The sequence below is a fragment of the Sycon ciliatum genome, chromosome 1 (genome assembly GCF_964019385.1).
Source record: "Sycon ciliatum chromosome 1, ocSycCili1.1, whole genome shotgun sequence".
NCBI classification, from domain to species: Eukaryota; Metazoa; Porifera; class Calcarea; order Leucosolenida; family Sycettidae; genus Sycon; species Sycon ciliatum.
In genome coordinates this window covers 30,736,986-30,879,694 of record NC_088643.1, presented here as the reverse complement: position 1 = coordinate 30,879,694, position 142,709 = coordinate 30,736,986, and the positions used below count along the sequence as shown (strand labels likewise).

Below are 142,709 nucleotides of genomic sequence, written 5' to 3'. Positions count from 1 at the left end.
TAGTGGACTTATTCCAGTTTAGAGTGCGCGGGGTAAGCGCCGCCATTGTCGAAAAGCACCATGCCGCACTGTACACAAACCAGATCTCACCACGGCACAAAATCGGTCTTGACAACAGGGATCGCGGCTCATGAATAATCTTGCGCACTGTACAAAATGTACATACCGTAGCTGTACTGTTTTTTTTTTGTTGCTGCAAACTGTTGGAGAAATTCAAGAAGACTGTTGAAGAGTAGCCGAAGTATGAGTTGTGATTTGACCATTCTCCAAGACAAGAAGAGTTCGACAAGTAGATTATGATCCTGGTGGTGGTCCGCTTTGAACTTCATCAGTTCTAACACCAATGCATTTGAAACGTTTCCGATCATGCTAGGCAGGGGCTTATCCTGCAATAGCTGCTCCTCCTTGAGTCCAAGACTCGACAAAACATCTTCACCGCCGGTCCCTTTGTTGGACGAACACTCATGATGGCGGTGTATCCAGCAATGGAGTACCTGTCGCGAAAAATACTACAAGTCTGGTGCGCGGCGTGATACGCCGGTGAAACTTGGCAGCAAACTAAATTGGACGACGGGGAACACGATGGAACTAAAATCAAACCTGTATCAGGCAGCGCAAGAGATGAAAAAGGCGACTGAACATACGCTAACTTGTCGGCGGCCATACTCCCAGCTCCGTAGGCGCAGCGCGCCCGCACAAACGCGGATACGAAAGTTCATCTTCTATTTTCGTGGCAATAGTCACGACCAAGCTTGTCACTGACGTCTTCAGGTCACATTTGAATATCCCGCGTGCCAAGTACTGCACGCTCTGGCCGCGACTGGCATTCTGCCGTACTGACCTTTTGTGCCATCATTTCAGCTGGTTGCTAGGGAATCCAGCGACAAGCGTGGAGGTCACGTGGCACGGCACTCTGACATCGCTACAAGTCTGGGTATATGGTCCTGGCCAGAAAGTCCAGCACACCAGGTAGTTTCCAGCGACGCTGTCGAAGCTTGAGTTCACCTCCACGCCAACAGCCAGACCAACGCCGTCGACATCGCAGTTTGTCACCAACGCGACACAGCAGCAACACCATGAAGCTTGACAAACACCAGCGTCTTCATCATGTCTGTCCCCGAACTGGACCATTGGTGGTCTTCAACCGAGCTGCCAGGTTCCACTCGTCAACCAGCTTATCGCATGCATCCGACCTGACAGCAGTATTCGAAGAAGTTCCGCTTGCTCAAAAGCCTGTGGTGTCATTGATTGTTGATAGCGGCCCTGACCAAAGCCCAGCACATATCTCGAACTTCCTTTCCTATGGCCGTCTGTGGAGAGATCAGGAGCTTGATTGTCTTATCGTCGCAACGCACGCACCAGGACAGTCTGCCTACAACTGCATTGAGCATGCATGGTCGCTGCTGTCTCAATCCCTGACTGGCGTCACTCTCCCCAACCGCTTGGAGAATGAGCTCCCACCAAGTGAGCAGCGGCTTGGAGAGGAAGAGCTGCATGCCAAAGAGGCGAAGATGTTTGACGAGGCCATTGGCATCCTCAATGGTTACTGGAATGGCAAGGCCTTTGACGGGCATCCAATCAAGAGTATCAGTGTGCCATGCATCAACCCGGAGCAGCAGTATACAGACCACCAGGTGTTTGAGGACTTCTCCAAGGCATCATTCCGAACCATTGCAGGGGATGTGAAGCTGCAAGAGATGCAACAGCTCCTCCAGTTTCTATGTCGCCACACTGCCAAGTCTCCGTACCTCTGCATGTTCCTGCGATGTGAGAGTGACTCCTGCCAACACTGCAGTAAGAGCAAGACTGCAGCCCCCGGAGTAGTTTCTCTTCTGCGCGAAGCTGGTGGCAGGTTATTCACTCCAACACCCAGTCCATACATGGAGGGTCACTACCTGACCTTTTTGGAGTGCTGCCTGGCTCTGAAAGTAGAAAAACCGCTGGAAAGCCTGGGCGCTGGTGTTGAGAAGGCCTTGTCTGTGTGTGAGTTCGGATGCAAGTACGTATTCCTATCAAAACGAGACGAAGACAGACATCATCACCTTGTTCACCCATCGGAGCTACGAACCAAGCAACGCCAGAAGAGGAAGACAGGCACTGGAGATGACGAGCAGCCGACTGGAGCGAAGAAGACATGCCACAAGTGCACGTTTGGTGGGTGTGGCATGTCCTTCACTTCCTACCATCAGCTCACACTGCACAAGAAGCAGGAAGGCCATGCATTGAAGCGGGGTAGACCAGCTGCAGCCAAAAAATGAGCAATCAAACTCTGATCACTGGGCTTCTTGAAAGCCTTAATAGTACGCATTGCACCGGAGCATTGCTTTTCAGAGCTTTTGTTGATATTGTACAAAATACTTATTCACCTGCATCATCAATATGGGTGCGTTAATATTCTAAATGGAACAACAGTATGTTTGCTGGGTTATAGTCATACGCTGTATGGTTTCTTATGTATTCAGCAATGCATGTGCTTGCTGGATTGATTGCCCATAAAGGGTATGATGTATTTGGAATGAGCTGAAGAGCAAGTGATTCTTGGACAACATTCCTGGCATAAGTCTGCCAAAATACATTGCTGTACTCTAGTTATGAATGACACAGTGAGCGCATGCCTGCGTGTGTATGGACTCCATGGACTCCACCTACATTTATGTAGGTACAGTACATGTGTCATCAATATTTTATTCCGTAAAAAGTAGGGGGGTGGGTGGTGGGTCCTGGTTACTTTGTAAAATTCACAGATTGAAAAAACTATCGATATTTACGGATGGCCCCTAAATCGGTGACCAACGATTTTCTTCCGGATGGCGAGGGATCCGGATAGGGGTGAAACAATTATAGCGAATACTCGCTCGGTTTTTTTCAAAAATAATCGTACTCGGAATAAATCAGAGTACTCGTTCATACATGGTACATGCATTTACCACAGAAATCTGCAGTTTCAGAGCAGCCGTCGGCAGATATTGATGTGCAGACTGTGCGGTGAACATTTGTTCATGAGTAGAGAGAGCCCAAATGACCCACCAACCAATATACCAATATACCCGAGAAAAATGACTGCTACTCGGTTCAATCAGGGTTGTATCATGTGATTTTAAGGCCCTTGGTGTGCAACTTGGTGTGCAATTTTTAGGAGATGAAGAATACTCGAATACTCGAATATTCGATCGGAGAAAATCAGAGTACTCGAACTCGGGATCTCAATGCCAACTTTCACCCCTAGATCCGGATAAAAGAGGACCGGATAAGCGAGGTCTGACTGTACTACCATTCATTACGTAAGATTCTCTTCAGGAAATCAGAATCACAGCTGTTACTGTCTGTTGGATTATTAGAAGTTCTTGTTTACCCTTTGCTGACTACAGGAAATGTTAAAAATCAACGGAATTTATATGTTTTTTTTTAACATGCATCCACACCAGTCTAGAAGAATGCAGCATAAGTTTCTGAACTCGTTCTGAAAAACATTGCAACATAATCAATTAGAGATGTGGTAAGAGCACGTGATCGTCTGACCAGCAAGTAACAATGGCCAAACCTGGCCACACAAGATCACACAACATTACTTGAACAATTATCACATTGCCCTTAGCACTGGTTGTCAGCACCAAATCTCTAAATTGCTTCTGCTTTTTTAAATCCTAAACTGTTCGTTTTGCTCAGTTCAAACTTACTAATGTTGCGATAGTCTGGCTTCTCAACCGATGGCGAAATAGATAGAGTGCGGTTAGTGGGTCCAATAGATCCAGCTGTATATCGCTTCACACCTACAAGAATTGCATGTACAACAATGAAGAAAGTGTTCTCGCATGGGAATCATATCATAGTAAGATCTTGCACTGGTGGAGCGCACCACAGTGCAGAACAGGCTGCAAGTTCACAATACATGTACCTCACACCTTTCGACCTTTGGTCGGGTGGCGTAGCAACCCCGGATACAGGTTTGTGTACGAACTGACTTTGCTTTCAACAATCCTATCGGAGTTTGGAAACGGGGCCAGCACATCGGCTATCCTCATGGTAAATAGGGAAATTAACCTCGTACTCGCAAAGCAGGAAACAAATGGCACTGCTTGCGTTCCATGGGCGCCGATGACACTCCACGGCCTCATCTTAACGCTAGTAGGCTCTGCGGAGACTTGACCTACGGAAACAGCGGACTTCACAGGGAAAGGTAGGGAGTGACGCTGCGAGTATTCATTTCCAGAAACTGTGATGCTACAGGGGAAAGTATATCATGGAACAAAACAAAACTGTAACTTTCTCTAACCATCTGCCCGTGTGGCGCGCACCGTGCACATGTGGGTGGGCTGAGATCGATGTGTTTCGCACGTACCGAGGTCCGCACTATCGTCTGCATGTTGTACAGCATCTATCAAAGTACTAGACCCATAGCAGCGAATGCAAACAGGAATGTGGCACTTTTTTCCGATTTGGGGGAGGGCTTGATCCAGATGAATACAGTAGGTTAGTATGTTGGAGAAAGACTTAACCCGGGAAAACACCATTTCCAGGATTTCTCAAGATAGCCTCTCTCACTTTCTACTACTAACCTGTTGCCAAGGACACCTCTTCACACATAGATACAGCAAGCTCAGCTGCAACCTTGTTAATACGGTACACCTACATAGAGCATAGAACACACACACGCGCGCGCGCACACACACACACACACACACACACACACACACACACACACACACACACACACACGCATGCACACAGATACAATGCTGTGCCAGATGAGACTACTGGTTGCTTACACTTGACAACTATCAGAACCCAAGAGAAATAACATGTTTGCAACTCTTTCCCTTTTAAAAGAGTGTATAATTTATTTTCTTGAACTCTGGTGCAGTGAACCAACAGGAAAACGCCATACAGGTACTAATGGTTACTCAACTAAGACTGAAATGAAGACTGAAATGCAAAGAATGAAACAGAACGCAATGCAAACAAACCACAGCTCTCAATGAGCTGTGGACAAGAAGACAACCACCATTCGGAAAACAAACTCAAACAAATCATCGCTAGCGCTGTCCTCAGCAAAACGTGCCCGTGCTCGTGCATGCATAAAGTACAATGCAACTAATTGGCGTGTCAACAATTCTACTGCCACATTCCCATGACTGACCGTATTGGTATTACCGTAAAGTACCGCCAGAGCGCCCCGTCTCGCGAGAGCGCCCCACCTTGATTTTACAGCCAGAGAAAGGAAAATCGTATGGCAGAGTGCAACGAAGTTTGTACGATGTGAGAATCTTAGTGTACTAAGGTCACGCTTGGCAGGGTTTTGTGTGGAGCTTGTGTCCGCTCGAAGGTACGGATTGACTGCAAAACGTGCAATATGTGTACAAGGTTCATGTCGTATGACCTACAGACAGCAGACCACCTCCACAATACGACCACGAAAGGATGAGATGGTGGGGCGCTCTGGCGGTACTTTACGGTATACTTGAGAGGCATGGTAGATATAGCAAGAGTACATTAACTCAGAAGGCATTTTTGCATTCGTACGTAAAAGAGGAGTCAAGAACTGGCCGCAGACACAAAATCAAATTTCAAACATCACCACCATGTTGTCTCGATCTCAGGGTAGGACACATACAAATGGCCACACACATGAACACCATACCCAGATGAAGCGCAGCACAGCAAGGAGCTACAGACAGAAACTCTGGCCATCAGACTAGTATCAGTACATCTAAACTCACCAAATGTTCACAGGCATAGTCAGCCTGTGCTATCGTTGTACCAGAGAATGTGTTCGTCTCAGTGAAATCTGCTCCAGCAAGCAAGTATTGCTGGGGAAAGAAGCAGGCACAAACAAGTACACAAGAAGAAGAAATAACATCAATCAATTTTAGAGTTACGAGACACAGTCCAGATATTCAGCAAGAACAAAGGAGAGGGCAGGAGCAGGCTCAGTGAAGACGAATACCGTAAAAGCCTGTGCATACTGCATAGGCCCCTGGCGTATAGAATAGAAGCCTCAATTTCCTCGGCGTATACAAGGGCACGGGCGTTATTTTGGAACCGGGCGTATCCCTCCACTTGCTCAATAACTGTATCTACAGTAAAACCTGTCTAAGACGACCGCTCAAGGGACCCTCAAAACCTGGTCTCTGTTACCAGGTGGTCTCCTTATCCAGGGTCATTTGACTGGAAATCGCATTCCTCGGTGCTGGTTTCAGCGGTCTTCTAGGGCAGGTGGTCGCCTTGACAGGTTTCACTGTATTTCATTTTTTAGTTGAGCATGCACACTATAAATACAGTATCCCTGCTTCAATGAACCAGAAACAGTGTTCTGGTTGGGAAAAGCGATCCTGAAACACATCCATCAACATAGCAGTAGGTATTGGGTATCGGTACCTGTACATGTACTGGTATTGCCTGACCATACATGGGCATGGGTGCTATTTTGAACAAAAGTGTTGACTTCACCTGACTGGGCTTGTACACGGAGGGTGGGCATAATTTCGAGTAGGCGCATACACGGGCTTTTACTGTACCGTAAAGTACCACGAGAGCGCCCGCCATCTCGTCCTTTCGTGGCCGCATTATGGTGGTGGTGTCCTGTCTGTAGGTCATACGACATGAACCTTGTACCGTGATTTGTACACACATTGCAAGCCGTGCAGTCAATCCGTACTCGATTTACCTTTGAACGGAGACGAGCTCCACACAAAACCTGCTAAGTGTGACCTTAGTACATCATGGTGGGCGCTCTCGCGAGACGGGGAGCTCTCGCGGTACTTTACGGTACAAGCTAAATGCCATTGACTTGCACCAACACAACAGCTGATGGCGAGATACGCATACTTATTTTAGTGACATTTAGGGCACAGTCACCCAGTTTCGGTGGAAGTGGCGAGTTTGATTGGGAATAAAGGAGGAAGGGAGCGTCTCAGCTTCTTCGGACCAAGACCATTCGACTCAGGCTATGGGAGCATTCTTGAAATGATGAGCGAATACAATATACACACTGACTAAGAACCTAAAACAAACTTGTTAGTTCAGTGAAACTCATCAATTTACATGCAAACTACTGTCCAGCGCCATGAACTCAAAGGATCACTAACCCGATGGATATCCTTGATAATCTCCGGCTGAGTTAGAACAAGAAAATCATTGTTGCCTTTCAACGACTTGGGGTGATCAGCAAACTCTTCACCTAAAATCAGAAAGAAAAAAAGATAGAATACAACAGCTAGTATGTCCACATCTTGAGGAAAGCGAGTCTAATGTGGCTTGCCATCAGTCTTGATGGTACAATGTAGTAACTATAATGAGAAGCCGCCCTCCAATAGAAACCACACTTTCGGAAACATTTTAATCACACATAAATCGCCCTTGCATAGTAGCCGCGGCTTCAAAACGTGACACTACGCTCACTCCTAGGTCCAACAGGCTACATTACAGCCACTATCTGTAGTCAAACTGCCGCATGTATAAGCTGCATGTGAACGTGAACCTGTGACGTAAGTAGCAAAGCGAATCAGGTTCAGTTGGGTGCACTGGTAAACTAGCACTATATGCACCATGGCTGCTTGTTCTTGGTCGCAATCTTTCAACATCTTTCCTTTCGTCTTTTCATTCCTAGCTGTTGAATTTGTTCGAAATGCCATCAAAGACGACTGCAAAGAGAAGGAAAAAGCAGGGGCGTAGGAGGGTTTTTGGAAGTGGTACGACCGAAGGTCGGCGCGGCCGAAGGCCGTTTTGGAGGGGGGCCCGGGGGATGTCCCCCGGGAAAATTTTGTAAAAAGACACAAAATCCTGCGTTCTGGGAACGTCTGGCACAGTTTATAAAGTCATAGAATTATTTCACGGTCTGAAGAGACGTGCATGGACATGCACAGATGCATGGCAGATCTACGAGTACGAGTCTAAAAAGGTCAAAGTCTGATGCGCATATGCATCGATGGATCCTGATTTTTTTATTACGGTTTTGCACGTTCCGGACGGATCACACTTTTCGAAAAGTGGTACGGCCATGGTCGTACCAGTCGTAGCGGGTGCTACGCCCCTGAAAAAGCACAGCCTTGCCTTCAAACTGGCCGTTGTCGATACTACGGTTCACACATAAGCCTGTCATAAGCCAAAATAAGACGCAGCTTTTATACAAGGCTTTATTTACCGTATATGTGAGCCCGCAGAAATCGGGAGTGCCTGGAACATGGACCTTGCGAGCAAGACCCACATTGTCTCACGTTCCAGTCACCCGTGCTGTCTCCCTAGATACTTTGACTCCCTGATGACCGTTTAAAATACAGTAATGCTGAGCAAGAGATACGTAATTGATTGTGTACCTCTAAAATCCTCTTCCTCCAACCGATGACGCTGGATCATAGTGCCCATGGCTCCATCAAAGATCATGATCCGCTCCTTGAGCGCAGCCTCAATTTCAGGGCCAACATCTAAACCAAAACATGCGATATTCATTATAATCTTCAGTGTCACAGGTACCCTCCAGCATTCACTAAAAAATCCATTCCTTATGCTCACCTCTACGTGCAGGCGGCATTTTAGGTCCGCTGCCCTGAGAAATCCACTTGCTCTACACTAACAGGAAAGATACTTGAGCAGAGCTTAGCTGCAAAGGAGAGCAGCTTCCTGCAGCATATGAACACTTCATGCAGAAAGCCAAGGCGATCAAAACAAGTCAAATAAACTAACAACACAGAAAAAGTAGTTTCACCACACTTTTAAATTTTTGGAAATTATGACATCAGTCGGTGCAAAATTTAATTTTGCACCGACTGCCGGCATTATCATTACGGAAGAACATGTACATGACGATTGTACATATATGTACTAAAAATTAATTAATTGAATTCCATTTTTGAATTCTATTCCCTCAATTATTTTGTTTGTGTTGGGTTTTGAAGCTTTCGTAGACGTAGATTCTTTTTCCTTTTCCACAATCGATCGGGAGGGAGGATACCACTCCTGTATATACCGGTAGCCTACCGCTGCACAGTGTCCGTCGTATCGGTGATCTACTACAGACAATAATGGTAGTCGTACACACAGTCAGCTAAGTCAAGACAAGGCTGCACTGTCCAACCGGTGAGCACTGATGCATGATGGCAGTGATGCCTTCAGCGAGTCTTGCTTTCGTGGCGTACACTACCACTGACCTTTCCATGGCATAGGTTCATCGTTCAGGCTATTGACTTACCGTAGTTCCGCGCATATAAGCCCATGGGCTAATATACGAAATAATGCATTTTCCGGGAAAAACAAATCTGTCATATTAAATGGTTCGTTTTTAGCCCTGGGCCTATATTCGAATTTTGAAGGCAGCTGGCACGTGAAAAAGTACAAGTCAGTGCGCGGTTGTCCGCCTTCCGTAGGTACCGGTGCTGGTAATGTAGTCTGCACTGACATGCTGTACTATCGGTTCCGTAACGGTGTTTGGGTCTGTTTATTAGCCCATGGGCCTATAAACGAAGGTGGGCTTATATCCAGATATAGGCCCGTGGGCTTATATGCGCGGAACTACGGTATAACTGTCCACATAATTGTATGAAGAAAACTAACTAATTTTACTAAGACTAGTAATAGTTGCAAAATAGCAATGAATAATTTTTTTTAAATTCTATTCCTTGCACAATGGGAGGTATGCATCCAAGATGGCTGTCACCTGTTTTGATAATGTCCTTTTTATGCAGAGCCAGTATCGTACGGTTGTAATGGACTTGCCCCGCAAAACCTAATGGCGGGAAAGTGATGCATGCTGTTCATAAGATACATGGTGCAAGTTGTGAATTAAAATAGTGTTTCCTCAATGATCCTCAGTGCCAAATACACGTGAAATTGTCAAGGCCAGAACGAAGCACCACAAGGTTATACGTTTGTCGTTTGCTGTCACAGCACTCGTGTAGTATTATTATTACTATAATTAATGAAAACGACTTATTAAGGTTAAAATCTACAAGGAGATGGGAAATATAATTATGGCAGATGAGCTATTCATTGCTATCAGTTTTATAATCGCTGTGCAGTGGGCATAGGTAGATATATTAGGCAATACAGTTGCTGTGTGCAGTGTATACGTTGCACTGAATGGGCGGCGCTTACTTAGTACTCGCATACTACTGCTCAAGGAACATGGAAGATGCTAGAAACGCAAAATCCAAGCTATTGAAGTGAGGGGAGGGGAAATAATCTTGCCTACGTTGCCATGCATCACATGGATAATCTGAGGCATGTGAAAACTGGCTTGAATGAGACTGGCAAGACCATCTTGAATCAGACTGGCAAGATCATCTTGAATCAGACTGGCAAGATCATCTTCTCACAGTCTTCATCAGTGCTACGGTCACGCACATCCTTCACTGCAACAACGCCTGCGCCGGCCCTTCCGGTACACAACACTGATGTGTTTTCCCATTTCTTGTTGGCAATGTTCAGGCACTCCACTGAGTTCAAATACATGTAGCCATTGTAGCCACCCACTGCGAAGAGCTTGTTTGCGAAGCTTGTCACTCCAACTGCATCGCGGCATGACATCATTGGACTGACCTTTGTCCATTGTCCCACAGCTGGGTCAAAGCACTCCACTAGGTCAAAAGGAGTAGCTGCCTCATGGCCACCTGCATGCAACAAAACAATTGGTAATTAGAGTTTATGGATAGCATAAGATTGCCCATCATTACAGCCTAACTAGCTTACAGGAGAAGATGTTTTTGTTCATGATAACTTTCATGCGCCACAAGTTGGCCTTTCATTTAGCATTGGGTGCGGGACGATCTAGCTCAGTGGCACAATGCAAGAGAGCTGGAACAGTCATTACTGCACAGCTAGGTCCTCTTGACGGTAGTCAAGTAGTGTCACTAAAGAAATGAACTAGTCTAAAAATCAACTACTTACCAACGGCAAATAGCTTTCCATTGCACACAGCTACACCAACACCACCACGTTTCTGACTCATCGCTGGACAGCCGATCCACCGATTGAGATGTGGGTCGTAGCACTCCACAGAAGCAAGACATGAGATACTATCCCGTCCACCCACTGCGTACAGCTTGCCAGCGAGCACTGCCACACCGGCTGTACTGCGTGCCGCCTGCATGGGCTGCAAGAATGACCAGCCGTTCAGATCTGGATCATATCTGCATAATACATCAGATAACCATGACATCCACACACACACACACATGTACAACACACACACACACACACACACACACACACGCATGCACATGTACACACACATGTACAACACACACACACACACACGCATGCACATGTACACGCAAACACATGCACACACGAATGCACATGTGCGCACACCCACACACACTCTCTTAGGACTTGTCTGGTTTCTCGCCTACAACCTCTTACTCTATGTTTAACCCTTTGTGACCCCACTGAAAGTACGACAATTTACTCACCTCCAAATAACATGCACTTTCGCTTGTATCTCTGCCAAACATTCACCGATTTTTACAAACTTGCCACCGCTGGAAAGGTATTTCCAAGACGAAGCGACTAATACCACACTCAAGCCCGCTACCTGCACGGCCTCTGCCCTGGTTAGCCTAGAATGCCGCTCAAAACAGCAGCCGTGCGCGAACAGCTCCAGCAAAGTTCAAACAGCCGCCCTTCCATTCTCCTTCATCACATCGACTTCAAATAAACTACAGCGGAAAGCTCGTTTCAAGCGCAAAATTTTGGTGTGCAGCATGCTTGAGTATGACGTAGAACTCCGGGGAAAACCCCTGCCAAGCGCAGTGTGAAAATTTGAATTTTTCGATCGGAGTGAATTTTTCAGTTTTTCGTCGACCTCGAGTCTCACCACGGCGGCATCGTACCTCGTAGAGACTTCGGATAACTTCGACGTGATAGCCAAGGTTCCTCTCGAGACGTAGACGCTTTGTTTATGAAAATCGGGGAATGAACACCAGAGATATAATATTTTTAGTGCCACTGTATGCCAATCGATCGATGGGGTCACAAAGGGTTAACCGAATCACGGGGTGCCACTACACATTTTCTGGCAAGTTTGACGGCACAGTGACAAGGTCAGCTAGCAAAATCAGGCGATGGTGCAGCAGTAGGAAGTGTAGGAGTGTACTACATGTACATACATGTAGAATGCACTGTCCCATCAGGGCCGTAGCCGTGACCTGGTCCGGCCATGGCTGGCCCGGCCTTATTTCGAAAAAGTGGACCCGTCCAATTAGTGCACAACGGGCTTTTTTCATTAGAAATAATGTTCATTTCCAAAGTACCCCATTTGGCCGGACCACCCGAAATCCCGGTCCTACGGCCCTGACCATAATGCTCGCTGAGTTGGTGGAATGACTTCAGCATGCATACTGAGTATGTGAAAACTTAAAAAAGCCCAACTCTGAATAAGGCCAATGGGTGGAATATCCCGAAGTCTGTGTTGGTGGTGGTGTTGTTGTGGTACGTTATTTTGTGTACGTCGTGTGTAATTGGTGTTGGTGAATGCGTGTGTTGCTGTGGTGTGAAAAGCAGTCTTCGTCTTGAGTTCGTCATGTCCAGTTGTGTTTCGTCGTCGTGTCAATAAACTCTTCTAAACGTACGAGCACTCATAGCTATCGTCGTCCATTGTATAAGTGTGGAGATGGCACGGGGCTGGGAGCAGGTGGAGAAAGTACAGATACGAGACACTCGTACAACAATGTTACCACCTGACACCATGTACTGTGACACCCCGAGGCGCAATCGGGGAGGGTCTGCATGTACACATGTATTGCCGTTAGCCTCACAAGTCAACAAAAAAACTTAGAAACGAGACGTACTGGTTTGTGATAACCGAAGGGTGCGTCATACGTGTGCGCTATAAAAGCATTAGAAAGCTGAGCTCTTCGGCTTTTTCCCAGATATTTAGATCGCGGAAATCCGTCAAGTTTCAAGTGAGTTGTGAACATTTTAGTCCATCGACGGTATACCGTCGATTTTTGACTGTACGGGCTCCAAAGGGTTAAACTACAGTTGCGGCCAAAAAAACCAATCCACGCACCGAAAGCAGCGCCAAGGCTCAGCCTCGGATCAGATTTTGGGAACATGCATGATGTAATTGAAATGAAAACGTGGCGCTAATTTGGACTCGCGGGTCGGATTTCTTTGGGCCCGACTGTAGTACAACACAGTAGTAACATAATGGCTATGTAGTTAGAATGTTAGTTAGAATGCAGCATAGTTATACTTGCTGCACGCTAACTCACCTCTCGACTGTGTTGAGGTAAGACCACCCATCATGTCCACCAACAGCATACATTGGACCCGACAACACAGCAACTCCAACACCATGCCGGTGGGTGCACATTGACGCAACAGTACTCCAGCTGTGATGCCGTGTGTCAAACTTCTCCACAGAATTGAGCGTTTTCAAGCCATCCCTGCCACCGACTGTGTAGATGAAGCGGTCAATGACTGCCACGCCACACTGCAAGCGTCTTGATCGCATTTCACCAACTGTTCTCCACTGATTGAGACGATAATTATATTCCTCAATGGTCATGGCACCCCGAGAAAGATCCATACCTCCTACCGCAAACAGCGAGCCGACTGTTGAACGTCTTGGATGAGTGCGTGGATTGTTACTTAGAATGCAGCGTTCTGGTAGTAGATGGTACTTCAAAGCCTCCAGCAAAAGTGGCTGACACTCTGGAGATGATTGGATGATCTCCTCGGTTTCAACATGATCAGCAATATACTCCGGTGGTAGGAATGGCAAGCGTACACAGCCTAGGAGCCTTGCAGTGTGTTGCCGCCGATCTGTGCCACTTTGCTGATGCTGAATCCAGCGCAAAGCCGCTTCGTACACTTGGCACTCATTCTCCACATTCACATCATCTCGAGACAGGAGCTCTACCACATCATCAGTGCTCATCTGCAGGAATTCTTCATGCTTTATCACATCCAGAAAGTACTCCTCCACGAACGTCTCAGCTGACTCATACAAAGCCTCGCACCCAAACTGCTGGCTGAATGCCCGGATACCGAGGCAGTTGGACGAATGAAGTTGCTCGCACATGTAGTTTTGGCAGGCCATCATCACGTCATGCATTTGTAGCATGGATGCTGCCTTCAGCAAGCTCTGAACATTCTGACTGTGGATATCCAATTTGCATGTGTAGGAGTAGGCCACGAGCTGTGCCATTGCTGCTCCATCCACATCGTGTATAACCACCTCCGGCATTCTGGTTTCCTTTCCAGATATAGCACCAGCAAACATAGCATAGAAATATTCACTTGTCGAACAGAGCACGATGCGATGAGCAGGTATACGGCGTCCGTCAACAACCAGGATCACATCGCACAAGCTGTTGTCAGTCCACAGCCGCTCGATCTTTGTCAACAAGTTTGTTGCATGGCGTGGTTCCATGTACGGATAGACATTGAGGGACTCAGCCTGTGACAATGGCCGCTGCAGCTTGCTTCCTCTTGGCAGTGAGTGGCGAGTCGCAGACCTAAGTGATCCCTGTGGCGATAAGACACCATGAACAGCACCAGCACCAAGGGATGATGTAGATGAAGCCATTCCACTTGCTGATCCCGCTGCAAGAGTTGCTCTACTGTGACGCCTGACAGGACTAGGACCATCACATTGCGACTTCTCCGGACCTTCGACTTCATCAGCGTCGCCAGCAACGGCAGCCTCGCCGCTGTGTGCATCATCGCTATCCTCCAGCACTATAGAGTCAGAGTCGTCAGAAAGTATATCTGGCGAAGCAGCCGTATCTTGTGCAGTGGCGGCACCGCCTGCTGCTGCTGCTGACAGTCTAGGCACAACAAACCGGACTTGACTGTCCGCTTCATCATCTGACACCACACCAGCAGCAACTAGCAACGCATTCTCAGACTTTACTCCTGGAATATTACCAGCGCTTGTACTAAGACAAAGATCATTTGCTTCAGCTGCTGCTGCCACAGTGAGATCATGGCCCATCGATGTCGGCGTGGCTTGCAAAGCGGAGGAAGCTGCCGCAGGAGCACTACTGGAAATCGCCGGGCTAGCTTTCACCCTGCTCAGTTCACACATGCGGCTAGCTGCAGTGGAATTATAACCAGTGCCACCATCACCGACAGCTAGAGTCGCCGAAAAACTGTAGTCACTGGACACTCCACATGAACCAGCACATAGAGTTCTTCCATACGGGTGCGTAGATGTTTTACTGGCTGAATTATCCGCTAACGTACGGGTGTGGGTAGGAAACCCTTGTTTGTCTGGCAACTCTTGGGGAAGGGCACGAAATGCTCCGAGTGGGGATGACAACGCACCTTTTCTGGCATCACAACGAGAAAGACTCGACGGTTGTAACGCTAAAGGCTTACGCTCAGCTCTTTTACTCTCTCCGCAGTGCAACGCTTCTTCATCCATTGTGGAGGGAAACCGTGGACAAGCAGGTCGCTTTGCTAGTAGTGGAGAAGTACCTCCCTCAGTTTCTGAGCTAGGTGAGCATGTGGGTGCAGCTACAGAGGGCCTCTCCATGTTGCCATCGCTGAGCTGCTCGCATTTAGTCGTTACAAATAATTCATTGGGCGCTGAAGAAGCCGGGGTGAAGTTTGTGAACGTACCCGCTGTTGCAACCGGCCCATCGCTGCTGAATAGCTCGATGTGGCTTTGCGCCGCTTCGCCGTTGCTTGCCGCATCATGACCGTCCATCCGCACCCTACTGGCCTACACACTGCACAGCAGGTTACACTCACACTGACCCAACACAGGCAACAGACTGCACTGCGGGATCTACTCAACTACTCCTAATTCCTAGATCTACGATCGAGTCGTGTAGGACACTCGCGCACTGTTTTATCCAGCGCTGTAGTTGAAACGAGGCCTGATATTATGAGACTTGAGTCTCCAACTCCGTCTTTACTCGGACGTTTTTCGTTTGTTGGAACTAACTATCTTACTTCGTCTCATCATGCGCATATGCATAGTAATACTGACTCGAACAAAATACTGTCTTGTCTTTGTGGATCTACAAAGACAGGTGAGTTCGATCGTAGACTCCACCATTCAATATGTCACTCAGTTCCGCATCAGCTTTGTACTGCTGAGTGCTGTATCTCACTACGGTATCTGCAAAGCGCACCCTGCATGCTGCTGCATCCGGATATCCCGGCCCGGCCCGCGCGCGCCCAAAAAATATTTTTACGGCATGGCATGCATGCGCGCGCGTACTGTCTGTACTACTACTAGCGCATATGCATGCTTATCACTCCCTTAGTAACTGGCCTTAGTATTGAGTCCTAGGGCTCAAACGGTCACGGTTTTACCCCTGACGGTTAACTGCTAAGCTACGGTTATAACCAAGAGTTCATAACTCTTGTTATAACCTATAAGCCACGGCAATCCTGCGGACTCCTTTTTTAACCGTATATTTGACTATACTCATTCAAAAAATGTACCCTATTCAGTACAACGCACACATGTACATTCTCTTGCATGCTCATTCATACATACTCTCACACCAAGAGACCAGATATTATCTAGATATGACCGAGTTGACAGCCCAGTACGCGTGCGACAGCCAGCGAAAGTGCACACTTTGCAACGACCTGATACTTGAAAAATTGACTGAAAAGTTACAGCGTAACCGTTATCTTTATCGGTTAACCGTTAATTCTTCGTAACCGGTCTGCAACCGGTTAATCGGACTAATCGTTTGAGCCCTAGTATTGACTCACATAGATTTTTGCCATACCTACAGTAAGCAGTCAAATATTCCTGCATATTTCACTCCTTAGGGCTATATTGACTGCTTATATTTGACTGCTTAGGGGTCGCGCAGTTGAACGGTGCCTAGTCACAGGCTAGTGCAGCATTGTCACTGCATGAGTAGGTGGTGGTGCAACGGTTGTGCAATCATAAAACCGGGATTCACGAGGTTATCGTTTTGGAATTTGAAATACGGACTGTTTGTCGTGATAAATCTAATATTGACTTCGTACTTGGTCAGTATAGGAAATAAAAACCTCGTAAAAGACCTCGGCTTCGCCTCGGTCTTTTACTCGGCTTTTATTTCCTATATTGACCTCGTACTCAGTCAATATTAGATACTTATCATTCACGCTACCGGTCCTGCTGAATCAAGACGCGGAGCGAGTCGGCTGCCGTCTGAGGACTCCAAGGGACTTGCAGCTGATGGCTCAGCGAGCACTGGATCGCCGTGAATGGACATATCTGTGCAACGCAGTTACAGATGCGTACAAGGCAGAGTACTGGTGAAGGAAGTTGGCACTGCAATGGTTTGAGCTACATTCTTTGTTGTTGGTACTCTGATTATCCGTATTATCCGTATTCACATGGCCTTTGCCATTCATTCAGTATATTAATGTCATCAATAATGATATTCTTGTTTATATTAGTTTATGTGACACCATTTTCTATTTTTCTTTGCCTGCCTGCCTGCTGGTGGCCTTTTTTCGCATGGTTCGGTGCAAGCGAATTTGGGCGAGCCCATTGACGCGGGAGCACAAATAATAATAATAATAATAATATCAATAAATAAGATAAATTGTGCACTCATAACAACAGCAAAAATGAAGAAAGTCAAGTTCCATAACGTTTTCTTGTGACTGTCATCAGTGGAACGCCGTCACATAAAAATGTAATAACTAAAACACACACTTATATGGTTTCAGGTAGAAATACAGCAGCTAACAAGTACAAAAAGCGAAGTTTGCACCTTTGCAATGTGTGAATATAGTGTATGTGAGAAAGGTAGTGGCAGATGAATGTGATACTGTGTGAATGAATGTAATGGTATCACAGTATCACATTCATCTGCCACTACCTTTCTCACATACACTATATTCACACATTGCAAAGGTGCAAACTTCGCTTTTTGTACTTGTTAGCTGCTGTATTTCTACCTGAAACCATATTAGCTACATGTATATACATGTACATGTAAGTGTGTGTTTTAGTTATTACATTTTTATGTGACGGCGTTCCACTGATGACAGTCACAAGAAAACGTTATGGAACTTGACTTTCTTCATTTTTGCTGTTGTTATGAGTGCACAATTTATCTTATTTATTGCCATTTTACGACTATTGTCTCCTCGTCGACTGTTTAAATAATAATATCACTCTTCTATATCGACCTCCACTAATTCTCGTGATCCTTGACTGGTCCTATATTACCAAGAGTACATAACCCCCCAGAGTGTGCAACTCCCACATACCCTGTTGTCCCGACAGAATTTCAAGTTGACGTCATTATTTATGACGCAATGCTCCTTGCAGCAGTGATTTACAACATGTGTACGGGTGTCAACGCATCACACGTTCTTCTTTGCAATAATTTGTACAGGATCGATCGGCTTCGGTCAACCACAGGTTCCGGATTCGTCTGATAATCCGTGTACAGTGCGCATTGCATCATCAAAATGACGTCAACTTGAAATTCTGTCGGGACAGCACCCATAGTGGAGTTGCACACTCTGGGGGGTTATTTAGAAAAGCGATCCTGTCAGCTTTTCTATTATTGTGTTCACATGGCAAGAAAAACGACACCGCTATGCTACGTAAGTTTCTACGTAAGGTGCTCGGTATTTCACTTAGGCTACGTAAGTCTCTACGTAAGGTGCTCGGTATTAGATCTACCAACGGGTGGTAGCCGCGTGCTGTGCACGTGCACGGCAGACATTGTGTTGCGCATGCAGTGCAGTCCGTGTTCGGATGTGCATGCGCGAGGAACTTCCTCCTTTGGAACTGCTTCTAGTATGAGCGGTTTCGGATATTTCGTCTCCTGGCCTGGCTTATTTCGTTTCTTCGCTGCTGAGACCTCCTTTCGCGGAATATTTCTCAATGACAGGTGAGTTGACCAGTTCCCTTTGATCCATTTGCTTGTGTTGACTCTTTCATTTACGAAAAGTGTGCTGATTTTGGGCGGAATGCAATAAAGAATGGAAAAGCTGACAGGATCTATTTTCTAAATTAGCTTTTCCGCTGCCGAGGCCTCCTTTTACGGAATACTCGATGACAGGTGATCTCTGAGTTGACCGGTTTCCTTCGATTCATTTGCTTATGCTCACCCTTTCATTTACGGAAACGTGTGCTGATTATATTCGGATTTAGATCCATTTTTATCTCTTTGTCCTTGTCTACAGAGTGCGAAGAACGCGAGTTCACCTTCTTGACGGTAAGGCTTATGTTAGATGTGTTGTCGAAATACTCATATTCATTGTACATTGGTATGTTACAAATAATGCACTAGTCAGTGGCATACTATCGTTGGCAGTTCCCAATCTGAAGGGAAAGGTTCAAGGACCCATTGACCGAGTTTGCAAAATATATTCGCGTATCTGGGAAAATCTCCATTGTGGAGAGGTTCGGTAAACTTGTTTGCTTCATACGAAACAAGCCAATGGGTGCAGTCTCGTCTCGTGAAGATCTCGTACTTGTATGATTGGATTTGTTTACTCGAGTCTGGGCTGTTTAATTTATTATTTGTCAGTACCGCCTAGATTGCACTGCCCCAAATACAGTTTCGTGCCGCCAAAGCAAGAATTACGATCTGCAATATGTTTGTAGTACCTGCAAGAATGTGCTGTACATGTATCGTACTTTCTCTGTTGCTGTTTCAGTTGCCGTCATGTTGCTAAGGCCCTCTTCAGACTTGGTACAAAACAGCCTATAAGTCACATTTACATACAAGTAGAAGTTTTTCGATTTTGACAGCATGTTACAAGGCGAGGACGCGTAGTGCTCCTGACTACAACCATAAACCGGTTGGCAGAGTCCCGGTCTTGCGACCATTTGAACCGTATTGGGTTTATGGTTGTAGTCAGGAGCACTACGCGTCCTCGCCTTGTAACATGCTGTCAAAATCGAAAAACATGTTAACTACCAAGCAAGGCTTCTGTATATAAGTAGAAGTTTCCAGTACAACAACAAGAATCTGGCGAGAAGCCTAAAAAGCTGCCCAATCCTTTCAGGCAGGGTGCCAACCCTTGTACAAGGCAACTTTCCTGCATTTATCGTACTTTCACCAGGCAGTTGTTCGAACTTTGTACCCGGGTACGACTGTCCGCTGCTTTCACACATCCCAGGCCCCTTGCGCAATTTCGTAGGGTCAAAGGTTGCCTGTATATTGCATGTAAAATGTGTAGTCTGAAAGCAGGCATGGAAAAATGTTGCCTTTTAGGTTTTATCTGATTTTGTACTGGATTTTCTATGTACGTAGTCTGATGAGGGCCTTAAGAAAGGTTCAGTAGAGAGGTTCTGCAAAACGAAAAGTCGAACGAAGTTTCGCGACAGTCCTTGCGAAAGTGTGTACGAATTTTGCGTTCTGCACATTTTCGTAGTTTGCGCGGGCCAAGTGCACGTACGCCATGACCCGATCTCACAAAAGTGTGTACGACTGTTCACTTCGCGTTCCCTGCAAGTTTCGCGTCCAAAGTTGCGAAAGTTCGTGCGAAGTTTCGCACTTCATGACGTAGAACGAAAGTTCGCATTTTCGTTTTGCAGAACCTCTCTAGTGACTCATTTGTTTCATAGGAGACGAGTCAATGAGTTGGTGTGGCTTAGAATCTTTCGCTGTAGAAGAAATCTATTTGTATGTTTATTGGAGAAATAATTGTATTCACTGGTTATAAATTAGGTTAAGACAAACTCACAGAAATATACCATCGGTCCCTTGGTGTTCGTCCTAAAGAGGTTCGACTGGATATCATTCCTACTCACCAAAAGATGTGTAAGATTTTATTATTATGGAGTGCCTTGTTTATCTCTCAGTACCTCCAACCATAGCCTTGCCCCTTATCCTCGGGATCAGTGTAGTTGTTGGAACGAGGTGTCGGACTGAGCAATGTATTTGTTTACATTTTAATACATGTTTATTGTTCTTTCTTTGCTGTGTTGTTTTAGAAAATCGTGGACTAACAGTTTGTAGTCATTAATCTACTTCCAAAAGTTGTATCGACATCAACAGGATTACGATTTCAGTGCAATATGATGTAGGATGACCTTATCACGATAACCCATGATTATAAACCATTATAAACACAGAATTAACAAAAACATCTGCGACACGCACCTGGTTACATTTCTCAAATAAATCTGATCGAGGGTGGGGAAATCTGAAATCAATATCTGAAAGGCAAGACAATTTTATGACAGTCATGAAATTCTGCTACAGCAACATGCACAGAATGACCTCCGTATAAAAAAAGTATCACCACGGTCCACCACTACTCACATGTTTCCCCGCAGAAGAACATGCATTATGCTAGTGCCATTTTCTGCAAGAAAAGGCTTGCACATCAATGCGTATAATACGGTATTGATATGATGTGAAGGCCATCATTTACAAATTGATAATAGGGCATTCCATTGATTGGTGGCAGAAAAAAACAAAAGAAATTATAGCAATAAAAACTGCTTTATGGCAGTTTTCTAAAAAAGGTTATTGTGTTCTAGTCCATGGACCCCGTCTAAAAAGTAAGAAATTAACGAAATGTGATAGCCGACAATTAAAATTTCACACAAAACCTCACAATAATGACACACAGAATGAAAAGCTACATGTAGAAGACCTTTTCCCCTCGTGATCCTCTTTCCTATGCATGCATGACTGCATGTCGCCAATTTTTGGTGCAGTACAAGTTTAGTGTTGAAAGCAGCATTTCAAGTGTTGTGATTATTGTGAGGTTTTGTGTGAAATTTTAATTGTCGGCTATCACATTTAGTTAATTTCTTACTTTTTAGACGGGGTCCATGGACTAGAACACAATAACCTTTTTTAGAAAACTGCCATAAAGCAGTTTTTATTGCTATAATCAAATTTTTGATAGGGCAATCCCCACAGGCCTAAGGCCTTCTTACAGGGTACCCTATATGTAAAAGGTAACCCGTTTTACCCTGCTACCGATCATACATGTACCAACATTTCCATGTAACATCGTCCCCTCCCTCCATTCCTCATTACTCTTATTTCTGTCCTTTCTACGCCTGTACCTGGTTGCCCTCTCAGACGCGTTTGTGCCGGCATGATTCTAATGATAGCAGTCGGACGAGCCCCACATCTCATCAGCACCAGTGTTCATTGGTTCCCTGCACCCCTGATCTTGAGTCCCCCCCCCCTAGCCTCCTCCCTAGCCCTCGCCGTTAACTCCGACGGGATGTTCGGGGGATGCTCATGTGCACAAAATACATAATTATTTAGAAAAGCGATCCTGTCAGCTTTTCTATTATTGTGTTCACATGGCAAGAAAAACGACACCGCTATGCTACGTAAGTTTCTACGTAAGGTGCTCGGTATTTCACTTAGGCTACGTAAGTCTCTACGTAAGGTGCTCGGTATTAGATCTACCAACGGGTGGTAGCCGCGTGCTGTGCACGTGCCCGGCAGACATTGTGTTGCAGTGCATGCAGTCCGTGTTTGGATGTGCATGCGCGAGGAACTAATATTACTTTCACCTTTGGAACTGCTTCTTGTATGAGCTGTTTCGGATATTTCGTCTCCTGGCCTGGCTTATTTCGTTTCGGCGCTGCTGAGACCTCCTTTCGCGGAATATTACTCAATGACAGGTGAGTTGACCAGTTCCCTTTGATTCATTTGCTTGTGCTGACTCTTTCATTTACGAAAAGTGTGCTGATTTTGGGCGGAATGCAATAAATAATGGAAAAGCTGACAGGATCTCTTTTCTAAATTTAGCTTTTCGGCTGCCGAGGCCTCCTTTTACGGAATACTCGATGACAGGTGATCTCTGAGTTGACCGGTTTCCTTCGATTCATTTGCTTATGCTCACCCTTTCATTTACGGAAACGTGTGCTGATTTTATTCGGATTTAGATCCATTTTTATCTCTTTGCCCTTGTCTACAGTGTGCGAAGAACGCGAGTTCACCTTCTTGACGATAAGGCTTATGTTAAATGTGTTGTCGAAATACTCATATTCATTGTACATTGGTACATTACAAGTAAGGCACTGGTCAGTGGCATACTATCGTTGGCAGTTCCCAATCTGGAGGGAAAGGTTCAAGGACCCATTGACCGAGTTTGCAAAATAAATTCGCATATCAGGGAAAATCTCCATTGTGGAGAGGTTCAGTAAACTTGTTTGCTTCATACGAAACAAGCCAATGGGTGCAGTCTCGTCTCGTGAAGATCTCGTACTTGTATGATTGGATTTGTTTCCTCGAGTCTGGGCTGTTTGATTTATTATTTGTGAGTACCACCGAGATTGCACTGCCCCAAAAAGTTTCGTGCCGCCAAAGCAAGAATTACGATCTGCAATCTGTTTGTAGTACCTGCTAGAATGTGCTGTACATGTATCGTACTTTCTCTGTTGCTGTTTCAGTTGCCGTCATGTTGCTAAAGAAACGTTCAGTAGAGAGGTTCTGCAAAACGAAAATTCTAACGAAGTTTCGCGACAGTCCTTGCGAAAGTGTGTACGAATTTTTGCACGAACTTTGCGTTCTGCACATTTTCGTAGTTTGCGCGGGCCAAGCGCACGTACACCTTGACCCTATCTCACGAAAGTGTGTACGACAGTTCATTTCGCGTTCCCTGCAAGTTTCGCGTCCAAAGTTGCGAAAGTTCGTGCGAAGTTTCGCACTTCATGACGTAGAACGAAAGTTTGTACGCATTTTCGTTTTGCAGAACCTCTCTAGTGACTCATTTGTTTCATACGAGACGAGTCAATGAGTTGGTGTGGCTTAGAATCTTTCGCTGTAGAAGAAATCTATTTGTATGTCTATTGGAGAAATAATTGTATTCACTGGTTATAAAATAGGTTAAGACAAACTCACAGAATAAATACTATCGGTCCCTTGGTGTTTGTCCTAAAGAGGTTAGACTGGATATCATTCATACTCACCAAAAGATGTGTAAGATTATTATGGAGTGCCTTGTTTATCTCTCAGTACCTCCAACCATAGCCTTGCCCCTTTTATCCTCAGGATCAGTGTAGTTGTTGGAACGAGGTGTCGGACTCAGCAATGTATTTGTTTACATTTTAATACATGTTTATTGTTCCTCCTTTGCTGTGTTGTTTTAGACAATCGTGGACTAACAGGTTGAAGTCATTGAACTACTTCAAAAAGTTGTATCGACATCAACAGGATTACGATTTCAGTGCAATATGATGCAGGATGACCTTATCACGATAACCCATGATTATAAACCATTATAAACACAGAATCAACAAAAACATCTGTGACACGCACCTGGTTACATTTCTCAAATAAATCTGATCGAGGGTGGGGAAATCTGAAATATCTGAAAGGCAAGACAATTTTATGAAATTCTGCTACAGCAACATGCACAGAATGACCTCCGTATAAAAAAAAGTATTACCACGGTCCACCACTACTCACATGTTTCCCCGCAGAAGAACATGCTACAGTAGTGCCATTTTCTGCAAGAAAGGCTTGCACATCAATGCGTATAATACGGTATTGATTTGATGTGAAGGCCATCATTTACATATTGATATAAGACATTCCATTGATTGGTGACAGAAAAAAACAAAAGAAATTATAGCAATAAAAACTGCTTTATGGCAGTTTTCTAAAAAAATGTTATTGTGTTCTAGTCCATGGTCCCCGTCTAAAAAGTAAGAAATTAACGAAATGTGATAGCCGAAAAAATTTCACACAAAACCTCACAATAATCACACACAGAATGAAAAGCTACATGTAGAAGACCTTTTCCCCTCGTGATCCTCTTTCCTATGCATGCATGACATGCATGTTGCCAATTGTTGGTGCAGTACAAGTTTAGTGTTGAAAGCAGCATTTCAAGTGTTGTGATTATTGTTAGGTTTTGTGTGAAATTTTAATTTTCGGCTATCACATTTCGTTAATTTCTTACTTTTTAGACGGGGTCCATGGACTAGAACACAATAACATTTTTTTAGAAAACTGCCATAAAGCAGTTTTTATTGCTATAATGTACTCTTGATATTACCCATATCGCCGCAATATCGACCGCATATCGACCGCTTGTATCGACCACTTAGGCATTGTAATCTTTCGACTTTGGAGGGACTTAGAATTTTTCTCTCCACTTCAAAAAGAAAAATTGAAAGAAAGAAGACAAAGGAAGAGAACAAGCAGGATTCGAACTCACAACAGTATGAACCTCAAGCAACCCCTTATACCACCCAGCCACTGTGCTGCAGATGCTGAACCCTGTTGTTCTTACAGTCTTGTACCCAAAATAGGCAACATCCAATGTACACTATAGTATAAACAGTGCTATACTAAAAAGGTTAAAATAGCTCCTAAAGGTTCAAATTCTGGGGTTATGGCGAAGGAATCGTGATAAATAGGATATTGACCTCGACTTCGGTCTATATGGGAATAGACCTCGTCTTGGTCAATATCCTATACATATATATGCGCATAATCAAAATTATACTTTATAGTCCAGCAGCCAGGCCCCATAAATATTCACGCCCGTTCCGACTTCCCACAACTGAAAAAGTGTGAAAGACAAAAACTGTGTACCGTGATGGCTGCGCTGACCCCTGACAAGTCGAGCTAGATAGTGCACGGATTGGTCCTCGGAAGAATATTTTTCATAATCCCCGCGGCGCTGCGCGCCTTGGGGATTATGAAAAATATTCTCCTCGGATCCGTGCACTATCCTATACATAGCCATTTTCCCGGGGGAAAAGTGCGACGTAGTACTCTTCCCGGGGAGTCAACCTGCTATATATACATCATGTAGTACTCTTCCACAGGGGGTCAATGTACTATAGCAGATTGCCCGGGGGGACAAATTCTGGGGGGTAACTATGTTACACCGGTGCCGCTCCGGTACGGTATGCATGTGCAATTTTTTTTCTGAATCCAGATTGACCAAAAAGAAACAAAAAAAATGATGGCACCTATGTCCCACGCCTGGTATAAAGTAAGCGTAAAAGAGAAAAAAGAAAAAGAAGAAGGAAAAGAAAAGATAAGAAAGAAAGAGAGGTATACCGGTAAGCAACTCCATGTACATCAACCGTACTTGTGTCATACACTTACAATGACCACTCAGCAGCCGCCAGAACAGCCGAGTGAACAGGAAGTGAGTGGCACTGAAGTCGTGAAGAGCGCCGGGTAGCCGCGCAGACTAGCAACCATGGCTCTCACTACAGTAAGATCGGGCGCCGAAGAACACCTCGCCGAAGAACACCCAGGCTGGAAAACCGGCAAAATTTAAGAACAGTCCAGGCTAGAATTATCAGATTTAAGAACACTTTTAAAATTTGGAACATTCTACATGTACATGATGTATGGGAGGTGAGTACATGTCATGTACACGTGTAAACAGTAACTGCTACATGTACAGTCATTCCCATTTACGACACCCACTAGTTTAGAAGTACTTACATTGCACTACAAAGTACATGTGGAGCCAGCTTCACAGTAGCCCATGCCCTGACATGCAGCACCGGAGGTTTCCCGTCACTTCGACACAATGAGGTGCGGGACATCACTGCCTCGCTATTGAAACGTGTCGCCAATGGTGTCGCTATCGAGCCACACTTACAACCGCTCTCTGGTGAGCAGCTCCGCTACAAGACTGCCTCCACAGAAGACCAGGCTCGACTTGATGTTGCGGCGAGTGGTGTTTGGGGAGGTCGGTTTGAGAGAGTCTTTCTCGATATTCGGGTTTTCAACCCCTTTGCTCCCTCAAATCGATCCTCTTCCATCACCGCTTGCTACCAGCGTCATGAACGTGAAAAACGGAGGCGATACGAACAGCGCGTCAAGGAGGTCGAGCGTGGAACCTTCATCCCTGTGGTTTTCGCTGCAACTGGTGGTACTGGTCGAGCTGCTGCCGCTCTCCTCAAGAGAATAGCTGCAATGGTCTCCGACAAATCTGGTGAGCCATACTCTGCAGTGATGGCATGGATCCGCTGCAGGTTCAGCTTCGCCCTTCTCCGTGCAGGCGTGGCTTGCCTGCGTGGTGCACGACGGCTGTATTCGCACCCGGAGGTGGCTGAGTCATCCGCTCGACTCGCTGTCTCGGAAGCTGCCATACAGCACTAGACACTTGTTTATGCCTCGTCATCACTGCTTTTTCTCGTATGGTCCATGTATGTAACTACTGGTACTTGTTTTTATTGTATCACTGTGTTACTTAATTCTGCCCGTACAAGAGGCCGGTTTACCAAAAAAAAAAAAAACTACAAAGTACATGTACATGTACATGACAAACGTCATGACGTCACTCGACTCGCCGCGCGCGTGTGAATAAGAACGGTCTGGCTAGAATCAAAAATTTTTAAAAAGAACTTTCCTAGGCTGCGCTCGAGCCCCTGCGTTCTTCGGCGCCCGATCTTACTGTAGTCTGTAGGCTGAAGGACAGTTTGGTCCGGACGAAAGCCATGGTGACGGAAAAAGGCTCGTTGCGCTTGTCGCTCAGTTTGCTGGCAATCCTGGCAAACAGCGCAGATGAGGCCTTTCCCTGTCCACCAGTGGTGGAGAAGACAATGGGCACAAAGGAGGAGTGCTCTACCTCCAGAACTCGCCGCTCATATTTCCTCCGCTTCTCCTGCTCATGCTTTCTGTAGACAGACGGGAGTGTAAGGTTTCGATTTGAGGGCAGCCTGAGGCTGCGTTTACACGACAACGCACGGCCAGTTTTCCGTTTTCAGTCCCGCATTTCTTTTTTCGTTTTCGTACGTTTACACGATCAAAGCCGATCCGAGGTGGTCTCCGTTTGTACCGTTTTCAAGCGTCTACACGAGAGCAAAGGATCCGCCAAAGTTCGTCATGTGCCAAGTGTTGCCGTGGAAGCACCAATCACACTCAAGTAATAGTTGAAAACAGGCACACGACAACACACGTCACATGACGAAAATTGCAAAAACAATTTTTTGGATTGTCGGATCCGTGTAAACGGCCGAAAACGAAACAAACGTGACGGAAAACGAGGCCAGCACACCGTTTCGACCAGGGAGTATACTACTCCCTGGTTTCGACTGTTTACACACCCAAATTTATCCGGCAGAACATTTCCGTTTTCAAATTCTTCCACCTTGGCCAGCGTTTTGGTTTTCTTCCGTTTTGGTGTACAACTTTTACGTTTTGCTCCGCGTACCGTGTAAATGAACCCCCGGCTATTTTGAAAGTAGTTTGAGGTCGGATGCAGATTTTGAAGCTCCTGTCGATGTGGAATTTTCCTGTGTAGCGGCCGTGCGCCTGTCGAACGTGCCTGATGCAGAGTAGTGGACGATGTTGCCGGTGCAACGGCAAATCCACCTGTGTCAGATGCGAATGCACCAAGGCTGGCCGCCATTGCACAAACTGCTATCCCTCGGCGAAGGATCGTTGCCAAAATCGAGCACCCGAGCCCCAAACGACAGTTGCTCCAGCCGCGCCTCCCGCGCCGCCACTGCCTGCCTTGCGCAGCCCCGTACTCGTAGGAGTTCAAACGGTACGTCACGTTCCCAAATCACCTGGGCCTGCTGGGGCACTGTCCCCGCGCCTGCCGACCAGAACAGCTGCAGGTACGAGTCGTACCGAAATTTCGAATTCCCAACAACATGCATGGGACCTGCTCGAGGATAGTTGTAATAGTAGTACTAATAGTACAACATGTAGTGTACCGACGATCGCACGGAGCCAGACAGCGAGGGCAGCCACGACGGAGGAACCTCCCCCTGCGGTGCTCGACGCTGTCCCTTCAGCACCCAGCGTTACCAGCTCGCAACAGCTAGCGTGGGATTTGCTAGAATCCGAGGCTGCCGAGCCTGGAACGGGTCGAAACCAGAGTTCCTGTACTTCCAGCACGGGTCATGAGGCTGAACACCTCACGGACGGACTACTCGCAGAGTGCCGCGCAGCAGTAGATGTAAATGCACCCGCTAGCAGCTTGCAGCTTGCATCGCTATCTGATGATGAAGCTGACCGCCAGGCAGCGCAACTCTTAGCTTCCATCGACTCCAGCCAGTCTCTTGCATCTCTACCAGGACAGCCTGACAACCAGGGTGACCATGACACTGATGTACGCACCTCCCAACATATCACCACGGATATACCTGCATACACCGAGTGGCCTCAAACTAATTTCACTCTTGGAACCACGACCGCGGAAGACTGTGCGACTGCCATTGACAACGCATACAACGAAGCGGTTCACTTTCGACCGAACGCCTTTGACGTACCCAGTGGCTCCGTCGGAAAGGAATTTGTTCAGCTACTCAGCCAATACCTCCTTGCATTTGGCAATGGCTCCTCATTCCGGTGTCAGGGATTTAAGGTAGCGATGCTCTTCCAGATGCTGCTACTCCAAAAACCTTTCCATGCCCCGCCATCAGCCTTTGCGAAGTGCCTCAAACGCCGTCTCGAACTCTGGCGAGCAGGTGCCATCTCTGATTTAATAGAAGAATGCCGTACCATACACAAACAGATCGAATCCCACCAGCGGCGACAGGACAAAGCTTGCGCTGGGCATGATGACACTGCCAGAAAGTTTGCATCCCTGATAACTGATGGCAAACTCAGGTCGGCCCTCGCACAACTGGAAGAGGACAACGGAGGCGGTGTTTTGAACCTGGACGATAGAGTCGATGGCGTAACTGTTCGGGATATTCTGGCTGCCAAGCACCCGCCGGCAGAACCCGCCCATCCGGACGCTATTGTTCAAGGGGTTTTACCTCCACGACCACATCCGGTCCGATTTGAGTCATTAACTGGAGATGTCGTCCGCCGCGTTGCCCTAAATACACATGGAGCAGCAGGCCCGTCGGGAGTGGACGCTGACACCTGGAGGCGCATGTGCACCGGATTTGGAGGTGCCTCTGGTGAGCTCTGTGAGGCAATGGCTACCTGTGCCCGCCGGCTGGCAACAACATTCGTCGATCCCGCGTCTCTGGAGGCATACCTTGCTTGCCGGCTTATACCTTTGGATAAGAATCCCGGGGTTCGGCCAATTGGCATTGGTGAAGTTCTCCGCCGTATACTTGGCAAAGCCATCCTGTCTATGATACGGGACGATATCCAAGAGGCTGCAGGCAGTCTGCAGGTCTGCGCTGGACATGAGAGTGGCATTGAGGCAGCCGTTCATGCCATGACGACTGTTTTCGACGATGACGACACAGAGGCGCTGTTGATGGCGGATGCTTCCAATGCGTTTAACCGTTTAAACCGCGAAGCATGTCTTCACAACATCCAGCACCTCTGCCCGGCTATGTCTGCTATCGTTATCAATACGTACCGGCACCCTGCCAACCTAATTGTCGGCGGAGAGGTGATACGGTCCCGTGAAGGTACAACGCAGGGAGACCCTATTGCGATGCCACTCTATGCTCTCGGTGTCCTACCCCTGCTGCGGTCTGTGGCGACTGAGGGGACGGTGCAGGCTTGGTTTGCTGATGACTCAAGTGCTGGTGGAAAGTTAGTGAAGGTACGGGCTTGGTGGGATGCGCTGACCACCAAAGGTCCCTTGTACGGATACCACCTGAACCCGAGTAAATCTGTTCTCCTCGTCAAACCGGCAGTCCTCGGGCTGGCGCAGGAGCTATTCAGGGACACTGGGGTGACCATTCGTGTGGATGGGTGTCGCTACCTAGGTGCTGCAATTGGTACTGCTGAGTTCCTACAATCCTATGTCGAGGGCAAAGTCCAATCCTGGATAGGCCAGCTGGAGCGCCTAACCGTCATTGCGTCATCTCAACCGCAGGCTGCCTTCTCGGCATTCACCAGTGGCTTGAAACACAAGTGGTCCTTTCTGTGCCGCACCATGTCCAACGCTGCTCCAAGCTTTGGGCCACTGGAGAGTGCTATCCGGGACAAACTGATCCCTGCGATCACCGGACGTCAGATCTGCGAGGAGGACCGCGCTGTGCTTGCCCTGCCCTGCCGTTACGGGGGCCTTGGTATCATTGACCCGACCCAGCTGGCCTCTCAGCATCAGTCATCGAAGCAAATCACCAGAACCCTGCAACAAAACATCATCCAGCAAGTGATGCCGCTTGGCGATGCTATCTGTGATGGACAAGCAGCCAAGAAGGCAGTTCAGACGTCAGCTCGCAACGCTCTCCGAACCCACGCTGCAACTGTATGCTCTTCACTGAGTGCAGACCAACAGCGCACAGTTGAGCTTGCAGCAGAAAAGGGAGCCTCAGGGTGGTTGACGTGCCGACCCCTGAAACGCCATGGCTTTGCTATGGCGAAGGCGGAGTTTCGGGATGGTTTACATCTCCGCTACAACTGGAGACTACCGCACATGCCGTCTGCGTGCTCTTGTGGGAGCCAGTTCACCATCGCCCATGCCTTGAGCTGTCCAACGGGTGGGTACCCCAGTATTCGCCACAATGAAATTCGAGATGTGACAGCTGGCCTTCTGAAGAGAGTAGCTACCAATGTCTCCGTTGAGCCGCACCTCGAGCCTCTGTCGGGTGAGCAGCTGTCTCTTCGCACTGCCATTCGTGCCGATGCTGCCAGATTGGACGTGGCCGCTAACGGGATATGGGGAGGACGATTTGAACGCACATATATTGATGTCAGGGTTTTCAACCCATTTGCGCCCTCAAATCGCTCCTCCTCCGTCTCCGCAGCCTACACCCGCCATGAGAAGGCAAAGAAGCGTTCGTACGAACAGCGCTTGCGTGATGTAGAGCATGCCTCGTTTGTCCCGGCCGTGTTCTCTACGACTGGCGGCATGAGCAAGTGTGCGTCAGCTCTGTACAAGAGAATTGCTGTGTTGCTTGCAGAGAAGACCGGTGAGTCCTACTCCCTCACCATGGCGTTCATCCGGTGTCGTCTTAGCGTAGCGCTAATACGGGCCAGTGTAATGTGTGTGCGTGGTAGCCGATCCATGTTTTCTGCCCATGCTCCTGTCGCGTCATCTGCAGCTGTGGTCGCTGCGGAGGCATCCATTATGGCTGACTGAATATTGTCATATAGACTGTTTTCACAGCCACACTAGCTCATTTTTACTACTTCGAAGTACTTATTATTTGCCATGGCGACCCCCGTAAGTCCAAATAGCTGGCCGGGCAGGGTTGGGCCTTTTTTCCTTTTTCTTTTTCTTACTCAGCTGGCTTGGCGCATCGACTGTAAATGAACCATGGATCCGAAAGGATTTCGTTGCGTTTTCGCCCCCAGCGTTGTCGTGTAAACGCAGCCTCAAACTACAGTCAACTTCGCTAATAACGACTGCGGATATAACGACAATTCGCGAATAACGACCGAATTTCCATGCCCAGAGCAAAGTCCCATCTAACTGTATACATTTAACTTCGGATATAACGACTATCTGAATAACGACAATTCGCGTATAGCGACATGCTTTTAGTGCCCCGAGGTCATATTCACTGCTTGAATAACGACTTTCTGGGCTTTTGACAGCTATTTCAAGTACCTGTCAGTCAAGTACATGTACATGTACCTGTCATGCAGAAGTACCAGAACCTATGGTGATGACTGATGGATATTATTATTATAAAGGCACACATGCAAGAAAATGCAGCCAAGGGGGGGGGGGGGCTTTTTCTTCCTTTTATACAATGACTATGTACATGTAATTGTACATGATTGTACAGTAATCATCATACATGTACATGTACATGTCTCTGGCCCTGTAGATGGCTCAAAAAGGCATATTTTTGAATTGATTTCCCTTGCATATTGAATTTTTAGTTCCTTTCAACTGCAATATGAAAATAAAGTACACATTGACATAGAGCAAGAAAAGAGCTTGATTTTGATATGCATGTCATACTATACAAAATATGGGTTCACATACATTCAAATGGGACTTCGGTTATAAGGACACTTCGCGAATAAGGACACTTTTCTGATGCCCCGCCGAATGTCGTTATTGGCGAAGTAACGTTAGTTGACTGTAGTTTGAGTACGACTCCCAGGTATCAAGAGTACATGAATGGTTTTCATGTACTCTTGCTGGTATCGATCAACTGCATGCAGAAAACTGCCAAATATGGAAGGGGAAATTCCCAGAACACATTCCACGTGACTTCTCTAGGTGAAACGTAGAGCAGAACAGCATTTCTTTACGTTACGGGAACGGGAAGAAAGTTCGCGTGATTCTTTGCGTCGCGTTCCCAAAACGTAGAGCAGAACCTCCCTAGCCCTAGTACATAATGTACATGTACTAGATACTGTACGTAGATCTACGGTAGATCTGCGGGGTACGTAGATCTACGTACCTCGTTACCGGTATACTGTAGATCTACCTTGTACTTGTAGTGTGAATCACGTGTGCATAATCCAATGTCATGAAGTATGATTCACGATGACCTCACAAAAAAACTTCGTTGTCCCGTTTTGACTTTTGTTTGTTCTGTGTTTGGTACATCCATCCACGGCCACCCTGTTCTATTTTCCCATTTCCTTGGGTTCACGACTTGGAGGTCTACTTTTACATCGAACTACATGTACGTAGGGCAATTGCAGTAGCAGTTAGTGAAATGGCTTGTCGCCTCTTTTCCGCACCTCTCAGAGGTGTTGTTCCCGGCTTGAAAGGAGATGTCGTTCTTTCTGTGAGGCCTCTGCTGGGATCTGTTTCCCCTCTGTCGACAACATCCACTCAAGCTGCATTGACTCTGGAGCAGCGTGACAAAATAGCAGCTGGTCCAGGCTTGGAGGACTTCATCCGTGAGCATAATTATCCAGATGAACCCGAGCATCTCAGACGCAAGAAAGGCGAGCGAACGAGGTACTTGTTCTAGTGCACTATTTTCAGAAAGGACAGGTGATTTGTTTCCATTGATTTGGGCAGGTCATGGACTACACATGCACAAATACAATTGGGAGTCGGTTACTACTATCACAGTTGTATACAGTACAATGCCCTCGCAGCCATTTTGAATAAGAGCTCGGTCGGGCCCTAGAGAGATACCAGTTCTGGGGCAATTTTCATGGATTTTCGAACAGTTCAATGCACGATCCTTACACCGAGACTTCTTGAAATTTGGGACAGCCACTACAGTAAGATCGGGCGCCGAAGAACTCCTCGCCGAAGAACACCCAGGCTGGAAAACCGGCAAAATTTAAGAACAGTCCAGGCTAGAATTATCAGATTTAAGAACACTAGATCTACAGTCAAACCTCGTTAGGACGAACTTCAAGGGACTGAACAAATTTGTTTGTCTTATCGGGAGTTCTTCTTATCCAGATCTGACAAAAAATCGATTATGCATATCAGATGGATTGTATTTACGTGAAGGTGCATGCTGTGGTACATGGGAAGCATGTTATTCTTAGCATAAGCCAGAAACAGGTACATGTAAGTACAATGACAAAGACAATGAATCACGACTGTGTCGAAAGTTCGTACAACGCACTGATTATTTTGTTCAAAACACGCTTGAAAACAATTTGCACTGTACTTACCTCGACTATTGAAAAGAAGAAGAAAAAAGGCAGCCAGCGCACGCGCACGCTCGTGGACCGAAAGTTCGCACTACATGTACATGACCACACTGACTTTGTTCAAATCACACTTGAAAATAGTTCGTCTTCGCGAAAGTTCGCTGTACAGAAGTTCGTCGTAAACGAATAATTTTGACTTGAATTGATGCCTGGCCAACCATAGGATTGGCCTTAGTTCGTACTAATGGAAAGTTCGCCTTATCAGTGTTCGTCCTAACGAGGTTTGACTGTACATTGTACGTAGATCTACATTGTACATGTATGGGAGGTGAGTACATGTCATGTACACGTGTAAACAGTAACTGCTACATGTACAGTCATTCCCATTTACGACACCCACTAGTTTAGAAGTACTACATTGCACTAGTACATGTACATGTACATGACAAACGTCATGACGTCACTCGACTCGCCGCGCGCATGTGAATAAGAACAGTCTGGCTAGAATCAAAAATTTAAGAACTTTCCTAGGCTGCGCTCCAGCCCCTGCGTTCTTCGGCGCCCGATCTTACTGTATGCCTGGTTCCATGTTTTGGCAGGAAAATTCTGTCTGCGATGGATGTTTTTTTCCCGCTCAGCAGAATGGGGTAATGCCCGTAATGGTATAACAAAGGGTTGTGCAAAGACTTCTTCTGCGGCATTGTGTTGTTTATGGAAAATAAGATAGAATACTTAGGCCATTTCTCTGAATGTATTCTGGGGCTCCTCTGTCATATTAAAGCAGTTTTTCCATGCTGATTGCTGTTAACAACTTAGGCTACGATTACCGCCTTGGTTGACTGTCCCGGTACCGTCCGGTTCAGATTACACTCGTCTAAAGAAGTCCCTAAGGAAGCTGAAGTTGAGCTCTGTGAGTAATAATTCTCTTCCTAAGAGAATGCTTCATTCTGCACTTCTACACGCCCGCGTGCGCTTGTGTGTGTGTGTGTGTGTGTGTGTGTGTGTGTATACCAGGATCAGGTGTGTGTGTGTGTGTGTGTGTGTGTGTGTGTGTGTGTGTGTGTGTGTGTGTGTGTGTGTGTGTGTGTGAATGCATGCACATGTGTGTGTCAAAGGTGTGTATCTGTGTATGTCGCTCCCCCCCCCCCCCCCCTTCTCTCTCTCTTCCCCGCTATCTATGTATTTATCCATCCACCCATCTATCTATCTACTTTGAAGTACCTATCTATCTATCTTTTTCTGTGTCTCCGCCTTTCTCTGCCTTTGTCTGTGTGCCCGGGCATGCGTGTGTCAATTGCCGAGGCTGATTTGTAAAGTAACTTCAGTTTCACTTCAAGGTACCAGTGGATCTAGTGTCTGCTCCCAAGGAAACGCCTGTAAACGATGATAGAAGACGGTGTAGACTCTAAATTCGAATACACTGTGGATTGGCAATAGTGAAATACTAAAAAAATCACACCAAGGAAGTCGATTGATTGATGTGTGTGTGCTCAGCACATGGCTACAGGTCGTCACTGACTTCTGTTTTATCTTCGCTCACACTATTCAGTGTTTGATTGTTTGTAGACTTTTGCAGACTGTGGGTGACTCTTGGCCACACACACACACACACACACACACACACACACACACACACACACGCGCGCGCGTGCACGGACACATGCACACGCTCGCGCTCGCGCACGCACACACACACCTTTGACCTTTTGATGCCCATTGCCAGAGGCGATGATAGCGATGCTGCAGCAGAAGCCATAGCAACTTGTGCTGGGATACACACACACACACACAATACAATACAATACAATATGCCCATCCGGAGATGATAGCAGGTCCCGGGACCAACAGTGTTCAAGTCACGAGCAGAATCGGGCGTGGCGAGTCAAGTCCTGGCGACGGCGATAGCGCTTTCCACAAGTGCAAACAAAGTCTAAGGTGACGGGCTCGGTCGGAGGGATGGTGCTGCATGCTGATCTCCATTCTCTGCGATCCTAGGCGAGGTCGTACCAGTCCGCTATCTGGCGGTCCTTCATGTCGGACACAACATTGTCCCGCCACCCCCTTGAACGAGCCAAGGTACAGCCGATCGAGGAGGCACTGAAAACGCGTCGACTCCGCTGGTTAGGCCATGTTGCTCGAATGGATGACTTCCGTATGCCAAAGTGTATCCTCTTCGGCGAATTGGACAAGACCCGGCCACGTCATGGGCCCCGGAAGTGGTGACACACACACACACACACACACACACACACACACGTACGCACACACACATGCACGCACATGTGACCTAGAGCAATAGAGTTGTAATGCAGTAGTGCTGCTGGTCAGCAAGAAAGGCACAATGAAATTGCAGTTTTTTTCTTCAATATTCGGTTCCTTCGAATTCTACATCATAGGAAAAGGCCTAAAACCTTGCCGATACTCTTTAACGGCCGTGCCATTCGTTCCGAAACCTTCACGGAACAATTATCTTTGCCCAAACAAGCCCTTCTATGTACTTGAAGCACTGCCATGGACATGGAAATCCGGAGGGCACTGGCGATGCAGCCGTGGATACGCAAACGGTCTACACACATTCATTTATGCGCTGCAGCGCGCTGGCCGCATCGGATCAACATGTGCACTGCCTGCAACGTTCTGAGGGCGCCGACCCCGGTCATTCGACGGGATTTCCACATCCACGACAGTAGTATTGTCACTACTGTAACAGTACTGTATGAGTCAGTACTTCAATAGTGTCGCTATTTTGTGCTGTTTCTCTAGGTTTGTGAAGAGGCACGCTGTCCAAACATTGGAGAATGTTGGGGTGGTGGTGAAGGTACTGCCACTGCAACAATAATGGTGAGGCACACAATACACTTAGCCCTCTCTCATCCAGGCACTTTAGAATCCCAAGTTATATCCACAGCTCTGGACATGGTGCACTTTGTAATGCGTCATTCTAAACCTCTTTCCAACTACCAGAGATTTGCAATGAGGGATTACCTGTGTATATATTTGTAGAATCAATTTCCAGTTGCTGTTTTGGTGATTGCTGCTCCTATTCTTTTGTGTTGATCATCTTGTAGTGCCTGACTGTCTCTGTTTACAACTGGCAGTTTGCCGTGTTCTATAATCTTTTATTTCCTCCCTTTAATAGTAGTTTGACAACACTGCAGCCGTAGTAATGGTATGCACAGCATACAGAGCTACAACGCCCGTTCATATTCACTTCCACTTCCTGTGACTGTGCTTCTTAGGTAGTTGGTTCTTGTATCCATTATATTTACCATTCAAGATGCTTCAAAGCATTATTGCTGCCTTGTGTCTTTCCTTTCCAGCTGATGGGTGATACGTGTACAAGAGGCTGTCGCTTCTGTTCTGTGAAAACAGCCCGTGCTCCACCACCGCCTGACCCAAACGAGCCCCAAAACACTGCAGAGGCCATTGCTGAATGGGGTGTTGACTATGTTGTTCTAACATCTGTTGACAGAGATGGTAAGGCTATGGATGAACTGTCACCCGAAATGCGCTGGATTTCTTTGCAGTTTTGACATTGCTGATCACGGTGGTAAGCTTCGTTCTCTTCTGATGCAACTGCATGTCGGTGAAAACTCCGAGCAAAGGTGACCACCACCTAGTTGTGACCTACACTCCCATTGAACAGGCTAGATTGAATGAATCCAGATGGTCAGGAGCGACCTTTACCATTGATTTTTTCACCATTCATGCATAGTGGCACATTCTAGCAGCAGGATTCCATTGTACTGTACTAGTAGTCTAATGTTGTATTGTTTTGTTTTTGTTTTTGTGCTGTCATTATCTAGACTTACCTGATGGCGGTGCCAAGCATTTTGCTGATACTGTGAGGGAGCTGAAGCGAAGGTAGGCATTCTGATAGCTATCGGCCATTCTAGTTCTATCAAGTGTGACACACTGTGTCTTCGTTACTATCGTAAAGTATTTCCAGAGCACCCCACCGTCTCGTCCTTTCGCGGTCGTATTTTGGAGGTGGTCTCCTGTCTGTAGGTCATACGACACGAACTTTGTAGACATTATGCACGTTCTGCAGATAATCCGTACCTTCCAGCGGACACGAGCTCCACACAGAAACCTGCTTAGTGTGACCTTAGTACACTATGGTTCTCACACCGTACGTACTTCGTGGGACTCTACCATACCAGTTTCTTTTCCCTGGCTGTAAAATCAAGGTGGGGCGCTCTCGCAAGACGGGGCGCTCTGGCGGTACTTTACGGTATTGTTATTGATGAGTTTTGAAGTAAGACATGTGTGAACTTGCACGGATGTTTGCGTCATACTAGTGTGTTCGCTTTTTTCGTGAGAAGAGCGTAGATCTACCACTTGTACTGCCAATAACCAGAGTGAAACCCAGCTTTTCCAGACGGTGTAAGTGTGCTGTTGCCACAGTGCTGCAGGACCAGTTGCCATCGCAAACACGCTGCTTCTGAGAAATCACGAAGATTTGTTGACACAAACATTGGGCGGTTAGCAGTACTCTGTGAACATTACTGTAAGACATGCAGTCTAGCAACCATAAAACTTGGTGATTTTAACGGAAAAAATTCTTTAGTCACGATATTCCACTAATGAATGTGACGTGAAAATCGATTTTGGAAAACCTTCATGACTTCGTTGATGTGTACAGTGCATTTCGAAAATATAGACACGTGATTTCGAAAAACCGTTAGGCCAGCATCTATACCACATAAAATCTGTGATCATTTTGAGCACAAAAATTTCGAAATTGGGCGTTTGTTATCTGATCGCTTAAAAATCTATATGAGAGTAATTGGGGGAAGGACCTGAGCAATATTCTGAAAAAATTCTCAAAAAGCTCTAGCCAAATATGAAATATTTCAAAAAAACCATGCGTCTATATTTTTGAAATGGACTGTAGTGATGACGGCGTGTACTGTGCATGTGCAACATTTCTCTGATAGTGTGTTTGACTGATGCTTACATGTACTTGTAGAGCGTATTCACATGCAGTCACATCTGGAAATCAAGCGCTGATCGCTGCACCCCTACTTTCTTTCTGTGCTCCTGTATGTTGGCAGTAGTTGCCTTGCACTTTCACTGCTGAAGTGTTCTTTTTTTCATTTAATGTATCTTTGGTTTTTCTGTTATGCTTATGTTCCTCTTATGGTTGTCTCTTGTAGAAAGCCTTCAATATTGGTTGAATGCCTTACCCCGGACTTTCGTGGTGACCTAACGGGTGTCGCAGAAGTTGCTAGCTCAGGCCTCAATGTCTACGCACATAACATCGAAACTGTGGAAGACTTGCAGTGGTAAGCTAGGTCTCCTCGACTAAAACTTGCTTCTTCGTATGCTGTAGCCAATGCCTGTGTGAAACCGTTCTGTCTCGAACGTTCTGGAACTCAACCGTTTTGGTCACTTTAGTTACATGGGGTTAAAGCTCTCTCTCACTCACTCTCTATTTATCTATCCATCTCTCTCTCTCTCTCTCTCTCTCTCTCTCTCTCTCTCTCTCTCTCTCTCTCTCTCTCTCTCTCTTTCCTGTGGTTTGAAGCAAACGTTTGTACAGAACTGAAGTCGGTGGCCCGAATATGAGGGATGGTGCCAAGACTTTTAAAAACGAGTCAACCAAAACTAGTGCGCTGGTGCTGTGCTGATCACACTGATCACAGGGTTTTTAAACAAAGAAATACATACAGTTGCTAGTGCAGTAGACATATGAATTTTTCTTTCCCGCCAGTGCCTGTGGTGGGGCCACCTTACACCGGGGCCCCGTGATGGATTTGGGCGTTTGAAGAAGTTGAATGCTTTTGGTCATGTGTTCTGCATAGTACGTACGGACCAGCTGTATGTACTGTTCTCCAGGTTCAGGCCTGTTTTTGTCCATTTGTTTATTCCGAGCGTAGTCATTTGTTCTCCTGTTTTGTGCTCCTTCAACCATGACCTTAGGCTTGTGCGCGATCCTCGTGCTAATTTCCGTCAGTCATTGGCTGTCCTTGAGCATGCCAAGAAAGTTACTCCAGATCTGGTCACTAAATCCTCCATCATGCTTGGCATGGGCGAAACAGATGGCCAGATTCTGCAGGCACTCAAAGGTCAGTCATGCTAAGAAGATTGGAACCCGACGAGCTTTTCTTTGGTATCTCTGTTCCTCTGCTAGGGGATTCTGGGCTCTACTGGAAGAGCATTTGTTTTGAGAAGGAACCCTTTTTTTGTGGTGTGTTAGTGGCCACAAGCTTGTACTGATAACTGTGTTTGCATGTAAATATACCCAATGCTGTAGACAGCAAGCTGTTGCATGTATAAAATAATTAAAAAATTAAATAATGTTTACAGCTCATTCCTCAGTCACCGATAACTTTTGACAGTCTCTGTTCTATGTAACCTGACTATCCTGTTATCTTGGTTGTTCTCTTGTGTGGGTAGATTTGCGCATGGCTGGTGTTGATTGTGTCACGCTTGGCCAATATATGCAACCGACAAAGAGACATATGAAGGTATGTGCTCGCTGAGAGAATGTATTTTTGAAAGTGTTACATCTGTGTAGTGGGTGGACTGCTACTGGTCATGGAGGCTGCTGTTTTTTTCTTTTCATGATTCCTTCTTCCGGTGATGATTATCGCTTTCCCCTTAGCTTGCTGTGGTATGGCTGTATTTTATTGCATGGCTGAGGCAGAAGTGGGCCTTGTATTTTGCTGGAGCTGCCATGAAAATTGAGACTGCGAGTTGATGGAGTAATGTTTGCTGCCACAGCGCTTGGAGGTTGCATAACCATTTGTAGTTTGGGGCTGCTGATCGCGGTGGTGAGCTTCAGTTCTTCTGAGATGACTGCAAGTCAGTGAAAACTCCCAAGGGAATTGTCCGAAATTACCTTGAAGTACAGGTCAACGTCACGTTGGACTTGCCCTGCACACGTACACGAGTCTTGTAGGCTTTGGGAAAGGTTCTGGCGGGGCAGCCACGGAACTGTCACGGAACTGTGGCTCGCTGGTTGGGCTGAGATACTCTTTCATTGCTTGTAGTGTGATGGTAGCCTGTGGCAATCTCCCTGCCACAAAGCCCACCAAAGTCTTTGCGAGTCCTAAACCAAGTAGAACGTGGACATATCCAAATATTTCCCATACTTTTGGGCGGGATATTTCTTCAATTTTGCATCTAGGTTTTCCAGGGAGTTCATCGTCGTAAACCCAATTTGAAACCAGCAGGAGTGTCAATGGACTGGAAGTCTTGTGTTCTACTGGCGCAGGGAGTTTGGACTTGCCGGGACGAATCTCTGCAGAAAGTGGTGTACACTTGGAAAATAGCGTTTTGGTAGTATTCTATAGTCAATAAAATAACTGTCATGTAATAGTCGGTCCTGCTGTGTTCTCTTCTATGTTCATTAGGTTTCACAGTATGTAACACCAGAGAAGTATGATTTCTGGAAGAAAGTTGGCGATGACCTGGGTTTCGTGTACACAGCAAGTGGGGCCCTGGTTCGGTCTTCCTACAAAGCAGGTGAGCGAGCTTATTCAACTACACTGTACACTGTACTGTACATGTAACCTAAATTACCTAATCATGGATTAGTATTACGGCTGCTAAACTGATTATACCAGATACTCAGTAAGCTATCAACAGATTTTTCGCCCCACTTCCATAGTTGAAAAAAAGGTTCAAACCTCTTACCGGGACGGAAGAAAAGTTGTCCCGCGGATATGTGCAAACATACAATGCAGTCAATGAGCATTCCTGTAGGCGGGTACGTGAAAAGATATGAGGAAGTGCACTTTGCGTGCCAGGTCCATTTTGTGTTCAGCGCTGCGAGTGTTCGCCCAAAGTTTCGTCCTCTACTTTCAGAAAGTACCCGAGAGTTTTTGCAAAATTTCGTTTGTAGAGCCGCTCAGTGTATATTATGTGTACCTGTGTTTCACACCTAGAAAAAGCTGTGTTCACAACTGGCGCGTGGACACGATACACTTGCGGCTCATGTGTGCCCAAAACACGCGTCCAGACTTTCACAAAAAAAAAGAACAGGAATTTGAGTCTTATTTTGGGCTTGCGACACCTTTGAGTACTAATCTTTTGATCCCGCCACTCAAAGTGGCTGGCATGTACTCGGCATGTACTCCGGTACGTGCCTGACACGCGCTAAGAAATACGTCATATTGGAATTTCCATTTCGATACGCATTACGCCCCAAAAGCCAGCATAATACGCATGAACGCGTGGTTTCCCGTTTACGCGCGCCAGTCGTGAACACAGCCTTTAGACAGCTGGTATATGTATTCACGTTAGATGGCTGGGTTCTCACAGCTGGTATATGTGCTCACGTTGGATGGCTGGGTTCTCACAGCGGGTATAATGTACTCACGTTGGATGGCTGTTTTCTCGGTTTTACATTGTTATTGTTTGTCCCCATTTGCATCCTGTGCATATCCAGGTGAGCTGTTTCTGACGAATGTTGTGCGTGCTCGCCAGGAAAAGCATCAATCTCAAGCTTCCGGAGATTCATGATTTAACGTACACTTTTCTCCGTTTTACTGCTTCAAGTGTAACGTTGTCAAATGATTCTATTTCAATCAAGGCCATGACACTACTATCACTGTAATATTGTGGTCATCCGAGATACTTCTTACTTCTTAGTATATTTTGAATTGAGACAAAATATTCGCCCCTTGTAATTTACTTTTAGGTGCGCAGGCTCCGCTCCTATCACTGTATAAGTCAACCTCTCACAGCTCACAATACTACGCATTTCTTCTCTCCATACAATACCATAAGATGGCTTTCAATCAGAGTTTAGCTAATGCTGTGCATAGCTGTGCTCGTTGTTTCCACACGCTTTTCTACATCTCACCTGCTTATGATTGGTTCAAGGAATGTAGTTGTGGTCTAATCTGAATTAAAGAAATACATGACCTTTTCTGACTCATTTTTAATGAATACGAATAATCGACATGGAGAGTGGAGTGCTTAGTAAGAGCAAAAGAGCTAGGGAGGGTATCAACGGTGCAGCTGTATACACACATTCCGACATGTCACATGTGGGGTGTGGACGCTACGACTCCCTGCATGGTTTACCGGGTACATGTACTTGTATCTGCATGTATAGGCCATGAAGGACTGTGTTGTTTGGTGTGTGTGGTGGTTGGGCCTGGGGGCTGTCTGTTGGGTCTGGCCTTTGCTAGGCTCTGCTTACTTCTTTTTTGTGTGGCTGACACAATGCAGAGCCTCAGTTAGGCACAGCCTGATAACGCACGATCATGTACAGTTTAGTCGCGCGCCAAAGAACACTAGTGGCCCGATCAGACTGTTCAACGTCCCAGCCTGGCCTCTTGGAAATGGCGTTCTTGGGCACACGGCTTTATTACTGTAGGTCATGAGTTATGATGAATCACTGTCCAACAGAGTTAGATACCACACTGTGGGCTATGTACTCAGTGAGTGTCTTGATATTGAGTTGCAAAATCCTTTGGACCCATTCTTGTCGACTCAGCAGATAGTGAAGTAAAGAAAATCAGACCATCCAATCTATTTCCACAGTGCTGGGTACCGTATAACTGCACAGTCCCCATTGGGTGTGATTGTATACACTACACAGTGTGTGCAGGAGAATGCAGATGATCAGATAACGCACAACGTACCCGGCGGGTCCCAGAGGTTATGTCTACATCAACAGTCTATAACCAAGTGTATGCAACTGTGATCAATGATTTCAATCTCTCCTACAGCATCCGTTTTGGATGATTTGTTGGAGTATGTACGCTATCAAATTTTTGGGGTTTATGAACTTGAAATTTGGTTTCAAAGCTCAGGGAACGTGTGGTGTATGATGCTGGGCAGTGCACGGCGCGGCATGTAGTTGCACGATGTAGTAAAGGCACCATACAGTGCAGCTTCAGGATCATGGAATATAAATCACAGTTGCATACGGCATGGGACTCAGTTTTACATGATTAACACCGGTTGTTTGTACATTGGTAAGCTTTGAGCCTGGCACACTCCCTCAATACCGCTGGTTTTCTAGCTTGAAGGTTCAACACCACATTCTTCTGCGTCAAGTCAATGAGGCTGCAATTCAATACTGGCAGGCCATTCTGCAAGGATATACTTCGAAGTATTGCGAGGCACTGTGAAGTTGCATATCCTTGTTGACCATATATTTACAGTATGCCACTGATAACATAGGGTTAAAGTAAAAAGAAACATAGAAGTTCAATAAGTCTCCTTCAGCCGCAAGACTGATATCACACCTCAGAGAGATGTCTCGTCGCCTTCCAACTTTCCATGTCAGATGCTGGGACAATCTCCAGTATTCTCCAGCAACGCGTCAGGGTACCACCACCTTCAATCATACGCTCCAAGATCAGCACTTGGTCCAAGTCGACTTGCTTGCCCTCGACTCCATCCAATCGTTCACCAGTGCGACTGTAAGCGACGTGTTCCTGTGATCAAACGAAAGCAGTGGCAGTGGCAGTGGCAGCAGCAGCAGCAACAACGAACATGGGAATAAATAAAATTTTCAGACTTTTCCCGTTTGTGCCTTTCCCTCAAACTAGTGAAAATAAAATTATACCGACATTAACGACGACAGCGGCAACGACATGAGCAACAGCAGCAAACGTGCTCTTATTGGTTACAGACCGTTGTGTCCATGGCACACGATCACTCAGTCCCAACACTCACTCTACATGGTTTTCTGATGGGAACGACTCTCCATATTCACCAAAGTTTTAGACATGGCCCAAGGTCAGCATAGCACATGATTGTTACCCATACTCCAGGAAATCAGCACCTTTTCATGCTGTGGCCAATATCATGGCATGGTGATGTTGTGTGCAAAAACAGTGTACTTGTTCATTGAAATTGGTTTTCGGCTGAGCAATGTGCAATGTGCATCATGGTACACAAACCTTGAAAAAATATCAGTAATCTACTTTAAGTACTCCATAGTCTATAATCTATATACGGACAACACAAGGTAAAACATACCTCTCGTGTTTTGATCCGAACAAATACCTGGGCGACTAGTGCATTGCCGAAAGTCTCCAAACGCAGGCAGTAGCGGCCAATAATGGTCGGCTTCTCTGTGACACTCCAACAGCGCCAAAGCTGACGATAATGGCCAAAGCGTTTCGTGAGGCGCTATACAACATAAAAGGGCAAACATTCAACCATTTACAAGGCTGCAGTAACTGACAACAAACTCATGCAGTGTCCACTGCTACACTCGTGGTTGTAAGTACAATCATGTAGATAGCGTTCAAGGAGAAAATGCATACACAGACACAATCACACGTGTGCATGTACACCCACCCACCCACCCACCCACCCACCCACCACAGGCTCATGGGTCGAATGGTGTCGCATACCATCCTCCACTTTCTGGGGTCCTGGACAAGGCATGTCAGTACAAGCTCTCTTCGAATCAGGGACATTATCCGGCATCCCAATCATCCTCCACTAGCAAACGGACATTCAAGGTGCTACGATTTCTGGCAATCCAAGGCGTCGTCCAGGACAAGAAGCATCATTCCTAAATTCAAACTTTTGAAACTTGAACACTAATCACAAGTAGAAAAGCAAGTGTACCACACACTCATTGCTTGCAAGTAAAATGCAAAGGAATGGTACCTGGGGACCCTTTCCTGGTCTTCTCTGCACGGACAGGGACACCACAGAGGCATGGGGATAGCTGGAAAGCAAAGCTCCAGAAAACGCGACTGTCTTCTGGATACTCACCACCCACCCGCCCACACATCCACCCAATAAGATGAATGACTTACACCACACTCCAACTCAAGAGCGACATCCTTCAACATGTCATACTTCTTGTCACGCCTGAAAAGCAGACCACCACAGCCACAACAGACAAAAGAACATTCCACATGGAGAAAGTTAGGGATACGAGAGAGAGAGAGAGATTTTTAAAAGGAAAGTCAAGCAAAATTTTCTTTTTCTCCATGGATACAGTTAGAGGGTGATGAGAGATAAAGATTCGTGAAAATCCGAGTAACATCGGACAATGGGAAGGCACAGATTAAATTGTTAACCTGCAGCTGGAATCGACACTTTGTATCATTGCCTTCTCATGCGCCGAAATCCACAATCTCTCGTACCAGATTTCCGAAGTACCACTGCATGCCATGAAAACGGACACAACGTTTCAATTAACTCACGCGGCCTGGTGTGCCAGTACGTAGGTGTTCAGTGCATCTTGTAAGAACTTCTCCTGGTCAAAGCCACCCTCGTGATACCACATCTGGTAGCGTCTGAAACGGAAACAAAATGAGAGAAGTAGAGAAGGACTCTCTTATTATAACTTTTTTTTATTTTAATGAATGAACTTTAATGAGGGTGGTGGTGTTCCTACGGATGAGGAAAACTCAGTCTTTACAGGGCACCTTCCTAGCCGTTACATGATTTCTGTGAATACTGTAGATCTTTCAAATTGGCTTGAAAGGAAGGTAGAAAACATCGTGCATGCACACATCCTGTAATTTGTTGCAATGTCGCAGACAGAATATTAATCATACTATTCTCCTACTTCGAAGTACAAGTACGCACATGTACTAGCCACATGTCACATTGTTTGCTGATGTTTGATTGGCTAGTTTACATCTGGCACAACTATAGCAGGGTGGAATTTTGAGATGAACTAGATCAAAGTACAATGCATGCAGTCATGTTGCAAGGTGATATCAATGCACAATGACCTGTATCCTACGATGCACCTGGCAGAGCTACAGAGCAGCAAACATTCCAAGAAAACAGCAGATCAGATTTTCCCTGTGCACTACTACCCCCTTCATTATCATCTCCAATACATGTACTGCCTTTACACATTTTATTCCACTTTCCCTACTCGCTATATACCGTACTCGCGCGATTAGTGCCCCTGGGGCACTATTTTTTCAATGTCCATCACAGATGGGGCAGTATTCAAGAGAGGGCACTATTCAAGAGAGGGCACTATTTGTTCATTGCTGGTACATTTGCGTCATCCAGCATAAAACGAAGAAAAACAGAGCCTAAAGTGTACTGTTAACGCTCACGACTCCACAGAAAAAGGAACAAGACCTGCGATTTTGTTCCTGAAAACACCAGTGCAAAGCAATGGCCAAGAACATTAGCAAAAGAACACCAAACTTGCACAAGACCGGGGGGGGGGGGGGGGGCACTATTCAAGAGAGGGCTTTATTTTTCACTGGCTCTTGGAGACTAGGGCACTATTCAAGAGAGGGCTATAACCGCGCGAGTACGGTATACTGTGGGTTACAGTGAGGGCTGCGTCCCACCCGCCTGTGTGGATTCACAGGAAGTGTGAGTTTCAAAGTCTGAAGAAAATGTTGAACAGTCTCTGCTGGGATGACAGCTCCACCATAGCTCAGTGGTTAGAGCATCACTGGCCTCAAGTGAAGGTCCCTGGTTCGAGTACTGGTGGTGAACGCCCAATTTTGTCTTACGGCTTTTCCCGTTTGCGTATTTTCCCTCGGGCTGGTGGGTGCGGTGTGTTTTGCACTTTTTTTAGTCGAGATCATGTGATTTGGCCAGTATGCCTGTTTGTTCACCGACTCTAAATAAAATAATTAAACAAACCGTTCGGTAGCACTTACGAATTGAGCTTGAGATAGAACCTTGAGAAAATCAGTTTGGCCTGGTCACGCCCCTGCATGAGATGGTGACATAGAGAAACATTTACTTGATCTCGGAGAAACTCAGCATGGCATACTTATTAATTGAATTTAGTTATGCAACTCACTCTTTTGACGTCGACATAATGTTCAAGACACACACACACACACACACACACACACACACACACACACACACACACACACACACACACACACACACACACACACACACACACACACACACACACACACACACACACACACACACACACACACACACACACACACACACACACACACACACACACACACACACACACACACACACAACAAGGTGGATTATCCGTATACCGAGAAATGACAGAACATCTTTTTTTTAAATACATGACTGACTACACATACTACTTGAAAGTAGATTCCTTCTATCCCCCACCATTACGATCATAAACTCTCCCTTCTTATACAACAGGAGAGTTTGTAAAATGTGAAATGAAAACAAATACAATACAACCAAACAGTTGCCACCGGCAATTCCGTGGTTTTTTTTCAGCGGATTACAGTCAACTTTGGGTATAACAACAACTCCGGAGTAACGACCTCGGGTATACCGACACAATCTTCAGACCTACAATGTACTTCAAGCTGCATACTTTCAACAACTCACGAATAGCTACAACACGCGAATAGCTACAACTCACGAATAGCTACAACTCGCGACTAACGACACTTTTCTCATGCACGATCGAGAGTCGTTATTCGCAAGGTTGACTATAGACTGTAGTTGCAGTGCAGGCATCCACAGCTATACCTGCCAGCTTGGCAGCAGTGTAGTGATTCTACGGCACACATCACAGGTATGGGGAGATTGACGATTGTGCGTGCGCATCGCATATTCGACGGTGCTTCGTCTCCAATCGATCCATCTTCCTCCCACACAGTGAGGCCAGAGTATGCATGCAACAAGTGTAAATAAATTTCTCCAGCGTTCATGACCAGCTACTACCCCCTTTTTTGCACAAGACCAGATTTTTTTAATCGAACACCACGAACAGCCCCTTTGATAGTGTCCAAATTCACCACATGTTTCATACTTACTTCTTTCTTCCACACCTTCCAGGCGTCCGCCCACTTCTGATTTGTGCCAGGCATCACATCATAGAGTGCTTGGTCTAAGAGACACAATTGGAAAATTGCAACCGCAATTAAATCTTCACTCCCATAGAAACGCACAAGTACAAGTACAAGTACTAGCATGGTACTAGTACTCAACTTACATGTACCTGTCTTGCAAGTCTACGCATTTTCAGGGCCTTTCAATTTCAGCCGGCGAGGGCCTAAACCCTTCTTGGCCGCAATACCATTCCAGCCTGTACTGCTCCTTCCGGTATGTGCTGCCATACCAAGAGCACACATAACAAAGGGCGCAGCTCTGGAAGAATGAGCCCATTATGAAGCTTTAGTGGGCAAAAAAGAGGGGGGGGGGGGGGGGAGCAATATGCTCAGGTGTGCGTTGTACTCTGGCAATACGGTACACATAGTTGACTCTTTCAGTGATAATTTGATAGCACATTCTCCTTATCTGAACCCATTTGGAAAGGCTGTTGACACGTTTGGATAATCACTACTCTACTGCAGCCGTGCAAACTAAACTGGATACATTAGAGAGGTTCCGGAGTACGATTTTTCGTGCCAAAATCCGTAGAGGCGCTACGGATTATTTATACGTCGTTTTCGAGCAGTGAAATGTTCCGGAGTACGGAACTTATGTGTTTGCCGTCATTGCCTAGGTTACGATCGCAAACACGTCACATTCCCGCGCTATGCCTTTTTATTTTGAAAATTTGTACCGAAATCAAAATTTCCCGCGGAAAATTGATGTTTCTCGTACCAAATTTGTACGCGAAAAATCTTTCTGCACCCGATGACGCAAAATCTCCATACGAAACATGGTTCGTATGAAAGCCAGTCCACACGGATTCTCTGTACCGAAAAATCGTGTGGAGCACGCCTGGAAAAAATCCGTATCGCCCATACGGAGTTTGGCACGGAAAATCGTACCCCGGAACCTCTCTATTAAGGCCATTTTACAGTATCTTACTCATGGAGAAAAAGGATGGTGGACGGTCATTGTCCGTGGGCAACATCTTCGGATGGTACCATCTCCATTTCTCCCAGTCCTTCTCTTGTTCCAGCTTCTCCCACCAACTTCCCTTCTCGTACTTGGGTGGTGCCGGTGCTGGGTCAACAAACTCACCGGAACGTGCTGGCAATGTGGCCACATTCACCATACCACCCTGGCAGACTGCCAGTGCTTTCTCGTAACCAGAGAAGTCCATGCGGAACTTGCCCCATTCCCGGGGTCCAGATTTGTGAATATACAGTCGGTAATAGATGCCATCTGGGTGATAGTTGTCAAACTTATACGGATAATTAGGGTCACTCAATACATCTGCCTTGTTATTCCGTAGCGGCTTGTAGTTATCCACAACTCTCTTGTCCCAGTGGGCGAATGTTCTGCATGGCTGCATCAAACAACAAAAACAAAACCATATTCATGGTAGCATTGTAGAATTGGGCTTACTTCTGTTCACTCCCATTTGGTAGAACCAATCACTTAGTAATTTAAGTTTCCTTGAGTCTGCTCTATACCACTGTTGTACAATATCCATTCGTCATTTTCACTGTAGTACAATTGTGCACATGTTTGTTGTTTTTCTTCGTGTTCCTGTGCATCACATCATTGTTGCCTCCCTGCTATCCCTCCTTCTCTCCTCTCATACAAGCCAGTCAGCATAAGTGAAGCTGTGGATCCATCATCCTGCTAGTACACTTCAACGCAAACATGCAAATAAAAATAAAAATGCGACAAATTTTTAAAAAATTCCGAGCCACCCAAGTTGGATGGTATGCTACTTTGCTGCTTCGAGTTGTATTTGGACTGCATTGTCAAGTCTCGGATTGGTCTCCGCATTAGCCCGCGATAGTCGACATTCTTCGTTGCCGTGTGACTTAGCTTGCACTCATTTTCGCTATGCTCACCTTCCCCTCTTTGGTCTTTCACTAACCATGAGCCTTCCAAGTTGGAAGGCTGTTGGTTTGCGCCTCGGAGACGTGTTGGAGCTAGGTATCATGTCGTTGAATGTTTCAGTACTCTGTCAGTTTGGTGCCTACAATTTGTAATTGTCACCTTTTCTGACCGTTTAAAGGGGAAGTTAAGGCAAAAATTGAAATTTCACCAGTTGTAGTCTTCGGGGTGCTGAGTCGAATGGTCGTGGTCCGAGGAAGCTGAGACGCTCCCTTCCTACTTTAATCCCAATCGAACTCGCGCACTTCCACCGAAACTGGGTGACTGCGCCCTACGAGATGGGGATTTGTATGCAAAATGTCACTAAAAGCGCCATCTCGTTCTTATAAAAGCACGGATGACCGCGATTGGCCCATATGTTGTAGTCTTTTGGACGCTGAGTCGACTGGTTTTGGTCCGAAAAGGCTGCGATGCAGCGTTCCTCCTTTATTCCCAATCGAACATGGTTGAACAAGCGGTCACGTGCTCCTGCGTACACCAGTCACCGTGCCTGCAGGGTACAACTTACTAGCCTGTTTGACCTTTTTTGGATGCACTCCTGTCACTCAAGTTGAACTCGAGTTGAACCTTGGTGTGAAAGTTGTCGCCTGCTGGCGTGGTGACCAGGTGATTTGGGCACCCAGGAGCACGTGACTGCTTGTTCAACCATGTTCGATTGGGAATAAAGGAGGAACGCTGCATCGCAGCCTTTTCGGACCAAAACCAGTCGACTCAGCGTCCAAAAGACTACAACATATGGGCCAATCGCGGTCATCCGTGCTTTTATAAGAACGAAATGGCGCTTTTAGTGACATTTTGCATGCAAATCCCCATCTAGTAGGGCGCAGTCACCCAGTTTCGGTGGAAGTGCGCGAGTTCGATTGGGATTAAAGTAGGAAGGGAGCGTCTCAGCACCCCGAAGACTACAACTGGTTAAATTTTGATTTTTGCCTTAACTTCCCCTTTAAAATATCTAGTTACAGCGGTGGACAGTTGCTCATAACTCGTATCCATGTGTCCCTTCTTCTTTCTACAAATATTCAAATGGTAGCCAATACTTGGAGATGCGAAGTCGTTCGGATCATGGCTAGGCTCAGCGCAAGATGTCCAAGCGAGAAAAGCCCCAAGCCCTCGCAGCCCAGGCATTCTGTTCCACATACGCACTCTTCAAGAATCAATCCACATCCCTTCTGCTTAGAGTTGCACTGTACAATACTGATGTAGTATATACATATAGCTGATGTGAAGCCAGTGCTTCTATACAACACTGTGCGACATATCTGCCCTTGTGTAACTGTGCGACATATCTGCCCTCGTGTAACTGTGTGACATATCTGCCCTCGTGTAACGCTCGCTGCACTTCTCACAGTTAGAGCTGCATCTGACAGTTTTGATGCTTTGAGCCAGTTTGAAAACGCTGTGTTGCTCACTAGACCTCATTGTCATCTATTCCGCCAGTCACTCTGAGCACCAGTCACTCTGAGCGCCAGTGACTCTGAGCGCCAGTGACTCTGAGCTCCAGTCACTCTGAGCGCCAGTCACTCTGAGCGCCAGTCACTCTGAGCGCCAGTCACTCTGAGCGCCAGTGACTCTGAGCGCCAGTGACTCTGAGCTCCAGTGACTCTGAGCGCCAGTGACTCTGAGCGCCAGTGACTCTGAGCGCCAGTGACTCTGAGCGCCAGTGACTCTGAGCGCCAGTGACTCTGAGCGCCAGTGACTCTGAGCGCCAGTGACTCTGAGCGCCAGTGACTCTGAGCTCCAGTGACTCTGAGCGCCAGTGACTCTGAGCGCCAGTGACTCTGAGCGCCAGTGACTCTGAGCGCCAGTGACTCTGAGCGCCAGTGACTCTGAGCGCCAGTGACTCTGAGCGCCAGTGACTCTGAGCGCCAGTGACTCTGAGCGCCAGTGACTCTGAGCGCCAGTCACTCTGAGCGCCAGTGACTCTGAGCTTCGCTGATGAGACCTAACAAGGTGGAAACAGTTAGCTGTCCGGAGATTGATTTATAATTATAATAATGTCTACCAAGTCTGTCGACAGAACTGTTTCATCCTCCGTGGACTCATCAGCGCATAGTTTCCAGCACTTTGAAATGACTAAGACCACGCACACACATGCGTGACAAAACAGGTCTGCCAGCACATCCTGTTATATGAAATACAGAGGATCAGTGTTGCACACGGCAATTGCCGAAAGGCAGGGCTCTCTGGGGTACTGCGTGATGGGTGATGCCTTGCCTTTGGCGTTTCATGGCTTATAATTATAATCTTTCTTATTCGCACTTCGTTTCCTTTGTACATTTGTCATGCAGCTGGAATGGTTACTACTGTTGTGATGCTACACGCCCCTTAGTTTCATTGGCTCTGGTTGGTTGTATTTTACGTGAAGAAAAGGCACGATAACTGATTAGTGAAACGCCCTACGAGTATAAATTTGTCTCCTAGGAAGTTGTTCAATGACCAATACATGTACATCATGTATTCATGAGTTTGAGGGAACAATGCATCATTATTCGTCAGTTAGTTAGACAGACACAAGCACGCCCGTACATCAATATCACTGCACTAACCTGGGAAATCCATTTCGAGAGGGATTTTGAGCTTGGGGCCCAGTACAAGCGACTCAGCATGTCTACTGAGGGCAGTAGCTAAAGTCACCACACGTCTGTGGATCCGCTGAACTTCAGTATGTCCAAGAGTCAGATACAGCAGCAATGAAGATTGAACAACAAGCAAAGTATAGATAAGTTGCAACTGATGAATGGTCACTGATGTGAGAATAATTCGAACAGAGCTGATGAGGTACGATCGATCAACAAGTAGACAACAACTATTATTGACCGCGATATGTGATAATTAATAATTATTTTGCAGGAAATAGTCATACATTTTCGTAAAAATATCACGTGCCTGCATAAAAATATCGATTATTTCACATCATGCATGACATGCATGCAGCTCAGCGCAGGGGAAAACCCTGCGGCGCGCGTGCGGCATGCACAATTTTTTTGTTTCATTTTTCAAACCATGCAGCTTTATTGAACAATCTGTGGTCGTCTCTGCAGATCTGACATGGTTCAAAATCAAAATTTAATCATCAATGGCATCATGCCATTTACCAAAATAATTGCAAGACAGCACAGGTAGATATATTATCTGCTGTGTCTCTTGAGTTATGAACTGTAGGTAGCTGAAACGCATGGTAGTATTACTAGGCCTGGCTTCAAGTACAGCAGCACGCACTGTGCTTGAGTTTCCTCAGTTACTTAGTGTAAGACAGTTGCAGAATTCAACCAATCAATCATCATGTTTCGTCGTGGTATTTCACTGTCATCTACACTTTATCCTCGCGCTGGGTTTTCGTATGTTTCCGAAGAAAAGTCTGCCAACCATTTCAGAGTAAGCAACACAGCAATCATTTGTTTATTAAAATTTTATGATACATGTAGCAACAGCGCAAAGACGAGTAGGCACAAACAAACAAAAAAGCAGGGTAAAAGGCGTAACGAATAACAAAACGTCGCCAACAACTCGCTAGCTTTGTCCCTTGCTTGTGTATTGTTGCAGTACATCATAGTCTTGTTTGGTTTATTTGCACATGCACCTTTTGTCATTCCTTCTATGTGGATGAGGTTATACCTTTTAGGCCCCGGTCACACCGAAACAAGCCACTTTGGGCTTGTTATCGCTGGCGCTCAGCTGGCTTGCATGGTCCCTGTGACGCGGTCACACCAGACCTTGAGTGCAAAGCTTGAATGACTTGTTTTTCTTACCCGCCAAATTTTGAATATCTCGAAACACACCAATGTTTGCAAGAAACCGGAAAGCAGAACGTTCGCGATCTAAAACTGTACTTATTCTAGTGTTCAGTTTTGATGAAGAAGCAAAGGAAGCCCGGATTCTGAATTGCGAAGTCGTGCTCTTTTTATTTGTTCGGTGTGCATAGACGCGATGGTTCGGGTGGTGTTTCCTGATGTCGAGCTTTCTGCCCCGCCGGTTGCCGTTCTTCAACTCAGTTGCAATCCACTCTCTTCTTCGTACCCGGCTTTCTTCATGAATTCGGTCGTGAGTGTGGTGCCTTGTCTTGGCCTCAAACCACAGCTCCAACAATCTGCGCAGTCTAGAGGCACAGCGGCAGAAATCCATGGTCGTCGGACAAAATCCAAATCAAACTGAATACAGTGTAGTTGGATAGACAGACTCATGGTCAAAAACCAAAGGCACAGGGATAGCACGGTTCCACGGACACAAGAAAGAACATCAATATCAGTTCATCATGTCAACTAGCTACATGGTGTGCTCCAAGCGCACTCAAATTATTTTTTGAATTTCGGCTTTCAGCCGCTTGTACAAGCTGTGGCTGAAACAAGCCGAAAAAAACGGCTGAGAGTCGCTTGTAGGACATTTTCAGCCATTTCCATGGTAATAGTGACGTAAACAAGCGCTTTTTTCGGCTGAATCGAGCTCGGTGTGACCGCGGCCTTACCACGTGTACCGTGTTGTTTTTGGCTGCTCTTTTTTTGCACTGTTGCTATCATAATTATCACTACTATAATTGAATTCAGAATGTGCTTGCCAGTTTCTTTCTGCCTGTATTCCAGCTGACGAGCAGGCAATGAATGTATTAGTGGAAACATTTTGAAAATGTTGATTGTGAGGGATCGGAAGCTTGTTCTTTTCCTGAGGGTCATTGTATTTTTGTCTTCGAGATAGCTATCATCACGCTATGTAGTACTGTATTAGAGATGTGTACTTCAAAGTACATTTTCAGGGGATATTCCGCTATGCATTTGGTATGCTCTTTTTTTTTACAAACTTCTCTGCAGGGCCTGTTCCGAGGTGGTCTTGTCCGGCCCGGTAGTTCACCAGGAACAGTTGCCATGATGCCGCTTGGGCAACGGGTCGTTGACAAAGTTATGTGTCTCATTGAGGCACAGATGAGTGGAGTGAACGCACACAAGATCAACTTGCCAATCCTGACAGCTGATTCCATTATGCAAGAGTCTGGTGAGTGGAGGCTTTCCGCTGTCGATGCAGAACAGATATTATTATTATTTCTTTATGTTTTACTAGGGCAGTCCCCACAGAGATATTGCCTTCTTACGGGGCGCCCCAGGAGAGTAAGTATGCTGTCACAGAAAAGAGATTGCGTGGGGGAGGAGCGCAGAGTGGAGGCTTAGAAGCAATATAGCATAAAGTGTGGTCCATATCGGGCCAACACCTTTGGCAGCTCCAACCCAGAGGATGTGCGAACGTGGGTCTGGGGTACTGATTGCGGATTTAACATAGGGAACAGGTGTACATGTACAGCGAGAGGACTCACGGCGTCAGAGTATTATATTCTTCTGGATTAAGGCTGTGAACATAATCTGGAGTACTCAAGAGTGGACTGGATAAATGATAGGTAAAACATGCGCCTAGCTGTATTTCTGAGTCGCGTCCCTGACAGCGGGCCATAACAGAAGTTTGGCACTTGCCTTAGAATGCAGTGCGTCCACATGACATACAGAAGTAGAATAAAGGCAGTCATTTCAGTACAAGTAGTCTATACCAGTCCACGATTATCAACATTGCGGTCCGAATAGGGATGTATTTTCTAAAGCCTAGCAGCGGTGAGGGGAAAGCTTGTGCATGGTGGTACAAATCGAGATATCACTCCTCGTATAGAGTACAGCATAGTAATGGACTTGCCATTTAATTCTCTAACCTTGTCCTCCGGTGGGCAGAGAGCTCATGGAACCTTGAAAAATGTGGTTGCTGTGTACAGGTGGTCTCTTTATCCAGGGTCATGTGACTGAAATTCGTATCCCTTAGTCAATGATGTATTCCTTGGCACCCTGGTTGCTTGCATTCAGGCTGTCTCAATCTTCCTTTGAAGACCCCAAATTTGTTCCACCTGCAGGCTTATTTTCTTCTCTGGGCTCACTTCCTTGTTACACACTGACAGATTGAAGCACATGGCAGCAAGAAAGTCTCTGTAATGCCGGGCTCTTTATACCTGTTGTGCCAACTTGAACACAGCTTGGCTGGGATTGGTTGCGTCCTTGGTGAACAGATTTTGGATTTTCCCATTTGAGCTGGCCGCGTGGAAATCAGGTCTAGGATGCATCTACAACATTTGTTTGGTCCAGAGAAAAGCTCAGAAAACAGTAACAAGCTACAGGAAGAAGCGGTCGTTTACGTCTAATGGGCAAAGATGGGTCTTTATCAGATGGTTCAAACATAATAGAGGTCTCTTGCTCTCGATGCAATTCAATTATAATAGTAATAGAGAGCAGCTGTGACTAACGTGGCCCCTGTTGCTTTTCTCCTTCTCATTTCATTTCCCCAGGACGCTGGGATGAATTTGGCAATTCCTTGTTTCGAGTCAAGGATCACTCCGGTCGATTCAGTTGCTTAGGGCCAGTAAGGGAGTAACTCGTAATTTTTATCTTTGTCTGAATGTTCAATCTACACGAAAAAAAGAGAAATAGGTCCAGTTTGGATTTGTCGTAACTCAAAGTTTCATGCCACTGCAATCATCAGACGACTGCATTGAGCACTTTGCCGGCAATTGCCAAAATTACTCCTTTGTATCTATCTATCTATCCATCCATTCATCCATCCATCCATCTACAGTCGTCCCTCTCTAATCCGGCACTTGTTTATCCAGCACCCTTGCAAACCAGCACACTTTCTGGCAAAACGGATTTTTTCAGTTCATTTTCTACGCTTTAATCCGGCACTTGAATTCCGCCTCCAGCAGCGATTTTCTGCAACAAATCACTCAAACTGTACATAATTCGATTTTCTAATCCAGCAGTTGTACATCGCAGACTGTCATAGACCATTGTAACATACACAACACATGCAACATACACTAGGGAATATCCCATGCCAGTACATAGGATATTCCTAAGTGTATAACTTATAGACATGCATTCCACAAAGTACTTGGTTTGACACAGAAAATCCCTACGTTTTGACGTACGACACAAACATGTATGATAACATGTGGGCCGGGTTGGAGGGCAGGATTTCATAATCCAGCACCCTTGTTTAGGCCAAGTAAAAAAAAAAGCTAGATGATCGTCCCCGTCCGCCCCAGTTTTTGTCAGCGCCCCAAGAAATATTTTATTTTTTAAATCGTGAGTTTTTGCCGAAATCGTTGGTTTTTTACCGATCGCGGATGCAGGAAACATGTGCACGCTTTGTTTAATACTTTCTTTACTATATGGACCACATACTACTAGTATATCACAACGTCAGTATCGATCTGCTGAAGAAAGAAAAAGAAAAAAAGAAAAAAAAAGAAAAAAAGAGAAAAAAACCTTGATGTTGTTGTGTACACTGTGTGCATGAGAGGGTAAAAAGTAAAAAAATAAAAATAAAATCCTCCCGCCCTCCCCGATTTTTCCAAAAAAAAGGACGATCATCTAGTAATTTTTTTTACTCGGCCTTATCCAGCAGATCCAACAAAGACCTATATTCCAGAGCACACACACAGCCACTTTCGCACACCGTTGCTGTCCGCCGTTTCCGGATGTTGGGTCATGTTCTGAGGATGCCCTCAGATGCCCCGCCACAGCAGGCAATGGACAACTACTTCCGTCGAGATGTCACCGGTGTGCGTGGACGCCCGAAATCGAACCTGGCCACGGCAGTCAAGGCAAGCACAGCTGCCAGAGACATGCCACTGAAGACCATGACTGATCTGAGTGGGCTCAGAATGCGCGCTTTGGACAAGCAATCATGGAGGGAACTCTCAGCCTGAGCTGGTTTTGCTCGCGGCTGCAACGCACGGGGTAGTGAACCCAGGACAGAAGCGGACCAGGCATCATGACTTTGCACATCTATCGTTATGCTGCTTCATTACGCGACCTGTTTTATTATTATTATTATATTATCCAGCAGAAAATGCCGTTGCAAAAGGTGCCGGATTAGAGAGGGACGACTGTATCTATCTATCTATCTATCTACACACAGTGAAAGCGGTCCTCACCAAGGAAACATCATCTGTTCCTACTCCAAGTTTCTTAAGTTATCAATCACTATCTATCTATCTGTCTGTCTGTCTGTCTGTCTGTCCGTCCATCCATCCATCCATCCATCCATCCATCCATCTACAAAGGAGTAATTTTGGCAATTGCCGGCAAAGTGCTCAATGCACAAAGTCACGACAAATCCAAACTGGACCTATTCTCTTTTCCGTGTCTATCTATCTAACAAACAAACAATAGGAGGACAGAGAAAGTGTTTTTACTCCGAGTTTCACGCACTAAGCGATCATCAGAAAACAGTAATGAGAAATCTGGATCAGTATTGGTTTATATACTCACAAAGCAAAGTGTAAATAGCTGCAGCATGGCGCAAATCTAAAAGTTGTGAATGGCGGCAGTGCAAAGCGTGAATGACTGCATCATGAGGCAAATCCAAAAGTAAAAGTGTGAATGACAGCAGTGGTGAAAGGTGACAACCACTGGAGCCGGTTGTCTCTTACTTAATTAGGTGATGGCTGTGGATGGTTTGAAGTTCCGAAGGTAGTACCTATTCTCGTGGTGACACTTTGACACAAGCTCACACCTTTTGTTGAGAGAGAGGTGCTTGCGCGATTGCCAATTTTTCCGCCAGGCACAGGTTGCACCTTTTGCTTTTGTTGCTGTAGGCCGCTGCTCTGCGGTGTACCGCCCATTGAATGCTGCATGCCTTCCCTTCATCCTTCTTGGTCCAGACGTACTGCGATAGGCGGGTGTCCTTCTCATGTTGTCTGTGGCGGAATGAGGATTGGTGGTTATAGCAGCGTTGTTTGAATGTTGTTGCTGTTAATCCAGTATACTCCTTCTTCTCCATACCTGCGGTGACTCTTGCCTTATACACGATGCTCTCCGTTAGACACGCTCCGTCCAGTGGACATGAGTCTTTCGCCCGACAGTTACAAGTCCTGGTGTCGTTGTCACCTCCGTTAGCTATCTATCTATCTATCTATCTGTATCTCCATCTCTCCCCCCTCCTACTTTCCCCTCTATCCGAAATCTTCACATGTATTCCTGGGAATACGCTGCATTTCTTTACTTTGAATAACGCCAAGTACGAAAATAATGCTTGGCTGGTTGTACGTGCGTGTTCTTAGACCCACGAGGAAGCAATATCAAACCTGGTTGGTTGCAATGCGAAGCCATCTTATCATGATCTCCCTATCCGCATGTATCAGGTAAGGTTGGACCCACAAATAACATGTTACACCGTACATGTATATTCCGGTGTATAAGCAACACTTCATATTTTCGTACTTCACCCAACAAGAGTCAGTGTGGCCGGCTAACACTACTAAGGTCCAATGAGCCTTGTGTGAAGTTGCATACTGTGTAGGTCGCGTAACTGACAGAACTGCAACAGCAAATTTGCACCATGATGACGCAACTGGGAGTGTAGGACCACGCACATGAAGTATAAAGATTGCACTGCACTGGAATGTTTGAGTTGCGAAGGAAAGGTCTGTTTTCTCTGTTCTAAGTGTTCCCTGGCATGCATTGACCATATGAGGGACACTTATGAGTTGTGCTGTACTAATGGCAACTTGAAAGTACATGTACGAAAAACACCGTTTTACAAACTTCGAGGCTCATAAGGGCCCATAAGCATAACAAAATGCACAAGTATGCCCTATATGAGTATCATTCTGGGGTCTATTCATGCGAGAGATTATTGTTTGCCTATATCCCGTGGTGAGACGGCAGGAAATGTCTTTGGTCATGACCAGTGTACATTGCGGGGAGAGAGAGAGAGAGAGGGGGGGGGGAGTTCATTTGTTTTCTTGTTACACCTTTCGTTGTTAAGTGTGATGACCATTGCATCCTGTATCTGACAGATCGGTGCTAAGTTCCGGGATGAATCTCACACCGGACTTTTGAGGACAAGAGAATTTTTGATGAAAGGTATGGTAGGCAACGTTTGGTTTTAGGTATGCACACATTGTATTCCCCATTGTATTCAGTTTATTAGCCAGGGCCATTACTAGTATGCGTTGTGCCATCATTACATGCACGTTACAACCAATTTTCTGGGTTAGCTGGGACGTTTTCTTGTGACTTTCATCAATGGCTGCCGTCGCTAGTAAGAGCAGTAAATGAAAGCACAATGCACTCTATAGGAGTAGATATGAACATGGAGACAGCCAGAACAATGACACCAGTAGTAGTGCAAGATAATCATGCCATTGAAGCAGAAAATGTGAAAGGTGAGAACTAAAATGTACACTTTATATACATGATTGTACAAGTATGTAAGGGGAGTTCAGTGATTCGCTGCGAACTTTTACATGAAATGAAATCCGGTTCGTGGTTGAGTTGTATAATGCGTGGAAAAAAAAGTAGGTGCAATGACTCGTGAACAAGATCAAAGTTTGGCCATAACAAACATCAATTCTTCGAATCATAATATCATTTCATTGTTCTTTGCCTGTTCCTTTTTGATGTGTGCAGATTTGTACTGCTTTGATATCAACACTGCCAAAGCGGAGGTAACCTTTGGGCAAGTATGCGATGCTTACAACCGCATATTCAGAGCACTTGAGCTTCCTTTTAGGCAAGGTTAGTTTTGGGTTACCAGTAGCCCTTTGTGACCCCAGTGAAAGTATGACAATTTACTGACCTTCAGATGAACCTCACTTTTGCTTGCATCTCTGCCAGACACACGCCGATATTTTTACAAACAAGATTAGTAAGATTAGTACACAATAAAGCATTGGACCAGTGCGTTTTGTTACGCTGACTCTCACGAGCTTGTGCAATATCCAGGCGGCATAGGGGATATTGGTCATCTTGGGCTGTTTAGTGTTCCAATGCAGAATTCCGTCAATTACAGTGACACCTGTCTATGGTGACCGCTCAAGGGACCTTCAAAACGTGGTCTCTGTTACCAGGTGGTCTCCTTATTCGGGGTCATTTGTCTGGAAATAGCATCCCTTAGTCCTGGTTTCTGTGGTCTTTTAGGACAGGTGGTCGCCTTATCCGAGTGGTCGCCTTCACAGGTTTTACTGTAGTATAAATAGATTTGACTCAGTGACCAATCCGGGTCCTGTAAGCAGTCACAGGTCCTGTAGTGAGTCATAGAGTCATGAATGCTCAATGACCAGTCACACAACCCAACAACCAGTCACAGTTTCCACTGGTCCTCAAGACCAGTCACCCGAAGTCTGTCTGCAGGGAATTTGACATTCTGTTCATTACAGACTTCACTGCACTATAATAGTGTAATGCTTCTGCAATCGGTTATCTACAGCAGGTATTCCTTGCAAGGTCAGAACCAATATGGTATTAGTATTTTTGTGTCTCTTTTCCAACAATCCACAAGTGACTACTTTTCAGGGATTTGTGACTCTATGTGACTAGTCATGGGAACAAAGAATCTAAAGAGTAAATAATTTTAAACGAGGAACACAATGGCACCCCCCCCCCCCCCCCCCCCCCCGCTCCACAGGTTCTCTGCTTCGTGTGTCCCTGTGAGCACAGTTTGGTATGTATTGCGCAATGGTCAGCATGTGCACGTGTGTACAACGGGCTGATTGGCTGTGTATGTGTGTGTGTGTGTGTGTGTGTGTGTGTGTGTGTGTGTGTGTGTGTGTGTGTGTGTGTGTGTGTGTGTGTGTGTGTGTGCGTGCGTGTGTCTGTGTGTCTGTGTGTGTGTCTGTGTGTGTCTGTGTCTGTGTGTGTCTGTGTCTGTGTGTAGTGGATGGTGATGTGGGTCTCATGGGTGGCCAACTATCCAGCGAGTTTCAATCCATCTCAGAAGCTGGTCAAGATACTGTATTTCTTTGTTCAACGTAAGTTCTACTATTAGTGTTCTCTACTAGTAGTGTTAGCTAATTCTACACTACCAGTAAGCTATCTTCTTCTTTTTTTAAAGTAACTTCGCACTTTGCTTGAGTAGCCACTGAATAGAGCAGTTGTCAGTTGACACCCCCTTCTTTATGATGTAGTGGTGTGCAGTTCGTAAACGTATAAACGTTTTGAGTGAGGGTAAGTTATAGTGGAGAAATGGTGTTAAAATACACCTGGTAAAATTGCGGTAAATGCACGCCTGCCCACACAATGCCCTCTAAGCTGAAAGGTTCTGGCTGAACTTTGAGGATAAGTTTGTGAGTTATGTACATGTTGTTTGACTGACTTGTGAGTTATGTACATGTTGTTTGACTCACTTGTGAGTTCTGTACATGTTGTTTGACTCACTTGTGAGTTATGTACATGTTGTTTGACTCACTTGTGAGTTCTGTACATGTTGTTTGACTCACTTGTGAGTTCTGTACATGTTGTTTGACTCACTTGTGAGTTATGTACATGTTGTTTGACTCACTTGTGAGTTCTGTACATGTTGTTTGACTCACTTGTGAGTTATGTACATGTTGTTTGACTCACTTGTGAGTTATGTACATGTTGTTTGACTCACTTGTGAGTTATGTACATGTTGTTTGACTGACTTGTGAGTTCTGTACATGTTGTTTGACTCACTTGTGAGTTATGTACATGTTGTTTGACTCACTTGTGAGTTATGTACATGTTGTTTGACTCACTTGTGAGTTATGTACATGTTGTTTGACTCACATGTGAGTTATGTACATGTTGTTTGACTCACTTGTGAGTTATGTACATGTTGTTTGACTCACTTGTGAGTTATGTACATGTTGTTTGACTGACTTGTGAGTTCTGTACATGTTGTTTGACTGACTTGTGAGTTATGTACATGTTGTTTGACTGACTTGTGACTTACGCACGCTGTTGTACTGTAAGTCAACAAATATTCGGCGCATATTTATTTTCAGCTATTTTCAACCTGGGTATTTTTAAATGGAAACCCTTACACACACACCATCTTCAATGCAAGTGGTCTCTTCGCTGCAAGTCGAAATAATTCTTAATCAAATTTTCGGCCAGGAGCCATCATCAGGATTTTTGGCTGAAAATCTGTTGCGGCTGAAATTTTGTTTTGCGAGGTTCAGTGTGACAGTGTATGCAGGCAGCAGCAGTACAGGCTGAATGTGTTTTAGCCCTGGGGGGGGAGGGGGAATTTAAGGGCGCCGAAAATTTGTAGACTTGCATTATGGTTATAATGTTCAGTGTCTGCTCCAGAGCGGGATCAGCCGGGTCAGCGACCCGGTTGGGGGTACTCGGACCCATTTGGAAAAAGAACACCGGGTCACTTGTGACCCGGTTGGGGGGTACTCGGACCCGTTTGGAAAAGGAACACTGGGTCACTTGTGACCCGGTTGGGAATACATATTATACATCAGGGAGTCCTAAAATATTTACGGCTCCCTGATGTACACGCAGTAGCCGCACTTGGACGTACCCGGCTCTGACCCGGTTGGAAGAGTTGTGCCAGATACACGTGTACCCGGTCGGTTTGAAATCCTAAAGCAGACACTGATCTTGTATGTTTCGATGTCTGATGTAACAGTCATATGGCCTAGTGTGTGCGCGAGTATGGCATGGTGTGTGGCGTACATGGTATGTGGTGCATGCAAGAGCACACTTTGTCAGAGGGTGTGCAAACCTGCTTCTGTCCGCATGTGAGTTATTGTCAAGTGAGTGTCACATGCGCGTTTAATGTGTGGAGCATGGCTGAGAGTCTGGTGTCGAAGCGAGAGTGATGGATGATTCGGCCGTGGTCTCGTTGTCTTGGGTTTGGTCAGATGTCTTGTATAATAATTATACTTGTCCCTTGTTGGTTGCCAGTCAGCCCCGCCACTATGTGATGTAGTCCACCTACTGGCAAAGCTTGGGGATAAAATAGTTTAGGATGTGGTAATGCTAGAATTTCAGGCTTGTGTGTGTGTACATGCATTTCATCTTTCAAAGTGGCCATATTGTGTTTCAATTTATACAAAAGAGAAAGGACTGGCGGTGTTAGTGGACAGTATAGCGTAACTTGTAGTTCCTTGGTCCTTTCTCTTTTGTATAAATTAATCCTTGGCTCTCTATCAGAGTCCATATTGTGTTTCGTGTGCATTTTCTTCAGATGTGGAAAAGCATGGAATTCAGAAATGGCAGATAGCCAAGGTATGATAACTTGAAGTAGTGTAAAGTACTGTGAGAGCGCCCCACCACCACGCCCCTCTCGTTGTCATGTTGTGGCGGTGGTGGCCTGTCTGTAAGCCTGTCTGTAGGCCCTATACAACACGTACCTTGAACACACACTGGTCTTTGTGCAATCAATCCTTACTCAGTTTGCAATACAAAAAAACAAAGCATGTGCCTCCAATCCACTCTCTCTCTCTAAGTCTATCTTCCTGACATCTCTCTGAAAAAGGACGATAGTTTCCGAAAAAGGATTGAGCTTGCGCTCTAAGTATATGTACGTCCGTCACGAAAACCTCGCATCACGGAATATTGACATAGGTAAGAAGTGTTACGCTTCATGTCATTCATGTTACAAAGCTCGTGTTTGCGACATCTGTAATAGTATAGCCTACCGGTGCCTTATCTGTGGAATCTACCTTATCTGTACCACTCATTCAGGTGCAACACACCATGCACCCTTGACTTTAACATGTTCTTGATCATTATTTCATTTCTCCTCAGGGCATTGTTCTGACGAGTGCCAAATTGAGGAAAAGAAGACTATAGAGGTAAGCTAGTGCAGTGATCTGCTATTGTGCATATGTGTCATACTCGCCTTGTGCATGTGTGTCATACTCGCCTTGTGCATGTGTGTCATACTCGCCTTGTGCATGTGTGTCATACTCGCCTTGTGCATGTGTGTCATACTCGTATTGTGCATGTGTGTCATACTCGTATTGTGCATGTGTGTCATACGTGTCTGTATGCAGTCCTAGAATGTAGACATAGTTCGGGGGGGGGGGGGGAGGGGGAGGGGTCATCCACCCCGCATTCAAGTGCAAAACTTCAACCGACCGTAACTCTGTCTAATCACGCTCAAATTTAATCGTCCCTTGATTGGCGGACAGCCACCCAGTGAGGAAAGTGGAGTGCCCATCCAATCGTGGTTTTAACTCACCACGCCGGCGTCTAAAGGGCCGGTGATGGGTGATTACCAACCAAGTCGAGCCTTCGTCAGTCTCCTGTCTCGTCTACTTGTTTGTGCTGCCCCGTGCTGCTTTCGTTTTCTTTTTGCGGCGCGGAACTCTTTCTTCGGCTGCCATAGGAGCTGGCGTTTCCTTTTCGCGGCGCGGAACTCTTTCTTCGGCTGCCATAGGAGCTGGCGTTTTCTTTTTGCGGCGCGGAGCTCTTTCTTTGGCTGCCATAGGAGCTGGCGTTTTCTTTTCGCGGCGCGGAGCTCTTTCTTCAGCTGCCATGGGTCTCCTCGATCTAGAATCCCACTGCCGGGAGCAGGTCGCTTCCCCAAAACCATAACACTAAGAGCTGGTCTCTTCTTCACATTCACTGCAAGAGGGGCTGGTCTCTTCTTCACATTCACTGCAAGAATAAGCTGGTCTCCTCCAAAACGTCACTGCACTATGTTTTAAAAGAGCTTGTCTCCTCCAAAAAGTCACTGCACTAAGAGCTTATCTCATGCACAATTTCACCGGACGAGGAGCTGGTCTCTTCCACACCTTCATTGCACTAGGAGCCCGGCTCACACGAATCCACTCTACTAGGAGCTGGGCTCCGACAAATCTTTCGCCTACACCCAAGCCAGGTGGACCAAAGCCGCACCGATAATTTCATCTTGTGATGTTTGAAACAATGAAATAATTATGGGCTATTTGGGCCCAATTTCCCTGCAGATTTCCCGGGGGAGGATCCCTGGACCCTCCATCCATTCATGGACGCACCAATGCTGAATACCTTCCGACGTCCCTGCAAACTTTGACCTATATTGGCAATCATCACGGTTTTGTTCTTGCTTCTTCTTTTTTTCTTTTTTTCTTCTTTCTTTCTTCCTTCTTCCTTTCTTACTTCCTTCGTAACTGCCTAAAAACATCAAGATGGTCTTTTAATGACTTTTATCCAACAATTTTCTGGTGCGAAATATATTCCTCCTTCTCTCTCTCTCTCTCTCTCTCTCTCTCTCTCTCTCTCTCTCTCTCTCTCTCTCTCTCTCTCTCTCTCTCTCTCTCTCTCTCTCTCTCTCTCTCTCTCTCTCTCTCTCTCTCTATCCCTTCCCCCTCCCTCCCTTGCAATAAAAGATCTGTGTTCCTTGCTGCTGTATCTGTTCAGATTGGACATGCTTTTCTTCTCGGCGATCGGTACTCTAAACAATTCAATGCTGTCTATACCTCACCTGAGGATACACAAGAGTAAGAAATGCCGGGAAATCGGGTTCGCGGCTTAGAACTATTGTTGATAGATGCCCTCATGTTATGCCTGTTCTATTGCGACCACCTCATTGTGTTCTATAAATGAAAACCAACAAAGATGTCACAGGGCATGATTTACTCAAACCCACATGCATAGCAAAAAGTGCTACACACGTACACGTTTGTATAGTAGTTTTTCATTTTGAGTAGCAGTTTTCCCAAACTGTTATCTTTCTTCAAATCACTGCCTGAAATCCCATCCACAAATGCTCAGATAAAATTCCGGAGAGCACGGAGCGACGATGCATTCTCGCGGCAAACTCTGCAGTGGATGCCGGTGACATTGGATCATCCAATTGGATGTGTGCTCCGGATGGCAGTCGTGAGTCAGTCAAGTTTCAAGTTCGGCAAGAAGCGTGTGTTCCTAGTTGGAACAATCAACTTCAATTGTACTTCGAAGTATGGGCCACTTTTTAAGTTTTAACCACGATCCACTCCTTGGGGTCTAACTCGCACCTCCATTTCTCCACGGTACTTTTAAAATTGCACCAACATTTTCCTACTGCTACTAGAAAAGAAGGGAGTAATCTACTTGTGAACAAGGCGAGTGTTATTCAAACAGAAAGACAATCTCAGTTGCTTGTGGACTAGTAGTATGTACTAGTAGCTATCATAATATTATTCCTGTCAGCGCGTGCGTGCGTGTGTACTATGATGTACCGCGGTGCAATGCGTACCTACATGAAAGATCAGTGCAGTCTGCAATGTAACATGGCATGTAACATGCTGTCGAAATCGAAAACACAATGTAACATGTAGTCTGTGGACTCCACAATCCGCGCAGTCACCTACGTTTTTGTGTTACTGTCTGAGTCAGTACCGTACCGAGTGCTCAGAACATGCGGGGGACAGGTACACACTTCACGCGACCTTTCAACTGCACTGCGCGGCATGCATCACAGATTTTCGCTCCACAACCCTGACCTTGCGTCGCAAGTAGGCGAATTTGCGTCGCAAACTGCGATGCAATACCGGATAAATCATGCCCTGGATGCTGTAGTCAATCTCTCTGGTTTTGCCCAAGTCTTGGTGTAGGTTTTCTTTGGGATCTACAACATTTATGGTACAACGGAAACCTTGGAAGTGGCTTGTACCTCTCCATGGGCCATTTCTCATCGTAAAGTAGAAAATGCAATACCTGGGTACTGCTTCTCATCATCTTCGAACAAAAGAACTTGATGAACAGAAGGATGCATCATTAGGGCTCCCTGCATACTAGTCTGTGCGTGTATAGGGACAGTGAGGGCTGCGTCCTACCAGCCTGTGCAGTTTCACAGGAAGAGTGAGATTTGAAGTCTGAAGAGAATGCTGAACAGTCTCCGCTGGCAGGATGACTACATCATGGCTTAGCCTTGGAGCATCAGTGGGATATAGGCTATAGCACAGGTCCCTGGTTCTAGTCCTGGTGGTGACGGCCAATTATTTCTTCAGACTTTTCCCTTTTTCACTCTCTCAAGAAGGTCGGTTGCTCACAACACTCGAACTCGCGATTTTCCCGTCCCGTTGTTATAATTATCGCCACAGTCACTAATTCACTCCCTCAAAACTAAAGAAGTTTTTTGGGAATAGTTTCGGCCAAATTTCTTTGCAGCGGTGGTGTAGCCGTGTAGGACTTTGCAGCGTGGCGTGGGACTTTGCAGGGGTGGTGTAGGACTTTGCAGCATGGTGTGGGACTTTGCATCGATGGTGTAGGACTTGACAACTGACGGACAAACCAGTGACCAGTCAAGTCGTCGGAAAACATAAATGACAGGAGTTTTCTGCAAAGCAAGATTTGGAAAGCATGCGTGGGGGAGTGGCGCGCACGATGCGCGTGTATAGCAATGACATCATAATCAGATGCATGATCAGACTAAGTACGAGTGGTAGATGTTCCATGTTCATTAACAGGGCTTAGCGCACACGCTAAACCGCCACTAAAATGAAAATTTCACAACCTGTAGCGAAAAATGCACTGATTCCAATGATGAAGGTCCTAGGTTGACCGGAGCAGCCGTTCTGGAGTTATACCTGCTAGAAGTTTGCACTAAATTTGGTGACATCATGATAACGTCATTAACTTGCCCAGACTATAAGCCGGATTTATGACGTCAGTGAGATAGACTTTGTATGGGAGTAGATGGGGAATTTTCAGTATTTTGGCTCTCCATTGTCCCAAAGAAGTTGGATGTTTTTCAAACTTCGGCATGGGACATATGGCACCCTACCGGTATCCTGACTGGAAAAAATTCTAGTATGAAATTCGTTGTTGCAGAGAAACAAGAAAGAAATTGTTTTTTCCCCATCTACTCCCATACAAAGTTCATCTCTCTGACGTCATAAATCCGGCCTAGTCTGGGCAAGTTATAACGTCATCATGATGTCACCAAATTTAGTGCAAACTTTAAGCGGGTATAACTCGGGAACAGCTGCTCCGATCAACCTGGGACCTTCACCATTGGAATCAGTGCATTGTTCGCTGCAAGCGGTGAAGCATGATTGGTTACAGGACATGAGACTGCTCACAGAGCCATGATTGGTCACTGAGTCCGACGTATTTACTGGTAGTTTTCTGCTCCTACTTTTTCTGCTGTTCCTTCAGGCCATGCGTGATGAGTTGTTATGGTATTGGGATCAGCCGCGTACTAGCTGCCATCATTGAAGCACATTGGTCAGATGAAAAGAACTACTTGGTCTGGCCTAAGGCCTTTGCACCACATTCGATCTCAGTTCTCTCGCTGGGAAAGCCCAGGGTATGTACTTGACTTGAGTGATAAATTTCTTCAGTGCTTTGTTTCCTGTAGTGGTGGCAAATGAAATCCGGTCTTGTGAATAAAGCTCAGCCGCTGCCTTCACTGCACAGTCTAGCGTTCATTGTCCTATGGCAATTCATTCCCAAGCTATTATATTCAGAGAGTTAAGGAACATATTGCTCAAAGGTGCGCTGTTGATAAGCATGGGGACTATTGATAAGCATTGGGGTGACCATGCCCGTATAATAGCCAAACGTGCAAGTATGAATGTGATGGTCAAGGATATCCATGAACTTTTCATGACATGTAGCAATGCTGTGTACAAGTATCAAGAGCTGTGTACAAGTATCAAGAGCTGTGTACAAGTATCAAGAGCTGTGTACAAGTATCAAGAGCTGTGTACAAGTATCAAGAGCTGTGTACAAGTATCAAGAGCTGTGTACAAGTATCAAGAGCTGTGTACAAGTATCAAGAGCTGTGTACAAGTATCAAGAGCTGTGTACAAGTATCAAGAGCTGTGTACAAGTATCAAGAGCTGTGTACAAGTATCAAGAGCTGTGTACAAGTATCAAGAGCTGTGTACAAGTATCAAGAGCTGTGTACAAGTATCAAGAGCTGTGTACAACTACAAGTATCAAGAGCTGTGTACAAGTATCAAGAGCTGTGTACAGGTATCAAGAGCTGTGTACAAGTATCAAGAGCTGTGTACAAGTATCAAGAGCTGTGTACAAGTATCAAGAGCTGTGTACAAGTATCAAGAGCTGTGTACAAGTATCAAGAGCTGTGTACAAGTATCAAGAGCTGTGTACAAGTATCAAGAGCTGTGTACAAGTATCAAGAGCTGTGTACAAGTATCAAGAGCTGTGTACAAGTATCAAGAGCTGTGTACAAGTATCAAGAGCTGTGTACAAGTATCAAGAGCTGTGTACAAGTATCAAGAGCTGTGTACAAGTATCAAGAGCTGTGTACAAGTATCAAGAGCTGTGTACAAGTATCAAGAGCTGTGTACAAGTATCAAGAGCTGTGTACAAGTATCAAGAGCTGTGTACAAGTATCAAGAGCTGTGTACAAGTATCAAGAGCTGTGTACAAGTATCAAGAGCTGTGTTCAAGTATCAAGAGCTGTGTACAAGTATCAAGAGGTCGTAACCAAAAATACAGTACAGTGAAACCTGTCTAAGGCAACCCCTCAAGGGACGAGAAAAAGTGGTCGCCGTGGCTAGGTGGTCTTCTTATCCAGGACCATTCCAGGTTCAGTGGGTCACTTGACCATATCCACATGTGATACATCATTTTGATCAGTGTATCACAGTGCACACACCTATGCTACTCTAGCACGACTCATGTGTCTGGGGTCCTCAGACCTGTCAAGTGTCGTACATGCACCAATGCACATCTACACTTCCTGCACTGATGTGTAGATCTACCATGCATGGTGCACCATGCAATGCATACATTTACATGTACTAGCACTGTGCAACGCGGTCGCGGGTGGGTAGTCGCCGGTCGCGTTGAGCGAGTGGTCGCCTTATCCGAGCTGTTTTGAATGTGAATGCCGTCCGTGACAAGGAAAAGTGGTCGCCATGGTCGAGTGGTCGCCAGATCCGAGTGGTCGCCATTACGGGTTTTACTGTAATTGAACTTGTGTTTTGAGAGAGGTATTGTCCCGTGTAAACAAAATAGAAGTATGTACGTACAAGCACTATGCACAATTATTACGCTCCCTCACCCCGGCGTAGTTGAGCACTGTCTCTGGTTAGCCTAATTTTTTCCCGAAAATTACCTGCTCTCTTGCAAAGCACACTGTGTTCGCAGTTAGACTTAGAGCACTCTGATGTTGATGCTTTGAGCCAGTATAAAAAATGCTTTGGTGTTTACTAGACTTCATTGAGATCAGCTCAGTCAGTCACTCTGAGCTCCGCGTAGGAGATCTAACAAAATTGGAACAGCTAACTGTCCAGAGATTGGAACAGCTAACTGTCCAGAGATTGGAACAGCTAACTGTCCAGAGATTGGAACAGCTGTCCAGAGATTGAGCACTATGCACATACAGTATGCACATACAGTATGCACATACAGTATGCACAATTACATACCAGTAATACTAGTATTGTAGAATGTGTGGATTCACACGAAACGTGAGTTTCGAAGTCTGAAGAAAAAGTTGAACGGTCTCTGCTTGGATGACAGCTATACCATAGCGGTGGTTAGAGCATTGCTGGCCTCAAGCGAAGGTCCCTGGTTCGAGTCCGGGTGGTGACGGTCAATTTTTCTTCGGACTTTTCCCGTTTGCATTTTTCCTCAAACCAATGAATATACTTGTATTAAATGTAGAAACATGAAGAAAGTTACTTGTGCTGTTCGTGGTCAACCGTCCTCTACCGAAGAGTTCTCACCAATAGAGAGCATTTTGATCGTGACATAGAGGAATGGTACTGTGCTGAGTGTAATGTAAAGCATCTATGTTTGCTTTTCTCATGCAGGAAGAACGTCTGGAGAAAGCACGCTCGGTTGCAGAGACACTGTGCCGTAGCCTGTGCACAGCTACCAGCTCTGGCCACTCTCATCTTCAGTGTGGCTCGGATATTCTCTTGGATGACAGACTTTGGTGGCCGGATGGGATGCGGCTAAAAGAGGCAGAGTTGCTTGGCTCGCCTTACTTAGTGGTTGCTGGGAAAAAGGTTAGTTGACTTGCATTACTATACTAGTGGATAGGTAGTGAGAATTAGTGGTGGCCACCTCAACGATAATTATACTTGCTGCCACCTGACTGGCTCACGTCTGCCATCCAGAACACAATAAGTCCATCGAGCCAATAGACACCCTTACGGCCTTAGCAAACAACGGTAACGCTATTTTTTTTACGGTACTCGTACCTTGATCACCCAAATAGCGTTGAAGCTGCAGCGTAAAAACGTTATGGGGGCTGATTTATCGTTGTGACAAACGGTGCGTTCTTTGGCCAAATATTGCGCAGTGCGTACCTATTTCACCTTGTATAGCGTATATGGCGCCATAAATGGTTGTACCGTGCGGAATAAAAGCTATACTCATGGCAACAGCGTACTAAAATTAGCGTGCATCTTGCTAAAGGTCGAACCCAAATCTCGGTATTTTTCCCCTTACGGCAATATCATTACAACATAACGTGTCTTGCTAAGGGTGTCTATTGACTCGACAAACCTGCAAGAAAGTACCACTCCTCATCAGTTGAGCTTGAGTAGGCGGAGGAAGATTGTGCCTAAAGAGCACCACGTTTGTAGTTCTATCCAGGCTTAATTAAATAATAAACATCACCAGAGCTACAAATAGAGGCGCTCGGACACTAGTACTACTGTAGTACTTGCAATGTAGACATATCTTTCGTCTTGCAACTGAAAATGTTTGTAGCGGCATTTATACATACAATGTCATATTGCTGTTCTCCCCTGCACTGATTTCGGTGGGCACAACAAGTGCAATCTAATCCGTGTGCTGAAGACCTGTTGGAGAGCAGCGCCTTTTTAATTTTGTATGCCTTCCAGTCAATTGTGTTGTTGTTCCCAAGCATCTCCACACACGAGTGGAACGAAAGGCTTTGGAAAGTCAGCCACCTGGAAGAAGCTGTCATAAATCAAATCTTTAAACTTTGCCTCGCTCGTGCTTCACACAAATGTCGAGGCAAAGCGGGTTTCTTGAACACCATTGCCTATCCAGGAGCTGACCAGAGATCGATCTTTGGAGCTACTCTCCATTGAGAAGAATGAATTCTGAACTGCAAACAAAGCCAATCCCTCTCACTACAAAAATGCTGAAAGGACACAGTCACTGTATTATAAACTGCCGGTCGTATCTGTACGATGTCAGAGATCTCCAGATAATACACTCAAAGTTTGGTATTTCAAGATAGGCCCAAAACAAGAGCAAAAGGTGGTTTCCACTTTCCAGACCGGAAAAACACATTGTGTCATGACGTCAGTCTGAGTCATGAATATTGTTTTTCTGTACTGTGCCCACCATGTATTTGTGCCGGTGAATCACTGCGGTTTCACTTGTAACACGTATTTTATCCGATTTCTTGAACGTGGAAAATATTGCCACATGAGTTTAGTTCTTGGTAGATTTTTGGAGTGATATTGGAGAAGGAACAGTTTGAACAGATAAATGTTTTGGTTCTTCTTCTTCTTGCCAATCTGAATGGTAGTTCTACTCTTGTTCTCTTTGCCTGGTGATTGTTCTCTTTGCCTGGTGATATATCGCGAGGAATAAAAGAATAATTACAACTTCAATTTACAAGTCATTTCGCGACACATTGGGTGTACGCGCCTGAAAGGAGCGAAATTTGAGGGAAATCCAATTTGTTTGGTTGTTGCAGAGATTTATCCTGCCACTGCTGGTCAAAGTTCACACTTTCATTGCGGGAAGTGTGAACTATGACCAGCGACGCCGCAGCAAGTATGCAATGATTGTGCAAGGCAGTGCACGAGCAAGCATGGTGCACCGCCTCATGTCAACCCTCATAACTACAAATTTCATCTGTGCCTCAGTTTGTACTTGTATGCCGGTTTATATTTCACATACTGTACCAGCGTACTGTCGGGGTGCTGTATAATTATACCTTTAAAAAAAGAAGTATGTTCTGATTGTTCTCTGTGTTGTGTAGAGCAATGAAGGCTTATATGAACTACAACATCAGCCATCAAGAGAGCGCGAGCTTCATTCACTGGATGCCTTGGTGGAACGCTTGCGTGAACTACTGGCCAAGGATCAAGAGTTGCCTCCTGCTACTGCTCCTGCTGATTTGTGAAGGTGTCTGACGCTGCAAGTCAAAAATTGAACTTGATAGCATTATGTACAGCAGCGTTTTCATACGCACTGGGAATCTGTATCACAGAGCACAGTTCCCGTCCAGTGTGGACATGTGTGCGGGACAGGTATGGTGCATGCAGTGTGAACAGTTTAGTACAGAGACTTACTCATCCGGGAACCTAGGCACAGTGCACAAGATTGCACTGATTCTCCTGCACTACTGTCTACTGTACCACCAGTAGTGCCAGTAGTGTTCCTAGTGCTCATTCATTTTCTCATATGAGAATGACTTTCCAATGTCATGGTGTAGACTCAAGTGTATATACATGTACATCAGTTCTGCGGTGCACCGTAATGATGTTGCCAACGTCTTTTTGCTAAACATTGTGTGCAGGCCAAGGTGGGGTGTTGAAAAAGTGCAAAGACTCCACCGTACTCCACTGTGGCCATCCGTTATACCGGTATGAATTTATAATTATAATCATCTCGCACTTCAAAACAGTCTCTGGGCAACACGAAGCATAGAATAAACGCTGATGCTGTAGTGTCTATGGGAACATTTATTGACCTTCATAAATACCCATAATTAGTAACCACGCCATCAACAGTATTAAATTCCAATATTAAACTTGATTTGCTTTGATTCAATGCATCCGATTTACCGGCATTAGCATGACTAGTTTGCCATAACCCCAAAATCTAATCTTTTAGTTAGGGGCTATTTCGGCACCTTTAATGTTATAGCCTTTAGTATAGCATGTTTACACGCTACATTCAATAAAAGGCCGGCTCCACACTACGTTCTTGTGAAACGGCATATCCACACATGAATGTGACATTTTTATTCCCGTAGCTATGCAGAAGACGTTACTTCAGTAACGTCTGGCGCTAGCCAGGGTCCACACAGCTTTAATTTGGTGTTTGTGTGTTTGTTTGTTTGTGTCACGCCTGGCGCTATCCGTATCTGACGGCAAAAAAGCATAGGATGTTATAAATTTTTCAATTCTCCTATTTTTTTTTCAGGCATATCCTGGGATTCGAACCCGCACTATCGCCCTACATGCATTCCCCCATGCACTTCGCATTCATACCCATTCTTCCAAGTTGCTTCACGTTATTATCTTGCGTTTGAAAGCCCTATTTGAATATTGCGGTCAGCTGTATGTGGCCAGCTGTGTTTGATGGTACGGTACGGTACGGGAGACAGTGTCGTATTACCCTCGATCGTACCTGTCCCGTACCTATCCCCTACCGTACCGTGCCATCAAAGACGGCTGGCCACAATGCATATTCAAATAGGGCTTTCAAATGCAAGATCACAATGTGAAACAACTTGGAAGAATTAGTATGTATGCGAAGTGTATCGGGGGATGCATGCAGGGCGCGCGATAGTGCGGGTTCGAATCCCAGGTTATGTCTTAAAGAAAAGGATTTTTTTAAAGAATTTATAACATCCCTATGCTTTTTTTGTCTAGATCATCAAGGCAAAAAAGCATAGCGTAGGGCCCTGAGCTTCCAAGCTCTCTCGTTTGTTATTCAAATTTCAAATGGGTTAGCTACCAATGAATGCCATTTTACTGTTTCCAAAACCGAATTTGGAAGTTGTAGTGTTGCCAGTATCGTATTGTATGGTCCATCTTGTGTACCCGGACCTACCCCGCTGCTTTACACTCGTGGACGTGCGGGGCTTCGTTTTCTCCCTTTTTTTTTAGAACCGTGCTACTTTTGTCAGGCATGAACGGGAGACTCATGATTGAAACACTCCTTCATAGTTCAAGTACAACCTCAGTTGAGAATTATTATCTTGTATTTTAGGCAGAAGCACGTTTTGCCGATTTTGTTGAATGCACACTGCATACTTCAAAGTGCATGCTGCTGGGCCCTCTTTTGAGTGTCACCAAGAGTACATAAACTCTTGGTGTCATTTGAAGCTTGCCGCCTTTTTACCGGATCATGAATAAAATCTGAGCTGTTGCCACGTTAAAAAAAGGCTATCATTCCGTTGCCCTGGCGAGTTTTGAAGTGTGCATGGTCTCATTTTGTCACTCTTTACGTCCTCTCGAGTAGAACCCGGGTTAGGGATCCACCTAACTCTGCGCGGACATAGCTGGACTCAGTTGTACAGGGATGGGCAAAAAGGTGTGCAAAACGACTTTTTGTGAGTAGATGGACCCCGGAAAAATAGTTTGGAGCGAAAAAAGTGAACGCTTCCTCGGAAACCGACGGGGGACCCCCCTTGGGCCGGAAATTAAATCCCGGTATAAGGATCACCCGCACAATGTACATGCCAAGTGACCCCCCCCCGCCGGGCTCCGAAGGATCACCCGCACAATGTACGTGCCAAGTGCCCCCAGGCTCCGATCCCTAATCCCGTAGTAATCCGGTGTGACCCTTAACCCGGGTTCTACTCTACCCATGTATGGACTAACTTCTCTCTCTCTCTCTCTCTCTCTCTCTCTCTCTCTCTCTCTCTCTCTCTCTCTCTCTCTCTCTCTCTCTCTCTCTCCTCTCTTCTTGATCGCACACCACAAACATGACAGACACAGTGTGGGGTTGCTTTGCATGCATTTTTTCACCCAGAAAGTGTGTACAAAAATTTACAAGTCAGTAAAATAGGGTCTATTACGAAGTACACACAACATCAACAGATATGACCAAGAGTACATAAACAAGGGTTTATGTACTCTTGATATGACCTAAATGTGTCAATAAGCTTGCAATGGGAAATCCAGATAGATAATACATCTGAAGCAAGTCACATGCAGAAAAATCAGATTGGTTTAGCAGGTTCCCCAACATATTGGTTTCTGTATGTCGTCAACTCCGGTTCAAAACGGTAGGGTATCTTTGACCGCTTGCCGGCATTGTAGATCATGAGCTCGTAGACTTTATCTTGCTGCTCCATTTCTTTCAACTTGCTGTGCATCGTCATGTGTGAAATAACCACACTAATCAAAGATACTAGCCATGATCATCAGCGGCCTGCCAGCCGTCCCACGACAGGGTGCACCCGTGCATCGGAGCCACAGGGCACTTAACCGGTACGTACTGGCAGTGTCGTGGCTGCCATACCCTTCAAGACAAGTGCAGTGTCCCCTTCACCTGATTCATATAGACTTCTGTGTTGGAAGAAGACTGCAGAACACCCTGCATGGGTGCTCTGTCGTCAACACCCAACATACATTCATGCAGCATGTCCTGCACTTGCAATTTGCCGTCATGAATCTCTACCAGCACTTCTGACGTAGCAAGATGAGTTTCATAGGTACTGAACAGCTAATATTTTACCTGTATGCCATAAGCAGCAACTTCGGACTTGGACTCAAATAACCTTTCATGCATGATAGGTGAGTGAAAAAGAAATACACCTACTGTCAAAATTGCAGTTTCTGACCTTCACCTTTTTGGCTTCAGCCCTGCTACTTTTGACGGTGTAGCAGACTGAATGCATTAATGCCGCCCTAAGGGACAAGCGTAGGGTTGCCACCTGCCGTAGAATATACTCGCTGGCTCTTGGACGTCCTTCAAGTATCCATTGAGGGATATTTTACCACAAATTGACGAATTTCGATCCATGATTGATATTATCTCACAAGGCCGTGGAAGAACACAATTCCGCAAAACGCTGCTGATGCTTACAAACTACAATACGATGGCAACTCACTAGTCTGTCGAACTAACAAAAACACTCTATGGGAAGAATGCAATCGGCCTCGACAATGATAATAATTTTACTCGATTTGTAATGATGCCATACTAGGCCCATAGACCTTCGACAAGAGTGCATAAACAACAACAAAATGTTTATGGACTCTGAATCTGATCTTGCCTTCGCGAATTCGATACGCGTACACGTGTAGGTTATTACGTCAACTCGATTTTTCAGTACTTGTGCATGACTCATGACATGTGCCACGCGCCATGGATACGCAAAATGGCGTCCGAATTTGGATCGACTTGACAGTCGAGTCGTGCATGCATGAATGCCATGAAGGCATGATGCATCGATACAAAAAAATCTGGGCTTGGAATGAAACTACTGTTTTGCTTGCATGGAGCTGCAGTCCAGAAGTAAATCCTGATCTGATCTTTATTATACTACAACGTTTTCAGTGTACGAACCTTCACGATGGGTCGGAAGGAGAAGATTGGCAGGCGGAGGAAGGATAAGTTTTACCACTTAGCCAAAGAAACAGGTGAGTTCTCCTTTTGGATGTGTGGCTGCCTGTACTTCCGCTACTGATTGTTCGATTTATTTTAAAGTTCGTTGTGGACTTGAAAATTTAATTAGAAATTCATTTCATTGATGATGGTGGAACTGTAACAGTTTTAATCCTGAAATGGAGGTTTAGACATTTGGGTTCTTAGAAGCCAGGGCTACTGGTATTTCAACCGGCTTGGTAGAACAAATGCTAGTAAAAGGAATGTTTGAGTGGCTTTGAGAAGTGTGATAAGACACAGGTAGATCAACTGCAAGAGACTCACAAATTTCGTATGGCTCCGCCAGGCATTGCAGCTGCTCACCCATGACCTATGCCTCTTGGCAACGTCCTACGTTTTTTCCCACGAAGAGAATATAGAGCGTACACACGAGCATTAAAAAACAAGAAATCCAGCACTTGAAAAGGTGTAAGTTGACACGCGTCTGTATGTACTTCCATTGACAATGCATGTAATAGCTTGCTGCACTGGTCGCACCTTTACGCCCGTTGCACACACACACTTGCTGCTCCCCTCTGTACTACACTCTCCACTACGGAACTAATTTCGTTGTCACGGCGAGTTTCTGTCGTGATCTGATGACCTTTCATGACCATTTTCGTTACTCAAGCCCAGACCGTCAAGATCTTAAGCTTTTTCGTTATGCGCCACCTCTAGAATGAAACAATAAATCCAATAGACAGAACACGATAAACACAATCAAGGGTTTCAAAAGTACAACAAAAATCGATCACCTGAGCAAGTTACGAAGTCTGAAGAAAATGATGAACGGTCTCTGCTGGGATGACAGCTACACCAGTGGTTACAGCATCGCAGCACCTTAAGGGCGCGCTCACACTGCGACCATGAGCACGCGTCCATGCGTCAGCAAAACGCAGAAACGTGGCAGTCGTGCTCACACTAGGCCTCGTACACACGTAGACGTGAAGTTGTCACACAAACTTTACGAATTGCAGTTCGTATCCAAAAGAGTTCGTGCGTTTCCTAATAAAGTTGTGGCCTGTTTTGGATGTAATTTTTCGCATGTTGCATGTTGGAGGAAGTGCCTCGTGGCTCGTATTCTTGAAGTCGACGAAAATAATTCATACAATCATGTAGGTTTGGACTCTTGAGGGGCTGACATCCAAGCGCTTTCGCTTTCCTGACCTCCTGGTCAGAGCAAGTGGCAGTGCAGTGGAAATTCCGGTAGTGGTTTCTTTCGTCTGTTGCCGAGATGAGAACTGTATTTTCCGATCATATGTACAGTGCGTATCGGTTACAGCGTGGTCGTATACAAGAATATACTGCCTACAAGAATGAACACTCATTTTTTCATAATCATAACACATGTTTTGTGTGTATATTTATTCTTACAAGCAGTATTATCGCATAGTAGAATATATCGGCCCTAAGAATGGATTTTATGCAGCAAAATATGCCAGATTAGTGCAAAGTGTATCGCCTGTAGTAATAACATCTGTGCTCTGTGCATACTCAATACAATGATATTCAACACAAAAAGAGAGTTATGTCCAAGGGAGCATTGGAGAATCACTTTTTCTGTCCAGTCGGACTCTTTCTTCCGACTTCTCTCGTATCTGCTGCTCCGCAGTCTAGTCGCCTAGCACGACCGGTCGACCGTGAGTCTGATCCGTGTGTATCATGTGTATGTATCCACATGCCAAACGTGCGCGCAATGCGCGCATGCGCATATGATTATGTCACACGTGCATTATGATTATGTCACACTTGATTTATCGTGTGTAAGAAATATCGGCAATAAGAATCAAATATCGTTTTTCAAACACCCACGCTATAACCGATACCTACTGTAACTGAAATGTCTTGAGGTACCGGTATGGCATTCCATCATCGCAGAAAAGTAGAGAAAGATGATTTCCCAAACCGAAAAGCCAGGCCAAGCTGCCATCGTATTGAACGAGTACACTGTAGAAATTGGTCACTGACCCGATCAACTGACAACGAAGCAACTACAAAAACAAAATTGACATCGTCCAAAAAGGGCAAAGAATGCATACATGTATATGGCGGTGCGTGCAGGACCACAACTACAAAATAATTAATTTTAAAAATGTGCAAATGTCGAGGATGACATCGACAACCGCCGAGTTTCATGAATCAATACACCGGAATTTGAGAAATTGAACATACTTCAGGCCAGGTTGTACACAAATACGCTTCACGTCTACGATCATGTTGCCGCCAAGTCATGGCACCCCCCTCCGGAGGTCGCGGTCACGATTTGAAACGTGGCCGCGACGTTTTGGTCAAGTTCATGCCGTTGCCATGCAACTTGGCCGCATGGACGCTGGTTTTGGTCGCAGTGTGAGCGCGCCCTAAGCGAAAGTTCCTGGCTCGAGTGCTGGTGTCACAAGTCAATTTTTCTTCAGACTTTTCTCATTTGCATCTTTCCCTCAAACCAGTGAATACATGGGCAAGCACTGCTCATTATTGTTGGCAGCTGGACGTCGATGATCGTGGATGGCAGACGCAGCTGACCAGCCGAGGGCAAGCCCAACCTGTACATGGCAAAGGAAACAGCCGGCGAGAAAGATTCTCTAGGCTTGTCCGATGTGAGAGTAGCAGTCCTGCGGTAGAGGGAAGCTGTTGCCTTGCCGTTGCAGCTGAGGACGGCGAGCAACAAACAATGCATGGTCGACGTACAGAACCTGAGCCTCAGAGCTCCAGCACTGTTTCCGTTTCGTACTTGATGGACAGAAAGAAGCTAGGGAGACGGGTTAAGCACATCATAGGCAATGCCCCGAGGCATGTGAGCAGTGATGTCCCACACCTACCTGTGCCTTATCAGGGGGCGTCGGACACGCTATGGTCACTAAGGTATTGACCGTACCACTCTTCGTGCCCGGTACCCTGTGAAACAATAAAATGCTGTGATGTAGGGTCTAAATTTCGAAATTTTCATAGGAGCCACCCAACTACACAAGTAAATTGTACTTCAAAGTACTTCAGGTGGCTGTCCGTAGATCTACCACCATAAAATACCTTCCGACGCCCCTACTTATGGACAGAAATGTTTAAAAAAAAATCTTGAACATGGAAGATGGTGGTAGGATAGATGCACTCTGTAATTATGGTGTTCATCATGAAACTTAATGTCACTATGCAGTATTAGAGTGTGCACGCTTCAGTTCAACAGATCTGGTGATGAATTCGTTTAGTGTCATGCTGACCATTGCATCCTGCATGAAACTGGATGCCATGAAGGAATCATTCTGTGAACAGTACAGCGTTTGCCGTTGTATTAACAATTTGTTAAATGCCAATGACTCTTTTTCTGTTGATGTGTTGATGATGGGTGTGCTTTGCTCCTTTGCTTGTCTGCACAGGTTATCGAGCTCGTTCTGCCTTCAAGCTAATCCAGCTCAATAGGAAGTTCAACTTCCTTGAGAAGGCTCGAGTATGCCTGGATTTGTGTGCAGCTCCTGGTGGTTGGTAAGATGATTATTCACTTTTCACTGTGAAGAGGCTAGTTCGCCTTTATACGTGCTTTTGTCAGTTGAAATCATTTGAGCCACATATAAGACGTAGGTTCCAGGACAAATTATTTGATTGTACGCCAACCGCAATCCACTATTCTCAGTGGGTTGGCTAGCCCTGGAGGGTTTTTTGTGCAAAGCGTGAAGATAGCAGTGGTTGGATGGCCCGTTGATGTATGGAATTACTAGAGCTGGTTTGGGAGTGTTTACTTGAAGGTGGATGTTTCGAATTGTAATACGTACCAAAAGGCTTTTTGAATGGACGTTGTCCAGGGTATATTCGAAAGATGTGATAGCTTGTTGGATTTTCCGTGCCCCAGCTCATTCTCTTAATCTTCAGCTGAACCTGGTGTGTGTGTGTGTGTGTGTGTGTGTGTGTGTGTGTGTGTGTGTGTGTGTGTGTGTGTGTGTGTGTGCGCGCGCGTGCGTGTGTGTATGTGTGCATGTGTGTGTGTGTGTGTGTGCATGGTGTGTGTGCATGGTGTGTGTGTGTGTGCGTGCGCGCGTGTGTGTGTGTATGTGCGTGTGTGTGCGTGCATGCGTGCGTGCGTGTGTGTGTGTGTGTGTGTGTGTGTGTGTGTGTGTGTGTGTGTGTATGATGCTATGCAGGTGTCAAGTTGCTGTGAAACACATGCCCATCTCCAGTCTTGTCATTGGTAAGTGGCGAGTGTACGTTTGCACAGCCATTGCTGACTGTGCTGGGCGAGTGTACGTCTGCACAGCCATTGCCATTGTGCTGATCCGTGCTACTTTTGTTGAATTGCTGATTGATTTCCATCATTGGCTTTGTGAAATCGGCCGAGGAACATGACTCTGCCTGATCCGTATATCAGTTCAGTCAACCTACCCATATAACAATATCGAAGTGCAGCGTAACTCCATTGTCACCTTGTCATAGTAAATAATTACAGGGCACACACCCGCACTCCATTCTTGGCTACTCAAGCTTCTTCAATTTTTCCTAATTATCTTCCCGGAGGGCACCTTCAGGCTATATTACCCTTGTAACGATATTTCCCTGCCTAGCAATCACTCCATTGACACTTGTATACAATTTTTTAAAACCTTTTTACCCCTATAACAGAGAGGTTCCAGTCTATCCAATCGAGTGCTCAATGCTGAAGGGTAGAGCTAGTTCCACTGTTTTCTGATGATCGCTTAGCGCGTGAAACTCGGAGTAAAAACACTTTTTCATACTCTTATTCTTGTTGCAATATTACCCCTGTGGCAATTTGAAATGGGCTGACCAATGGACATTTTTTTGTTTTTTGTTTGGATGAGGAGGTGACGTTCCTCATGTCTTCTTTACTTCAAACACTTGCGTCTCAACGTAATGACAGTAGTACAGAACAAGACTTGGTGTAGGTTCATTCAATGCCCGCGGCTTGTCGTCAAGCCTAAAGAAACAGCAGCTTGCTGATGACCTTCGGAAATACAAAATTAAAATTTGCAGTTTGCAAGAGACTAAAATAAAGGACGGCTGCGACGAACTAGCTGGTGACTACAGGATATTCTGCTTACCAACGGCGAACAGGCATTATGGGCTTGGGTTCGCTATTCACAAAAGCCTGTTTGAACGTATTCATCGGATATGGTCAGTATCAGACCGAGTAGCCGCGATACAAATCAATTTGTCCAAGAGAAGTACTTTATCTCTCGTCAATGTGTATGCGCCAACGGCAACCCGCGTAGCGGCAGATGATGTCCATCTCGACAAGTTCTACTCAGCGCTCGGAGATTGCCTGGGTTCAGTACGGTCCAGTTCGCTCGTTCTCGTCGCTGGCGACTTCAATGCCAAACTCGGCCAGAGGGATGACTCAGGTGGCTCGTGCACCGGACGGTATGGTCGTGGACGTCGTAACTACAGCGGAGCTATGCTAGCGGATTTCTGCGAGTCGTTTGGTCTCTTTGCATGTAACAACATCCAGCTAAGCATCTGACAACCTGGACAAGTTGGAGGCACAACCCAAACGGTGGTTGCTCTATTCCTATATACAATCAATAGATTTCATCTTGTGTAGCAGCAACCAGAAGCAGATTTTCACAGATGCCCGATCCTATGCTGGGACACTGGTGAAATCAGACCATCGGCTCTTTGTCGCACGCGCCCGTCTGAGCAGGATCTATGGTCTGTGGGCACATAACAACAACAAAAAAAGAACCGCGAAAGCTCAGAAGTTTCAGGTTCATAGATTGAGCGAGCACACCTGCCGGCAAAACTTCCAGTCCCAACTCACCCATCGGATCGCAGTAGACACATCCACACCGGAAGCACACTGGACATCGATCTCATCTTTCATCCAGCGAACGGCAAAGAATACCATTGGACTGGCACAGCCCCCAAGGAAGCAACAGCGTTTCATGGATGATCAGCTACATTCCTGGTCGGAAGAGAAAAAAACGGTTGCGACTGCTGATAACTACAAGTAGGGATCCACAGCAAGTGGCTGATCTGAAGCATCGGCGGAACACCCCCTCACACCGAATCCGGCTGCGAGCAAAGGAACTAGCATCGAATGAGCTGGACGCTCGGGCGAGGGGAAGTAGAAGCAAAGAAAGATACAGCACAGATGTTTCATGCAGTCCATCCACTCCAGCGACAAAAGCAACAGCCTATCACTGTGCATGATGAAACGGGTAGACAAGTAATACAGCCAGTCTCAGTAGCCATCCAAATCACCGACCACTTTTCTAAGCTGTACACACCAGAGCCTGGTGCACTGTTGCTGCGGCGGCCGGGCCTTGCCGACCAGGATTGCGCTATTCAGTACCGCCGGCTTGAGCGGCCCATTTCTGAGGCAGAGGTGACACAGGTAGCTGAAAAGTTGAATAATGGCAGGTCAAGTGGCCCAGATAACATGCCAGGGGAGCTGCTAAAGTACTCACCTGCCCTTGTCTACTCCAATATCGCCCAGGTCCTCAACTCTGCCATCGAGACAGGCCCAGGCGCGTGCACCGGGTCAAAAAAAGGTGGTTTCCTAAAATTTTCGAACGCCATTTTGCAATAAGCTACCTGCAGATTCAGCAGTATTACACGCATTACACACTGAAAGAAAGCTTTAAAAGTTATGGCTGCCAGTCCCACCGGGCCATCAAAACAAATGTGGTACAAAGGCATTTTCCTGACACAGGATAAAGGAATAGGCTAGGGAGGGCCCGAATATGCTTGCAGATATTTTCGCATATTTGGTCCTTTTGACACAAGGTCGCATAAAGTAGCAAACCTAGCATATTGTACCAAATGTAGCATATTTTGCCACAAGTAGCAAAGAATTCGCATAGTTATAGGGTAGATTGCGGGAATGGACAAAGAAACTTACTTACCACGGCACGCTCGGTCAGGGAACACTTCCAAACTTAGCCCGGAAGGAAAAATGCTCATCCAAACAAGGGTCGAAATTGACCCGAGAAGAGAGTGTCCGCGACTCAAGGTCGCATAAAGTAGCAAATCTAGCACATTGTACCAAATGTAGCATATTTTGCTACAAGGAGCAAAGAATTCGCATAATTATCACTGATAACAGTTCATATTTCGAGCATATTTCGGGCATATTTTTCTGCTTTTGTGTGATTTCGAAGCATATTTTGAAGCAAGTGGCCAATATGCGAAAAGCATAATATGCGAAATTTTTAAGCATATTTGGGCCCTCCCTAGAATAGGCTTAGCCGCTAGCCGACGTTATACAAGTAGTTAGAAGTAGTGAAGGACGATTCTTGCTAGTAAGTGAGTCAAAAAAGCAGGTCAATCCATGTCACTGTCTGAGTCTGCAGTGGCACTAGTCTATAGCCCTGGGAAGACACGCACAACCGGAAATTGAGACAATTCGCTAAGATCCATGGTGTTTTGTACATGTAGTATTCATCGTAGAGCGCTCCTTTCTTTTGTAGCTAACCGCTAAAGACCTGTGCCTGACGTCAAACATGTCTACGTCTATGCATGTATGGACTGTCGTGCAATAGAGGAAATATTTATGACAATAAATAATTGCCACCCAAGTGCGGAAGTGAAAATTTGCAATGGGACGTAAAATACCTGTCGAGTGCGTAACTCCACTATTCGACCTTGGATCGACTTCGGATTTGTTGGAGCCGACAGATGAGAACTTTCTAATGCGAATAGACCTTTCGATTACTCAATTCCGTTCAGGGAAAGCCGAGTTACGAAATATTTGAGTGTTTGCAGAATGCACTTCATAGCGCCATTAGCGGATGTAAAAAGGTGGTTTCCGGGCTCCAAGAAAACCACGCGGTGCACGCGCCTGAGGCCTACCCCTGAACAGCATCGGTAGTGGGTCGCTTATTCCGTTACAAAAGCCCAGCAAATCAAGGGGACCAGTCGCTCACCTACGGCCCGTGGTTTTACTCACAGCGCTCAGGAAGATTCTATCATTGATTGTGCTGCGGAGGATCAACAAGGACGTCAACAACTTCGTTGCACACACACAGAGTGGTTTCCGCCCCAGCAGAAGCACCACAGACGTTGTGTGGTCATACCGATGGTTGGCGGCTCGATGCCAACGCTATCGCTGTGCGCTGGATATCCTAGGCATTGATATGTCAAAAGCGTTTGACTGTATAAGCAGGCCACGGCTCATCTCGGTGCTGGGATCGTTCTTGCAGCCGGATGAAATCCGAATGATCAGTTACCTCCTCCAGGACACCGTACTGCGGGTTGTACTCCCATCCACTAAGGGTCCGTCATTCCCCACTCTCCGCGGCACACCCCAAGGTGACTCGTTGTCTCCTGTTCTTTTCATTGTGTACCTTGAGGGTGCGCTGCGTGATGTTCGGCCTCTTCTTCTACCACGTCCCCCTGCCGATATCTCCCTGGGGTTACCAACTGAAACTGCCTACGCCGACGATGTGGATTTCGTGACTACTGATGGTGAGAGGCTGAGGACCCTCCTTCCAACCATATCCAACAAGCTCCTCGAGTGGGATTTGAAAGTGAATGAGACAAAAACAGAGCACACGCACATCGAACGGCACACTGATCGCATCGAGGAGGAGTGGCGAACCACCAAGAAACTCGGGTCCCTATTAGGTGATGCCGAGGATATGGTACGGCGACAGCAACTGGCAACTGTTGCCTTTGGTAAACTCTGGATGCTGTGGATCCGTAGGTCGCTAGTTTCAGAGGATCTCCGCATCCGGCTCTATAATGCCTTTGTACTCCCTGTACTCTGCTACAATTGTGCAACATGGGCACCAACGAAACAGCAGCTGAGCCGTATTGAGGCCTTCCACCGAAAACATCTGAAGGCGCTAATCGGCATTGTGTTCCCGAATCGGATTAGGAACGAGAGGCTCTATGAGCGTACCGGCGCGGTTCCTCTCGGTAGTATCATCTTGAGAGCTAGGTGGAGGCTCTTTGGGCACGTCCTCTGGCTCCCGGCTGACTCCCCACCATCACTGGCCATGGGAGCGTACTTCGCAGAGCCTCGTCCAGCGGGCTGGAGGGGACGACCAAAACACACACTACCAACGCTACTACAAGATGATGCCAAGTGGATTGGACTTTCCTTGTCAAGCAAAGTCGATCTGGAGGCGTTCCGTGCCCTTGCTGCTGACCGAAGCGGTTGGGTGGGCATCTGTGCCCGAGTGGTGTCGGCACCCTAGTTTTTGTCTTCTTTTCGCATATTTCTTCTTTTTTTCTGAAACTGTTGTGGTCTTTTGTATCTATTCGAAGTGGCTTATGCGAAAACTTTTGGCTGGTTTGCATGATTTGCGTGCCCATTAATGCAGCTGCAGGCCATGCTGATGTCTACGCGAACAAGCACATAATAATAATAAATAATAATGGACATTTTCCATTTATATTAGCAGGGGATATGTAGAGTCCACTATCCTAGGAAGTTAAGTGATTCCCTGATGCGGATGTAATCTGCATAGAACATGCAGGCACGTACGTTTGTGAAATTCTATACTTATGTAAAGAGTGTACAATGTACATGTAAGGAAAGGGTTTGCTCCCCACACTGGAGCTCGCGCTTTCCCACCGACTTGACTTGACGACTGCCATCCAGAGCGCACGAGAAGTCCATGGAGCCTTCGGCTCAGCAAACCTGCAAGAAAGCACCACTCTCTGCTCAATACACAGTGCTTCGGAGAATTCACCCCTCATCAGTTGAGCTTGAGTAGGCTTGAGTAGCTTGAGTAACCCTTTCCTAACGAATCATCGCCGAAGTCACCACCACTATTTCGTAGTGTACATGTACTTGTAAAAAAATGAAGAAAAAACCGATGCAGTATGATAATGTACATTTATGAAATGAACCAGTTACCCCTGTATCTCAGTTACCCCTGTTACCCCTGTATCTAACTTATATCACCCTTTATAGAACGATATCTGTTGCTCTGATGCATATAGCGTTCTAAAGGTAGGTCAACTGTATAGCAGTGTTAATATTACTGCCGAGCTTTGCAAATGTCTTTCTTGTTTCTTCTTTTCCTTATTGCCTTGTAGGTGTTGATCTTGTGTCCATCAAACCGATTCATAAGAACGTGAAGTGCTTGCAGGAGGACATCACAACTGACAAATGTCGCAGTGTAAGCAATGCAGTGTCACACACACTCAATGTTCTTTGCTATCATAAGAAGATGATGAGCATATCTGTCTCAGTACAGTAGAGCGTCGACTATCCGAACAATCGATTATCTGGAATGGCTGGGACCTCCCAAAAAATGCACGAAGCAAGACTTGAGTTCACCAGTGCAATCCTGTAGTCTGTAGATCTAAGTGTGCGCTGCTAGCATGCCCGTCTTCAATACATGCTGGATTTACTAGTACATGATCTTGTACGCACTTTTGATGTTGAAAGTTGAAACCATTGTCCATGACCGTCAGTGCATTTGTACTCTCGTGCGTGTATCACATGCATGCATGAGCCCTATGCAGCATATGCATAGATGTGACTCTCTCATTATCCAAACATTCCATTTACACGATCTCCTTCTGAACGGCTTCCCCGAAGGGTTCGGGTAGTCGATGATGCTCTATGGTACCATTGAGCCAGAGGCGTTTGGGCAATTCATGGTGAATGTCAATCATAACACATTGCTACAATCATGTCTTTGCTTTGCTCTTGTACTATGTTGTCCGTGTGCAGGCTATTCGGCGTGAGCTGAAGACATGGAAAGCAGATGTAGTGCTGAACGACGGTGCTCCTAATGTCGGTGCAGCTTGGCTGCAAGATGCGTTCACCCAATCAGAACTGACTCTGGCTGCTCTGAAGTTGGCGTGCGACTTCCTGGTGCCCAACGGTACTTTTGTAACGAAGATTTTCCGCTCAAAAGACTACCAGGCACTTATGGACACATTTAACCAGCTCTTTCGCAAGGTGCATGCCACGAAACCGCAGGCTTCTCGTTTGGAGTCAGCGGAAATCTTCGTTGTTTGTCAAGGCTACAAGGCACCAAAGAAGGTTGACCCAAAGCTTGTAGATCCAAAGGTGGTATTCCAGGACGACAATACTGAGCCAGCCAAGCCAGATATCTTCAACCCACAGGTAAAATTCTAGTGTGTGTGTCTGTGTGTGCGCGCGTGTGGGTGGGTGTGAGTGGGGAGCTTGTGACTTTGTGCAAATGTACAGGCAATGTGTTGATAAGGCTAGAGTGATGGCGGGTCCCCCATTGCTGAACATGTAGAGTGATGGCGGGTCCCCCATTGCTGAACATGGCCAGCTGTATTGTATCCTAGCACAAGTACACATCACATTGTCTTTCTTCTTGTCCTTACGTGAGATGTGTAAGAGCTTTCATCCGAACAAGCTGACTTTGCCATAGCAACATAATATTATCCAATAGTATTGATCGTTTCCCTTCTGGCATGCCATTGCATTTTCTGTCTTTGATGTTCAGAAAAAGGTTGCAGTCGAAGGGTATGAAGAAGGCCTGAGTACGGTGTACCGGGAGTGCAAGGTGTCACAATTTGTCACGGCTAAGGATCATCTTGAGTACCTTGGTGGTGCCAGCAAGGTGAGCAAGTGTTTTCCACATCATCAGCCTATTTCCTATGAAGGACTAATGCTCCTGTCATGACTTTCCTATTACCATAGTAATTGCTTGTGATGTTGTATTGTTTATGGTGTTTTCTGTGCCTGCTGTGTGCTTTCTTTTTGCTTATTCAGCTTCTTTTCGACAGCAAGATATTTGCAAACCATCCGTTGACAACAGACGATATCAAGGAATACTGTGAAGACATCAAGGTGCTGGGGAAGCGCGAGTTGCGGTAAGCTGATCTAGAATTGGTGCTGCGTCCTGTTGTATTTTTCAACTATTATGTTTTGCGTTGTGCTGCATGTTGTGGACTGGTTTGCTAACTTGAAAAGAGTCTTTGTGCACATAACTGTTCGCACGCGTTTTTCTTTCGATGCTACAAAGTCATGATTGGAGGTTACAAAACTACAGTAGCAGCAAGGGTGAAAAAGAGATTACATTGTCGCAATCATGACTTTTGTAGCTTTGTTTGAGCACATATAATACTGTTTATTCACCTGTAAATCACCATTCGATGTAGGTTCACTGATGACCATCGAAAGAAAAACGTTTATGAATCACATTTTATACATTTTTACATGTCATGATTGTTACATGGTATTATGTTACATGCTATTATGTTACATGGTATTATGTTACATGCTATTATGTTACATGCTATTATGTTACATGGTATTATGTTACATGGTATTATGTTACATGGTATTATGTTACATGGTATTATGTTACATGGTATTATGTTACATGGTATTATGTTACATGGTATTATGTTACATGGTATTATGTTACATGGTATTATGTTACATGGTATTATGTTACATGGTATTATGTTACATGGTATTATGTTACATGCTATTATGTTACATGGTATTATGTTACATGGTATTATGTTACATGGTATTATGTTACATGGTGTTATGTTACATGCTATTATGTTACATGCTATTATGTTACATGGTATTATGTTACATGCTATTATGTTACATGCTATTATGTTACATGCTATTATGTTACATGCTATTATGTTACATGCTATTATGTTACATGGTATTATGTGACATGCTATTATGTTACATGCTATTATGTTACATGGTATTATGTTACATGCTATTATGTTACATGCTATTATGTTACATGGTATTATGTTACATGGTATTATGTTACATGGTATTATGTTACATGGTATTATGTTACATGGTATTATGTTACATGGTATTATGTTTCATGGTATTATGTTACATGGTATTATGTTACATGGTATTATGTTACATGGTATTATGTTACATGGTATTATGTTACATGGTATTATGTTACATGGTATTATGTTACATGGTATTATGTTACATGGTATTATGTTGGCATCATTTGTTCTACTATTTGTCGCATTGTTAAAACTCCTTTCTCCGAAACGCCTCTTTGTACAACTGTTGGCATTCAGCATTTTCCCATATTATATAAATATTATTATACTGATGTATTGCCGGATACCTGACCACCAATAGAATAATAGGTGCTGGTCATCTGAACAAGTTAATAAACTGAACACCAGTCACACAACACAGAGAGTTGTCAAGTATGAAATGCGAATGCAACGCACAAATCGTTGAATATGATTCAAATACACAAATTCAGCATGAATTCAGCATGACCTAGGTAAAAACGAAGCATAGCGGTGTCCTGAGCTTGGCAGGTCTCTCGTGTGCGGTGCTGGCCAGTCCCTGAATAAAGCAGAGCCGTGTTTGACACTTCAAGTACACAGTGTTTGTAATTGTAATGCTAGGGCCATGCGCTGCCCAGGCCTGTTTTATTCATTAGACACCCTTAGCAAACAACGGTAACGCTATTTTTTACGGTACTCGTACCTTGATCACCCAAATAGCGTTGAAGCTGCAGCGTATAAACGTTATGGGGGCTGATTTATCGTTGTGACCAACGGCACGTGTTTTCGCCAAATATTGCATAGTCCGTACGTATTTCACCTTGTATCGCGTATAAGAAGCCGTATATGGTGACAAAAATGGTCGTACCGCGCGAAATCAAAGCTATTCTCGTGGCAACAGCGTACTAAAAATAGCGTGCATCTTGCTAAAGGTCGAACCCAAATCACGGTATTTTCCCCCTTACGATAATACCGTTACAACATAACGTTTTTTGCTAAGGGTGTCTATTGGGTGAACTTTACTGGCCAGTGCTGTACTTATAGGCTTCTTTTTAAGTGGTGATGTTTCTGTGGTCTTGTTACTACAGTGGACTGTTGAAATGGCGCTTGGCCATGCGCAAGGTTCTCGAAGAGATTGACAAGGAAGAAGGAGCTGCAGGCGAAGAAGACATGGATGCTCAGGAAAAGTGAGTACATCTCACCTGCACTCGTGTGTGAATATGCTATGAATGTGTGTGTGTGTGTGTGTGTGTGTGTGTGTGTGTGTGTGTGTGTGTGTGTGTGTGTGTGTGTGTGTGTGTGTGTGTGTGTGTGTGTGTGTGTGTGTGTGTGTGTGTGTGTGTGTGTGTGTGTGTGTGTGTGTGTGTGTGTGTGTGTGTGTGTGTGTGTGTGTGTGTGTGTGTGTGTGTGTGTGTGTGTGTGTGTGTGTGTGTGTGTGTGTGTGTGTGTGTGTGTGTGTGTGTGTGTGTGTGTGTGTGTGTGTGTGTGTGTGCATGCGTTCATGTATGATTGGCATTAATTGCTGATGCACATTCCTTTTGACATGAGTTGGTACCCGTGTGTGTATTGTCTAAGCTCTGTGCAATGTATCTGTACCGTATTCCTATTTGCAGACCAGCGGAGAGTGATAGTGAGGCAGATGAAGAGGCAGCTGTAAATGAAGCTTTAGCAGCAGTGAAGGCAGCACAGCGTACCAAGAAGAAGCGGTAGGTTTTCCTATGCATGTGCTGTACTTGGCCCGGTTGAAATGATGTAAGATTCCGGTTTATCGATAACCTGCAAGCTGTAACCGTTGGGCTCCACATAAAAGGTGACCATGGTATTCTGAACCCCACTGACCATGTCCTTTGCTGCACTGGCAATGGGGCAGCACCATCGGCTGCTTGTGCCATGCTGTGTCCAGTGTCCACAATAACCAAAGCACTCATATTCACATGGACACATGCGTGCATACACACGCACGCATGCGCGTGCACATACTAGGCAATAGTGTGACCCGTTGCTGGTAGGCTATACCTTCTTAGTATTGGCAGGATTGTGTAATTTCTCACTGGAGCCTTTGTTTGTATTCCTATCATATATCGGGTTGTTTGCTATGTTTCTGCTGTGTACCGCCGCCAGTGAGCATCGTGACATGATGAAGCAGAAGAAGAAGATGGAGAAGGAGATAAATTTGAAAATGAGACATGTTGGAGACACACCGACCACCTCTGACGACCAGAACCTGTTTAACCTGCGATCCCTGCGCAGTTCGGCAGTGAGTTGACTAGTAACCCTTTACGGTCAGAACTCAATATATACCGGTACAGATAATTGCACCGTAAAATGTTTACCTTGAATTGGATGTATCTTTGGTTTCCTTGGATAATTGGGCATCCTGGAAAGCTCGTGATGAGAGAAACACTATGAGCCCAGGAGAGCTCAAGTGCTGTACTCTTCATCATTGAACTGAAAAAGCGTTGTACTCTGAAAACAGAAACCCAATGCATTGGTTAGCATACATTTGTGTTCATCAGGTGCCATCCTGGGGTACCAATTGTTGGATTTTTCTAAACGAAAAGTTGTTTGAGCCCCACTCACCCTTTCTGCATGGGTGTGTGGGGGGGGGGGGGGGTATTTATGCATGTGGAGAAGTCGATCCGACTGACTGGCTCTCATGCTAGGTGTAAAATTGATTTTTTGTCCACTGCTAGTGTTTGCTGTGTTGTAAGGTAGACATGGCCAGGTCACATGACTGTCATGTATACACACTATGTGACTGTGTACGGGTACTATGACTGTGTTCTATGGGGCATGATGCTTCAACCTATGTAGGTGCTGGACACGTTCACAGGCAAGAATGTTGTGGAAGATCAGCCAGAGAATGAGGCCAACTTTGTGCCCGGTGAAGATGTAGACGAGGGCATGGATAGTGATGATGCTGGCAGCGCTCGCAATACCGGACTAGCTGATAGTGATAGTGATGATGATGAGTGGGTGGATCAGACAGAGCAAGCGCAGGCGTTTGCACTGGGCGACGTTCACGACTCTGATGACGACAAGTCGCTACATCAGCTGGCTGAAGAGAATGAACAGGACGACGATGATGAGGAAGGCGGCGAACTTCAGTGGGAGAGTGAAGATGATGGTAGGTCACGTTAGGTGTAATGGGTGGTTGTGTCTCGCTTTCTCATTTAGCAAAGCCTCATACTATAAAGTACTGCGAGAATGGCCGGTCTCACAAGAGCGTCTCACCTCGATTTACGACCCGAGAAAGGAATACTGTTACTGTTGACCATTTATGCTCAAGTGCGACTGAGATTGTACGGCTATGTGCCAGCAAACTCATTGAGTGCACGCGGATCAATGTGTGTGCGTCTCTGTCTCTCTGTCTCTCTCTCTCTGTCTCTCTCACACACACACACACACACACACACACACTCACTCACTCACTCTCTCTCTCTCACACACGCACACACACACACACACACACACACGCACACACTACCTACTTCATGTAATGATCGTGTGAGGTTTTTTTCTTTCCTTTGTAGAGAATCCACTCGTTGTCAGTATGGAAGAGAAAGATGAGAATTCCCAGACATCCCGTTGGTTTAGTGATGTAAGTACTGGTTTTATCTTCAGAGATTTCTCCTTCTCAAACCACTTCATCCATCAAAAAGACAAAGGTATACTGCGTATAGCATTCACAGTTTGTAGGTGTGTGGTTCCACCTCAGGCGTCGTGCCCATCACCCGGCAACTGGTGGCTCAAAACAGGTGATCTGAACATCACGTGAGCGACAGGCGAAGGGGAGAAAGCATTAGCACAAACTGTGCATACTTTGAAGTTCGAACTATATGTATCAAACAATCAGGCCACGAGCTGGGTGCCACTTTGCAGCACCTCACACAAATGTAATTACATAGTGCAGTTCGAGGGGAAGTAGGAAATGCATGACCGATGGGGACAGGTGCTAGAAACCACACAATAAACAAACAGGAGACAGGTGCCATGACCACTGTACTATTTTCATGTGATCCTGGAGGCAAACACTCGTATTACAGAGATAGAACTTGGTTTCATGACACTTTGACACGAGCTCTGACCTCTTGTTTAGGGATCGAGTTTCATTGGCCCAGGTGATCTCCAGCTTCCTGTCCGCACAAAGATTGCATACAGCTGCTGTTGTTGTTTACTAGGCGTTCATCTGTGTTGGTGTGTTTGTTTGTGTGGTTTCTACATTGCCAATTCAGGCAGCGTTTGCAGAAGTGGAAATGCAGGATGATGATGACTTTGTCACCACCAACAAAAGTGACCCTGCTGCTCAAGACAAAAAGAAGAAGAAAAAGAGTAAAAAGGAGCAAGACACAACCGCCACAAGCAAAACCACGGACAAGAAAGAAGTAAAAAAGAAGGAGAAGAAGAAAGCAGAAAAGGTGCAGGTACAGAAGAAAGAGCCCATCGTCGATACTGATGATGATAGTGACGATGACGACGATGATGAGGATGGTGATGATTTTGGAAGAGAAAACCAAGAAGTGGGTGTTGCAACCGAGAATGGAAAGAAAAAGCAAGGCCAGAATCCGTTTGAGCGAATAGGTAAGTTTATATGTGCACTACATTTACAGCGTGTTGATTGCCAGGGATTTTGCATCATGCCGGGGGGGCTTGCATTTTAAGTTCGATGTGTGCATGTACCGGTACCTATTTTGACCAGAAATCTGCCTCACGGGCGTTTGTTTAGTGTCACGTTTGTTCCAAGAAATGACTGCAGCTGCCACCTTTAGCAGCACTTTGGACCAGCACTGCAAACGGTTGAATTCTCTGTGCACGTATTCAGTTGATTGAAGTGTGGGGTAGCCAGGTGAGAAACTTGCAGGTCAGCTGGAAATCATCTTGTAGACTCTAAATTCACCCCTAGTTGGTACTGTGAATATGACCATCGTATACATGTCTTTACTTCCTGGCGCTGCTGCTGCTGCTGTCTTGGATTTTAGATTCGAAAAAGAAGCAGCTGAGTGCTGCTCAGCTAGCCCTTGGCAGCCTGATGCTGAACTCACGGAAGAACAAAGAAACGATAGAAGATATGGCGTACAACAGGCAAGTGCTATGTCGCATGTGATATGCTTTTCCATTGCCATGTCACTATGCAATATGCTGTGCAGTGTGCTGTGCTGTGCTGTGTGCTGTGCAGTGTGCTGTGCTATGCAGTGTGCTGTGCTGTGCAGTGTAATGTGCAGTGCGCGGGTGCTGTGGAAACCGGCATAATTAAAGTGTTATTGTTTTCAGCACCATGGTCACAACACTTTTTCTTGGTATCATCGTTAGCTGGGAAGACATTCATGTGGTATTGGTAAATCATCTGATACTGGATACATTCGTACATGTATTCACCTTGCCTTGTCTTGCGCTATGAACTGTGTTATGTGCTCAGGTATTCATACAGTGATGAAGGTCTGCCAGCATGGTTTGTGGAAAATGAGACGAAGCATGTGAAGCGACAGATGCCTATTACCAAGGTGAGACATGGAGAGATTGTGTGTGTGAGACAGAGACAGAGAGAGAGTTATGTGCTCTGCCCTTGTACAAGGCTGGCTGCGTTTCTCGACCTTCACGGGGACTTTGATGCTTCTTGTTGTTCACTAGAGCTCACTGCAGTCTGTTCAGCAGCTCTCTGTGCCTATGTGCTCCGCTGATGAGACCTAACAAGGTTGAAGCAGCTAGCTGCCGGGACATCAAGTAGTAGTGGTTTGAATTTCCTTTGTAATGCTGTAGTCATGACTTGATGCCGGAAGCTTTACCGGCTAACAAGAGGCATGATTCAGTAGCCAATGGCAGTTCTAAATTTCTAATTTTCAGCATGATCGGCATAAGCTACTTTTTGTAGAAGTTGATATGCCATATGCACCCCTCTCCTATAGCGTGTGCTATGCTGTGTATAACCTTCTCCTATACCACCTACCTATTGTGCTTGTACAGCTTGTACAGCTGGTCTCTGGAGTATTGAGAGTCTCATTCTCAACTAAAGTAAAATACTTTCTTTTGTTGTTGATGGATTTTGTGTTGCACTGTAGGAAATGGTCAATGAGTACAAGGCTAGAATTCGGGAGATCAATTCTCGTCCTGTGAAGAAGATTGCTGAGGCCAAGGCTCGCAAGAAGCGCAAGGTCAGTTCTATGGCCCTATGGGTCCTTAGGTGACACACCACCAAAATTCTCACTTGGACATAGTCACAGATAAAGGTCTACGAACAGCATACAGGAAGGAGCCATGAAACTGACATCCACGAAGTAGTCAAGCTCAGAGACTCTCTGATCGCGCATGCACATTAAAGTGGGAAAATTTGAAAATTTGGTTTGTAGCAAGATTCACGTATATCTGCATGTACTTGTATGTGGGTTATTGCAGTACTCCGTAGGTCGTATTCATGGTGGTGGTCTGGGTGGTGGTGGTGGTGGTGGTGGTGGTGGTGGTGGTGGTATGCTTTGTGCATTGTTCACTTGCTGCCTGTATGTGTATTGACATGTACACATTGTACCTTCAGAGAAAGAACTCCCACCCGCCGATTTACTTCATGTACTGTAGCAGAATATACAGGCCGAGTTCACTTCGATTATGGTCTGACTGGTGATGTGTTGAATTTAGGCTTTCAGCTTTCTCAGCCAATACGTCATGAGCTGCTGTAGTACAACCTTGCCTCTATTGCGCATATCATAACCTGACCAGTATCACTCCTCATGTTTATCTCCTGCAGGCTATACGGCGGGTAGAGAAGATCAAGAAGCAGGCCACGGCCATTGATCAGCAAGATTCGTCATCAGCAGAAAAAGCCAAGGAACTCAAGAGGTAGGGTAGTGTTCTTTTCTTTAACCGTCAAGTCTCAAGAATGAAATTGAAGGAAATAAATACTGTTAATATACACCACTGTAGAGAAATAAATACTGTTAAAATATATACTCCTTTTTAGGATTCAGAAGAGGGACTTAGAAATTTTCTCTCCACTTCAAAAAGAAAATTGAAAGAAAGAAGACAAAGGAAGAGAACAAGCAGGATTCGAACCCACAACAGTATGAATCTCAAGCAACCCCTTATACTACCCAGTCACTGTGCTGCAGATGCTGAACCCTGTTGTTCTTACATATACTATACCATATGCAGACATTGTACAGGTAGGATACTCACCTTGAACTCCAGCAAAATACCAGTGACCTCATGTTTCTGGTATAGGTCTCTCTCAACTTTCTCGGCGTGGACCTTGTCCATGTTTTTTCCGGCTCGCTCTGCCCGTCATCACTTCATCATCATGTGTTGTCTGTGTGCTCTGGTTTGCTGTTGCTTCTTACAGAGTGTACATGAAACTTGGAATGGCCAATAAGCAGAAACAAAAGACTACTTATGTTGTTGCGAAAAAATCCGGAGGTGAGTAGGCAACGAAATGTATTTCTTTGTTAGCTTCTCTTCCCACTCTGTTCTGTTGAAACTCTCCTCTGGATTTCCTGGGGAAGAGCAGCACTGTCTTTTTATCTTTTTTCGAGAGTGTCTTCGTATGCTCTCTCTCTCTCTCTCTCTCTCTCTCTCTCTCTCTCTCTCTCTCTCTCTCTCTCTCTCTCTCTCTCTCTCTCTCTCTCTCTCTCAACAACAACAACGGGATGTCATCTCTCTCATGAGCTCTGTGGCGTGTTGAATAGGGCTTGAAAGTACTCCGTCACTACCATGGCAATTCTGATTTCTGCATGCTACTTGGATTCAGTTTTTTACTTTGTATGGATGCATTCATGTTTGAAGCAGTCTCGCTCACAGCTGGACTGGCCCTGGGAGTTTGGGGGGGGGGGGGGCACTGCTGGTAAAGAAAGCACTGACATCAACAGGGTCATGCACCTACTGTAAAACCGGGAATTTTTGGTGGGATAATATTTTCGGTATTTCCCAGAATCAACGGTTTGGTAGTGCCACAATTTCGGTAAACCAGTTTTCCATATCCAAAAATGCATTTGCACACTGTGTAGCATGGCATTGTTGAATTTTAGGTGGCGTTTTATTTTAGGTAAAAATTACCTGTACCGAAGTTACCGAAAATAAATCTCCACCGAAATTTTCCGTTTTATAGTACCAAACAAGAGCTACCGTAAAAGTGGGACCTTTCTATGCAGAACCATGGACATCCCCGAGCACCTGCTGGAGCCACTTGAAGGTGCCATTAGAACTAAACTGATTCCAGCGTTGACCTGCCGCTCACCTCCTGGTGGGGATCTCCGGCGCGTGTTCGCTCTCCCGTGTCGTTTGGGCGGCTTGGGTATCACGAGCCCTATGTCCTTGTGTGGGCAATACAACTCGTCAGTTCGCATTACCGAGTCTCTCACCAGCAGGATTCTGTCTGGTGACACTGCACTTGACGATTGCTTAACTAAGATGCGCAAGATGAAGGCAGAAGTCAAGGCAGAGTCCCGTCAAGCGCAGGCAGCGGCAATGGAGGACGTGGTCCAGAATGCATCCGCGAGTCTGCGTAATGTCATCGATATCGCTAGAGAGAAGGGTTCATCTAGCTGGTTAACATGTCGTCCGCTGAAGAAGTACGGTTTCAGCCTCACGAAGCAAGAGTTCTGGGACGGCCTGTGTCTCCGCTATGGATGGACGCCGGCGAGAATACCGACTCATTGTTCATGTGGCCAAGAGGTGAGCGTTTCTCACTCACTATCCTGTCCTCATGGAGGATTTCCCACCATACGACACAATGCCATTCGTGACACTACCGCACAGCTCCTACACCAAGTCTGTAGCAATGTGTCCACGGAGCCTACGCTGCAGCCACTGACCGGTGAGCGATTGCAATACCGAACGGCCAACGTGGAGGATCATGCACGCCTTGATGTCGCTGCCAGTGGTTTGTGGGGCAGTCGATTTGAGCGAACCCTTATTGATGTCCGGGTTTTTAATCCTTATGCTCGCTCAAATCAGTCTGCACCACGTACCACTGTGTATCATCGACATGAAAGAGAGAAACGAAGGCACTACGAAGAGAGAGTGAGACAAGTGGAGCATGCCACTTTTGTTCCGGCTGTGATGTCTGCGAGTGGAGGCATGGGCAAGGCAGCAACGGCCCTCTACAAACGAGTGGCCTCTCTGTTGGCGGCGAAAAGAGGGGAGCAGTATTCTCATGTGATGGCTTTCGTCAGGTGCAGGATCGCTTTTTCCCTCTTGCGGTCCTGCATCATGTGCCTCCGTGGGTGCAGAAGGCTCTCTAGCCAGCCTGCCTTGGCTGTGGGTGATACCTCTGCTGCACTGGCAGTGGTGGAGGCCCGGGTACCGGCTTAGCGTGCACGAGCGGTAACAGTGACTGGAATATTGACTTGAAGTTGAACTTGCTGCTGTTTACCTAAGTAGGTATACATTATTATGCTGTTTTTTTGCGTGTTTTTTCGTTTTTTTCTTTTTAGAACTTTGAGTTGAAGTTTTTGGAACACTTGGCAAAAAATATTCATTGTGTTTATTTTGCCCGTAAAAGAGGCTGTTGTTGGTAAAAGTCCGTAAATAAGTACGTATTTACTTTCGAATTTCGTGACCACACCCGTACTAACTTTCGGGTGGGTACTGACTTTCGGGCATGAACTAACTTTCAGACCTGACTTGTGTGTAGTGGAGAAGTCATTTTCATGTAGATGTACATGCTACAGGGTGCCTGTGCGCATCGTACCGGTACTTATTTCGGGCAGTATGTTTATCGGGCTTGACTTGACCTCAACAGACAGAGCCAAAAGAATGAAGGGAGTATTTCTTTCGGGCAGGTATTTATTCACGGACCTTTACGGTACTGAGATTGGATTGAAAAGTAGCAATCCTGCATGAAATTACTGGGAACCAGTTGTGTTTGATGTCATCGCTATCAAGTATGTTGCTGACATAATTATTATTATGATCAAGTGTCCTAATCTTTTCGTCTCTCATGTTATTCTTTCTGCACCTGTGTTTCTTGCCATGTGCTTTATTGAACCTTCAGCTACCAAGCAAGCGAAACGGCCTGATGGTGTCAAGGGCAAGTACAAGGTGGTAGACCCTCGAATGAAGAAAGATCTCGGTCGAACAAAGTCAAAAGGCAGAGGCAAGGCTGGTAAAGGTGGCAAGGCCGGCAAAGGCGCTAAAGGTGGCAAAGCGGGTAAAGCTGGTAAAGGTGGCAGCAAAGGCGGTGGCAAGAGACGGTAGACTAGGAGTATAGTGCAAAGACGATGAGCACAATACTCTGCAGATCTCAGCTGTCTTTTCCCTGTGACACTGGCCCTTGTATATGTATCTGTATATAGAAATGGACTACCCCATCAGATGAAATAATTAATTTTCTTTGTTTATGTTTGCCCAGCCATGTCCCATTTTGTACATACTTTCCATGGCATGTGGCAGTGCAAACAAGACCAAGATGAGTCCATGAACATTGTACATACCAATTTTAGAAAGGCATTCTGCTATTTAGTTAGATGTACTGTACCCTTTCCAGTGATTTGTATAGCGAAAATAATAGTGATGTCTTGAGGATGTCAAGAAGTGAACTCATGCTTTGCATTGTACTGTGGTCAGGCTGGCTGGCAGGTTTGTGTGCGCATGTGTGCGCGTGTGTGTGTGTGTGTGTGTGTGTGTGTGTGTGTGTGTGTCTCCCATTTCACTTCAAGGTACCAGTGCATCTAGTGTCTGCTTCTATCAAAGCAGTGTGCTGTCTATACTGGTTACTCCAGCAAGTGTAGGGTGTGCATAGGTAACTGTCTTGGCCTTTTTATGCTGATGTACTCCGTGTGGTGTAGACCAGGCAGGGCCGGCGCCACTGGTACCAACTTCCCAAAAAGAAAGTCCACGTGGAACGTCTAAAACCGGGGAGAAAAAGTTTCGATGTATGATTTTGTACAGGGAGTTGCCGTCTAAATTCCAAAAACTTCTGGGGGAGGATCCCCTTAAAGATGGCCCTTCGGTCGCTCCGCTGAAGCTGCCTCTGGCCCTGCCAGGTGTGCATTGGTGAGCAATTCACATGGCTTTGCCAGTTGTGTGGATTAGACAGTTATCTGGCGCAAAGTCTTGATCTGTCTCATTCAGATCTTGTTCGTTATCGTTGCTATACGAGAAAATCTGTGGGTGCACATCCAGTGTATTTGCAGATTTGCGTGCTTCTCTTGCGACGGGTGTATACATGGTACATGGTGTGTGTGTGTGTGTGTGTGTGTGTGTGTGTGTGTGTGTGTGTGTGTGTGTGGTGTGTGGTGTGTGGTGTGTGGCGTGTGTGTAAAAAAATGAAAAAATGAAAAATAGGGATTCACTGGCCAGAAAAAGCCACTTCAATCAGCTGTTTGGTGGATACCAGGCTAGAAAATAGTGGCGGTCAATTCACCAGCCTTGCAAGCTGTTGAATGGTGTAATCCCAGCACAAGTAACTAGTTGCTATGTCTAACATAGCTGTTCGCTATCATCGCTTCCGCGTCATTCGCGATGGGCATGTCTGAGGTGTGTGTGTGTGTGTGTGTGTGTGCGTGAGTGCGTGCGTGCGTGCGTGCTTCCCTTGCGCGTGCGACGGGCGTATTACTACTTTTAGTCCATGCTAGGTCTATGGTGAGTGTAACCTGGTAAAAGTAACACCTTTCCTTTTCACACTTCCTTCTCACCTCGCGGCGCCCTAGCTACTCTTATCATTGGACAGTGTTATCTTTTTCTTCTATCACTTCGCTGCTACTTCTCACACCATTGGCTAGGGTTCTCTCTTATAACCTCTTGCTAGCTGACCAACAAGTGTACTATTCTTCAGCCATATTTTACACTGGTAGCAGACGGGATGGTTTTGTTCAGCTCAATCTGGATGCTGCTCATCGTCTTGGCCTTGAATGCATGAAGGCTTGGGTTGGTCTACTAGTACTCCACTTGCTGTGCTGATTTACCCTGCTGTTCTGGAGATTCGAAGACAAGCTTCTCGCAAGCCTTTCATCATCTGCAACCGGACTTGCGACTCCTCGGCTCTAGCCTAGGAAACTGCCCGGAGTCGCTCTCAACCAGAATCGTCTCTTCTCCAATGATCCTCCGTTGTTTGAACTTTGGCGATGGGAGTCGATTCAAGGAGTGACCGTCCTTTGCAATTACATTGCCACTCGCGTCTTTGGAAGTACATCCAGAGCGAGAAGTGGACTATGCCGCTAGTTTCATTGGCGGCAACGCTCGGCTTTCAAGTTTGGCTGGTCTCTTCTCGGGAAGATGGCGAGACATTCACCGACTCACTGGCCTTCGCTGAGACGCACTGGCCAAGGTGTATTCAAGGGATTGGGAAGGCCTAGAAGGCTTAGGCTAGATGTCGAGGACCCTGGGTCTTGACTCTTGCCACATCGTCATTATCATGCTGTGGATTCCAACCCGGTGGAACCTGCAACCGGCGACTGTTCCAGATGCAGGGCACAAAGCGCTGAGCCAACGTCGCCGACAGCGACAAGGAGCATGAGTTGTTACCATGGTTAACCATTGACATGATAACAGATTGAGGGCAAGATCAACGACAACGGCCGCCGGGCAACCATGACATTAGTGATTCTGGGTCCACGTCCTGCACGACTTACGTTTCCCTTGCTGACAGCATGCATGCCATGTGATTGTCCGATGTTAGATGCCACTGCTGGACAGAAATATTCAACGACACGTCGCCATCGTCTCAGATTTCAGTTATCACCAAACCGTCAGCGTACAGCTAAGTCTTTCTAAATACACTGTGTATGATGTATGATGTAAACAGTATGATGTGATACTCGAAAGCCATGGCTTGCCAGGAATAACCCAGATGACAATTTCCGTACCAGCCGTGTAACGCTAGATGGACGGAAGGCCAATCACAACCAGTAAGATTGTGACACTTTGAACCAGATCCCATTGAGGACATGATGATATTTTCCGGGACTGGAGACATGGGGCTGCGGCAAAGCGCCATGGCAAGAGTACATAAGCTCTATGTACTCTTGGTCATGGTTATAGCATGGGTGTTCGTAGCTGATGATAATGACCCAGAGGCTAGAGCTTTGCAATAAGATCCCTCCAGATAAGCAAAAAGATATCGCTACAACATTATTCGAAACTTGGACCCAGTGTCTGCGGCAGAGCCAGGTCAGCAACCCGGTTGGAGGGTACTTGGTAGGGCTGAGACGGGTAGCATTTTCTTCCGGTATTGGGTTCGGGGAATTTTCTACGGGTAGCACGGGTACCCCTTCGGGTAATGTTTCCATGGTAACACCACAATGCACCCCTTCCCTTACACACTGGGTAGACATGCGGAGTACTGTACACGTGCACTGTACATCATGGTACAATTATGATGTCATCTGCGACGTCGGGTTTTCGGGTACTATTCTGTACCCGTCTATCCGAGGTCCTCACGGGTAGCACCAAGAGTACATAAACCCGAGTGTGCAACTCGGGATGGTTCCTGTGGGAGCGTATTTCGTGCAGTACGTCATTTCTGACAGCATGGTAAGCCGCAGGTACGGTGAAAAGTTGCGTAACCAGTCACGGTGGTGCAAGTCACTGAGTTTGTCCTGATTTCGGTTTCTTGGTACGGATAGCCTGGTAAATTTACTTGTCGGTGGATGTACACAGTCACACAAAAACACCGAAATCCTGAAACAGGACGTCTAAAATCAACTAAAAACTTGGCTGATTTCCGGGCTATGAAACACGAAAATTTGAGCTGTACGCAAGTCGCGGCTTGGCTGACCTCATCAGGGTGACGTAGTGCACGAACTGCGCTGTTTCAGATCTGATATGCATAGTTGCACACTCTGGTTTATGACTGTACTCTCGGTAGCATGGGTACCCGACTACTAGCACCCCTGAATACCACTAGTACCCCTGAATACCACTAGTATAGTACTTGGACCCGTTTGGAAAAAGATCACCAGGCATCAATTGACCCGGTTGGGAGTCATGTCAGGGTTCTCGCCATAGCGGCAAGGCCGTCACAGCCGGGGCGGCTAGGGCGGCTGAGGCCGCGGCGTTACAACAAAGCGCGATGATCGCAGCTTAGCGCAAACGTGACAAATCCTTGTCCCCGATCGTGGTTTGCAGAAAAAGTCTTTCACTGCAGTTACACTGAAATGGCACCAAATGCCTGGAAATGCTTGCAATTGGCTTCAATTTTTAAATTTTTTTCCCGGAGGAGGGTAATGTTTGTCCCCGATCGTAGCGTCTTCTTCGTTTGTTGCAGAATCAAAAAGACTTTCATTGTAGTTACCGTACACTGAAGTGACCAAATACCCGGAAATGCTTGCAATTGGCTTCAATTTTTGAAATTTTTTCCCCGGGGAGGACTCCCCGATCTCCCTTCCATGGCCGCCCCACCTCCAAAAGTCGGTGCGATGGGCCTGAGTGGGACTACGATTAACAGGGTAACGACATGCCAGCGAGTAGACCTGAATACTGACAAGAATGTTTCCGCAGCTCTTTCTTGAATACATGGACAGAAGATTCCGAAGTCAATGTGGGTGGGAGACAATTCCATAAAAGGGAGGTTTTGAATAAAAAAAAGTGATTTGGATGTTGTCAAGGCTTTGGGGAGGATAATTTTATTGGGGCGTCTCTCACTACGGGAAATATTAAAACTGAACTGAACCAAGGTGTTCCGGTATTTGAAAATAAACTATAAAACAGCATTGTATGTATATAATAAATGTAGAGCCGAAGGATTTATTGCAATTACATACCAGTATAAAAACCGAGGTCCCCCGAGGTTTTTACAACTGGTATGTAATTGCAATAAATCCTGAGGCTACTACATTTATTATACATATGTTGACCTTCACTTTCCTTAAAAAGGAGTATTTTATAAACAGTATTTATTGGCCTTAGTGGTATTTTATAAACAGTATTTATTGGCTCAAAAGCCAATAAATACTGTTTATAAAATACCACTAGGCCAATAAATACTGTTTATAAAATACTCCTTTTTAGGGAAAAGTGCAGTGCTGCATGGAAAAGTACAGTGGTATTTAGTGAGTCAAGCAAATTTATTTGAATTTGATACTGTTGATGGTGTGGTCCCTAATGAGTGTGGGTATTTATCAAAGGTCAATATCAAAACGCAAACGCAAATCTGTACGTGACCACATAGGGTACCCTGTAAAAAGGCCTTAGGCCTATGGGGATTGCCCTATTCAAAATTTAAATAATAATAATAATTCAAACGGTAGTTTGGAGGCGGTGGAAAAACAGTTTCGTAATCAATATTCGCATGCAACGACGCAAATCCACACAATTCAGTAGACACTTCCTTTCTATGAAACGTTTTCTTTCCCTTCTCTTCAGGATAGTACAGGGAATGTTGGAAATTTGGAAAAACACATAACTACAGGTCGTCCCCCGTTAATACGAGTCCGGTTAGTACATAAACCCCGTTAGTACATAAGAAATCTCAAGTCCCGGACGAAACGTGGTCACTTCCATACAAATTTTGTCGGTTAGTACATAATTCGTTAGTACATAAACCCCGTTAGTACATAACATTTCTCCGTACCCGCATGCCACCTACCTCAATAGTACATAATTTGTTGGTCTTTTGGCCTTCCAGTGGAGGCACGTCGTGTTCTAGTTTCTACTTGTGGACGCAATTAGCTCAGAAATCAGAGCGCACATCACAAACTGACAAAGCTCTGTTTTTTTTCCGAGTGACTGTGCAGCTAACACAGGCGCGGCTGGGCATGTATCATGTAAACTATAGAATCTTCGCTGACTGTGACCGTTATAACATAATTTTTATGTTATATCGAGGGAATCAAGAATATCTCGCTCCCTAGTCATGGCAGCAAGAAACACTCAGAAAAGTTGAAAAAAGTGAAAAATTCTAGTATAGAAGCAAGTTATGTACACTTTCGTTTAGTACATAAACCCCGTTAATACATAACATTTGTCAAGTCCCAGAGATTATGTATTAACGAGGGACGACCTGTATATAGAAAAATAGAGAAAAAGTCAACACTTCAACATAGGCGATAAAATGACTAGTATTTAAAAAAAATCGAAAACAAAAGTAATCACTCATACAAAAAACTGGTGCTGTAAAAAACCTGTATAAAAAACCTGGTGCTATAAAAAACCACTTTTTAGGAAAATTACTGGAGGTTTTTTATTAGGGCTCAAACGGTTAGTCCGATTAACCGGTTGCAGACCGGTTACGAAGAATTAACGGTTAACCGATAAAGATAACGGTTACGCAGTAACTTTTCAGTCAATTTTTCAAGTATCAGGTCGTTGCAAAGTATGCACTTTCGCAGGCTGTCGCACGCGTACGCAATTTCTGGGCTGTCAACTCGGTCATATCTGGTCTCTTCGTGTGAGAGTATGTATGAATGAGCATGCAAGAGAATAATACATGTGTGCGTTGTACTGAACAGGGTACATTTTTTGAATAAGTATAGCCAAATATACGGTTAAAAAAGAGTCCGCAGGATTGCCGTGGCTTATAGGTTATAACCGTTAAACCGACCGTTAGCTTAGCAGTTAACCGTTGGGGGTAAAACCGTGACCGTTTGAGCCCTATTTTTATGCTATAATTTAAATGGAATATAAGCTTCACCCTCGTGTTTACGGGAAAAAAACCCTTCTTTGTTCTGGCTATATAGAGCTTTTTCAACTGAGGTTGGACTAACGGTCACTTTCTGGGGTCAGGTGCAAGAAATTTTTGAATCGCGCGAAGCCCAGTTCACGTTCACTTTGTATGGGAATTGATGCATGAAGGCGAAGAAGCAGTAGAATCTGTCCCCACAGGATACCGCGATTCCGCGGACGCGCAATTTTCTGCGTTATTGGCTGTCATCCGCGTTTTCGAGAGATTTTGCATAAAACCCGCGTTATTCATGGATGTACAAGAAAATAGTACATTACGTTGAAAATGTACTACAAAGTCGTACCGGTGCATGAGTTTGTACGACAAAGTTGTATACTTGCATGAAACTGCATGCTAATAGTAGTAGTAGTAGTAGATTTTATTATTTTACTAGGGGAGTCCCAACAGGCGTTGCCTTTTTACTGGGAACCCTAGATGAATTTTACCATGTTTACATACAGAGTAAGAGACGCTGCTAAAGTTGTACAAATGACAGAGAATTCGTGCATAATTCCGCATTTTACCGCATGTTTGCCGCATAAAGCGGGATTCACAGAAGCTTTTTTGCGATGCGACGCGATCTGCGATGGACGCGTGCGATGCGAACTCGCGAAATACCATTCACAGAAGAAGTCAGCGATGCGACAAAGTCTTGCTGATTTGGGTACGTCACCATGGTATTCGCGCGGTTTGGTACAACTTATACAAATTTATAGGCAACTCTTAAGTCAGCGATGCGACAAAGTCTTGCTGATTTGGATACTCACCATGGTATTCGCGCGGTTTGGTACAACTTATACAAATTTATAGGTAATTCTTGAACCTTTGTACAACTTTGCTGTAGAAAAGGCCAACATCGTACGCCAAATCGCTTGTCGCATCGCAAAAGTTGAGCCAAGCTCAACTAACTTCCGCGATGGCCCTGTTGCGGCAGTTGCGTGGGGTCCGCGATGGTTGCGATTTGGGGATTTCCCGGTTTCGCGGCTGTCTCGCATCGCAAAAAAGCTTCTGTGAATCCCGCTTAAAGCGGGATTCACAGAAGCTTTTTTGCGATGCGACACGCGATGCGACGCGACGGACGCGTGCGATGCGAACTCGCGAAATACCATTCACAGAAGAAGTCAGTGATGCGACAGCATCTTGCTGATTTGGCTACATCACCATGATATTCGCGCGGTTTGATACAACTTGTACAAATTTATAGGCAACTCTTGAACCTTTGTACAACTTTGCTGTAGAAAAGGTCAAAATCGTACGCCAAATCGCTTGTCGCATCGCATCGCAAAAGTTGAGCCAAGCTCAACTTCTGCGATGGCCTGCGATGGCCCAGTTGCGTGGGGTGCGACATGGCTGCGATTTGGGGTTTTCCCGGTTTCGCGCCTGTCGCATCGCATGTCGCATCGCAAAAAGCTTCTGTGAATCCTGCAATTATGCGCATAATTTTAGGATTTCGTCCGCGTTATTCTGTGGGGACAGTAGAATGGCGCCCCACTTGATGTTCGACGCTCGTGTCAGAGCGGTTGCCAAGAAGCCCTTCCATGGCTTGGACGGAAAAAACAAGCTTCAGAATCGCTCCAAGCGTGGTGGAGACAAACCTGTCACATTTCATAGAATTTTAATGCGTCTTGACATGCGACCTATTCACCACAATCTCGGGGTAGTGGCGGGAACGGCGTCCTTGAAAAAGCTCTATAACCCTCCATGTCTAGTACTTTTTTTAATACTTCAAGCCAAGGGGCACACACTAGGGGTGAAACGAGTATCTATTTTGACCAATCGATCACTCGTTCATAATATTCGATCGAGTATCCGATTATTTCGAGTATTTTATCAAAATTCAAAAGCACTAGATTTGCGAGTTCTCGACCAATTCGGAAGAAATTATCTGTGAACATAGAACAAAAGTCGCCAATGTCTTGTACAGAGTGTAAAGTAACGATTTTCATCAGTACTTTTATATCTCAGAACGTTACTTGCCGTGGTGATCGCATCGTCCAAGTCTTAAAATACTGACTCAAACCCATGCATAACGCATGCATACCAGTGGACCAGCGGTACAACAAAATCATCCGCGGAAACCACGGAATCTACACTTTTGCCCGCGGAATTTGAATTTTTTAGGGTAAATTAGTAAAATTACTACTCAGAAAGCAGCAGAAAATCTACTTCGCGATCTGTTGGAGCTCTTGCCAGTGTGGGTGAGTGCAGGATCCAAAATTCTTCACTCTCATGTCAGTTTGTGACTGCAAAGGATAGTGTGAAAAGTGCTCCTTCATGCAACTAGTTGTCATATCCTCTACAAGGAGGGTGAAAACTTGCAGAAAGTGCCGCAGATTTTTGATTTTACCACAGAAAATGCCACAGAAAACCCCCCTTTTCCCTGCGGAATTTTGAATTTCCCAAAGGGACAGATATCTGGACTACCACAGTCACAGTTGGTGCCGAGTCAACTATGACCTCACACATTCCGAGTCAACTATGACCTCACACATTCCGAGTCAACTATGACCTCACACATTCCGAGTCAACTATGACCTCACACATTTCTATGGACTGTTATTGTTGGGTTGCTGCCCCGAACAAGTGAAGGGTATTATGATGCTATAACATGTGCCCAACCACCGGTGCACCTCCACTGTTGATGCTGAGGACACTGCTGTATATCGCCAACTTCAATTGTAACTTAGCAGCATCCATTGGATGTTATTGTGACCCTTGCTTTACAGCTCAGCTGCCTTTTTTTAAAGAATGTTTTGGAGACTACAGTCCATTCACAAAAAGATGGGCCCTGGCTCTGGCGAGCTCCCGTATTAGGTGATTTTTCAAGATTTTATCGTACACAGTGCTGTGCTGTGAAATTTGAAATTTGAAAAAGGGTCCAAAAAGGGTACCTGAACTGGGGTTCGAACCGTACAATGCACTGTTGCAGGCAGGGTCAAACGGCCTGGATTTTGATGGGTTTTCCCAATTCAGTGCTCTTGGGGCAAAACCTGGCCGAAATCCTATTCTTGCTGTGGCTTGCTTTTTGGAGAAATAGACTTCAGAAACATAATTGGAAGAGGATTCCATAGGGGATTGCAGAAAAACATTCTAAAAAAACTCGTTTCACCCAGTTATGGCCAAAAGCTAGAAGTCCATCTTTTTCTGAATGGACTGTAGGTAATAAATTTTGTCTTTTTTTAGTACTGCAAATCATCCGCAGACTGATGGCTAAACAAAAAGAATGAAAATGTTGATTGGTTAGACTCAGTGTAATAGTGTACCTTTCCTTTTCAGTTTTCACACTTACTTTGCACCTCACCCTACTCACTTCGTTGCTACTGCTCACACCATCAGTTCACCACTTGTTTACTGACCAACAAGTATTGTTCAGCCAACGTTTACACTGCACATGCACAGAACTAAACCAGGGTGCCATTGAGTACTGGAATCATTACCTACCCCCCCCCCCCCACACATAAATTACATGCAAATTCTCAGTTTACACCATAAGTTTTTAAAGTTACACTGTGTACAGCAATCAGGTAACATGTGGCAGCTCTGCATCTGCATCTGCGTGTATTTCATGTGGCAACTAAACTCCTGTGCGCTTGGCATGCCTGCAATACACTGGATTTGCAAAGAGAACTTGCGCAAAACAAAAACCCTCAAGAAGAGTGGTTCAAAATCTGAACTGTGATATGTGTGTAGCATGTCCAAATTGACCAACCTGAATAAAATAGTCAATGTCAGCCTATAAGTCTACAATCTCCACCAAAACTAAGATTCTAATAATAGCATTGGAACAACTAGTGGGCAACCATTAGTTTCTTGACTTCAGCAATAGCCTTGCCTGGGTTGAGACCCTAAAAATAGCAAAACACAGGACAGAGAGATGAAGAGATGGGTAAATAAATGTAAAGATAGATTTCAACTCCCTCCACTATAAAAAGGAGCAAGCCGTAAACATCGATATTTGTTCAAGACAATAATTATATTCATGTAGGTACTACTGTAAACCCAGAAACGTTCGGATGGGTGTGAAGCCGCGAAAGTGGGCGCTGTAGGCTCATCAAATTGACTCCAATCGCAAACATTTGCAGGCGCAAAATGGTCACCGCAGTTGGCGAATTAAAACAGGCGCAAACGATTCCGGGTTTACAGTATACATGTATAGTCACACACTAGGGATTAGTTTCAACTTGAAATGTACAGAACAAAAACACTTCAGCTGAGACGTTCTCTTCCCAAATGGCCGTGCATGTGTGCGCAGTTGGATGAAAAGGACTCTTTCCTGTCCACCGAGGGTAGGTTGTACTCAAGTTTCACTGTGTGTATTCAAACCAAATGAAAAGATTGGTTTCGGATTTTCAGCTGTGAACAAATGAAGCTGCTTGATGCACTGAAGGAAGGCATAGCACCCCCGTCACGTAGTTTGCGGATGGTAAATAGATCATCCCAGGTGCATTATTATTATTACTATTATTTGCATTTTCGCGTCATCGTCAATCAAATGATTGATGATTTCGCTTATGCTGAGTGGTGGTAAACAGAAATCAAATATGGAAGATGCTGATGTCAAGGCAGAAAACAACATGAAGGACGGAAAAAAGAAAACAGTGCATACTATGTTTTAACCCGGCCATTCCATGAACAGTAGCAGGTTGGTAGCTTACCTTGGGGCAGGTCTTTGTGCAGTTCATGATGGTATGGCATCGGTACACAGAGAATTCATCTCGTAGCATGTCAAGACGCTCCTTCAGATAATCATCCTGAAAATATCCAACAACACCGGCCAAAACGATGATGACAACAACAACAGCAACATTGTGAGAATTTTAAGATTTACGCACAAAACTAACAAGTCAAACAACAGTAACGACCTTCCAGCAAGATGGGATAAGCAGATCAACACCTTCCAGCAAGATGGGATAAGCAGATCAACACCTTCCAGCAAGATGGGATAAGCAGATCAACACCTTCCAGCAAGATGGGATAAGCAGATCAACACCTTCGTTCCATGGCAAGTTTGTGAACACTCTGTTCTTACCATCGTCAACTTCAGCAGTTTGAAATTCATGAGAGATACCAGGATTCTTATACCCAACCCTGCAGTCTTGAAGATCAAGATTCTGGGGCGGAAAGGGTTGGTTTTATTTGTTGTGGGAGAGACCTCAGAGACCGCAACAGCTTATATAACTGCTTCAGTAGAAGACATTACGTAGGAAGAGTTCGACCAATGTAGAAACAGAAAAGGCGATGCTGACAATCCGACAAAGACAATCAAGTCAAAAATGTTGCGATGCGCGAAGCGACAATTGTAAAGACGCGGATGTTCTTTTTCCAGACTCAGTTGAGCATGACATAGTGTCCTGCTGGAGTCTCACAAGTCTAGAGTTGTGTTAGGTCAAGAAATGCAATATGGGCGAGGACTATACCACTACGGGGAGATACTGAAAGGTCACTTACACGGCTGTCGACCATCCAGCGGTATGCTTGCATGAGCACAGCCGGTCCAAGATACTTATCACTGTTCCACCAGTAGCTAGGGCAAGAGGTACTGCAGCAAGCGCAAAGAATGCACTCGTATAGACCGTCCTGCGAAACAAAACACATGACAGTGTTGGTATTTAGACAGGAACACAGGAACTTTATTCATCCGGAATACCCATTCCCCTACAAACATGTAACCAAGAGTAAATAAGCTCATAAAAAAGTGTGAGTGATACAAGATCTCCGACAGCGAAAACTCACATCACGTGTTCCAAGTACGATGTGTACTACCGTAATGTCGCGTAAAAAAGCATGACTCGAATAGAAGGCGATTTTTCGAAGCGCGTCGTGACAGAGAAGCACGATTTGAATAGAAGCCGTGCTTCTTTTCAAGACAAAAATGTTGCAACTAGAAACACCGTATAACTGCAGGCCGCGTACGGCAGACTGCAGAGTACATGTGCAAGTACTTGCACATGCACAGTACAAGTCATGCATGACAGTGCAGTGCACTAGTGCGCGCGCACTGCACTGTTGCAGTCTGCCGGTTCGTGTCGCGCACTGGAGTGTAGACTGTAGTTCACGGGGCCCTCGGTAGTGTCACAGCCATGGCTAGCCAGGGAGAAAAAATTGCTTCGACCCTAGCAGTCAATCCTCATTCTCCTCTTGAGGATTCACCGGCAGCAGCTGCAAAGATGCCGACGACAGGAAAGAGAAAGAACTACAGCCTTACCTTCAAGCTGACTGTCATCAAGTCCGCGAAGGAAACATCGTGCAGTGTTGCCAGTCGCCTCCACAACGTGAACGAGAGCATGGTTTGTCGCTGGAAACAGAAGGAGGCCAATGGAGTAGAGAAATCCATAACCTGTCGTGGTCGTGCACGGGCGCGCTAGTCGGCGGTGGCGAAAAGTTGCTTTTACGTGACCTTGGAGATGAGCTGTTCGGATGGATCGTCACGGAGCGCCAGCAATGTCGACGAGCGACACGGAAGTCGAGCAATGGCTAAGCAGACAAGCAGTCGGGCAATGGCTAAGCAGATTCACGACGAGCAAGGAGGGCAGGAATCAGTCAATGCCAGTGCTGGATGGTGCGGGAATTTCATGGAGCGTCGTAAACTAACGACAAGAGTGAAGACACACCAGAGCCATCGAACTCCTGCTGACCTGATCCCCAAGTTGACGGACTTCCTTGTGTTTTTCAGAAAGCTGTTCGCCGACAACAACGATTTAAGCCCTGCCAACATCTTTGCCATGGATGAGACTGCCGTTTGGTTTGATGCGACTAGCAACCGGACAGTCAACGAAATTGGCGCCAGGACAATCAGCTTGGCCTCAACAGGGCATGACAAGCGAAATGTCACTGTGGCACTGATGACATCTGCGTCTGGTGCAAAGCGGCTGCCCTTTGTCGTCTTCAAAGGCAAGGGCAAGACGGCAGAGGACAGGGAGCTGAAGGCCCGCCGGGACATCGTAGTAGCATTCTCTGACAACGGATGGTTCAACAATGAGTTGACAATTGATTGGTTTCAGAGAGTGATGGGTTCCATGGCCTTTGGAAAGAGGCTTCTTGTGTGGGATTCTTATCGCTGCCATCTTACCGACTCCGTCACTGCAGAGAGGCGCCAAAAATGCATCCTGAGTGCTGTGATCCTTGGTGGATGCACCCTGCTTGCCAGCTGGAACAAGCCCTTCAAGAGCAGCATCCGGGACTTGTATGATGAATGGCTGGCAACAGGTGACAAGACTTACACCGCCGGAGGCAACGTCCGTCCCATTACGAAGTCGAAGCTGTGCGGCATCGTCGTGAAGTCATGGTGTTCCCTGTCACCGGACCTCATCAAGAACTCCTTCACCTGCTGCGGCCAGGTTCCTGGGGCCACTGTTGACCAGGTGTCCTGCTCCAAGGATGGTCGTCCCGCTGCTGATGGCCGAGAACGTCTTGAAGAGCTGGTCTCATTGCTGCCTGCGCAGCTGCAGCCAGCCAATGCTGTGGAAGACTTCGAAGATGAGCTTGACCAAGAGGCTATTGTTCTTGGTGAAGTGGCTGCTGATGACGGTGTTGCTGGCGGCACCTCCAGTGACATGACGACGACGATGATGTCGACTTTGCTGCGACCGCTGATTCAGCTGCGACTGAGGACTCTCTCTTGACATGAATCTGCTGCGACCGCTGATTCAGCTGCGACTGCCGACTCTCTCTTGACAGATGAATCTGCTGCGACCGCTGATTCAGCTGCGACTGCCGACTCTCTTGACTGAAGAATCTGCTGCGACTGCTGGATCTACTGCAACTGCTGACCTTGAAGTGGCTGATGTTGCCATGGAGATTGCCGATATCGATGATGATCTTGTTGTAGTACTGTAAGTGTAAATTTCCACCCTGGCTTTCCAAATCTTTGTTTTGTTGCCGGCAGATTTCAGAGTCTTTGCACGAGCAAAAAATTGTTGTGAATTACTTACCTTAGGGGTCGTCCGTATTTTTCGAAAAATTAAAAATCCGTCCTCAGGCAAAAAGGGGGTGGGTGGTCAAGAGTGCTGGCGGAATTTAATTTTTTGATTTTTCATACTTTTTTTGCTCCAGTGACTTTCATACATTACACTTGTTGCACTGAGCTGACTGTGTACTCGTACTGTACTGTAGTGTAGACGTAGTGTAGGATCGATTGTCGCAAATGTTAGGTACCTCCTCCCATACCTTTTCTAGCTGGCCTGCATGCACTCGCGTACTCACCGTTTGTCTCCTTTTGTTCCGTTGGCCTGGGTAGCTACTTGCGCGCCCATAATTGCCATAGCTACCCAGGTCCTTTATCTTGCCGTTCAGACTTGATCTTTCTCTCTTTCTCACTCTTCAATAATCACCATGTAGTCGTTTCGTTCGTCCTGGTCTTAGTCATCCCGTCTCTAACGAGAGGAAGCTCAGGGCCCTACGCTATGCTTTTTTTGCCTTGATGACGGAGACAAAAAAAGCATAGAGATGTCATAAATTCTTATAAATTTCTCCTTTTTTTTTTTAAGACAAACCTGGGATTCGAACCCGCACTGTCGCCCTGCATGCATCCCCCGATACACTTCGCATACATACTAATTCTTCCAAGTTGCTTCACATTACGATCTTGCATTTGAAAGCCCTATTTGAATATGCATTGTGGCCAGCCGTCTTTGATGGTACGGTACGGGGCAGGTACGGGACAGGTACGGTCGAGGGTAATACGACACCGTCTACCGCCTTGATGACCTAGGCAAAAAAAGCATAAGGATGTTATAAAATTTTCAATTCTCCTATTTTTTTAAGGCATAACCTGGGATTCGAACCCGCACTATCGCCCTACATGCATTCCCCCATACACTTCGCATTCATACTCATTCTTCCAAGTTGCTTCAGTGAATCACGTTATGATCTTGCATTTGAAAGCCCTATTTGAATATTGCGGCCAGCTGTATGTGGCCAGCTGTGTTTGATGGTACGGTACGGGACATATACGGGATAGCGCCAGGCGTGACACAAACACACAAACAAACACACAAATACCAAATTAAAGCTGTGTGGACCCTGGCTAGCGCCAGACGTTACTGAAGTAACGTCTTCTGCATAGCTACGGGAATAAATGTCGTTCCACTAACTTGTTCCCGTTGTCCGTTGTCCTAATTCATACTCAACATTGGCGCCCGACCATTGCTCGGAACCCACGACCCTCGTCCTCAACCGCCATTCGTCTCGTCTATGTCAACCTCGTCTCGTCCAAGTCATGCAGGTCAGCTACTTTCTTTATTTCTCTCTTTCTTTTTCATCCGTCCTTCGTCGTCAAATTTATTTTCGGTTTATTTTATTTTGGGATTTTTGTAGTGTGCGTGTGTGTGTACGCGCGCGCGCGCGCGCGTGTCCTTCATTAATATTAGGGGTCCGATCATGGTGAGCCACGCTCTTTTACTTGTGTCGTATATTAAAGTGTAACTAGGCTGTATTAGCCGTGCAAAATACTAGTAATCAGAATGCAATTCACGTTCCTCGTCAAACTCCAATAGTTATTTTTGTGCCATTTTTTTGAAGGGGCGTTTGGGCCCGTTGTTATTGGCAATGTACACACTATAAGTAGTACAGGAACGTTGTAATGACCTGTAGTGCATTTTTAGTACACACTTTTGTGAGGCCCGTGCGTTGTGTGTGTGTGTTTTTTGTTGTTTTTTCTTCTCTTCTTCCTCGGTCATTGTTTCTCTCTATTTTTCTCATCGTCTTATTATTTCCCGCGAGGTCGCGGTTCTTTTTTCACTCAGGGGAGGTATGTTAGGTACCTCCTCCCGTACTCACCTTTTGTCTCCTTTTGTTCCGTTGGCCTGGGTAGCTACTTGCGCGCCCATAATTGCCATAGCTACCCAGGCCCTTTATCTTGCCGTTCAGACTTGATCTCTCTCTTTCTCACTCTTCAATAATCACCACGTAGTCGTTTCGTTCGTCCTGGTCTTAGTCATCCCGTCTCTAATAAATGTCGTTCCACTAACTTGTTCCCGTTGTCCTAATTCATACTCAACACAAACACCAGTATCTACTATGTTGACTTTTCATGTAGTTGTAGGACGGTGCATGGCCGTGACGTTGGTAGACCTACTACTCACTGTACTTAGCTACTACTAGTACTTGACACAGGTGCAGTCAGAAAACATGGGGTCTATTTTCGAGCTGGGCATCGGTAAAAATCAAAAAATTAATGGGAAAAATGGGGGGTGGGTGGGTGGGTCAGAGACAATTTTGCACGAGGACGGATTTTTTAATTTTTTCGAAAATTACGGACAACCCCTTAGCATGTTTATTGTTTTTAATACTGTCGACTTGATTTTGACCTGATTTTGACCTGATTTTGACCTGATTTTGACCTGATTTTGATGTGTCAATTGCAAATCTGAACAGACTCGTGCATCTCAAATATCGCCCTGCCATATTGTTGCATTTTGTATTTCGTTTTCGTGTATTCTCAGACAATTTGCATATTTCAGTCATGAATTTCAAATCTGGCCTATTATCGGGTGACCTGACTGACGTACTGTGACTTTGATGTTGACGTAGAAGCATGTTTTGAATAGAAGCATGGGTTGAACCCCGGCTTATACGGCCGTTAGCACCTGCTTTTATACGCGACATTACGGTATGTACAGCGAAGGCTGGTGTGCTCGCAGTCCGAATATCTGCCATGATCATGCTAATGACTTGGACAAAGCCGGATGTGCTTCTGTCAGGGGTGCTATTTTTTAAATTCATCGGTCGTTAAAAACGGGCTGGGACCGTACTATGGGAACACCACATGATGTGATTTTTCGCTGTCGTATCAGGAGTTTAACACTCTTGGGAGCTTATGTACTCTTGCTATAACTTCGAACCTTCCAAGTTGGAAGGCTGTTGGAGTGCGCATCCAAGACGTGCTAGAGCTGATTGGCAGTTAGTTGTAGAACGTCAGTACCGCTGGTCAGTGTCGTGCAAATGTTATCGAATGAGCTGATTGCCAAGTAACAGGTGGTGGTAGTGGACATTATAGCGTAGCTTGTAGTTCCTTGGTCCTTTTTCTTTCCTATAAATTAATCCTTGGCTCCCCATTCGAGTCTAAAGCTGTGTTCACAACCGTGTACGCGTGAAATCACGCGTTTGTGCGTATTTTTGCTGGCTTTTGGGGCGCCATGCGTACGGAAACGCGCCGAAATGGAAATTCCAACAGGTTGGAATTTTCAGCGCGTATCAGGTGCGTACCAGCGTACATGCCAGTCACTTTCACTGGTGGGGTCAACAAATTAGTACTCGAAGGTGTCGCACGCGCTGAATACAACTTGAATTGCTGTTTTTTTTGTGAAAGCCTGAACGCGCGTTTGGGCACCCATGAACAGCAAGCGTACCGCGCGCCAGTTGTGAACACAGCTTTTAAACTTAGTACTTACCAGTTTTTTGCGGTCATCGACTGATTGCTTGAACTGAGCCTTGCCCTGAATCGAAGCGTCCTTCTTTTTCAGATACGGTTCGATTGAACGGTACTGCTCATAAAAGTGGCTCATGTCCTACAGTGACAGCAACACAATGACAACACACAAACATAATGACAACACGCATACAAGCCAACTCTCTTTGTAGACTGTGATAACATCTGGGTGTGCTTCTTTCCATTGCAGTTACTGGCTACATGAATGGTATAAGATCAAGACAAAGATACAATGTGCATCTTTTAAGCTGAACACTTTCGGGTCTAACTTACCGGAACCAAGTCCTTCACTACATACATATGTGGAAGTGGGCGAATGGTGACGGACTTAGAACTGCCTGCGTCAATTTTACTACACAAGTCAACAACAATATGCACCAAGTACACATATGCACGCATACACACACACACATACGCACACACGCACGTGCACACACACACACACACACAAACAGATTAAATTCACACTTATAGAAGTTATAGGCTATTCAGACTACTGCCAACTGTGACCACGTTTCTACAACGCGTTTGATCAGCGATTGTGCATGATCATTTCAAACAAACACACAAGAGCCAACAATATCGCAGCGCTGGCACTCAAAACAACTTCAAGAAGAAGGGTTTAGACTTCTGCAACTACCGCAATGCAACGTGCGAGCAGCGGCAGCAGCAGAGTTCAAGCACACATCATCCGACCAGTGAACTTTGCGAATGCCAGTTGCATGCCATGTTGTTCAGACCTTAGTACAGCAGCTGGCATCACCCTGGCAGCAGTTACTACATTGTCAGTTTGCTGATTCCCCGCATCAAAGAAGAAACGTGTCAACACCGTAGATCAGAGCCGCACATCACAGGACTCACTGACAGTACGGTGTTAGGAGTATGGTCTTTGCCTGCCTCAAAATCAAGGTTTCGCTTTCGGGAGATGGGGTGCTCTGACGAGATTTTATGGTGTGTGCGGTACTGTAAAACATGTAATTTTAGGTGTATTACAATTTTGGTGTCAGGGACCTGCCAGGTTTCAGGTGTAATTTAGAATTAGGTGACCAGCATTCCCTTCACATACAGTGTATACTCTGGTGCCTTTTAGGCGTAATCTAAATTTAGGTGCTGGTTTTCACTACCGAAACCACCGAAATTAAAGTTACATCGAAAATATCGTGTTTTACAGTATTTGGGCATTCTGGGGTTAACCACTTTTGCAAACAACATCCAACGAGGGATAGAAGGAAATGATACAAAATGCGCAAGAAGATTACCGGATGCAGGCAAGAGTATTGCTTCCATCAATGTTCACACTGCACGATCCACAGATTCCTGGGAAACAATATACAACAGGCATGGCATAACTCATCAAGTCATCATGTCCCTTCACTCACTTCAAATTGAGATGCTTGTTGAGGAGTGTCAATACATGAGCACCAATTCTCTGAGACATATAGTGCCCTCAGCATTCTTACATCATAATGATCACACACACACACACACCTCAGACCTCAGACCTGCCCATCGCGGAAGCGATGATAGCGAACAGCTATGTTAGACATAGCAACTTGTGCTGGGATTACACCATTCAACAGCTTGCAAGGCTGATGAATTGACCGCCACTATTTTTTAGCCTGGTATCCACCACACATCTGATTGAAGTGGCTTTTTCTGGCCAGTGAATCCCTATTTTTCATTTTTTTCATTTTTTTTTACACACACACCACACCACATACATACTCCGGCATACACTGGCAGAATGAGAAAGAGAAGAAAGACATGTGCGACCATAATCGTCGGGAATTGAACCCGCAACCTCTCGATTGGAAATCGACTGCACATACCACTGCACCATATGGGACACACACACACACACACACACACACACACACACACACACACACACACACACACACACACACACACACACACACACACAATCTGCAGGTGTAGTATTCTCGTCTCACAGACACTTTGCTGCTTTGTCTTCCATTCATTCAGTGGACTCACCTTCACGACATGATCGGCGGAAGGTTAACGTTGGGTCAATTTCATTCTTGATCTTAATCAGTGCGTCCAAAACCATGGGACCACAGCTGTCACAAGCACAAAGACACACATGCACAGCAAGACACAGTTAAGTAAAGAGAATATGTGGAGGAGCACTGCTAGCATCCGCATCTCCAAGGCTGTTGTAGGATTTAACCCTTTACCAGTCTCCATAAGTGAACCGATAATGTAGGATCAGTTTGTTTGGCCCGCGTTTCTAGTGCGTTTTGTTGTTAGGAGACAGCTAAAATGGCACTCTACGCGTAGCTGAGGTACAATGCTTTCCAATGGTGTATACAACAAGCATACTTAGGGGCCATCCGTAGATAACAACATTTTGTCACGAAAAAAAGCCAACGAAGAGACGACAATTTCAATACAAATAATATATTAGGGTACCTCAAAATATGGTCTCTTCACTGCATACGTCACTTAAAAAATTTATTATTAAAAATGAATTCACCAAATTTTCGGCCATGGCCCATCTTCAGGGTGAAAACAGTCAACTAATGCCAACAAAAACTGAAACAAGCAGATATACTGTGTGGTGCTGTAGGAAGGTGATGAGAATGTCTTCATCTTTGTCTTCACACCCATGGATCCAGCTATACTGCATACTTTTGCATTCTATTCTCCATGTCGCACTAACACACATTCACATTTACAGACACTTTCTCCCAACACCTTTCACCATTGCTACTACACATACAGCATACACACATTTCTAGCACATTTTCCCCTTCCTTCCACTAGCCCAGTCTGACGCGAACCGTGAATTTTTTTCTCCTGACACCTTTCGCCATTCCAACATTTCATTTCATTTCATTTCCAGCAGGTGACCAGCTTTCCCTTCACATACAGTGCATACTCCAGTGCCTCTTCGGTGTAATCTAAATTTAGGTGCTTGTTTTCTCTACCGAAATCACCGAAATTAAAGTTACACCGAAAATAACATGTTTAGCAGTAGTTGACTGTTTTCACCATGAAGATGGACATGGCCAAAAATTTGGTGAATTCATTTTTTTAAAAGTGATGTATGCAGAGGTGTGTCTTTACCACCATATTTATCAACCATAAGTACAGCTGCAGTGGTGTCTTCAACTTCATTCTCCCGAGTCAAGCTCCATATGAAGACATCCAAGAAGAAGATTGCCTGATAAGTCCAGCGGGGACGAAACGTACGTCGCAATCGAGCTATGTCGTTGCTGTGTCATCTTCTATGTGCCATGCACTACTAGATATACCAGCCTGCTATGCCGGATACCGCCAACCATGCATCGACCAGGAACCAGGAGCCAGGCGCGAACTGATGGTGGTGGTGGTGAGAAGGAGAGCTCTGTGCCAGAACTTTGCAGCCTAGAGAGCGTGTGTGGGCAGGCGTGTGTTTACCGCCATATTGCCAGGTGTGTCTTTACCACCATATTTATCAACCGTAAGTACAGCTGCAGTGGTGTCTTCAACTTCATTGTGCAGCGAAGAGACCGTATTTCGAACGTTCGAGTCAAGGTACCCTAATAAAATGTGCAAGTGGCTGCAATGGAGTCTGCGAGTGCTTAGAAATTTATTTAAAATACAGCTATGAATAATATGATCCACTGTATGCGCAGTCATTATGAACATATATCAACAGTGACTCTAGGGGTCTAAGGGGCACCAGCATCACCACATGACCACGTCTATGGAAAGTGGCAGCACAACAAAATGAGTAGGGCATCCAAACTAACTTGTTCATATCCACCATGTACTCCTGCATCCTTGGCTTCTGGGGTGAGTCCGGATCCTGAGCAAATAGAAACAAAGAGTACAAAGGAAATGAGTTCAAATGACCCTCATAGCACAGGTACAGTGGCTTTGTTAGAGCCGATATTACTATAATCTACAGACAAAATGGTAAAGTCCGCACATCCGCATTACAATCGGCTGTATAACAATTGTGTTGAGAGAACTTGAGAAACACAACCAGCTTGACCTTTCACCGGCCGATAAATCGCACAACTGAATGGCGACGAGATACGGACAGACAATGAGCCATGTTTGCCGTCAGCCAAGCCATTAGCACATGGTACACTGGTACGGCGACAACGATGACCACGCATGCTGGAAACTGCTCACCGGAGCAGGCCAAAACTGATCACAGTACGCCATGACAACAGAAAAGGGCTCACATTTCTTGTCGGCAAGCAAGGAACACCGTCGCTTCAGGAAGGCTGCCAAAGCCTTACCGCATCCACCAGTGGCACTGAACACCAAGGGAACAAATGACGATTGGTCAACTTCTCTTACTCGTTTCTCATGTGACCGGCGCTTCACCATGTCATGGGGAGCGTAAGTGGAGTGTGTTGTATGGTATTCTTTATTTTACTTTGCAAAGTCAAACGGGATCGTTGCCCAATAATATGATAGCGAAGGGCGAGGTGGGGGTGGTGATATTACATACTAATTATTAGTGGTGAAACGAATATTCGAACATTCGAACATTCGTTCGGTTGGTCACATTCGAATATTCTTTAAGTCGCATTCGAGTATTCGTGACGTCACTTCAAACGCAGTGAATGTACATACATGCATGCCAAACACAGTACAGACAGTGCGTACAGCCTGCTTGTGACTTTGTACTGCATGTTTGCACATGTATGTGCATACTGGACTGCCAATGTTGCACATAACACGTATGAACTTCGAAGTAGCCTTATGTGGTGGTGCATTTTATGTGGCACAACCAATTGTCATGCCTAATAGTAATGACAATATCCATAAAATGACTGAGAGGAGGGCATGTGATGTCATCTGTGTTACCAAAAGAATATTCGTGCGTTCGTTCGTTAAGCCAAAGAATATTCGGCTACTAGGTTTTGACATTCGTTTCACCACTACTAATTATCTGCCGTAATCAAACGTGTGCAAACTCAGTAGGAAGGGATAGAAGAGCAGAAGAACGGCAGAAGGCTGAATGCAGGCAAGGCGTATCACTGTTGTGTAAGTATGCACTCTAGTTTGGTAAGGACATGTGGCAAAAGCACTAGTGGTATCACAGTATGGGCGGTGAGACATTACTAGTAGTATCACGGTATAGTCGGCCAGGCATTAGTCAGGAATGCACTGTAGTCATACATCGCAGCAATACGGCAGGCAATTCAGTTTAAACCTAGGGAGCCACGAGATGGTCCGCACATCTTCCGGTAGAAGGTTCCACAAAACAGCACTTGCCACCGTGGGCCGGGATTTGCGTCGCGAGTGAGGCTTTGCTGGCTGAGAAGCCTTCCGGTTTGTTGGCGACGTGTTCTTCTGTCGGTTGGACGAGAGATGAGGGTAGTTAGGGAGGGGCTGATCCGTACTCGGAGTAGCCTCCACACGAACACGGGCAGCTTACGCTTGCAGAGTTCCGTGAAGCGGAATAGACTGTTCTTGGTCAGCAGAGGTTGGGTAGGGACAGAGCCAAGTTTAAGGCAGCGAAGGGTTAAACACCCGTACACCAAAGAATGTGCGCTCAAACTGGCTGTCCTACACTCCACTTGCTGTGATGCCGAGCCGGGCACTGTCATCTCTGATGGCTGTCCTGAGGCGAAGATATTCACCGGTGAGGGGCTGGACTGGTGACTCAAGGGCAACATCTTTGGCGACCTCACGGAGTGGCACAGTTGTGGAGTTCGTTGTGGTGCATCGTTAGGTATCCCCCCCGTCGGGCAAGACAGAGCGTGGGACACATTGAACCACTTCCCACATACAGGTGGAGGGCAGTTTACTGGGAAGCCAACCATGCCGCAGGGCGAGGCCGCCACGAAACGCATGTGGCTTTGTGGATTACAAAGCCCAGACTGCGGAGAGGTCTGCACGTTGACGATGACCAGCTAGACGCACCCTTTTCAGAAGCTAGCCGAAGGACACAGAGCTCATCCTGGTTCACTTCAGCAGGCACAGCCGTGGCCACAACACGGGTGTACATGTAGCTTCATGGTGCTGAACGAACAGTTGATTTCGCCTGGCACGTGGCAGCTGCAACACCATCCATACTGTCATCTTGCTGCAGGATAGGGTGCGTGAGAGCCGTCGTGATGGACACGGACGAGTAAAACTGACGGGACAAGGTGCATGGGGTTACTAGACCTAGCACTAGTAGCCATGTACAGTCAACTTTGCGTATAACGACACTCGGCCGGGCATCAGAAAAGTGTCGTTATTCGAGAAGTGTCGTTATACCCGAAGTCTCATTATACGTATACAGGTAGAATGGATTTTGCTCTGGGCATGGAAATTCGTTATTCGCGAATTGTCCTTATATCCACAGTCGTAATTAGCGAAGTTGACTGTACATGCTAGCACACAATCATTGGTAGTACTGTAAATATACAAATTTTCGGCAGCTATTTAATTTCGGCTATATTCGGCACCGACCCAAAACGCCTAAATTAAAACGCCGATGAAATTTTTCACAGCATCTGTCGCAATACTATGCCCTCTACCCCACGCCAAAAGAGGATTTGTGACGTAACAGTGTATGGTTGACATTTTTTGAGCTCTGATATTGCTGTCATAAGTATGTCCTCAACAGCCCTGGGCGGCTTATCGCCCCAGGAAATACGGAAACGGACTGTCTTTCTGGACCTTACCGACAGCCTTTACGCGAAACCTTTCGGAGCGCGAAGCGGTGAGTTAATCACTGCATTGGAATCAAGTACAGGTTCGAAGGAAACTGTCATTGGTATCCAGTATGTAGGTCGGCTTTGTAGGCTGACTTTAAACTCTGCAAAAGCTCAAGAAACACTGAGCTCAAATGGAATTGTTGTGGCTGGTGAACGTATTTCTGCCACGCCCGCGATCGACACAAGGAACGTAACTGTCCACGTTCAAGAGGTACCACTGTGGGTGGGATTTGAGTGTATACAGAATGCTCTGGCTAGCTATGGAGAGGTGCTGGGGATTACCTTTGCGAAGACCCGCCTTCCCAGTGGTGTGTTCATTTTGAATGGGACTCGATTAGTCACCATACGCCGAAAGGCTGAAAAGGCAACCATTCCCTCCTACATTTCTGTCTCGGGACGAAGGGTTCGGGTTTGGCACCACGGGCAACAGCAAACGTGTCGAGTTTGTGACAGAGTTGGACACGTTGCCAAAAATTGCACGTCCACCACAACCACGCAGACCACGACACCCCCGACGAATACGGATATAGCTAGCAGCGCAGAATGTGCGGCGGATACGGGAACTGACCCCCGCACTGCCGAGAGTTCAACTCTGCAAGTGAACTCAGCCGAAACAAGCGCTTCACAAGCCAAGGAAGTCCCAACGGGGCTCCCCACTGGCGAAACTACACAGCCGGCAAGAGATGCGTCCTCGACCTCCCCTGCTTACCCAACCTTTGCTGCCGTGACCGCTGCCTCCTCTTCCTTGCAGTCAAAACCCGATCTTTCAGATGAAACAGCTGACAACCACACTCTAGAAAACTCAGAAAGCATAGCAGATTCCCATGCCGACACCAACAGTATGGACTCGACGCAGACTGAACAAACAAACAACGACACTAATCTTCACCACAACGACGACCTTGTTCCAAATTCTGAATCATCCGTGGCTGCATGTTCAACAGCTCCAGCAACAAAAACGCAAACTCTTCCGGCAGCATCTCCTCCCACGATCCAATCACCAGCCACCTCCTTGCCTTGTTCGTCCGTTTCCCCCGCCAAGAAACGTCGCCCCACCGAGTTTGATACGTTGCGGTCGGACCCTACTGAAAGCTATTTGAAAAAAAAGAAACACTAAAAAATGATCCGTGTGTGTCTACTAAACTGTCAAAGTGCAGTAAAGAAGATCTCCGAACTGACATATCTATTAGCCGCAAACTCTATTGATATTTTATTAGTAACAGAAACTTGGTTCAACGATTCCCATCATGATGGTCAAGTCTCCATTCCCGACTTCTTCCTACTCAGGAAAGACCGTGTAAGTGACACCCAGAGGCGAGGTGGCGGAGTTGCAATATACTACCACCAGTCTCTCAGTGCATTCATTTCCCGCAGGGCTGACTTGGAGCCTCCTCCTCCTATTGAATGCCTCTGCGTTGAACTTCGCCTCAAAACAACATCGGTTATGCTTTTCAACTGCTACAGGCCTCCGTGGCAGAATATTCAGACATTTTGCCAGGACATATCTGGCAAAATTGAACTTGTGTCAAACACTTGCAAACATAACATTGTCCTTGCGGGCGATTTCAATGCCAAGTTGTCGACTTGGAATGTTGGAGACACCTCTACCCGCGAGGGCCTGACATTACAAGATACCCTGGACAATTTAGGACTATATCAACTAATGCGTGACACACCTACACGTTTCTCCTCCACGGGAACTTCCAAGTCGTTGCTGGATCTCGTGTGCACAAACAACATTGACTTTGTGAAATTCACATCTACGCTTGCACCACTGGGCGACCACACTCCAGTTATCTTCCACTTTGATGCATTGCCACAATCGGCCGACACGACACTCTCGAGGTGGGTGCCTGACTACAGGAATTCAAATTTCAAAGCCTTGTGTGATCACCTCACCCAGCAACCTCTCTCAGACTGTATGACTGGCGCGACTCATGGTGACAGCGCTCTATTTGCCTGGCAAGGTGTTTTTTTATCCACAGTTAATAACTATGTCCCGATGAAACTGATCACGAAGGGTAGCAGGACACGATCGCGCCACAAACCGTGGTTTTCCACCAGTCTTCGCACGCTTCACCGAACTAAAGAACGACTTTTCAAGCGAGCTAAATCTACGGGCCTCCTATGCGACTGGGTCGCCTATAAATTGTCTCGCAACGCTTTCGTTTCAGCCAACAAAACTGCAAGAGATAGCTACTACTCCCGCCTGGGACATGACCTTAATAATGGGTGCCAAACTAGAACATGGTGGAACCGTATGAAGCGGCTATGTGGCATTTCCTCACCCCTTGGGACAATACCAACTTTAGTTTCTGCAAATGGTTGTGACATAGTGACTGACTCTGAAAAGGCAAACCACTTAGCAGACCATTTCGCACGACAAAGTCAGACTCAGAACCAACAAAATCACCAACGGCGTACACAACCCACAGCACCTTGCACACCACAAGCACCACGGCTCGAAAGTTTGTTTGAATTGGACGAGGTTACTCCTGGCCAAGTCTTTGATGAAATAAAACTGCTAAAGGTCCATAAGTCCTCGGGCGGACCCATTTCTAACACTCTTCTGCGGGAGACCGCCTCGGTAATCTGTGATTCTTTGGCAACCCTCTTCAACATTTGCATTCGGACAAGCTCCTTCCCTGGTCAATGGAAAACTGCCGTCATCACACCAGTCCCCAAACCAAAAAAACCATCGCACTCAGCTGAAGGTTATCGTCCAATTTCTATCCTGCCCAGTATTGGGAAACTTTTTGACAAGCTGGTAAACCGACAACTCGTTCGTTTCCTGACGGACAATAATATCCTCAGTCAGACACAATTCGGATTTGTTCCTAAACGGTCCGCAATTGATCAACTCCTTGTATTAACACACAATATATACTCTGCATTGGACCGGCGTTGTACATACAATATGATATTCTTGGATTTCGCGAAAGCGTTTGACAGAGTTTCACACCACGACCTTATCACAAAACTCACCTCGTTTGCCAACACCTCGACCACCCGCTGGTTTGAAGACTACTTGACGGACAGACGCATTCAGGTTCGAGTTAGTGACTCACTGAGTGACCCCCGTCTTCTCTCTGCTGGGGTCCCACAAGGCTCTCACTTGGGTCCAGCCTTATTCCTCCTATATATCAACACCCTGCCTTCGTTAGTGCAATCAGATCTGTATCTCTTTGCCGACGATACAGCATTAGGTAACACATCGTCTTCCGAAGTACAAGAAGACCTGGACGCGTGTGGATCTTGGGCTCTCTCCGTGGGGGGAGATTACAATGCTGAGAAGTCAGCACATGTGGTTTTCTCCTCCTCAACGGACCCTCCTCCCTACACCTTCTCCCTTTTAATAACAGTAACATCCCAACACTCAACGAGCACCGCCACCTCGGAGTCATCTTGGCTCACAACATGTCCTGGCAGCCACATTTCCTTCAAATGATAACGAAATTTCGCCAACGCATTGTTCTGCTGTGCCACATGGCCTCTCGTTTACCGCCTGCCGCCATATTGGCGCTTTACCGCGGATATGTTCGGCCTGTGGCGGAATACGCTAGCCAGCTTTGGTTCTGTGGCGTGCCTGCACGAGATACCGGGTCACTGGACCGCCTTCAGGCAAAGGTCGCTAGACGATACCTGTACCGGAAAGGCTGCGCAGCTGAGTGGAGCACTTCCAAATCCGAGCTCTTTCGTGCAGCCGGTTTGGAATCCCTCAGTTGGCGCAGACACATTGGAGCCCTCTGTCTGGTTTTTAACGTTATAAAGTTTCATCCACACCTTCTTCGTGCATGTCACTTCTCTCTTAGCTCTAGTGCTCGTCGCCCATTCTATCTCTTATTTGCTTCTGCTCAAGGTCCATATCGAAGCCGCCATGTTCTCTCTCATTCCCTAGCTGTATGGAACAATTTGCCAAAGGACTTGCGTGAGATTGCACATGCTCATACATTCAAAAGAGACTTAAAGCGTCATTTCTCTCAGTACTGTTACGACATTGCTGGGATCCCTGGATTTTAAACTGTGTTTTTCATTCTTTTTCCCGTCGCGTGTGCATGTGCTGCTGTTGTCTGGCGCACTCCTGCACGTACTTCTCTGACATCCGATGCTTCATATTTATATTTTTCCCGTCGCATGTGCATGTGCTGCTGTTGTCCAGTGCACCCTGCAAGTACGGCTGACATCCCAGGCTTCCTGTTTTTGTTTATTTGTTTTCTGACGTTTTCTGCTGGCTGAGCTCCTTGCTCTGTGTTTGGTCCGGAGCCACCCCCTGATTTAGGTACCATTGCCTTTGGGTTATCCGTCATAATAATAATAATAATAATAATAATAATAATAATAATAATAAAATAAATCGCCGCCGAAATGTCAAAAATCGTGAAGTGCCGAAATTTTGCAGCGCCGAAATTTTGTATATTTACAGTACGCAAAAGCACTGCAAAGTACGGAAAATCAGAATTCCGAGTACGCAAAACAGACCCAGTTGGTTGGCAGCTCTGAAAATTATTTCTTTTTGTTCATGTTACCCTGAGAACTCTAAATGCTCGCAGCACTGGCCCCCCCCCCCCCCCCCCCCGGGGATTATGCAATGCCAGCGTTTATAGAACAAAAACAATGCAGGATGTGCAGTTGTTTTCACTCAACCTTCCCCTACACGTGAGAGACAGCAAAAAGTTAGGGTACCAGTTTGAGATGAATGGGCTGAAAACCATCATTCCATGTGTGCAATGTACTATCGGTACTTCAAATGTCGGGAAGGAAAGACCGTGGCTATGACACAACTACAGCACTCCTTACCCATCTATAAATGGAGAACTTCTTCAGCTTGGAGGAAGAGGCAGCCGTGGCAGCACATCTCTGCGTGACCTGAGTGGCCAAATCACCAACCAAGAACGGAAAATGCAGTCAACATTTTGCCATATGACCAACCTCCTCTCGCTCAACTCCTAAAATTCTCGCACTAACCAAAAATGAGAGGCCAACAGGACGGAGCTGTCTTGTGAGAGACGCTGCCATTTCGGAACAAATCAAAGCTCAAACTCCTGAAAGCAATTCCTAAACAAGACACTCCCGGCAACACGAACTGCAAAACTGCCAAAAAGTTCCCGCACGCAGAAACTGTGAATCGCCAACCATGCAGACTACTGACTACAGAGTACAGTCAGCCAGGTTTGATGATGATCGATGACAACCAGCGCCGGCCAGGGAGTAGACTACTAGTAGTAGGTATTTTACTACTCCCTGATGACAACTGGGTTGTGCAAGCGATCGCGGCCATGATTGCACCGGGGGGAAATCCCCCATTGGGCGCTTGAACGCCGCGCCGCGTTCATGCATATGCTCGCATGCAAAATGACGACATCTGGTGCGAAGAACATTCGGAAATGACGTCGATGAACCAGGTATGGCTGTACATAATTCAAAAGAAACAAAACAACATGTTTGTGAAGCAGACTTCCATATCCTGGTGTAGCTTGCTTTGTTATCGCTTCAAGTTCAGCTCCTCCATGTTCGGCTAATTCCTGATCGGCTTTATTCGTGTTGTCCACTAGGAACATAATATTCCAGCAACATTGGGAGTAGGTAGTCGAGTTGGCAGCAGACGTCGCGTTTTCCACAAGCCAAATGTTTTTTCTTTGACGCTTTTCGAAAACTTTAGTGAATGTGTTGCATTGGTACAAGCCTCGGCTCTTGCTCCCTTTTATCCAATTGTATCCAGGTAGGTCTTACGCATCATGTCGGGCGGAGACTATTCACGGGAATACTATGAGCAGCGGATGGACCAACTGGACGACCAGATGCTGGATAGCACAAGACGCTCTCGCCAGAGACTTGAGGAGGCACACCGAATGGGAATTGATACTGCGGTGGAACTGGACGAGCAAGGTGAAAAGCTGTCACGAGCTGAAAGGCGTTTGGACGACATCGATGAGGATCTGAGAACATCACAACGGACCATTCGTCAGATTCGCAGTGTATTTGGCGGTGTGGTAAACTGGTTCACGACCGATAAACTATCCACCACTCCATCCACTGTCAGCAGTTCGCAGGCAAAAGCCACCAGTTCGCACTCATCCGGTGCTGACCGAGTATCACAATCAGCTGGCTCTTCACATCGCACTATGCAGCAGCAGGAACAGCGAAGGAACTATCGCAATGCCAAGGATCAAGAGGTGGATGAAAACCTTAGTGTGATGTCTGACACACTGGGCGTCCTCAAAAACTTGGGTCAAGACATGGGGCAAACACTGCAAGATCAGAACGACCAAATCGAACGTATGTCCGGCAGGGTGAGAACACTAGACGGCAAAGTTGAGGATCTGAACAAGCAGACAAGAAGACTCCACTAGTACTAGTCAAGGCTGCAGCTGCCGTTTCTTCATACCGTGCCTGCGTGGCTAGTACTAGTAGTAGTGCACACTGTACACTGTACAGTGTGTGCGTATGCGTACATATGATGAGGCGTCACTGTACAGTTGCGAAACAGATGCTGATCCCCACCTAGCAGTTGCGAAACAGACACATTCCCATCTAGCAGCTGAGCACCTCCCTTCACAAGTATGTGGTCACTAGCAGAAAATTCAAATTCGAAACTATCCCTTGCACCAGCATGAGTTGTGTAATGCTGGCAAAGTCTGACATAGTGTGTATAAGTGGCTGCATCGGCTTCGATTTTATTCCTCTCCCTATGCCAGAATGTGTTGCGTTGGCTATTTTGTGCGCGGATGATTTTTTAACAATAGTCTTGGCTATTGTGGTGTGATATCTGCAATGCGTGTAATGTGCTCTTCAATCTATTTTAAAAATACATACTTGCACTTGGTGTAACATGAAACTCATCCTAGTCTGAATGTCCTCTACTGCATTCGATTTCCTCTGCTTTTATATTTTACTTTTATACTAAATGTACAAGCCCATCAAAGCAATCATCTTATTAGATCGTCACAGTCTGGCTTTTACCAACGGATTCTACACTTTGTTTTCAATCTACAGCAGAGTGAGAGTGCAATGAACTTCGTATTTTACTTGTGGCCACACTTGAAACATGCAACGGCTGTGTCACTGCCTGCTTTGAAACATGCCAGGGCTGTGTCACACTGCCTGCTTTTCCAGAAGAAGAAAACTACTACAGTCTAGTAGTTAACATGACTTGTATAAAGTATTTTGGTCAGCCTGTGCATGTGATGGGGTGAGTTACAATTTACAAGTGATGACAACGTACAGCTGTACAGACAAATCGTCACATTCAGGAGCTAGGGAATGGGACCACATGACATGTAACCGCTACATCAAGAGTACTCTTGGGTACATGTATAGGGAGCTGGGCAACTGACACCTTTTAAATCTTTGTGCGCACCAGTATTGCTAGTGGCATTTCACATCATGCCCGCTGCGAGGACAATTCCAGCTGTCTAGAGGGACTGGTAATCCTGTATACATGTACTGTACTATTAATATCAATTGATTTGATCACTCTACTGGACAGTCTGGAACCTCTCTCAATACAGGGCTGTGACACCGGTATTCAGGAGTCGTCCAAATGGGATCCTTGACTGGAAATGAACATTATTTATACAGCACCCTGTTTTGCCGGAATTGCGTGGGTCTACGTTTCCGAAACAAGGTCCGACCAGACCGGATGCTATGACCCTGCAATACCACGACGGAATTATCCCAGCTACAGTAACAATGGCGAGCTATGGAAATGGAGTGAGTCAGTCCAGACTGCAGAGCTATGGAAATGGAGTGAGTCAGTCCAGACTGCAGAGTACGTGCGGTGAAACTTCACATTATGCCATGTTTTATCGGTTTAAAATAGTGAATGTGAATTCAAATTCAGCTGGGCTGACTGACTTCTACCGTATACCATGGCATCTGCAAATAGGCGTGTCGCTCGTCTACACATTGATTTGCTGGTGTACGAAGGGCTTGCCACTTACTACTCAAGTCGACAATTCGAGAACGGGGATGCTACCTATAACCGGGGATATTCGCTCCAACCAGTCCCAAGCATTTAGTCAGACGGTGCTTGCTTCATGGTCAAGGTAATTTCTGTACAATTTTGAAAAGTTCTTAAAAAATATGGAAAACCTTGCACACACACCATCTTCAATCCAAGTGGTCTCTTCGCTGCAAATCAAAATAATTCACACATTAATTAACTCGTTTCCATATGTCCTTTTCCTTTCTACTTACACTAATGAAGACATTCTTTTAAATATAATTGAAATAAAGGAACTCAACATTCTATAGAAATAAATTTGGAAGTGCATTATCAAATTAATAATCTGAGGGTTCGACCTGGCGTTAGCGTAACACCTTGCTGCGCAGTCCTGCAAAACTTACTGCTAAATGCCTCTCTAAGGCTTGATTGGCACGGCTTCAAAGGCAATACCATTTTGAGAAGGCTGCTGGATGATCTCCAACACCAGCTGCCCCACCCGCTCAAAGTCAATCACCTCCAAGTAGATTTGCGCTGATAGGCGAGTCCAGTACTGTGGTGGCTCGGTGCCCTTCATCTGATATACGACAATGTACATGTTGTATTTGCTGACGAAGACGGAGGCAATCTCTGCAGCCTTGTTTCCATCGCCGGTGGGCAGCTCAATGTCGACCATAGCAGCAAACATATCGTCCGGCGCGGCCGTTCTCGTCTTCCACATGTTGGCCAGTAGTGCACCTGTAGTAGCAGCTAGCTGGTGCATGTAGACCCTGATCTCGACGTCGCCCAGGCCGTTTCGATAGTCTAGAGCTGCACCCATGGCACAGAATGCTGTGTAGTCACGCGTTCCCGTGTACAGGAAGCCGTGAACAAACGATGCCAGTCCTTCACTGGAGATGACCGTGGGCACTATGCCAGTCTGAGCTCTTTTGCTTGCCCACAGGAAACCTGTACCTTTCGGAGAGTAGAGCCACTTGTGGCCATTGGACACGTAATAGTTTATTCCTGCATTTTCATACTCTAAGATGTTCAGGGAGATTTGTCCAAGGGCATGTGCACCGTCCACAACAATATCCAGGGCAGGAACGCGAGCTTTCAGAATTCTCGCCATCTCGGCAATGGGCACGATCACAGCAGGCACTGACGTGATGTGCGACACGACGAAGATTTTCAACTTCTCTGGCGCAACTGTGGCAAGTAGCTTTTCAGCGACAGCAAAGAAATCCGCTTCGCTGCCAACGGGAAAGCTAACATCGACCACTTGTACGACAAAGCCCTTCTCTTTAGACAGGTAATCCAGTGTATTGGATACCATTGGGTATGCTGAGCTAAGCACCGCCACCACGTCATCTTTCTCTAGAGTGTACTGAAGTGCACGGAGTACAGCATTCACACCACCACTAGCATTCTCCACCAGCACAACATCGTCAGGCTCGGCATGTACATACGTGGCCAACCTGCTACGGATGTCATTCACAATCAATTTGTATCCAACCCTCAGGAACTCGTCTGGCTTGGCCTCCATCTGGTCGTAGTGCTGTCGCTGGTTCGCCACCACTGACTTCGGAGTAGCGCCAAAGCTGCCATGATTGATGTTGGTGAAGCCTGGAGCAAAGTTGAAATCATTGCGCCGCTCGTGTCCAAAAATAGCTTTCTTCTTTTGGACGCTTTGCTTTGGGTCCGAAGTCATGTTGTCCCCCATGTTCTCGGACAACAGTGCGGCTGATTGTGACGCTGAGTGATCGTGAATTCTTGCTGTCGCAACAGCAGCAACTACATCCTGCAGCTCCACACCACTGCGCTTCTTGCCGCTGCTGCTGTCAGTGCTGGCATTCGACTGGACGAACTGAGCGTGGCAAACAAACACAGCTAAAGTCAAAGTCAGAAAATAATTGTGGAATTTCATCCCTCCATTTCTAGTGTTCACCATGGTGATTGACGTGAGAGCACCCAACCAGGTAACCTGGCCAACGGATAGTGGGCGAGGTCGATACTTATATTTTTGTATAAGACTTGTTATTTCTACATGCAGGAACCGCCAAATGTGAAGACCGATATTATAATAGTCGCTATGATTCTCCACCTTCAAAGTAAACTACTTCAGTACTTGATCATTGATCGCCGTAATAATCTGCATGAACTACCGGTAACTTTTATTTGTTCAGTTTCGAGCCAGCTGAGCTGGACCGTGCAACGACGTCTGCACTGCTAGCACTGACTGTCTGTCGCTGGCACTGGTACAGATGTCATGGCCGCGCTTGGCGGGTTTGTGACTTGGCTTAGATCAGTCTAGTGGCTACCCAGGTAGACGACCAATATAGTCGCCATCCAAGTTGCTAGCTCACATAGAACGACAGGTTTCTGATTCCACTTGAACAGTGTTTATTTGAACCATTGCAGTACTAGATCGAAAGATCAAGTGTGTAGAGTCAAAAGACCAAAGCAGGAGAGAGTCGGAGTGACTCTCTCCGAATCGAGAGGAGTAGTGAGCTCCCCGAGAATCGAGAGGAGTAGTGAGCTCCCCGAGAATCGAGGATGAATGTTAGCAAAACAGCTCCTTATATATGCTACATTATGTGATCAAAAGTATACAGTGGCAAGAATGCGTAAGGATTATTTCTATATTACAAACAGTGGTGCAATATGTGCAATCAGCCAAACTAGAATATAGTACAAAGAATGATCAATCAATACGGGGAGCTCGCTCACCCACATTACATGAAAGGACTCCGAGGCTCTTCGTGCGACGGGCCTGTTGCTGCAGCTAGAGCACGCCGCCTCCGTACGCTGCCTTGGTCGTTGGTCACCACCCTTCATCTCCTGCCCGTAGGCTCTTCCCTCTCATTACCCCGTAGGGTGCTTCACGGTCAAGCCGTGACCTCTCCCAAAAAGGGATAATGGAGTCCGCAGTGCGCGAAGCACTTGCAGGACCCTTTACATCGTACGACGCGAGAAGAGGGGCCTTGCTTGCTCGACTAACAAAGGTATCAGCTCCCTTGCAGGACTAAGCAGGGTCCCCTCAAGCTCAACAGTGTAGTGAGTACAATGCTGACGACTTGTACTGAAGGTGTAGCCGCCGTACGACAACACTTGTGACTCGAGGCCACGAGTTGTAAGCCATGATTGCTCAACTAACGAAAGTGCCAAATCCTTCGCGGGACTAATCATGGTTCTTACAGAACTCTAGAATATTTCGGAGCCCAGCTTTTGGCTGCTGAATCTCAATGCATGGTCGCTTTCACGACGAGTCTGATCCGGGTCATGACAATTCCCCGGCCTCTCAAGAATCACGTCCCCGTGATCTCAACTAACATTAAAGTCAGCGAGTCGTGACGGTAACCGCCTAGCTCTCGTTGGCCAAGCCAACGGGTTCTGCACCGCAACAGGTACGGGCATAGAGTACGAAATGTGGCTCCACAGGAGGGACATTTCCATCAAAAAAAAATTCCAACTTCAAATGAAACTGGTACTGCTCCACTATCGTAGAGATGAGCCTGGTGCTGATGATCAACACGCAGCTTGTCATGTACAACTAAATGCACGTAGCAAATCTTCACGCAAAGCGTATACGTATGACAGTTCGCCATTTCGTGTCATCTCAGATGAATGTAAACCATAGGCCATAACGTGTGGTCGACACACCCTTCTACCACGTAGGTATCCGGTTCAGTACAAAACTGCTGCAGAGCTCCAGGAGCCATTTCATAGATTTGGTGGTGTCCACGAATCGGTTCCACCCACACTCCACCCATTACAAAAGACCTTGGCGACCTCGCCAAGACTTCCACGGTAGGTTCATTGCTGCCAGCAAGGACAGACACAATGGCATACGCCTAGTAGCCTGTGCAACAGGACCACGATCACGTGTCTCAATTTTGTAGTGTAGCACCGAAGTGCGATCAAACTCAGATGGGTTCAAAGCGAACGCATCTCGATACCGAAGCACTAAGGCTTGCAAGCAGTGGATCTCCTCGCAGGAGATACCAGATTGTCCCAGAGATGTCTCATTACCATCTCTTCCGACCCCCACTTCCGTGTGTTCCAGGTCCGAGTCCCAGCTCGTCCACACACCTAGGCTCCAGGATCGAGTCCAGCTCGTCCAACCTACAGGCTCCAGGGTCGAGTTCGTCCTCGCCCAACCTCAAAGGTTCCATGGATGAGTTCGTCCTCTTCCAACCTTTCCGGGGGTCCACAACCGGACATCTTGCGCCAATGCGCAACTGCTTCCAGACCCCGAGAGAGTCCTCCGTCTCAGCTATTTGAACTGATTCCTCTCCCTGGCCATCAGCCAGAGTGTCTTCGGTCACGATGCTCATGACCTCAGATATTGGTTCTAACCGACCAATCTGCATTGCCCTCTCTAGAGCCACAGCCTCGTCAGAGTAATTCAACACCCGTACGGGAACACCATCCACCGTAGGGCTCACTAGCGCATGCGCCATCATGACATCATTCATTCCTTGAAAACACCCATCAGGTATCGTCAAGGCACAGGTCGGCAACCCTTCCGACTTGTCTAGCACGGCGTTAACCGTCACCTCCGAAAAGGGAGTATCACTTCACACCTCCGCAAGCGAAGAACGTGCTCTCGTTTGCCATCACCATCATGGCTTGGCGGAACGACATCAGAAAATGCAATGCTCCATCACCCGAAATGATCTCGCAAGGAATTGGGACAGCACATCGCGTCCAATGTCAGAACCAGTAACCAACATCATACTCAGTACGTGACGAAACACCACAGGTTGCGGACGTCGCGACATATCCGACACCAAACAGGCATCGTCCAACACAGAAATGCTGGTTTCAGGTGGGCATCAGCTCACTAGTGATTTCCATCACACTCCAATCAAAACATTCGAGATCCGCATCAACGAACTCAAATCAGCAGTTGTTCAAGCTCTCTGCAGAACTTGTTACTGTATCATCGTTTCAGCCAGCATCTCAACTGGTGCGCCCAGTTTCGAAATCTGGCTTCGTGACTCCGTCACACGACAAGGACATAGTCCTCTTGACTGTTTTTGAACCGTCAAAGTTCAAAAAGAACAGCAACACTCCTCAACTGCAGCTGAGGGCAACGTAGAAGCTAAGCTTCATGCAGTCATCGATCCTGCCACTGCAAGACGACTCAAAAAGCCTAAAAGCATTTCGCTTCTCGAGCAGTTTCTGTGCAAGCGCTGACAAAACAGCAGAGTTTCCTCACTGCACGTCCTTGCAAGAACCTCTGTGGGTTCGAACAATGCACCGTCCACACCGCAAAGCGAGTGCATCTGACACATACCTCCGACCAACAAGTGGTGCAGGAGTCGAAACTCTTGTCAGCGGCATGACCGACTTTCGCCAGGTCTTCCGGAGCAAGTAAGTAATTAGTTGGCACGCCAACTGATAGCAACAGCTACATGTATACAGAACAGAACGAGTCTACGTTCCATGTGCACGCACTCAGACAGAGTGTTCAACTGAACGGACCAAGGCCAGAACAGAACAAAACAGTTCGCTTCCGAATCCACTTGAGAACTGCATGCAGCCTCGTGAAATCGACATCAAATTCACACCTCTGCGTGCTCGAGTAAACAAGAGCTCAGAGTTCAGCATGGACCAGTGCACACCGAGTTACGACTACTCTGCCGGAGCAACAGCAAGACGCAACTTGGATCCTGGTCACAGCCCCAAATGTCATGGCCGCGCTCGGCGGGTTTGTGACTTGGCTTAGATCAGTCTAGTGGCTACCCAGGTAGACGACCAATATAGTCGCCATCCAAGTTGCTAGCTCACATAGAACGACAGGTTTCTGATTCCACTTGAACAGTGTTTATTTGAACCATTGCAGTACTAGATCGAAAGATCAAGTGTGTAGAGTCAAAAGACCAAAGCAGGAGAGAGTCGGAGTGACTCTCTCCGAATCGAGAGGAGTAGTGAGCTCCCCGAGAATCGAGAGGAGTAGTGAGCTCCCCGAGAATCGAGGATGAATGTTAGCAAAACAGCTCCTTATATATGCTACATTATGTGATCAAAAGTATACAGTGGCAAGAATGCGTAAGGATTATTTCTATATTACAAACAGTGGTGCAATATGTGCAATCAGCCAAACTAGAATATAGTACAAAGAATGATGTATATAATAACACATGGTACGGAGGGCATTATGGCTGATTTATGCCCTAGTGCGTAGCCCGAGGTCGTGCACCGTAGCCCAAGGGCCGCAGGCCCGCGGGCTACGGTGCACGACCGAGGGCTACGCACTAGGGCATACAATCAGCCATAATGCACGACGCACCATGTGTTTATTATAGTTCATACATGCCACGTGCCTAGTTGTAGACAAATAAGGTAAACATGGTCAAGGGAGGAGGAAGGTTCCAATCAGCTGTCATATGAATGAAGGGTCGAACAAGATCGGAAGGAGCTTTCTCCGTGGAATGATAGAACGTTTTGTGTCAGATTTACTTGCAGTTCCAGGAATATGTCTTTGCATTTTGGTGTTAGTGTTGCCTATTGGGCGGTACGGAAGTTAGCTGATTCGCTGCTGCTTTGGCGTTAACGTTGGCCGCAAACATCCTTGACCAAGGGGCACTAGTAATTAGACTAGTTTTGAGAGTACATTGTAAGTGTTCTTATTCGGAACAATGATACTTTTTCACATACATCTGAGATTTTGTTCGCATTGCTTTCAGTTTACTTGAGGTCCATGTGTACACTGGACAATCATGTAGCTAGGTACATTTGAAGTACAATGTAGATGTAACTGTATATTTTGTAGGAGTTCGAGATACAATCTGATCTCTTCCAGATAGGTAACTTTGTGATGCATGTTCACCTGTTGACTTGTTCGTCTCAATTGACTTGAATTTAGTAATGCATGGTAATGACATGCTGTGTGCTATTGTCACGTTGTTATAAATTACTTCTCCTATGTCGACATTGCTAGTAAAGTATAAATGTTTTGGACGGTGCACGTTAGTAGTTTCGTTTTGTGTGGTGTGTGCGAGTGCATGTGGTGTCCTTAGGAATGGTCCCATGTGTTCTATGTGCGCTGGAGTACTGCCAATTATGTACCAGGTCACTGCCCAAAAGGCATGGCTTGGTGCATATTTGGCAGTGCACCAGCGTACGTAGTACGCCTGGGGTCATTCCTAATGGGCATGGGTACGCCGTACCCGGGCATTATCGTCTGATAATGCCCTGGTACGGTGCTGCTCTGATTGGCCAAATGCTAGCAACGACCTGACAACAGGCACGTGACATGTATGAACAATCAATACGGGGAGCTCGCTCACCCACATTACATGAAAGGACTCCGAGGCTCTTCGTGCGACGGGCCTGGACAGTCGATGCGCCAGAGCGAAAAAAAGCCGTTTTTTATTATCCCGGTCAGCTCATTTTGTGCAGAGGTGAAGATGACGATTCCGTGAAGAAGTAATGGCTGACGTAGTCGAACTTTCAGACCCACTGGAGGCGTTTCACACCCTGGAGCCCGCCGATAAGGAATTCGATGTGACTTGAGTAAGTACTAAAGTAATCCGTAATATTTTTGGGGTCAGCTATTGAGCCATTGGGAAGTTTCGTGTCGTCGTTTTCTTACAGTACAGTCGTAGAAATTTCCTCCCTTCTTTGGTATTCAGCCAGTAATGGACTCCATCAAATCTTACACAATATCCGAGATAGCAGAAAGATAGTCCCAACCAACCTGTGTAAAGATTTGGTCATGTCTATGTCCAGACCTACTGCTAACTCAAATGGCACGAAATGAAAGAATTTTTTTGTAATACGTGTAAAATCCACGAAAGTGACATTTCATCACACCTAAGTTTCAATATATCCCAGGTTACAATAGTTTCTCGCCCATCTAGCAGCAGATGGATTGTGTTCCCGGTATATCACCATTTCCAGTGGAAGTATTGTGCTCCACATCTATCCATGCTCATTGAAACTCAGGCAAATGTGTATATTTGTGTATTTCAGGTCAGAATTCGTAGTGCATTCCATGTTTCTAGCATATACGCCATAATTCCAGTAAACAATAACACGCACGCATCACCTGTGTGCACATTGACTCAATCTTGGTCCAATTCGTTGCTGGTTTCTTGCTTTTCAGTCTCCTCAAATTAAACAACTTTTTGCTTACTGGAACTGTTGGATTCTTCCCTCGCGGAGGTGTTGTTGAAAGTGTGGCATTTTAGCCCTGGCCTGCATAACAGATTTGCCTTTTTGCACTCGCATTGTATGATCCTGCAGCCGGACTTGCACCCACAGCCTTTTGTCAGGCCTGTGACAGGCTGTCTGACTGCTGCAAGATGTTTGTCAGAGCCCCACACCATGTAGGTCATTGGTTCTTCACCATCCCTACCTTGAAGAGGTGGGTAGTTGATAGTAGATTTGTTGCTTAAATTAAGCAATACTCCAGAGACAACAATTCCAGTTCAGCTGAATTCCACGTGTAGGTTTTACGGCACCGCCATCACCTG

General features: G+C 45.9%; 9 protein-coding genes and 1 long non-coding RNA gene across 11 annotated transcripts in view; 5 read left to right on the top strand and 5 right to left on the bottom strand.

Moving 5' to 3' along the window:
• Positions 1-8,682, bottom strand: part of LOC135822630 (methionine synthase-like) — a 46,794-nt gene extending 38,112 nt beyond the window's left edge. The window contains exons 1-6 of the mRNA XM_065335441.1: positions 8,509-8,682; positions 8,313-8,420; positions 7,086-7,177; positions 5,718-5,807; positions 4,557-4,626; positions 3,678-3,770 (exon numbers count right to left, since the gene is read on the bottom strand). Coding sequence (XP_065191513.1) covers positions 3,678-3,770; positions 4,557-4,626; positions 5,718-5,807; positions 7,086-7,177; positions 8,313-8,420; positions 8,509-8,527 — 472 coding nt within the window. The 5' untranslated portion in view covers positions 8,528-8,682. The remainder of the gene's footprint in view (positions 1-3,677; positions 3,771-4,556; positions 4,627-5,717; positions 5,808-7,085; positions 7,178-8,312; positions 8,421-8,508) is intronic.
• An 864-nt stretch (positions 8,683-9,546) lies between these two features.
• On the bottom strand, positions 9,547-15,960 carry LOC135822621 (kelch-like protein 5). Its single transcript, XM_065335432.1, has 3 exons — positions 13,206-15,960; positions 10,879-11,120; positions 9,547-10,601 (listed from the first exon to the last, which is right to left on the bottom strand). The coding sequence occupies exons 1-3, from the start codon at positions 15,647-15,649 to the stop codon at positions 10,282-10,284; spliced, it is 3,006 nt and encodes a 1,001-aa protein (XP_065191504.1). The 5' UTR covers positions 15,650-15,960; the 3' UTR covers positions 9,547-10,281.
• A 17,275-nt stretch (positions 15,961-33,235) lies between these two features.
• On the top strand, positions 33,236-43,188 carry LOC135822612 (lipoyl synthase, mitochondrial-like). Its single transcript, XM_065335429.1, has 10 exons — positions 33,236-33,618; positions 35,091-35,184; positions 37,038-37,115; positions 37,595-37,751; positions 38,081-38,138; positions 39,434-39,562; positions 40,200-40,345; positions 40,677-40,747; positions 41,636-41,747; positions 42,673-43,188. The coding sequence occupies exons 1-10, from the start codon at positions 33,371-33,373 to the stop codon at positions 42,744-42,746; spliced, it is 1,167 nt and encodes a 388-aa protein (XP_065191501.1). The 5' UTR covers positions 33,236-33,370; the 3' UTR covers positions 42,747-43,188.
• A 739-nt stretch (positions 43,189-43,927) lies between these two features.
• LOC135822601 (uncharacterized) lies at positions 43,928-53,776 on the bottom strand. The gene is made up of 8 exons (XM_065335418.1): positions 53,501-53,776; positions 49,968-50,391; positions 48,965-49,038; positions 47,849-47,901; positions 46,412-46,504; positions 46,019-46,073; positions 45,225-45,377; positions 43,928-44,677 (listed from the first exon to the last, which is right to left on the bottom strand). Exons 1-8 carry the CDS (start codon positions 53,558-53,560, stop codon positions 44,480-44,482), a joined length of 1,110 nt encoding a protein of 369 aa, XP_065191490.1. The 5' UTR covers positions 53,561-53,776; the 3' UTR covers positions 43,928-44,479.
• Positions 53,777-54,021: 245 nt separating this feature from the next.
• LOC135822590 (probable proline--tRNA ligase, mitochondrial) lies at positions 54,022-75,656 on the top strand. Of its 2 annotated transcripts, XM_065335396.1 has the most exons (14): positions 54,022-54,329; positions 54,877-54,995; positions 55,757-55,937; positions 57,262-57,335; positions 60,040-60,120; positions 60,778-60,844; positions 61,391-61,498; positions 62,637-62,730; positions 64,923-64,963; positions 65,486-65,532; positions 67,085-67,164; positions 69,806-69,956; positions 72,439-72,636; positions 74,598-75,656. In XM_065335396.1, the coding sequence occupies exons 2-14, from the start codon at positions 54,882-54,884 to the stop codon at positions 74,739-74,741; spliced, it is 1,380 nt and encodes a 459-aa protein (XP_065191468.1). In that variant the 5' UTR covers positions 54,022-54,329; positions 54,877-54,881; the 3' UTR covers positions 74,742-75,656. The 2 variants fall into 2 exon arrangements, with proteins under 2 accessions (XP_065191468.1, XP_065191477.1); XM_065335405.1 differs by lacking the exon at positions 54,877-54,995 and having other exon boundaries at positions 54,024-54,329.
• A 3,115-nt stretch (positions 75,657-78,771) lies between these two features.
• On the top strand, positions 78,772-102,138 carry LOC135822579 (pre-rRNA 2'-O-ribose RNA methyltransferase FTSJ3-like). The gene is made up of 19 exons (XM_065335385.1): positions 78,772-78,939; positions 82,312-82,417; positions 83,071-83,117; positions 88,928-89,010; positions 89,571-89,969; positions 90,322-90,438; positions 90,591-90,691; positions 92,707-92,805; positions 93,232-93,324; positions 93,740-93,875; positions 94,433-94,745; positions 95,152-95,219; positions 95,854-96,199; positions 96,598-96,700; positions 97,035-97,119; positions 97,675-97,767; positions 98,355-98,446; positions 98,946-99,019; positions 101,595-102,138. Exons 1-19 carry the CDS (start codon positions 78,873-78,875, stop codon positions 101,795-101,797), a joined length of 2,625 nt encoding a protein of 874 aa, XP_065191457.1. The 5' UTR covers positions 78,772-78,872; the 3' UTR covers positions 101,798-102,138.
• A 9,535-nt stretch (positions 102,139-111,673) lies between these two features.
• On the bottom strand, positions 111,674-131,436 carry LOC135822559 (succinate dehydrogenase [ubiquinone] iron-sulfur subunit, mitochondrial-like). Its single transcript, XM_065335364.1, has 10 exons — positions 131,268-131,436; positions 131,100-131,168; positions 123,387-123,442; positions 121,624-121,709; positions 120,888-120,945; positions 119,902-119,980; positions 119,591-119,707; positions 113,649-113,777; positions 112,856-112,951; positions 111,674-112,045 (listed from the first exon to the last, which is right to left on the bottom strand). The coding sequence occupies exons 1-10, from the start codon at positions 131,316-131,318 to the stop codon at positions 111,989-111,991; spliced, it is 798 nt and encodes a 265-aa protein (XP_065191436.1). The 5' UTR covers positions 131,319-131,436; the 3' UTR covers positions 111,674-111,988.
• Positions 131,437-131,777: 341 nt separating this feature from the next.
• LOC135822570 (soluble NSF attachment protein 29-like) lies at positions 131,778-133,446 on the top strand. Its single transcript, XM_065335375.1, has one exon. It carries the CDS (start codon positions 132,038-132,040, stop codon positions 132,650-132,652), a length of 615 nt encoding a protein of 204 aa, XP_065191447.1. The 5' UTR covers positions 131,778-132,037; the 3' UTR covers positions 132,653-133,446.
• An 885-nt stretch (positions 133,447-134,331) lies between these two features.
• Positions 134,332-136,224, bottom strand: LOC135822549 (uncharacterized). Its single transcript, XM_065335353.1, has one exon. The coding sequence runs from the start codon at positions 136,172-136,174 to the stop codon at positions 134,663-134,665; it is 1,512 nt and encodes a 503-aa protein (XP_065191425.1). The 5' UTR covers positions 136,175-136,224; the 3' UTR covers positions 134,332-134,662.
• A 5,365-nt stretch (positions 136,225-141,589) lies between these two features.
• The window catches only part of LOC135806935 (uncharacterized), a 3,384-nt gene continuing 2,264 nt past the window's right edge, over positions 141,590-142,709 (top strand). Inside the window, exons 1-2 of the long non-coding RNA XR_010551353.1 lie at positions 141,590-141,747; positions 142,480-142,600. This is a non-coding gene — a long non-coding RNA (uncharacterized LOC135806935). The remainder of the gene's footprint in view (positions 141,748-142,479; positions 142,601-142,709) is intronic.

Excerpts from the sequence above, each read along its gene's own strand:
- LOC135822621 (XM_065335432.1), bottom strand. The coding sequence starts at position 15,649 with ATGGACGGTCATGATGCGGCAAGCAACGGCGAAGCGGCGCAAAGCCAC. Across the intron at positions 11,121-13,205 it reads TACCTCAACACAGTCGAGAG|ATATGATCCAGATCTGAACG; the intron begins GTGAGTTAGCGT and ends TGTATTATGCAG. Across the intron at positions 10,602-10,878 it reads TGGAAAGCTATTTGCCGTTG|GTGGCCATGAGGCAGCTACT; the intron begins GTAAGTAGTTGA and ends TGTTGCATGCAG.
- LOC135822612 (XM_065335429.1), top strand. The coding sequence starts at position 33,371 with ATGGCTTGTCGCCTCTTTTCCGCACCTCTCAGAGGTGTTGTTCCCGGC. Across the intron at positions 38,139-39,433 it reads GTGAGGGAGCTGAAGCGAAG|AAAGCCTTCAATATTGGTTG; the intron begins GTAGGCATTCTG and ends TGTCTCTTGTAG. Across the intron at positions 40,748-41,635 it reads CGACAAAGAGACATATGAAG|GTTTCACAGTATGTAACACC; the intron begins GTATGTGCTCGC and ends TATGTTCATTAG.
- LOC135822601 (XM_065335418.1), bottom strand. The coding sequence starts at position 53,560 with ATGCTGAGTCGCTTGTACTGGGCCCCAAGCTCAAAATCCCTCTCGAAA. Across the intron at positions 47,902-48,964 it reads GGAAGGTGTGGAAGAAAGAA|GGGCGTGACCAGGCCAAACT; the intron begins GTAAGTATGAAA and ends CATCTCATGCAG. Across the intron at positions 46,505-47,848 it reads TTCTATCTCAAGCTCAATTC|ACGCTACCAGATGTGGTATC; the intron begins GTAAGTGCTACC and ends TTTCCGTTTCAG.
- LOC135822590 (XM_065335396.1), top strand. The coding sequence starts at position 54,882 with ATGGTTCGGGTGGTGTTTCCTGATGTCGAGCTTTCTGCCCCGCCGGTT. Across the intron at positions 62,731-64,922 it reads ACTGTATTTCTTTGTTCAAC|ATGTGGAAAAGCATGGAATT; the intron begins GTAAGTTCTACT and ends CATTTTCTTCAG. Across the intron at positions 64,964-65,485 it reads AGAAATGGCAGATAGCCAAG|GGCATTGTTCTGACGAGTGC; the intron begins GTATGATAACTT and ends ATTTCTCCTCAG.
- LOC135822579 (XM_065335385.1), top strand. The coding sequence starts at position 78,873 with ATGGGTCGGAAGGAGAAGATTGGCAGGCGGAGGAAGGATAAGTTTTAC. Across the intron at positions 90,439-90,590 it reads ACCTTGGTGGTGCCAGCAAG|CTTCTTTTCGACAGCAAGAT; the intron begins GTGAGCAAGTGT and ends TTGCTTATTCAG. Across the intron at positions 93,325-93,739 it reads CAGCGTACCAAGAAGAAGCG|TGAGCATCGTGACATGATGA; the intron begins GTAGGTTTTCCT and ends TACCGCCGCCAG.
- LOC135822559 (XM_065335364.1), bottom strand. The coding sequence starts at position 131,318 with ATGGCAGCGTCTCTCACAAGACAGCTCCGTCCTGTTGGCCTCTCATTT. Across the intron at positions 121,710-123,386 it reads TACATGGTGGATATGAACAA|CTGTGGTCCCATGGTTTTGG; the intron begins GTTAGTTTGGAT and ends TGCTTGTGACAG. Across the intron at positions 112,046-112,855 it reads GCACAAAGACCTGCCCCAAG|GGTCTCAACCCAGGCAAGGC; the intron begins GTAAGCTACCAA and ends TGCTATTTTTAG.
- LOC135822570 (XM_065335375.1), top strand. The coding sequence starts at position 132,038 with ATGTCGGGCGGAGACTATTCACGGGAATACTATGAGCAGCGGATGGAC.
- LOC135822549 (XM_065335353.1), bottom strand. The coding sequence starts at position 136,174 with ATGGTGAACACTAGAAATGGAGGGATGAAATTCCACAATTATTTTCTG.